This window comes from Somniosus microcephalus, chromosome 4 (genome assembly GCF_052327205.1).
Source record: "Somniosus microcephalus isolate GS21.2 chromosome 4, FLI_Smic_1.0, whole genome shotgun sequence".
Lineage (NCBI taxonomy): Eukaryota > Metazoa > Chordata > Chondrichthyes > Squaliformes > Somniosidae > Somniosus > Somniosus microcephalus.
In genome coordinates this window covers 180946064-181053898 of record NC_140990.1, presented here as the reverse complement: position 1 = coordinate 181053898, position 107835 = coordinate 180946064, and the positions used below count along the sequence as shown (strand labels likewise).

Genomic DNA, 107835 nt, shown 5'->3' with positions numbered 1-107835 from the left:
AGATGCTCCTTAAACGCTACCTCTTTGATCAAGCTTTTGGCCACCGGTCCTAATGACTCCTTCTGTGGCTCTGTGCCAGATGTTGTCTGATAACACTCCTGTGAAGCGTCATAGGACATTTTACCAAATAAAAGGTGCTATATAAATTCAAGTTGTTGTTGTTCTTGTAGGGGTGAATATCAGCAGGTCTTTATTGTAAGGGGTTTTCCTTGAGAGATTTCCCTGAGGTTTCTCTCTCTAGAGGCCTCTCTCTCTTGCACAGTAAAACCTTGAGTGGTTCGACCCACTCGCCCCTTAGATTCTATACTCTGGACTTAGGTGCAGGAACTACAATGTAGAGAAAACTCGTGTAGACCAAGTTTGATGAAACAAAATGAAATTTTATTGCATAAGGAAAAATATCAAATCAAATGCAAGCAGATAAGGGAGTACATGGGAGGGAAAAACACACAAACAAATCATAACGACACAGTACTAACTAAAGCAAATACAGGCACCTTATACTCTACAAAGATCATCATGAAATAAGGAAACACACGGAACATTGAGGGACAACAACTCATGTTAATTGTACCCTTAAATCCACCCCCTTATTAAACCTATCTAGATCTGATTGTGAAGGGCCAGAAACATGCTCACCAATCCCACTAGGAAGTGCAAGGTTTTGAAATTGAGTCTGTGTTTGGTCCTTTCAGGCGTCTCGTCTCCACGTGGATCGTGGAGCCCCTGCGAGCTGCGCCACACCTCTCTCCTGAGGTGGGGGTCGGGGGCGGCTGGACACTGGCGGGCCTGGATGTCGGCGGGGTCGAGGATTGTCGGCTCGACCCTGGTTAGAGGAGCCTTGGGCTGGCTCCCATCACTTCTTCAGTTTCTTTTCTCTTCTCCCAAGCCGGAGTGGCTGGAAGGTTTCTTCGCTTGGGACCTTTATTTTTTTGTCTCTTCTCCCAAGTTGGGTCGATGGCCTCTCGTTCCGGCAACGGCCCGGGGACGGTCGATGATCTCCCAATGTGCTTCCCAGGGGCGGAACGTCGGTTTCGAGACGGCCTTCTCGATGTTGGCTTTCTTCTTCCTCCTGCGAGTGCCTGCTTCTTCTTCTGCTGGTCCGGATTCAAAACTCGACCGCTCTTCAGCTCCGACTGTCTTCAAGCTTGCAACTGTGTTCCAGCTCGACACTGTAACCCCCTCCAACTGTGACTCCAGTTATACCTTTTCTTCAGAGGCTTCACTTCCCGCCCAAAATCAGGTTAGTCTATGTTTTAATTTTGGCGGGCTGGGAGCACAGTGGGGTAGTTATTATATTTTAAAATGTCTTAAACGGCTGGTAAAGGCCCATCTCTAGTCTGGAATTACCTTCATTGTTTTTAATGTCCTGCTGATCTCGTTATCTAGTCCTGGGTGCTGTTCTCATGAATATGAAATTGTCCCCTTTTGTCTGGGTCAACATTTTGATGGCCTCTGTCTCCAGGCCGATCTTGACTAGATCTGCATCTAATCCATATGCATACGTGTGGGTCTGGTTTCGTTCTCTCAGAAACGGCTTCCAGAACTTGCTGTAGGTTGAATCCACAAAGCTGTCTGAGGTTGCGCAGGAACCATTTTAAAGTGTCCCAATAAGCTGGTCACATGGTATGGTGGCCATTTTGTATGCCCCTTTTTCTGGGCTTCTTTTAAAACAGTCTTTAAAATCATGGCCACTTCTGCCATTTGACCCTTATTAATATAAAGTCCAATTTTGCAAATCCTACATTATATGGTGAGGCTAACAGAGTCCCACCCTGTTCTCTGACGCCCATGTATACAGTGTCTCACTACCAATTTTTCTCAGTTCTTTAGATTCTCATTAAAATCCAGTAGTCATAAAAAGGGCTTTCTAAATGTTGAGAGCAATAATTCATATTTTAGAGTTCCAACAACATCCCACTCATTAGGTTCAGTGAAGTTGTTGCCATAGAAACATAGAAAATAGGAGCAGGAGTAGGCCATTTGGCCCCTCGAGCCTGCGCCGCCATTTAATGAGATCATGGCTGATCATCCAAATTCAGTATCCTGTCCCTGCTTTCTCCCCATATCCCTTGATCCCTTTAGTCTTAAGAAATATATCTAACTCCTTCTTGAATATATTTAATGAATTGGCCTCAACTGCCTTTTGTGGTAGAGAATTCCACAAGTTCACCACTCTCTGGGTGAAGAAATTCCTCCTCATCTCTGTCCTAAATGACTTACCCCTTATCTTTAGACTGTGACCCCTGGTTCTGGACTCCCCCGCCATCAGGAACATCCTTCCTGCATCTAGTCTGTCTAGTCCTGTTAGAAATTTATAAGTTTCAATGAGATCCCCTCTCATTCTTCTAAACTCTAGCGAATATAAGCCCAATTGACCCAATCTCTCCTCATACGTCATCCCTGCCATCCCAGATATCAGTCTGGTGAATCTTCGCTGCACTCCCTCCATGGCAAGAACATCCTTCCTCAGATAAGGTGACCAAAACTGCACACAATACTCAAGGTGTGGTCTCACCAAGGCCCTGTACAACTGCAGCAAGACACCCTTGCTCCTGTACTCAAATCCTCTCGCTATGAAGGCTTTTTAACCGCCTGCTGCACCTGCATGCTTACCTTCAGTGACTGGTGCACAAGGACACCCAGGCCTCGTTGCACTTCCCCTTCTCCCAATCTATTGCCATTCAGATAATAATCTGCCTTCCTGCTTTTGCCACCAAAGTGGATAACCTCGCATTTATCCACATTATACTGCATCTGCCATGCATCTGCCCAATCACCCAAACTGTCCAAATCATACTGGGGTTTCTCTGCATCCTCCTCACAGCACACACGCCCACGATGGTTTGGAGTTCAGCCTCAGAGTGTGCGCAGACGCAAGCGTTGTCTGCATACTGTATTTCGATGGGACAACCTTGGATCTAACTTCACCGAAGCGTACAAGAGCATGGGCCTTATATTAAACATCCTTAAGACTAAGGTCCTCTACCAAGCTGCCCCCACCACACAGTACTTCTCCCTGATTATCAAAATCCATGACGAGGCTTTGGACAACGTGGACCACTTTCCATACCTCGGGAGCCTACTGTCAACAAGGGCAGACGTCGATGTCGAAGTCCAACACCACCTTCAGTGTGCCAGTTCAGCCTTCGGTCACCTGAGGAAGAGAGTGTTTGAAGACCAGGACCTCAAATCCAGCACCAAGCTCATGGTCTACAGAGCAGTAGTGATACCCACCCTCCTGTATGCTTCAGAGACATGGACCATGTACAGCTGGCACCTCAAAGCACTGGAGAGCTACCACCAATGCTGCCTGCACAAGATCCTGCAAATCCATTGGCAGGATAGGCGCACCAGCGTCAGTGTTCTCGCTCAGGCCAACATCCTCAGCATCAAAGCTTTGACCATGCTTGATCAGCTTCAACAGACGGGCCACATCGTCCGCATGCCCGATACGAGACTCCCAAAACAAGCGCTCTACTCGGAGCTCCGACACGGCAAGAGAGCCCCAGGTGGGCAGAGGAAATGATTCAAGGACACCCTCAAAGCCTCCTTGAAAAAGTGCAACTTCCCCACTGACACCTGGGAATCCCTGGCCCAGGGCCGCACAAAGTGGAGGAGAAGCATCTGGGAAGGCGCCGAACACCTCGAGTCTCTTCGCTGGGAGCAAGCAGAAGCCAAGCGCAAGCAGTGCAAGGAGCACACGTCAACCCAAGCACCCCACCCACCCCTTCAACTACCGTCTGCCCCACCTGTGACAGAGGCTATAGGTCCCGCATTGGACTCATCAGTCACCTGAGAACTCATGTTTAGTGTGGAAACAAGTCATCCTCGGTTCTGAGGGACTGCCTAAGAAGAAAAGACTCATTAGGTTGCAACCTTCAGTTGATAGTGGATGTGGGTTGCCTTTTAGCTGTGTGCACAAGTTAACAGCATTGGGAGTTAGTTCAAATTGTAACAAAGTAAAGCAAAAAACTTGCATTTATATAGCGCATTTCACAACTTCAGGACATCCCATAACCAATTAAGTACTTTTGAAGTGTAGTCACTGTTGTAATGTAGGAAATGCAGCAGCCAATTTGTGCACAGCAAGGCCGCACAAACAGCAATGTGATAATGACCATATGATACTGATAATGATCTGTTTTAGTGATGTTGATTGAGGGATAAATATTGGCCAGAACACCAGGGAGAACTCCCCTGCATTGCTTTGAATAGTGCCATGGGATTTTTTACCTCCACCTGAGAGGGCAGATGGGGCATCAGTTTAATGTTTCATCTGAAAAACAGCACCTCTGACATGCCCTCACTGGAGTGTCAGCCTCGATTTTGTGCTCGTCTCTGGAGTGAGACTTGAACCCACAACCTTTTGACTCAGAGGCAAGAGTGCTTCCAACTGAGTCACAGCTGACATAATAGTAACCAAGGACCTTAATTGCTGTTGTACAAGACCCAGTAACATTTCTGACTTTTAAATCAAAGACAAAACACCAGTAAAAATGACCGTATGCTTTATTGAACATATATTAATACAGAGCGAGTCATATCTCTTAGAAAAATAGTAACATTCTAGCAAATCTAAATTGTGTTACAAGAGGGCACACCAATACATCAGTGTACAGGAGTGTGTTAATATTAAAGGCCTCATAGAATATGTATTTTTAAAAGAAATAATTACAATTACTTATACAGACTAATTTATAAGCACATTAAACAGTATATTGTGTATATTTTTAATTTTCTTTGAATGCTTTTGTTTATTATTTATAAAAAAAGTATTGGAGATGAGAATAAAAGACTGTTTGATTGGGCAGGGCAGTTGTAGGCAGGAGGCCATGTGAGAAAACCTCCACGAATACATCCAACCAGAGTTGGCAACCCTAAGACTAGCGAAGGTCACAGGTTCGATCTCTGGCCTGGGTTGAGTTAGTTTATCTCACCCAAGGTGGTGCTAGGGACACTACAATTGTCCTTGGGGCCCATAAACTTGGGACAAGGCGGGGGGGATTTAAAAAAAATTCAGTTGCCATTTCCATTCTTAGCCAATGTCCTGCAGGAAATGAGTGTGTGTGGACTAGGGTTGCCAACCCTCCAGGATTGCCCAGGAATCTCCAGGAATGAAAGATTAATCTTCAAGACACTACTGCGAGCAACCCAAGAGAAAAATCATAGGGGCATTAGAAAAAAAAAAATTTTTAAATCGTTGAACACTTGTTTACTATTTATGAAAATACTGGACATGGGGAAAAAAGCTGTTTTGACTGACAGTCGGCTAATAATTTTTAAATATTAATTCATGGAATGTGGGCAAGGCCAGCACTTATTGCCCATCCCTAATTGCCCTTGAGAAGGTGGTGATGAGCCACCTTCTTGACAACTGAATGACTTGCTAGGCCATTTTCAGAGGGCAGTTAAGAGTCAACCACATTTCTGTGGGTCTGGAGTCACTTACAGGCCATACCAGGTAAGGACGGCAGATTTCCGTCCCTAAAGGACATTAGTGAACCAGATGGGTTTTTACGACAATCCAGTAGTTACATGGTCACCAGTACTGATACTAGCTTTTTATTCCAGATTTATTTAATTCACTGAATTTAATTTCCCCAGCTGCCGTGGTGGGCTTATGAACTCATGTCTCCAGATCATTAGTCAGGCCTCTGGATTACTAGCATCTTGATTACTAGTCCAGTAACATAACCACTATGCCACCATTCCCATTAAGCCAATTATGGTGGGAATGAGAGGTGCCACGAGGATGGACATGTTGGGCAACCAATGGCAGGAGTGTGGGAGCAGGGCATTTGGAGGCAGGTATGTGATGACACCTCCAAGAATATGTCCAACCAGAGTTGGGAACCCTAGTGTGGACATCGCTTGCCAATGTTCACTGTCCAGGTTTATATGTGAGGAATGGCTATTGAGATGAGGTATTGGAGAATGGCCAGAGATTTGTGTCCGAGGATGGGACAAGGACATGAAAGATGGGAGAAAATTGAGAATATAACTTAGCAGCAGAGACATTTGGTGATGCGATTTATGCTGTATTGTCACTGCACAGTTTCTTGTTTGTAATCCTGATGGAATCATAAAATCTTACAGCACAGAAGGAGGCCATTCAGCCCACCGTGCCTGTGCTGGCTCTTTATAAGAGCTATCCAATTAGCTCCAATCTCCTGCTCATTCCCCATAGTCCTACAAATTTTTCTTTTTCAAGTATTTATCTAATTCCCTTTTGAAAGTTACTATTGAATCTGCTTCCACCGCCCTTTCAGGCAGAGCATTCCAGATCATCATAATTCGCGGTGTAAAAAAAAAAATCACCTCCTCTCACCTCTGGTTCTTTTGCCAATTACCTTAAATCTGTGTCCTCTGGTTACCAACCCTCCTGCCAGTGGAAACAGTTTCTCCCTATCTACTCCATCAAAACCCTTCATAATTTTGAACACCTCTATTAAATCTCCCCTTAAGCTTCTCTGTGACTACACTTCAAAAGTATTTCATTGACTGGAAAGTGCTTTGGGATGTCCTGAGGTCATGAAAGGCTCTATATAAATGCAAGTCTCTGTTTTATTTTTTTTTATGTCCCATGGTGCTTCGCATGAGCATTATCAGACAAAATCTGAGGTAGAGAGGCGGAGAGGTTTAGGGATGGAATTCCAGAGCTTGGGGCTTAGACAACAGAAGCTATGGCTGCCAATGGTGTGGCAAAGGAAATCCGGGGGCATGCAAGAGGCCAGAGTTGGAGGAACAGAGATCTTGGAGAGTTGTAGGGCTGGAGGAAGTTACAGAGAGAGGGAGGAGCGAGGCCGTGGAGGGATTTGAAAATAAAGATGAGAATTTTTTAATTGAGGCGTTGCCGGACCGGAAGCCAAAGTAGTTCAGTGAGCACAGGGGTGATGAGTGAATGGGACTTGGTGCGAGTTAGGTTATGGACAGCAGAGTTTTGTTTGAGATCAAGTTTATGGGGGTTGCAAGGGGGGAGGCTGGCCGGGAGAGCATTGGAATGGTACTACTTCTGAAAGAGATGCTTCATGTTGGGCAATGCGAGTACCACTGGCAGAAAGGACAGATGTCTGACTGAACTAGAAGTTAGTTCCAATCTAGGAGGTAAAAACTGAAAGGTTAAATGGCCGTATGATACACAGGCAGACTAGAGTTCTCAGTTCAGTCAAGATCTCAGCAAGATCCTCCCAGCAATATTTTCGAGACTGCTTATGAACAGGAAGATTCCAGCCCAAACATAAACTTCATGACCAAAAGACCACCTGTTGTTGTCTGTGTGAACCATGTCATTAAATGTAATGTAGAGAAGCCACTCCATTAGGCCAGATTTTCATCGAAAAGATTGAGTGTATAAAATTGTTTTTAGAATATTTTCTTTATGAAATGATTGGTTTGGGCGTACCCCTTACTGATTGCATAGCCAATGTGTGCTATAAGATTGGACAAACTTGGGGATTGTGATTCCGTGAGTTAGACAGCTGCCCTTTCAGCTGAAAGAGGGCTACTTGAAGCCTCCCAAACGTTGTCCCTGTTTGTACATTGGTGTGGTGATGTTAAAGTTTATGTGCCAATACGGCTATCCTGAGAATCTCAGCAGCAAGTTGCTTGCAATGCATGGACCAGGGAGTGCAGCACAGGCAGTGTTGTCATCCTGCTCACAGCATGAGTCTCTCACAGTTCAAGATTCCCAGCCAAACCATTCAGAAAGGTCATATTGTGCAGGCACTTTGTTCCAAATGACAGAATCGGGTCTTTGGGAGGTGGATATCAGACACACTCTATTCTCCTGACAATTAGACATGCTGATGACTCCATCACATCATCACTGCCATTCAGAGAGCAAACAATTTAAACGTATTGAACAGTAGGTGCGGCAGAATCAGAACCTGCTGCCACCCATATAATACGGCCTTTATTTTTCTTCCAGCTTTCTCCCTGACAGGGATTCCAGGCAGCATTGGGATTTGAAGCTGTGATTGGTGGATTGTACATTGAGTCATCATATAGGCCACTGGCTTTCGCCAGTCACTGTTTTAATCTGGGGTTCAACACAATGGACTATCAGGTAGACCTTTGATTTAAACTTACCAATTCGGGAGTAAGAAAACTTCTACTCCTACACAACATGGGGGGTTCATTACATTTCAAAATCCCCCCAACCACAAAAAAATGTGGAATTCAAAGTAAGAAAGTTTTAAGTTAATATCTATTAAAATTATATTTTTTCCCCATAACCAGGCCGCTTTTACCCATAATCACAGAGCACCTTAATAGCATCAGTTTCTTAAATGTAGACATATCTTATTTAAATATACAGACACTATAACGTGTGCGCACACCTCAGCTTTTATTTGGTGGGATGAGTGAGATCATTGATGGTGTCAGCACTGTATTGCAGAAGTCAAAGTAACGCAGCCTCAGTAATCCTGAACAGGAATCATGCGGATAATTCTAAGATCATACACGCATACCCATAATTAATTTGTACTGTATGTAAGTGGCGTATATAAGAACATAAGAAATGTTCTTTTGTATAGAGGCATCAATTCTGTAAACTAATGAGTACAGCGAGATAAACAGCAGCACCGGCCCAGTGAGGGAGCTATCCATTGACTAGGATGAGTTAACATGTGATTACGACCCCAGGAGCATTCTCTATGAATGACCACAGTGTGTATAAACCAACACAGTAAGATTTCTTTCAGCTTTATTCAAGTTTTAATCCTACAATGTGTAAAGAATATATATTATATAAAATAAATACCTTGCTTTCTCTGATGGATCAGTGAGTAAAAGTACCAATTTCATAGAATGATACAGCACAGAAGGAGGCCATTCTGCCCATCGTACCTGTGCTGGCTCTTTGAAAGAGCTATTCAATTAGTTCCACTCCCCCGCTCTTTCACCAAAGCCCTGCAAATTTTCCCCTTTCGAGCATATATCCAATTCCCGTTTGAAAGTTATCATTGAATCTGCCTCCACCGCCCTTTCAGGCAGTGCATTCCAGATCATAACAACTCGCTGTGTAAAAAAAAATCTCCTCATCTCCCCTCTGCTTCTTTTGCCAATCACCTTAAATCTGTGTCCTCTGCTTACCGACCTTCCTGGCAGTGGAAATAGGTTCTCCCTATTTACTCTATCAAAACCCCTCACATTTTTAAACACCTGTATTAAATTTCCCCTAAACCTTCTCTGCTCTCAAAAGAACAATGTCGTGTATTGAAATTCCAAGAATCTTTAAGATTTCCTTTTCTGTTCTCTAAGAACAACTGAGACTGCAGATTGAGCAGAAAGCACTCTAACTTCTATATGTCACTACCTGCTTTATCTGTGTCTGCTGGTTTACCTGTAACTAGGACATCAGGAACTGTCATATGACAATAAAGTAAAACATTAAGGCCTCAGTCTACATGTAGAATTCCCAGTGGTTTGGTATCCCATATGGTATACCAAAACAATTCCTAATATTCAGAACATCTTTACACAATACAATGCAATGCAAACCCCCGACAGTATAACATTGCAATATACTTCTATATTGATGATTGGTATTTTACGTTTTTCTACATCATCAAAGCTTGTATCTGGCACTCATTGATGTCACTGCACATGAATCCAGCACCCAAGCAATTGAGAAAACTCCACTGTAACAGTGATTATTTTTAAGAAAACAGGCCTGTTTTGTCTGGCTCACAATGCACAATAGTAATTATCATTTAAAATAAAATAGATGGATTGGTGTGCGCTACAACAAACGTAGACAATTTTGAGGTTTGGATATCTTGTGTTATTGCTGTAAGAGCACCTCTTTCTCATCTGTGAATCGTCAGTGAGCGAGACATCAGGCAACAGCAGCCTTACTATAAATTCAAAAAAGACAAAATACTCCTTCTGCAAGGCACGTAAACTGGATTCCTGAATTCTGTTAACATTCCCTTTTGAATCTGTTCAAAAGGGCCTGATACAAACAAAACCTGATGCCCAGGATGAGTTAAAATATCCCAGAAAATGAACCCAAAATACCAACTTTCTGGAATTATACAACATCGATTGCCGAATTAGATACCTACTGTCAGTATGGGGACTGGGAAATCAATTAAACTGTCTCCTTTAACACGGGCCCCACGTTTGATGCCTTATGCCCAATGTTCTGTTGCCTCCTTATTTCCCTTCAGTTCATATAGTCCAAGCTAGAAGTAACATTGAGTGTCTGTATCAGGAGTGAGCCTTTGGCTCAGTGGTACCATTCCAGTCTCTGAGTCAGAAGGTGCAGTGTTCAAACCCTGCTCCAGACAGTCCCAGTGTGCAGAGATCAGAGCTCCAGCTCTGTATTCATGGTTGATATCCAGTGGGATGCTCACGTCCAGTGGGTGAGTGTGGGTGTTTGAGGCACTCTGATGCACCCGCCCCACCATGCGAGTTGTAATAAAGCCCTCCTGCTGTATAGGATTAACCACCCTAACGACTGGTAGAAAGAGTGTTCACGCCATGGCCTATCAGCCTGCATATCCATCCACTAATTTGCATTATTCTCCAAGGGAAGAGCGTGAAGATATGAAAACAACAGTAAATGTATTATCTTACAAATTAAAAGTGAACGCAACTCTGCTGAACAATTCAGAGCGCATTGTTGAAATTTAATTAAAACACTCATCTGAGTGTTCTGAGCCGAGAAGCTCAGTTCGCAGTCACAGCCTGAGGTTGCTTCTCTTTCACCCAGGGCCTTGCAGAAAGAATGAGACTTACTGGGGGAATCGTCCGCTCCCGCTGAGTTGTAAAAAAACCCAGCTCGCAGTCTGACAGAAGGTCGATCTATTTCTTCTGTGAGTCAAAATTCTCTGAAATGTTTCATATCACAAACTGGCTCCAGATTACATTGCAAACATTGGTGTCTCCCAGAGGCAGACAGCTGCACATAATTCTGACTTCAGAACATCATTTCGAACATTTAATATTTTTTTTAAACAGGGTTAAATCCCCTTTAAATAAATAAATCAGAAATGATTTATATTACTTGCAGAAAAAAGGGGCAACACAACAGTGGACAGTGGACTTGCAATGTGGGTGATCATGGGGTTTTTAGACTATTCAGAATATTCCTATTCTATAAAACAGAAACAAGTGGAGGCACAATTAAAATATAAAATAACCATATAAACCATCCTTCATTCAAGACCATTTGATTTTAAAGAGAAACATAATGTTTTCATTGTTCAGATACTAAAGTAGACCTGTTGTCCTTGGGGTCCTCTATGATTCCATCTAATAACACATTTCTAGAAGGTTCCTTGTGTGCTTATGGCTCTGAGCGAATTGGAAACCTGATCGAGGAGCTCCAGCTTAGGTCGTCTTTGAAGTACCAATCCAGCTGCAGTTTGGAGTTCCAGGCCAGGTACATTTTGATACTCTTGCTTTGTGTAGTTTCCTGTTCTATTCCAAGTACAGCTTAGTAATCCAATCAAACTACAGTTTGGTGTTCCGGCCTGGTAGAGTGGATCCAAAAGTATCTTGTACTAAACAGACAGTAAACTTCCCGTTTTCTCTAGTACTGGGCAGCAGTTTCCTCAGTTTCATACAAGTTAAAAACACAAATAGGATGGAAGGACTCCGTAAAAGTCAAAGGCAGCAGGAATATTCCTTGTCACATAGCCCTTCCTTATCACAGTATTTCAACAAGAAGCGACTCCAAAATTGAGGTTCCAACCAGAGAGTATCAAAACAAGGTCTGCCTATGTTCATACGCTCAGGACTTGTTGGATAAGACTATGAGGTACACCTCAGCTCTAAGTGGGGATGAGCTAATTGTTTGGATTTAAGGAGTCCCTATACTTTGTACGCACCCCAGTGGAGAGATGATGTCACTTACTTTAATTATTATTTATTGTTAGCTTCGTAATGTTTCCCTGACAGCTTTATTTCCCCTTGTTCATTCGGTACGAGGTTTTCAATAACTTTCGTACAGCTCAGCTAAGTGACTACATCAAAACGGTTCTGTTCGGTGTAGAGTAACTCAAGCCATAGAGACAAGAAGAAAGCAGTGGCCCTGGGGAGTCCTGCTCCCCAGCTCTGTCCATTAGATTGGAACCAAATCTAACTTGATCAATCCATGCAGCAGTATTGGCACTGGTGGGAGTACCATGTGTGTGTGTTGGGGGTGTGCAATATATAAAATAGATTTATATAAATAAATAAAGGCTGCACGTAGCGCAAATTCCCTGCCCATCCAGGAATGCCACCCATAGTAGTTCTCATCGTCCAAATAGAATCTAGGATTGCAATCAGCCAGTTCCTCTAGTTGCTTATTCACGGTAACACGGGCAATGGGCTGAGTAACAAATTCGTAAAGAACATTATTTTTAAAAAAGCACCAATTACACTTCCTTTTGGTTGCTCACAAAATAGCTTCCTGAACCCAGGCTTCCTCCTGTACTGTGGCCTTCATATTCTCTTCCTTCTCTTGTGATAATTCCTGAGTACAGTCATTTCCTCTTGGGAGTAAGTAAAGCATTCCAACAAAATGAAACTCTTCACTCTAGCCTGGTTCATCAAGGTAAATTACTTCCAATGAGAAAGACCTCTTGAGTGGCTGGCCCTTGAGTCCAGGAGCCTCTACCCTAAATCCAATTCCTTTTCTATGTCCGTAAAGTTTTGACTGAATCGCCTCTCGGTCAATAGGTCTTCAGTTTGAGCACCTTGGAAATGCGTTCCTTCGCACTAGAATAGATGAGGTATGAGCCTTCTGCCGTGTTGAACTGTTCCCAGTCTGTGCAGCCATATGTTGGCAGCTGATGGACTGGGACAAAACTTTCGTAACCCTGCCACCTAAAAGAAAAAAAATCTCTCAGATTATGTCTAATTTTATATTTTATTTAGGAGTGTGTTTAATTTCAGTCTTCAACAACAATTTGTAATTAGATCGCACCTTTAACGTAGTAAAACTTCCCAAGGCGCTGCACAGGAGCGTTAGCAAACAAAATTTCACACCGAGCCACATAAGGAGATATTAGGGCAGATGACCAAAAGCTTGGTCAAAGAGGTAGGTTTTAAGGAGCGGCTTAAAGGAAGAAAGGGAAACAGAGAGGTGGAGAGATTTAGGGAGGGAATTCCAGAGCTTAGGGCCTAGGCAGCTGAAGGCACGGCCACCAATGATGGAGCGATTCAAATCGAGGATGCGCAAGAGGCCAGAATTGGAGCAGTGCAGAGTTCTCAGAGGGTTGTAGGGCTGGAGGAGGTTACAGAGATAGGGAGGGGCGAGTCCATGGAGGGATTTGAAAATAAGTGTGAGACTTTTAAAATCGAGGCGTTGCCGGACTGGGATTCAGTGTAGTTCAGCGAGCACAGGGGTGATGGGTGAATGGGACATGGTGCGAGTTACATTCACACCTGACATTCTCAACTATGTGTGACAGTGCACTCACCTGTATATAACACTGTTTAAAAAAAACTTGGAGCCATCAAAAGAGTTTGCCACAACCAGGAAGCTGTCATCGCCCACAGTGAAGAACTCCCAGTCAACTGCACTGTTACAGAAAAAAGATCGGAGGCAATGAGACTGTAGTACAGTTCTTATTCCCTATTGGCAGTTGTCATATCTCACTCGTTCCTGGTTCTTACAGGATGCTTCACATACAGTCTTGTATTCCCTCGAGTCTAGACGATTAAGGGGCAATCTAATTGAGGTGTTTAAGATGATTAAAGGATTTGATAGGGTAGGGAGAGAGAAACTGTTTCCTCTGGTGGGTGAGTCCAGAACAAGGGGGTATAACCTTAAAATTAGAGCTAGGCCATTCAGGGGTGATGTCAGGAAGCAATTCTTCACACAAAGGGTAGTGGAAATCTGGAACTCTCTCCCCCAAAAAGCTGTTGAGGCTGGGGGTCAATTGAAAATTTCAAAACTGAGATTGATACTGCTCACGATACAGTCTCCTCTACATTGGGGAGACCAAACGCAGATTGAGTTACCACATTGCGGAACACCTCCATTCAGTCTGTAAGCATGACCCCGAGCTCACTGCTGCCTGTCATTTTATTTCTCTGCCCCACTCCCACTCCGATCTCTCTGTCCTCGGCCTCCTACACTGTTCTAATGAAGCTTACTGTAAGCTCGAGGAACAGCACCTCATCTTTTGATTAAGCACTTTACAGCCTTCCGGACTCAACACTGAGTTCAACAATTTCAAACTATAACCACTACCCCACTTTTTCGAACAGCAGCTGTTGGTAATGATTCTGCTATTCCCTCTCGACCCATCTTCTGCTTCTTTACTTGTCCCGTTACCATCTCCTTTCACCTTGCACCATCATCCCTTTTGTCTTTTAATCTCTCCTGCCTTCCACCCTATCACAGACCTTCCCTTTAGTTCTTTCCTCCCCTCCCCCCGTCCCCTGCCTCTGTACTTGCTTAAAACCTATTACATCTCTAACTTTTTCCAGTCTTGATGAAAGGTCATCGACCTGAAACATTAACTCTGTTTCTATCTCCACAGATGCTGCCTGACCTGCTGAGTATTTCCAGCATTTACTGTTTTTATTTCAGATTTCCTGCGTCCGCAGTATTTTGCTTTTGATAGATTTTTGTTGGGTTAGGGTATTAAGGGATATGGAACTAAGGCAAGTAAATGAAGTTGAGATACAGATCAGCCATGATCTAAATGAATGACACAACAGGCTGGAAGGGCTGAATAGCCTCCTCCTGTTCCTATGTTGCTACGCTATGTATTCTGATGAACGTAACATGGAAAAGAACAGAGAAGGCACAGCCACTGGGTGGTGCTGTTGATGGTAAAACTCTAAACCGGTATCCATGTGGGGACAGAGTTCCTGCAGTTTATAGTCTTGCCTGTACCTCTGTCCTTACAGCGATAGTTTACACAGGACATTACAAAAGCTTACATGGGAAATTTATTAGTTACGATCTGGAATGCGCTGCCTGAAAGGGCGGTGGAAGCAGATTCAATAGTAACTTTCAAAAGGGAAGTGGATATATACATGAAAAGGAAAAATTTGCCGGGCTATGGGGAAAGGGCAGGGGACTAATTGGAGAGCTCTTTCAAAGAGCCGACACAGGCAAAATGGCCTCCTTCTGTGCTGTATGATTCTAGGTGTGATGCAGCCTGACATCACGTGTAGGTATTTAGCGATAATGGTACAATATTACCAGTCAGGATTCAGTTTATATAGTCAGTATCAGTTGTATCGTTTGTATCATTTTTTTTCATAATTATTATTAATAACACTTTGGTTGAATACTAATACAAACAGTGTACAAGCTGGAAGCAACTTAGTTGCAAGCAAAGTACTGCAGATGCTGGAAATCTAAAGTAGAAACAGAAACATCTTCGGTACATGGTACGATAGCAAAATACTGCAGATGTTGGAAATCCGAAATAACAACAGAAAATGCTGGAAAAACTCAGCAGGTCAGGCAACATCCGTGGAGAGAAATTTGAGTTGACGTTTCGGGTCGAACCCTTCGTCAACTGTTGTTATTTCGGTACATGGTAGTCTGCAGCCCTGGAGTCTACCTGCCTTCCCACAGGTAAAGTGCGTTGTTACTTTGTCTTAGTCCGTGCGTAAGTCGGGAATCCTTAAAATCCCCTGTAAACACACCAAACCCGGTTTTATTTGACATTTAGTTCCCAATCTCTGCCTGCTTTAGTTGGTTTGAGGGTGTACCTCGGCATTTTGCCCTGCGGGTTGTGTAGACACTGGGAGACAGTAACAGCAGTCAAGTGACACGGTAATTATCCTGACTCGTCAGGCAACTTTTATACATGAGCTACTTGTGTTGTGTTGTGACTAGTCAGCGGGACACATGACATTGCATTTCTGAGAGGCTGGTATCACCTCCGAGTCAGAAGGTTGTGCATTCAAGTCCCACTCCAGAGACTTGAGCACAAAAGCTAGGTTGACACTCCAGTGCAGTACTGAGGGAGTTCTGCACTGTCAGAGGTGCCGTCTTCTGGATGAAATGTTAAACCTAGGACCCATCTACCCTCTCACCATTGAAGGCTGAGGAAATAAAGGATCAGAATAAACAAAGGATGGCTCTATATTAGTGAGAGTTTCACTCACCAATACGGTCACACCAATGATATACCTGTATGTCGGGATGTCCTGAAACTTGACAAACATCTGGGCAGTGATGTTGAGTTCGTAGATGCTGGAGTTGATGTTGAAGGGGTTGACACTGTTCAGTGCCCCTGTCTCGTAGCTCTGGCTGTTTGCAACCGCAAGAAAGACTCTTTCCTGAACACGGAAAACCTCCCAGTCAGTAGCACCATACGTCTGGAGAAGAAAAAAAAAAATTATTTTTCCTCCAATTATAAAAAGATCTTACGACCATGGACAGACAGAAAATAACCGCTGGTCCAGTGAACCTACCCCATATTGTCATGTTTCAAACATCTTAAACATTCACTCCCTCCACCACTGGTGCACTGTGGCTGCAGTGTGTACCATCTACAAGATGCACTGCATCAACTCGCCAAGGCTTCTTTGACAGCAACTCCGAAACCCACGACCTCTTCCACCTAGAAGGACAAGGGCAGCAGGTGCATGGGAACACCATCACCTCCAAGTTCCCCTCCAAGTCACACACCATCCTGACTTGGAAGTATATCAACGTTCCTTCATCGTTGCTGGGTCAAAATACTGGAATTTCCTCCCGAACAGCACTGTGGGAGTACCTTCACCACACGGACTGCAGTGGTACAAAAAGGCGGCTCACCACCACCTTCTCAAGGACAACTAGTGATGGGCAATAAATGCTGGCCTTGCCAGCAACGGTCATATCCTGAGAATGAATTAAGAAGTGATCATTGTTATCCCTAACACTCCCCGCCCACCATCCATGTACATCATGCCAATCGATCTTCTTTTGTAGATGATTTGATGGTACATCACTGCAATTACTATTGATGATGAAGGGGCTGCACCGGAAACATTAACGCGTTCTTTCCCTTTACAGATGCTGACTGACCTGCTGTACGTTTCCAGCATTTTCTACAACCCTCCGAGATCTCTGCGCTCCTCCAATTCTGGCCTCTTGTGCATCCCTGATTTCCTTACTTCCACCATCGGTGGCCATGCCCTCAGCTGCCTAGGCCCTAAGCTCAGGAATGCCCTCCCTAAACCTCTCCGCTTCTCCATCTCTCTTTCTTCCTTTAGGACGTTCCTTAAAACCCATCTCACCTATCCTAATATCTCTTTATGTGGCTCGCTGTCAAATTCTGTCTGATAACGCTCCTGTGAAGCGCCTTGGGATGTTTTACTACGTTAGAGGCGCTATATAAATACAAGATGTTGTTATTTCTGTGGAGTGGAGGGGCTTTCCCTCTCTTTTATTTGCTCAGTATTTATCATTTGCAAGTCAAATATTCCAACGCGCAAACAGGCCAACTGCAGGAGTACAGGAAATGGCAGTAGCCGATGCCATGAATTTCATGGCTAAACTGTGTGAGCTGTGGCTCAGTGGGTCGCACTTTCACCTCGGAGTCAGAAGGTCGTGGGTTCAAGTCCCACTCCAGAGACTTGAGCACAAAATCTAGGTTGACACTCCAGTGCAGTGCTGAGGGGATGCTGCACTGTCGGAGGTGCCGTCTTTCAGGTGAGATGTTAAACTGAGGTCCCGTCTACCCTCTCAGGTGGATATAAAAGATCCCATGGCAGCATTTTGTAGAGGATCAGGGGAGTATTCCCTGGTGTCCTGGCCAACAATTACCCCTCAAGTAACACCTAAAAACAGATTATCTAGTCATTATCACATTGCTCTTTGTGGGAGCTTGCTGTGCGCAAATTGACGGTCACGTTTCTACATTACAAGTGACTACACTTCAAAAGTACCTCATTGGTTGAAAAGCACTTTGGGACGTCCCAAGGTCGTGAAAGGCGCTGTATAAATGCCAGTCTTTCTTTTAACTACATCATAATATACGAGCCTGACAACTTGTGAATCGCACTCCACTGCCATAACCGAGGTTGAGTGTGACTTCTGTCTCTTTCTGTCCGGCATCTCTGTCCCAGTCTGAATATCTGGGGCACTAACATAAAATGATCAGGCATCCAAGCAGGAGTGCTGAAGCTAGACCACCCACTGGATGAGAATGTAAAAGGTATGATCAGTAAGTTCGCAGATGACACGAAAATTGGTGGGGTGGTAAATTGCGAGGAGGAAGGCCTCAGGCTACAGGACGATATAAACGGGTTGGTCAGATGGGCGGAAAAGTGGCAAATGGAATTTAACCCTGAAAAGTGCGAGGTGATGCATTTTGGACGGACAAATAAGGCAAGGGAATACACAATGAGTGGTAGGACCCTAGGAAGTACAGAGGGTCAGAGGGACCTTGGTGTACATGTACATAGATCCCTGAAGGCAGCGGAACAGGTAGATAAGGTGGTTAAAAAGGCATATGGGATACTTGCCTTCATTAGCCGAGGCATAGAATATAAGAGCAGGGAGGTTATGATGGAGCTGTACAAAACGCTGGTAAGGCCACAGCTGGAGTACTGTGTGCAGTTCTGGTCACCTCACTATAGGAAGGATGTGATTGCTTTGGAGAGGGTGCAGAGAAGATTCACCAGGATGTTACCTGGGATGGAGCGCCTCAGCTATGAAGAAAGACTAAACAGGCTGGGGTTGTTTTCCTTGGAGCAAAGAAGGCTGAGGGGGGGACCTGATTGAGGTGTACAAAATGATGAGGGGCATAGATAGGGTAGATAAAGAGGAACTTTTCCCCTTAGTAGGGGGGTCAATAACAAGGGGGCATAGATTCAAGGTAAGGGGCAGGAGGTTTAGAGGGGATTTGAGGAGGAACTTTTTCACCCAGAGGGTGGTTGGAGTCTGGAACTCACTGCCTGAAAGGGTGGTAGAGGCAGGAACCCTCACAACATTCAAGAAGCATTTGGATGAGCACTTGAAATGCCATTGCATACAAGGCTATGGACCAAATGCTGGAAAATGGGATTAGATTGGACAGGGCTTGATGGACGGCGCAGACACGATGGGCCGAAGGGCCTCTTTCTGTGCTGTATAACTCTATGACTCTATGACTATGACTAACCCCAGGCCTGGGGGGTGCAGGGGTTGCAGGAGGGGAAGAACCAAAGACGTTAGTTTTAAAAAAAACTAGCTCTTAGCCAAAAAGGGCAATACCATTGTGCATCAGTCGCACCAGGACTCGGTTCCTGGCAAGTATCTTAAAGGGGTTGGAATTCCAAAGTGAGGAAATGATGCTTTCGTTGTCTTCTTAGGCAGACCCTCGGAACCAAGGATGACTTGCTTCCACATTAAAAATGAGTTCTCAGATGACTGATGAGTCCAATGCAGGACCTACAGTCTCTGTCTCAGGTGGGGCAGATGGTGGTTGAAGGGGCAGGTGGGTGGGTTGCTTGGGTTGACATGTGCTCCTTGCGCTTGGCTTCCGCTTGCTCCTGGCGAAGAGACTCGAGGTGTTCAGTGCCTTCCTGGATGCTTCTCCTCCACTTTGTACGGTCTTGGGCCAGGGATTCCCAGGTGTCGGTGGGGATGTTGCACTTTTTCAAGGAGGCTTTGAGGGTGTCCTTGAAGCATTTCCTCTGCCCACCTGGTGCTCTCTTGCCGTGTCAGAGCTCCAAGTAGAGCGCTTGTTTTGGGAGTCTCGCATCGGGCATGTGGACGATGTGACCCATCCATCGGAGCTGATCGAGCGTGGTCAAAGCTTCGATGCTGGGGATGTTGGCCTGAGCGAGAACACTGACGTTGGTGCGCCTATCCTGCCAATGGATTTGCAGGATTTGCGGAGGTAGCGTTGGTGGTACCCCTCCAGTACTTTGAGGTGCCTGCTGTACATGGTCCATGTCTCTGAGGCATACAGGAGAGCGGGTATTACTACTGCTCTGTAGACCATGAGCTTGGTGCCGGGTTTGAGGTCCTGGTCTTCACTCTCTTCCTCAGGCGACCAAAGGCTGCACTGGCACACTGAAGGCGGTGTTGGACTACGTCATCGACGTCTGCCCTTGTTGACAGTAGGCTCCCGAGGTATGGAAAGTGATCCACATTGTCCAAGGCCTTGTCGTGGATTTTGATAATCGGGGGGCCGTACTGTGTGGTGGGGGCAGGATGGTAGAGGACCTTTGTCTTATGGATGTTTAGTGTAAGGCCCATGCTCTTGTACGCTTTGGTGAAGGTGTTGACAATGGTTTGGAGTTCGACCTCCAAGTGTGCACAGATGCAAGCGTCATCTGCATACTGTAATTCGATGACAGAGGATGGGACGACCTTGGATCTGGACTGGAGGCGACGGAGGTTGAACAGTTTCCCGTTTGTTCTGTAAATTAGCTCCACTCCAGCGGGGAGCTTACTGAGGGTGAGATGGAGCATTGCAGCAAGGAAGATCGAGAAGAGCGTTGGTGCGATGACACAGCCGTGCTTGACCCCGGTCCATACTTGAATTGGGTCTGTGGTAGAACGGTTGGTCAGGATCATGGCTTGCATGTCATCATGCAGCAGGTGGAGGATGATGACAAACTTTTGAGGGCAGCCGAATTTGAGGAGGACACTCCATAATCCCTCAGGGTTGACAGTGTTGAAGGCCTTTGTGAGGTCAAAGAAGGCCATGTACAGCGGTTGGTGCTGTTCCCTGCATTTCTCTTGTAATTGACGCGCGGTGAAGATCGTGTCCATTGTGCCCCTTAGTGGGCGGAATCCGCATTGCAACTCTGGAAGGAGCTCTTCAGCCACTGGGAGAAGGCAATTGAGGAGGATTCTTGCGATGACTTTCCCTGTGGCAGCCAGCAGGGAAACTCCTCTGTAATTTCATTGTAGAGCCTTGGCCAGACCCAATCTAGAGACTGCATTCAGTTTTGGGCACTGCATCTCAGGAAGGATATATTGGCCTCGGCGGGGGTGCAGCGCAGGTTCCCCAGAATGATACCAGGGCTTAAAGAGTTAAATTATAAGGACAGGTTGCATAGACTAGGCTTGCATTCCTTTGAGTTTAGAAGGTTGAGGGGTGATCCAATCAAGGTTTTTAAAATGATTAAGGGATATTTGATAGGATATATAGAGAAAAACTATTTCCTCTGGTTAGGAGTCCAGAGCAAGGCCTAATTTTTAAATTAGAGTTAGGCCATTTAGGAGTGAAATCAGGAAACACTTTTTCACACAATGGGTAGTGGAAATCGGGAACTCGTCTCCCCAAAAGGCTGCTGAGGCTGGGGTCACTTGAAATTTTCAAGACCGAGACCGATAGATTTTTGTTAGGTAATGGTATCAAGGGATATGTAACCAATGTGGGCAGATGGAGTTAAGAGAAGGATCAGTCAAGGTCTAATGGAATGGTGGAGCAGGCCTGAGGGGCTGAATGGCCTCCTCCTGCTTCTATGTTCTTATGAACAGGGAGCGGGACTTTCCAAAGAGAATGGAGAGCGGGACTTTCCAAAGAGAATGGGGAGCGGGACTTTCCAAAGAGAATAGGGAGCGGGATTTTCCAAAGAGAATAGGGAGCGGGACTTTCCAAAGAGAATAGGGAGCGGGGTTTTCCAAAGAGAATGGAGAGCGGGATTTTCCAAAGAGAATGGGGAGGAACATGGAGAAGAGGGAATTGGACAAGTTGGTTCCTGTTCAGTGTCGCAGCAACGTCTCGTCATTTGCTTGTGTCAGTTACTCATATCTCTCAGTCTATCCCTCAGGGAGATTTCTGTACAGTGATTAGAGTTTCTCAGGGAGCTATCTGTACACTGGCTGGTTTCTCTCAGTCTTTCCCTTAGGGAGCTATCCTATACACTGACTGGTGTTTCTCAGGGAGATATCTGTACACTGACTGGTGTTAGGAAGGCAAATGGCATGTTGGCCTTTATTGCTAGAGGGTTGGACTACAAGAGTAAGGAATTTTTGCTACAATTGTACAGGGCCTTGGTGAGACTACACCTGGAGTACTGTGCACAGTTTTGGTCTCCTTATCTAATGAAGGATATACTTGCCATAGAGACGGTGCAACGAAGGTTTGCTAAGTTGATTCCTGGGATAAGAGGGTTGCCCTATGAAGAGAGGTGATCTCATTGAAACATATAAGATTCTGAGGGGGATTGACAGGATAGATACTGAGAGATTGTTTCCCCTGGCAGGAGAGTCTAGAACTAGGGGGCATAGTCTCAGGATAAGGGGTAGGCCATTTAAGACAGAGATGAGGAGGAATTTCTTCACTCAGAGGGTTGTGAATATTTGGAATTCTCTACTCCAAAGGGTAAAGTCGTTGAGTATATTCAAAGCTGAGATAGATTTTTGGACTCTAGGGGAATCAAGGGATATGGAGATCGGGCAGGAAAGTGGAGTTGAGGTCAAAGATCAGCCATGATCTTATTGAATGGCAGAGCAGGTTCGAGGGGCCGTATGGCCTACTCCTGCTCCTAATTCTTATGTTCTTTTGTTTTCAGCCCCCCTCTCCCTCAGGGAGATATCTGTACATTGACTGGTGTTTCTCAGTCCTTCCCTTAGGGAGACATCTGTACACTGACTGGTGTTTCTCAGCCCCCTCTACCCCAGGGAGATATCTGTACACCAACTGGTGTATCTCAGTCTTTCCCTCAGGGAGCTATCACACACTAAAATGGAGGGCCTGACGATCAATATCCCTCCTTAAGACAATCAGGCATTGCGGGACAGATTGGCCAATCATGCTTTATCGAGGATGATATTTCCATTGTTTCCGTGCGCAGAGGGAGGCCTGAATTTTTGGATATATATTAAAAGCGGAGACTACACAAGCCAAATGATGTTGTTCCAGAGAGACGCAGCACTTCAGACTGATGAATCTATGACAGTGTGCACTGCTCTCTGTTACTGTCACATGATTTATACCCCGTACGTCCTTGAAATCGATACAAAGCAGGGCTGCCTTCATACCTCTCCGCACTTAGATTGTGAAAACCAGTTGGCACAGAAGATGAAATTTGATTTGCTTGTAACTAGGTGTAACTAATGGTGGAGGACCTCAGGGTTTGAGTAATGATATAAATATTTTGTACACACAGCACCATCAGGATTGTGCTGAGCTGTCAGTCATTTGTAATCAGTACCTCAAGACAATGCTTACCTAAAGATTAGCCCTGCTTACATTAGGAAATTTACCCATCCTATAGCATTATAAATACACTCAACATCTGCTCCCCAAATCCATCAATAACAACAACTTGTATTTATATAGCACCTTTAACGCAATAAAAGTCCCAAGGTGCTTCACAGGAGCGTTATCAAACAAAATTCGGCACTAAGCCACATAAGGTGATATTAGGACAGGTGACCAAAAGCTTGGTTTTAAAGAGCATCTTAAAGGAGGAGAGAGGCGGAGATGGGGTAGAGAGGCGGAGAGGTTTAGGGAGGATATTCCAGAGCTTAGGGCCTAGACAGCTGAAGGCAAGACCGCCAATTGTGGAGCGATTAAAATTGGGGATGTGCAAAAGACCAGATTTGGAGGAACAAAGAGATCTCAGAGGGTTGTAGGGCTGGAGGAGGTTACAGAGACAGGGAGGGATAAGGCCATGGAGGGATTTGAACACAAGGGTGAGAATGTTAAAATCGCGGTGTTGCCAGACAGGGAGCCAATGTAGGTCAGCGAGCATGGGGGTGATGGGGAACAGGACTTGGTGCGAGTTAGGATACGGGCAGCAGAGTTTTAGATGAGCTCAAGTTTACTGAGGGTGGAAGATGGCCAGGAAAGCATTGGAATAGTCGAGTCTTGAGGTAACGAAGGCATGGATGAGGGTTTCAGCAGCAGATGAGCTGAGGCAAGGGCCTCAGATGCTACAGAGGTGGAAGTAGGTGGTCTTTGTGATGGAGAGGACATGGGGCCGGAAGCTCATCTCAGAGTCAAATATAACCGTCTGGTTCAGCCTCAGACAGTGGCCAGGGAGGGAGATAGAGTTTAAAATTTAAATAAAAACTGCATTTTACACTCGGAGAACTTCCGATCTGGCTAGACACCTTCAGTAACTTGAAGGAATGTCACAGGCAGGCAGGGAAAAGGATGGTGGGGAGGAGTGGATCAAATCCCAGTGCAACTGTGGACTGTGGTGTGACAGACTGAAAGGAGATCTCATAACCCCCCTCCCCACAGTGTGCACTGAAACAGCTGAGCCCCATTAACACCAGCAGCGAAGAGAGAAGAAAAGGAGATAGAGTGAAATGGAAGTGAGCTATGGATGAGAGATAGATGGAGAGAAAAAAGGAGAATTTTAATCCAACTATTTTTGCTGCAGTATTGGCTCAATGTTTACAGAGATACAAAAAGCAGTGACATTCTCATTGCTCACTCGCATTGCTGTGAATTTGGGTAAAGTTGAACTCCACCCAGACTTGATCTTTAGTGAGGGTTAGTCACTGTATCATTGCATGGAATTCACAATGTGAGGTTTCACTGTGTGACTACACAGAGTCCCTGTTAATTCACATGGTCATGGTTAGTCACTGAGTATCTATACAGTGTTCTAGTTTATTCACAGAGTAATGGTTCCTTACTGTGTATCTGTACAGGGAGTGTTGCATTATCAGGGATGCCATGCTCTGTATGAAACATTGGTTCAGGTGAATGTACCCATCTTACTAGTCAGAAAAGAGCAGGTAGTTCTCGCAGTGCCCTCGTCCCTCAACCAACACCGCCGAAAGTAGATTAACTGGTCATTTATCTCAGGGGTGTCTGTGGGATTTTGCTCTGAGTTAAACAGTCGTGTTTGCTAATGTAAGAATGGTGACCCCCATTGCAAAGTATTTCATTTCCTGTGACACTCTTTCAGATGTTCCCAAGTGACAAGGTAGATAGAGTTAAGATACAGATCAGCCCTGATCTAACTGAATGGTGGAACAGTCTCGAGGGGCTGAATGGCCCCCGCCTGTTCCTATGACATGGCAAGGTGCTGTAGAAATGCAAAAGTCTGTCTTTCTTTTCACACTCTAATTAAATGAACAAAGGAACTGGGCACTCACCGGAATTGACTGGAAAAGTCGGAACATTCCACCCAGCTGGATGTAAATCCGGGAGTAGATCCGGGTTGATGTTCCATTGAAGGTGTTTGCTACGACTAAGAAAGAATAGGGTCCGATTGTAAAGAATTCCCAGTCATAGGCTCCCGAGGTGGGAATGGTCTGGTTCCTTTCGAATAGACGTGTGTCTGGGTTCCACTTGTAAATGATGCTGTCAATGTTGTGATTGTCTCCTGAAAGGTCGAAGCAAATGCAGTCAGATTCTAGGACATGGGCCCTGACTCTTATCGAGCAAACTAAGGGGCTCCTGTCTACAAATACTCTCAGCAAAGTTGTAAACAGTGACCAACAAACCCCAGGGAGGTCCGCTGTAGACAAACAATATGTAGCCAGTGAAAAAGAATGAACTTGTATAGCGCCTTTCACGACGTCCCAAAGCACTTTACAGCCAATGAAGTACTTTTGAAGTGCAGTCACTGTTGTAATGTGGGAAATGTGGCAGCCAATATGCACACAGCAAGGTCCCACAAACTGCAATGAGATAAATTACCAGATAATTTGATTTTTTTTTTAGTGACGCTTGTTGAGGGATAAATATTCACAGAATCACAGAAACCCCACAGTGCAGATAGAGGCCATTTCGGCCCATCGAGCCTGCACCGACACATATCCCACCCGATCCCCGTAACCCCTACACCAACACATATCCCACCCTATCCCCGTAACCCCACGTATTTAATCCCCCTAACACTAAGGGTCAATTTATCATAGCCAATCAACCTAACCTGCACATCTTTGGACTGTGGGAGGAAACCGGAGCACCCGGAGTAAACCCACGCAAACACGGGGAGAATGTGCAAACTCCACACAGACAGTCGCCCGAGGCCGGATTCGAACCCGGGTCCCTGGTGCTGTGAGGCAACAGTGCTAACCACTATGCCACCGTGCTGCCAGGAGGAACTCCCCTGCTCGTCTTTGAATAGTGCTATGGGATCTTTTATGCCCACTTGAGAGGGCAGACAGGGGTCTCAGTTGAACGTCTCATCTAAAAGACGGCACTTCCAACATTGCAGCACTCCCTCAGTACTGCACTGGAGTGTCAGCCTAGATTTTCTGGTCAAGTCTCTTGAGTGAGACAATGAACCCACAACCTTCTGATTCAGAGGCGACAGTGCTACCCACTGGGCCACGGCTGATATTGACCAACCAGAGCGGGCGATTCCCGTCTCCAGGCATGTGTGTGTGTACAGTCCCATGTACGTGTACTGCACCGTGTATGTGTGACTGCAGTCTGTGCTTACATGCGTTATCCCATGTGAGAACTGAGATGGAGATGAATGCCTCTTAGAAAAGGCAAATGGACGTAAGGTGCATGGAGATTTCAAGGAAATAAAACAGGAAAATCAGTTGAGAGGGTGAAATTATGCTAACCAAAATATATACAAATTGATTAAAAGATTACCACACAATATGGGATCAGTTGTTAAAAATTAATATTTTATAATGTAATTAATGTCTTAACAAATCGTTGCAATACATTTGTGATCTACCTTTCAATTTTTTTTTAAAAGGTTGAATTTTGTTTGACTTGACTCTTCCCTGGTTTAAACTGGGGTGTGGTGACATTGATTTGATTATTCAACCCCTAATCCCAGGCCTACCATACCCCATCTGAAACATTACGATTTGTGATTTACACTCGTGTTCAACCTTGTATGTATTCTCTGTGCCTCACCTGTCGACACATTCAATTTTTATTTCAATAGAACACGAACGAAGACTGACCTCCCCTCCCCCCCTCCCCCCCACAGACCAGTTCACTGCCTCTCATCAGTCCCAAAAGGAGCAACAACAACAAAAAAATGAAGGTCGACACGAGCAAAGCATTCAAAGACTTTTACAGTTTTTGTTCTGACTTGCTGCTCTGTTTCAATTTGCCTGGAGTGCAATGGAATAAGACTTCTTTCTTGAAATGTTAACATATCTTTTTGAAATTCTGCATCATTGCATCACATCATCCAACCATGGGAATTTATTTGATGACCCCAGGCAGTTCAACGTTTGGAACCCCACCATCTCCAAACTTCTTTCCAAAGTCAAACTGAGCTTTGCCATAACCAGTGCCTGAGAGTTTCAATCAGCTGCCTCAAGAAATAAAGACTAGCATTTATACAGCACCTTTCATGACCTCTGGACATCCCATAGCGCTTTACAACCAATTAAGTCACTGCTGTAATGTAGGGAAAACGCAGCAGCTAATTTGCGCACAGCAAGGTCCCACAAACAGTAATGTGATAATTATCAGATAATCTGGTATAAATATTGGGATTAATATTGGCCAGGCCACCGGGGAGAACTCGAAATAGTGCCGTGGGATCTTCTACGTCCTCCTGAGAGAGCAGACGGGGCCTCGGTTTAGCGCCTCATCTGAAAGACGGCCCCTCAGCACTGCACTGGGAGTGCCAGCCTAGGTTTTGTTCTCAAGTCTCTGGAACTGCTGTTTTTTGTCTTTTGCCACTGTATCAGTGTAATATTCTAGCTTATTAGATAATAAATTGGTAATGTTTATTGAACTTTATTGCTAAAAAGCTCACACTTGTACTCAAGCTGCTGCTGAATCCAATGACATGAGATACAATAATTCTGTATGTACATCTACAAACCATCACTCTCCATTTCAAACCATTCCACGATCATGACTTCCACTATTACATTCATTGTCACAAATTTATTTCATAGCTTCTCTTCTCTATAAAAAGTTATCTTCTATCAATGACAGAAACAGAAAGTACATCCAGGACCCATGATTGAAATATTTTTTAAGCGAGTGTACAATGTTACAATACATATGCAAATTATTATGCTAATAATTAATTAAATCCAATAGTTCTGTTCTATTTATTACAACAACAACTTGCATTAAATATAGCGCCTTTAACATATTAAAACATCCCAAGGCGCTTCTACTGAACAAAATTTGACACTGAGCAACATAAGGAAATATTAGGACAGGTGACCAAAAGCTTGGTCAAAGAGATAAGTTTTAAGGAGTGTCTTAAAGAAGGAGAGAAAAGTAGAGGTTTCGAGAGAGAATTCCAAAACCTATGGCCTAGGCAGCTAAAGGCATGGCTGCCAATGGTGGAGCAATGGAAATCAGGGATACACAAGAGACCAGAATTGGAGGGGCGCAGAGATCTCGGAGGGTTGTAGGGCTGGAGGGGTTGAGAGAGGTGGTGGTGAGGTAGAGCTGGGTGTCATCAGTGTACATGTGGAACCTGACATTATGTTTTCGGATGATGTCGCCGATGGGGCAGCATTCACAAATAGGAGAAGTATTCCAATACATGCCTGATACACCACAAACTTATGTTTTTTTGTCTTATAATACTCCTGTGCAGCGCCTTGGGACATTTTACTATGTTAAAGGCGCTATATAAATATAAGTTGTTGTTGTTGTGGCATTTGCTGCCACTGAGAAAAGATAAGAAATGCCAAATTACCTTTCAACCCTTCTCCACGTGGTCCTGAAGGACTGTGGCCAGGCTGAAGTTATCATCCAACAGGACCCCCAGATCCGATTGTGAATCAACAATTGGGACCGGTGGCCCTTGTACTTTCCAATCAATACCTTCATGATCCCCTTTTGGATAGACATAATACTGTACATCACCGCATCTCACTGTTTAGCGCCTTGGGACATTTTACTACATTAAAGGTGCTACATAAATGCAAGTTGTTGTTGTATACATCATTGTTTAAGATAGTGAGCAGTGGGCCCTAGATTTGTAGGCGAGTCCACCAAGTAAACAATATCATCTGCAAAAAAGGAGCATGACAATTCTTTCAGAAATGCCTGGAATGGACACTCTGAAGCGCTCCCTTACAAACCCTTCCAACACGTCAACAATGAAGATGGTGAACAGGACAGACAATGGCAGACAACCTTGCCTCACTCTTCTTTCAAGAGAATTCAGCCAGTCTCCCATCCACCCTTTTCATAGATCTTGGCGTTGTAGTACTCATGCGGATTAAATTCAAGAATTGGGCATGCACTCCCGCAATCTGCAGCTGCTTCAATGTGGGCACACGAGGGTCTAGGTTGATAGCCGTACAAAAATTGATGAAAGCAACGCAATTGGGTTTCCTCTGAGCTCCACAATGTTGTATAAAGCTGCAATCTGCCTCGCATCAGCTGTGGCTCAGTGGGAAGCACTCTTGCCTCAGAGTTATAAAGTTGTGGGTTCAAGTCCAGAGACTTGAGCACAAAATCCAGGTTGACACTCCAGTGCAGTACTGAGGGAGCGCTGCACTGTCAGAGGTGCCGTCTTTCAGATGAGATGTTAAACTGAGGCCCTGACTACCCTCCCAGGTGGACATAAAAGATCCCATGGCACTATTTTGAAGAGCCTGGTGTCCTGGCCAATATTTATCCCTCAAACAACATCACCAAAACCAGATGATCTGGTTATTGCTGTTTGTGGGAGCTTTGTGTGTGCATATTGGCTCTTGTGTTTCCTATGTTACAACAGTGACTATACTTCATTGGCTGTAAAGCACTTTGGGATGTCCTGAGGTTGTAAAAAGCGCTGTATGAAAAGTCTTTCTTTTTCTTTCTCTTGAGCACACAATCCAGCATGTTCCTTCCTGATTATTCCACAGGTCTCCAAAATATTTTAGAAACATGGCGTGGAAAGAACCAGGTTAAGAGCCTCTATTACAAGACTGGGGCCTGAACCCACAACCTTCTGACCGAGAGGTTAGAGTGCTACCACTAAACCAGGGCTGACACGTAACTATTTTGCTTCATGTTTTCACTGCATCAGATTCAGCTTGATGGAAAACAGAGGTGATTTCTTGAAAGATAATATGGCCAAGAAGAACCCGTACATTCTATCTGACACTTTCAACATACAAAACAAAGCTTGATCTGCAGCCATCAAAGCGACTTGAGTTTGCTTCCCGGCTGCCAGGTAATTTGATCACCAGCCAGCACGGAACAGATGTGACGGCACATGCGTGGAAGGGATCTCTACGACCTCTTGGGGGCTACCTTCAGGGGAGGGGGGAGGCAGCACGCGACGTTCAAAAGCTGACGTTTGGTTTATATGGGTGGTCTTGGTAGGTAAGTTTATCTGCCCCCCAACATATGTGCTCTGATTATTACAAACACATAAGCAAACATTTAATACATCGGTATGTATCCAGTAGGAAAATACTCCAAGGTGTAGTTACAAATTCATTGCTCCTCTTGGTCGTTGGAAGAGAATTTGAACCAGTCACTGGCTTTAGGAACCATTAGCTTGAGTAGTTATGTAAAAGACTTAAGAAAACTCCCTTTCTGCTCAAAGCTACTGCCTGGTCCCTGAGTGCGTGTGTCGTCTGAACAGGCCCTGGCCATCCTGGGCCTGTGCCAGACCTTGCAGGTGTATACCTCATTGCGTCAGTTGCAACAGATTAGTCAGGTTCAACCCTGCTTCCCGCATTGCACAGCCCGAGTTTTTGATTGCAGACAAGGAACCCTTTTTCTTATCGAAGGTGTATACGAAGAGAAGTGACCTCCTACTGACATCAGCCTCTCCCTGTTGACTGGGGAGACAGCTCTTTCTGATATGTTCTGTATTATGTACAGCTAGGCAAAATAGGAACATAGCAACAGGAGTAGGCCATTCAGCCCCTCGAGTCTTTTCTGTCAGTCAACTAGATCATGGCTGATCTCAACTCTATTTACCCGCCTTGGTTCCCTATCCCTTGCCTAACAAAAATCTATCAATCTCAGTTTTGAAGTTTTCAATTCACCCCCTACCTCGACAGCTTTTTGGGGGAGCAAGTTCCAGATTTCCACTAACCTTTGTGTGAAGAAGTGCTTTCTGACATTACCCCTGAACGACCTGGCTCTAATTTTAAGGTCATGCCCCCTTGTTCTGGGCTCCCTCCACCAGAGGAAATAGTTTCTCTCTATCTTTAATCATCTTAAACACCTCAATTAGATCACCCCACAATCTTCTATACCCGAGGGAATACAAGCCTAGTCTAGGCAACCTGCCTCAAAATTTAACCCTTTGAGCCCAAAACTGAACACAGTATTATAAACGGGATGTAATCAGACCTTTATATAACTGTAACATAACTTCCAACCCTTTGAATTCCAGCCCTCTGGAGATAGTCCATCAGGCAAGAGAAAAGGTGGCAACTAACAACATGAGACGGTTAACAGCGTACCTTCACGATGATTGGCTACAGCAAGGAAGGTCTCCCCATTGATGTGGAAGGCCTCCCAATCGCGTGCACTGTGGGTCGCTAATCTCTGGTACAAAACAAACTGCAGCTTCCTCGGGCTCCATTTGTAGATGACTGAATACTCCTGGTTCTGTTCATTCTTTTCAAAGTTGGCCACTGCCAAGAAGACCTGAAAAGGTAGAGTATTAATAGAGTGCAGGGAGGGCCAGCGGCTCTCTGAGATACTGGTAAAGAGGCTGTACGGCCAGTCCTGATTCCCCTTCTCATTCCCATTCCCACAGTCAAAATGTAGAAAATGGGAATCCTGATAAATGCTGCATTAGAAAGTCTCCATAGCAAATGGAGCTCCATCACCTGTACAACATGTAACTACAGTGCAGACTCTTCCACCCCACAGGAGATCACTTCCCCTCCTTTTGTTCCCTGTTCCATACAGAGATGGTGAGGAACAATGTATGCACTCATTTTAACAAAAGTACCTTGATCCAACCCAAGGATTTGACACAGTACAGAATTCATCCAATTCGATTTGAATTTCCAATTTCACCAAGACCTAACTGTATACTGTATGTCACACCTTTCACTGTAATCAGATTAAAATAATGAAAATAACCCAGTTACTGTCCGTGTAAAGACAGTGCACTGAAGGATGTAGCACAAATACATTAAGCATCTGTACGTGAAGTTCGTCAATGAAGTCCAAACCTTTTTCTCCACCCTCCTCACACTGTCTGAAATCCTAAAATTTCTCCTTTTCCCACTGTACCTGAGGGCCGATGGAGAAGTGTTTCCAGGCCTGTGCTTCGTACGTTGTGATGTTCTGATATGGCTCAAATTTCCTGTCCAACCACTTAAAGATCGTCGAACCGGGCCGAGGCTTCTTATTGGCTGTGGCAGCAAAGAGTCCAACATTTGGGATCTCAAAGATCTCAACATCAAGTGTTTCTGAGTTGGTGACCAGATTTTGATAGTCCTCCACATAATCTAGTCTTTCTTTAGCTGGAGAAATTTAAAAAAAACATGGTGAGATGACAGATCTTCAACTGAGCCAATATGGATAGCCTTGTGTCTCTCAGTTAATCCAGGCCCCAAAATAGGGGGGAAATCCTAGAACTATGACTATGGCTAAGATTAGACACTATCTCTGGGGAATTCAAAGAAAGATAGAACGACTTGTATTTATACAGTGCTTTTCACGACCTCTGGACATCCCAAAGCAAATCACAGCCAACTTTTTCAAATGCAGTCACTGTTGTAATGCAGGATATTGCGCACAAACAGCAGCACGCTAATGACCAGATAATCTGTTTTAGGGACGTTAGTTGAGTGATAAGTATTGGCCAGGACACCAGGGAGAACTCCCTGATTGTCTTCAAAATAGTGTAATGGGATATTTTACGTCCACCTGAGAGGTCAGACAGAGCCTCGGTTTAACGTCTCATCCGAAAGGATAGTGCAGCATTCGCTCAGTACTTGCATTGAAGTGTCAGCCTGGATTATGTTCACTGGAGCAAGACTTGAACCTTCTGACTTAAAGGGAGAGAACTTCCACCGAGCCACGGCTGACACCACAGCAGTCACTGTTACAAATGGCCCAGTTTAAAAGGGGCTCTGTCCTCTGTGCAGATATGGTCTAGGTCAGGGTTTCTCAACTGGGGATCTGCGGACCCCTAGAGGCCCTTGAGAAGGTTTCAAGGGGTCCGCCAAATCAGCATCTTTCAAGAATGTAATCTGTTTAAAAATCCAATTATGCGATTAAATTTTCGCTGCGCTATCCCTGGCACGCTCTGGGAGCACATTTCATGAAATTGCACACTCCTAGCATAGGGAGAAGCATAAGATGATGGAGAGAAGTAAAAAAATGATGTGCCACCGCCGCTGATGTTGGAGGAGAGGCGACCCCGCCAAAATCCGTTAGTGCCAGTTGGCAGCGGGTTCTTTTCCCAGCAGGCCACGTTTTCCTGCCCGCCATGTTTAAATTGGGTAAGTGGAGCACTGGGTCGGTGGGGTTTGATGTCTGTTTTTGTGGTGTAATAGGCCGAGAATTAACCAAAGTGTCGGCAAATGTTCGGCTGACTTCACCTTTCGCTCTTTATACGGCTGACGGCTGTTTGTCCATGGCAGCTGAGCACGGCGCGGGCGGCTGCCACCGCCGCCGGGAGCTCGCGGTCCCGGGTCCAAGGCCCAGGGGCATCACTCACGCGAGGTGTGGATGGCCATGAAAGTTGACCTTTTTTTTACATAATACACCGTTTTGCATTGGGAAGTGAGCCTGGAGCTTCGTAAATGGTGATCCATCTGATATTCTGTTGTGGGATCTTGCTGTGCTCAAATTTGCTGCGTTTTTTTTTACCACGTGACAGGAATCACTCAGCACCAGCAACAAGTCAAACAAAAATAGTAATAAATCTATATGCTTAATTCTATAGCTAATTTTTATGAAGAAAAATTACTTGGCGTTGTGTCACAGGAGGTCCGTGGTATTTTTATAACACGGGAGAGGGGCCTCAGAAGCAAAAAGGTTGAATCCCTGGCTGGTACAAGCACCACATAGTTCTCCATGTGGCCCTAAAGACCCAAACAGCTCTGAAGCAGACAGGCACTGTTCCGTCACCAACAGCTCCCCACTTTATCCACAGATTAAAGCTTGTGCTTTTGAACCCAAGGTTCCAAGCCACAGTTAGAATTTGCTGCTGTTTCTGCATGTGTGGTGCAGGCGTAAGATTCCATCTTTATGTTCATTTCGAAGTTAAACCCAATTGTAACATCTTCAACCCCCGGGCTGTATTCTGAAATACCTTTTAACAATCCAAAAAGTAATTATTTCCAGGCTTTGGCAGACGGCCCGATTTGTGTCACACTCTTCACACGTTGTTCGCAATTTGCATTGATAAAGATGGGTAAATAAAGGCAGATCTGCCGTGACATGCTGTTAACCATGCAGTCTGTTTTATAAGCATCTCTGTTGCCTCTTAATAGTGACTGTGGAGAGACGTGCATTGTGGTTCCTGCTGTCTGTATACAGGCCAGGTGTGATTTAGTTTGAGCTGCAATTTGTAGCTGTATTTTTGAAATGATTTGCATGGTGTCTGGTGAATGTGTTGAAGTCTATCCCTTAAATCTTAAACTGTCTTAGATGATTCACCCATCACCCCACTGTGCTCATTGACCTTCATTGGCTCCCGGTCCGGCAACGCCTCAATTTTAAAATTCTCATCCTTGTTTTCAAATCCCGCCATGGCCTCGCCCCTCCCTATCTCTTTAACCTCCTAGATCTGTGCGCTCCTCCAATTCTGGCCTCTTTTACATCCCCACTTCCTTCGCTCAACCATTGGCGGCTGTCCCTTCAGCTGTCTTGGCCCCAAGCTCTGGAATTCCCTCCCTGAACCTCTCCACCTCTCTCTCCTTTTTAAGATGCTCCTTAAAACCTACCTCTTTGGCCAAACTTTTAGTTAACATATAAATGCAAGTTGTTGTTGTTGTTGTTGTTGTCTGTGCTTTTAAAGAAGTGCTGTACTTTATTTAACTTAGATTGTGAGCACAGAACTAGCATCCACAAGTACAACATTTATTGAGCCTCAATCAAGGTTAGAGAAGAAACTATTTTGTCACGGAGTAGTGGTACATGGAAAGGACCTTAGCAAAAACAGTCAATGTGGCATCAATTAGCTCCCTCAAATAGGAACTGGATTAAATATCTGGCCAGGAATGCGACTGAAGATTATGAGTAAATAGAGATAATCAAATAATCCATGGAACACCATGTTTCCTGTCCTGTAGTCAAGGAAAGGTCAAATGTAAAAAGCAACCAGCCAGAGTTGAATAGTGGAGATGTGGAAGAGGTTGAACACTGGAGATTTGAGGATCAGAAGATGGTTCTGTCAATCTCAGGAGATTAGATGGGTAAATTTGAGTTCATGATGCAAGAAGTGAGCTTCATGACTTGAATAGCCTTTTCCTTGTTCCACCATTTTTACCCTCTTATTTACTTTAATTTCAGCTTAATGAAGGCTTTATGAATGAATCATAATAGTGGATTTTTGAAATATTTGAAATATTGTTTAGCAAGATTAAAATTGTAATTTTTAAAATATCAAATGCTATATTAAATGCATGCTGAGGTAACCTAGCTCTTTGGTGGCTTGTTTTTTTTTGTTCGTTCATGGGATATGGGAGTCGCTGGCAAGGCTGACAATTATTGCCCATCCCTAGTTGCCCTTGAGAAGGTGAGCCGCCTTCTTGAACCGCTGCAGTCCATGTGGTGAAGGTACTCCCATAGTGCTGTTAGGGAGGGATTTCCAGGATTTTGACCCAGCGACGAGTCAGGATGGTGTGTGACTTGGAGGGGAACTTAGAGGTGGTGGTGTTCCCATGCGCCTGTTGCCCTTGTCCTTCTCGGTGGAAGAGGTCGCGGGTTTGAGAGGTGCTGCCAAAGAAGCATTGGCGAGTTGCTGCAGTGCATCTTGTAGATGTTACACACTGCAACCACGGTACGCTGGTGGTGGAGGGAGTGAATGTTTAAGGTGGTGGATGGGGTGCCAATCAAGCGGGCTGCTTTGTCCTTGATGGTGTCGAGCTTCTTGAGTGTTGTTGGAGCTGCACTCATCCAGGCAAGTGGAGAGTATTCCATCACACTCCTGACTTGTGCCTTGTAGATGATGGAAAGGCTTTGGGGAGTCAGGAGGTGAGACACTCACCGCAGAATACCCAGCCTCTGACCTGCTCTTGTTGCCACAGTATTTATGGGGCTGGTCTAGTTAAGTTTCTGGTCAATGGTGACCACCAAGATATTGATGGTGGAGGATTTGGCGATGGTAATGCCGTTGAATATCAAGGGGCGGTGGTTAGACACTCACTTGTTGGAGATAGTCATTGCCTGGCACTTGTGTGGCGCGAATGTTACCTGCCACTTATCAGCCCAAGCCTGAATGTCGTCCAGGTCTTGCTGCATGTGGGCATGGACTGCTTCATTATCTGAGGAGTTGCGAATGGCACTCAACACTGTGCAGTCATCAGCAAACATCCCCACTTCTGACCTTATGATGGAGGGAAGGTCATTGATGAAGCAGCTGAAGATGGTTGGGCCGAGGACACTGCCCTGAGGAACTCCTGCAGCGATGTCCTGGGGTTGTGATGATTGACCTCCAACAACCACAACCATCTTCCTTTGTGCTAGGTATTATTCCAACCAGTGGAGAATTTCCCCCCCCGATTCCCATTGACTTCAGTTTTACTAGGGCTCCTTGATGCCACACTCGGTCAAATGCTGCCTTGGTGTCAAGGGCAGTCACTCTCACCTCACCTCTGGAATTCAGCTCTTTTGTCCATGTTTGGACCAAGGCTGTAATGAGGTCTGGAGCTGAATGATCCTGGCGGATCAGTGAGCAGGTTATTGGTGAGTAAGTGCTGCTTGATAGCACTGTCAACGACACCTTCCATCACTTTGCTGATGATTGAGAGTAGACTGATGGGGCGGTAATTGTCCAGATTGGATTTGTCCTGCTTTTTGTGAACAAGACATACCTGGGTAGTTTTCCACATTGTCGGATAGATCCCAGTGTTGTACCTGTACTGGAACCTTGGCTAGAGGCGTGGCTAGTTCTGGAGCACAAGTCTTCAGCACAAGAGCCGGGATGTTGTTGGGGCCCACAGCCTTTGCTGCATCCAGTGCGCTCGCGTGGAGTGAATCGAATTGGCTGAAGATTGGCTTCTGTGGTGGTGGGGACCTCAGGAGGAGGCCGATATGGATCATCCACTCGGCACTTCTGGCTGAAGATGGTTACAAACGCTTCAGCTTTGTCTTTTGCACTCACTGGGCTTTTTGCTGGGCTCCACCATCATTGAGGATGGGGATATTCATGGAGCCTCCTCCTCCCGTTAGTTGTTTAATGGTCCACCACCATTCATGACTGGATGTGGCAGGACTGCAGAGCTTTGATCTGATCCATTGATTGTGGAATCGCTTAGCTCTGTCTCTAGCATGCTGCTTCTGTTTTTTAGCATGCATGTAGTCCTGTGTTGCAGCTTCCCCAGGTTGGCACCTCATTTTTAGGTATGCCTGGTGCTGCTCCTGGCATGCTCTTCTACACTCCTTATTGAACCAGGATTGGTCCCCTGACTTGATAGTAATGGTAGAGTGAGGGATATGCCAGCCCATGAGGTCACAGGCTGTGGTGGATTACAATTCTGCTGCTGCTGATGGTCCAGAGTGCCTCATGGATGCACAGTTTTGAGCTGCTAGATCTGTTCTGAATCTATCCCATTTAGCACAATGGTAGTGCCACACAACACGATGGAGGGTGTCCTCGATGTGAAGACAGGACTTCATCTCCACAATGACTGTGTGGTGGTCACTGCTACCAATGCTGTCATGGACAGATGCATCTGCAACAGGGAGATTGGTGAGGACGAGGTCAAGTAGGTTTTTCCCTCGTGTTGGTTCTCTCACCACCTGTCGCAGGCCCAGACTGGCAGCTATGTCCTTCAAGACTCGGCCAGCTCGGTCAGTAGTGCTGCTACTGAGCCACTCTTGGTGATGGACATTGAAGTCCCCCACCCAGAGTACATTCTGTGCTCTTGCTACTCTGTGCTTCTTCCAAGTGATGTTCAACATGGAGGAGTACTGATTCATCAGCTGAGGGAGGGCAGTGGGTGGTAATCAGCAGGAGGTTTACTTGCCCCATGCTTGACCTGAAGCCATGAGACTTCATAGGGTCCAGAGTCAATGTTGAGGACTCCCAGGGCCACTCCTTCCCTACTGTATACCACTGTGCCGCCACCCCTGGTGGGTCTGTCCTGCCAGGAGGAGTTTGGGACATTGACTGAAAGGTATGATTCTGTGAGTGTGACTGTGTCAGGCTGTTGCTTGACTAGTCTGTGGGACAGCTCTCCCAATTTTGGCACAAGTCCCCAGATGTTGGTGAGGAGGACTTTGCAGGGTTGACTGGGCTGGGTGTGCAGTTGCTGTAGTCGGTGCGGAGGTCGATGCCGGGTGGTCCATCCAGTTTTATTCTTATTGTTTCTCGTAACGGTTCTTTACAACTGAGTGGCTTGCTAGGCCATTTCCAAGGGCAATAAGAGTCAACCACATTGCTGTGGGTCTGGAGTCACATATAGGCCAGATCAGGTAAGGACAGCAGATTTCCTTCCCTAAAGGACATTAGTGAACCAGATGAATTTTCTGGTAGTTTCATGGTCACCATTACTGATACTAGCTTTTTATTCCAGATTTATTTAATTAACTGATTTTAAATTACCCAGCTGCCGTGGTGGGATTCGAACTCACGTCTCCAAATTATTAGTCCAGGTCTCTAGATTACTAATCCAGTAACATAACCACTATGCTACCGTTCTGAAATCAAACTGAGTGAAAGATTCAGCAGAAACTTTGGGGGTGATTTACTGAATACTCAAATGCAGCAGGAATCTCCTCTGCGACCAGTGCATATCGGAAAATTGCTCGTGGGAACTGATGATGCTTTCAACACTAACTCTGCTTGAACTGGTGTCAGTTGGTAACACGCTCGCTTCTGAGTCAGAATAGTGGGGTCAAAGTACCACACCAGAAACATGACAATAAAATCTAGGCTGACACTCCAATGCAATACTGAGGGAATGCTGCACTGTCGGAGGTGCCGTCTTTTGGAAACATCAACCATGGCTCAGTGGGTAGCACTCTCACCTCTGAGTCAGAAGGTTGTGGGTTCAAGACCCACTCCAGAGACTTGAGCGCAAAAGTCTAAGCTGACACTCCAGTGCAGTACTGAGAGAACGCTGCACTGTCGGAGGTGTCATCTTTCGTTAAAGCGAAGCCCCGTCTGCTCTTTCAGGTGGACATAAAAGATCCCATGGCACTATTTTGAAGAAGAGAAGGGGAGTTATCCCCGATGTCAACATCACTAAAACAGATGATCTGGTCATTATCACATTGCTGTTTGTGGGAGCTTGCTGTGTGCAGATTGGCTGCCGCGTTTCCTACATTACAACAGTGACTACATTTCAAAAGTATTTCATTGACTGTAAAGTGCTTTGGGATGTCCTGAGGTTGTGAAAGGAGCTGTATAAATGCAAATCTTTCTTTTCTTTTCATTACATCATTGCTCTTTGTGAGATCTTGCTGTGCATAAATTGGCTACCATGCTTCTTACATTACAGCAATTCAAAAAAGCACTTCATTAGCTGTAATGTGACTTGGGACGTCCTGAAGTTGATATAAATGCATGTTCTTCCTTTCTTTACGCACTCTACTGATTTACTAGCAACCTTACTAAGAGGTAGTAGTACAAAAAATGCATCTGTACCTTAATTATATTTTTGCATTACCTTTTAAGATTGACACCCAATTCTTGCCATCACAGATAAATAGGCCTTTATTGAAGACGTCAAACCAGAGGCGCCCTGCTTCAGTCTCAGTGCAGGGTGGGTGGCTTCCGATCGTCATCTTCACTTCCGCTTCTGAATTCAACACAGAGGAGGTCAGCAACATTCACATCTACTGGAAATAAGTCATGAAAATAGAGTAGAGTGCAATAGGTCCAGGTGCACTTCGCTTTCCATACAAGTCATTAGTCATACATCTCCATCAACAACTTGCATTATTACAGTGGCTTTAACATTGTAAAACATCTCAAGACACTTCATAGGAGCGTTATCAAACAAAATTTGACACCGAGCCACATAAGGAGATACTAGGACAGGTGACTAAAAGCTTGGTCAAAGAGATAGGTTTTAAGGAGTGTCTTAAAGGAGGAGAGAGAGGTGGAGAAGATTTATTTTATTTATTCATTCACGGGACGTGGGCGTTGCTGGTAAGGCCAGCATTTATTGCCCATCCCTAATTGCCCTTGAGAAGGTGGTGGTGAGCTGCCTCCTTGAATCGCTTCAGTCCAGGAGGTGAAGGTACTCCCATAGTGCTGTTAGGGAGGGAATTCCAGGATTTTGACCCAGCGACAATGAAGAAACTGCGATAATTCCTCTAGTGTCTGTCTGTAGTAAGTTACTCTAGTGTCTGTCAGTAGTTCGACCCCTATGTAATATGGTGTCTAGTATCAATCTTATAGTAACACCCTTATATAATAAACAAATGCTACAGTGTCAGTCAAACAACAACGACAACAACTTGCATTTATATAGCACGTAACTTCACAGGAGCATTATCAAACAATATTTGACATCGAGCCACCTAAAGTGATATTAGGACAGGTGACAAAAGTCTACAGTAAACCCTACTGTAAGGGAGTGCCTTGTGGCAGTGTGCCATCGCTATCTGGGTGGAAAGGAACATCCTTTAGGGAGACCTATCACCTGCCTCTGATCTGCACGTTTCCTGACAGATTTGTGGATCAGGATTGACGGAGACCAATGACCTGGGGCAGCCTGGAATATCCTGTTCTCCGGCTGACAAACGAAACATGTGCGGGAGAGGCTGCGAAAGGGAATCAAACAGAATTAAGATTGCATGCGCAAAAATAAAAACTCCCTCGCCCAAATAGTTCTAGTAGCTCCACCCAACATCATCATAATAAGGTTGGTTTCCATAGGAACCCCCAATATAGAGATTTGTCTCTGTGTTTTACAATGGATAGAGAGCCGTATATCTCAGTTTTCTGACGACACTAAGTTAGTCGGCACAGTAAATAGTGTAGGTGGGAGCAGAAAGTTGCAAAGGGACATTGATAGATTAAGTGAGTGAGCAAAACTGGCAGATGGAGTTCCGTGTGGGGAAATGTGAGGTCATCCACTTTGGACCTAAGAAAGATAGATCAGAGTATTTTCTAAATGGCGAGAAGCTCGGAACTGTGGAGGAGCAGAGAGATTTAGGGGTCCATGTACAGAAATCACTAAAAGCTAGTGGACAGGTACAAAAAATAATTAAAATGGTGAATGGAATGTTACTCGTTATCTCAAGAGGGCTGGAACCCAAGGGGAGGAAGTTATGTTGCAGCTGTACAGGGCTCCGGTTAGACCCCATCTGGAGTTCTGCATTTAATTCTGGGCACCGCACATTAAGAAGGATATATAGGCCTTGGGTGGGGTGGGGGGGTGGTACAGCACAGATTCACCAGAATGATACGGGGGCTAAAAGCGTTAAATTCTGAGGATAGGTTGCATAGACTAGGCTTGTATTCCCTCAAGTGTAAAATATTAAAGGGTGATCTAATGAGATGATTAAAATATTTGCTAGGGTAGATAGAAAGAAACTATTTCCTCTGGTGGGAGAGTCCAGAACAAGGGGCATAACCTTAAAATTAGAGCCAAGCCGTTCAGGGGTGATGTCAGGGAGCACTTCTCCACACAAAGAGTAGTGGAAATCTGGAACTCAACCAAAATGCTGTTGAGGCTGGGGGTCAATTGAAAATATCAAAACTGAGATTGATAGATTTTTGTTAGACAAGGGTATTAAGCATTACGGAACCACGGTGGGTAGATGGAGTTAAGATACAGATTAGCCACGATCTAACCGAATGCCGGAACAGGCTCGAGCTGCCTACTCCTTTTGCCACGTTACATAACCAAGTTACATAACAACACGGCAGCCAATCGGCACACAGCATAGTTACACAAACAGATTGTAAAAGTGTTTTAGGGGTGTGTTGAGAATGTGATGTGTTATATAAAGGCAAATTATTTATGTTTGTAATTCTCATGATTCTCATTATTGTGTTTAAATTCCACCATGGCCTTGCCCCTCCCTATATCTGTAACCTCCTCTGTAACCTACTCTGCGCTCCTCCAATTCTGGCCTCTTGCACATCCCCTATTTCTTTCGCTCCACTATTGCCTTCAGCTGCCTAGGCCCTAAATTCTGGAATTCACTCACTAAACCTCTCCCCCTCTCTACCTCTCTTTCCTCCTTTAAGACGCTCCTTAAAACCTAACTCTTTGGCCAAGCGTTTGGTCACATGTCCTAATATCTCCTTATGTGGCTTGCAACATTCTCTTTAAGCTGTGCGGCCACGCAGGGGTCCCAAGCAGTCAGCTTTTAAATAGAAAAACAGCGCATGCCCGGTATTTTGAATGGGCTGTGCAGCCCGTTAAAGGGGCCACGCGGCCCCAAAAAAATTACAGAGAACATTGGTGGCTCGATGTCAAATATTTGTCTAATGCTGCTCCTGTGAAGCACTTTTGGACGTTTTACTATGTTAAAGGCACTATATAAAGGCAAGTTGTTGCTGTTGCTGGGGAGGGAGTCTATTGCTGTTAGACACGTCTGACCAGATCCACAGGGAGTCTACTGTTCCTGAACACTCTCCAGCAATCCCTGCTGGTGTGAGCATGTGTGGACAGAGGGTGTGGACATGGTCGAGCTTGGCCTTGATGCTCGTGCCCATATATTGGCCACTCGAGTGCAATCCTGGAGGGCGCCCAGTGTCCATGGAATTGTACTCCAGTGGGAGTCAGAGTCTTCAGGATAGAAGAGAAAACTGAGAGGAAGAGTTAACAAAATATATATTTTTAATGAAACCATACTTGTCTCATTCCACATACATGAGGAAGCCGAGATTGATCCGCCAACTCTTCCTTACCGTATGGATATTTCACGATGTCGGTCTCCGATGGCTTTAGAGGGAGCTCCGTCAACACCTTCGGGACCGAGAGTGCGGCTAATCTGGGATTGGGATTGGGGCAGATTCTTCGAGTAGCATCAGATCCTGGTAACAGCACCAGCTGTCTCAGTAACCCCTGCAGCACAACAGATGGAGCAGTTTTAGAAGTTTTATTCTTCCCCCACCCCCCATACCCCCTTATTCACCTGCCTGCACACCACCCCTCCCCCCACTGTCCCTGGTGTGCTTTACACCACTGGTCAGGGGCCAGCTACTCCCTTCCTCGCTGACCCCTCCCCCTGCCTTTTACTGAGCAGGTAACTAGGGCAACTTGCCCCACCTGACATCTGCTTGATGCCCCCCCCACCACCAGGAGCATGGAGCAGTGTTAATTAATGTTCGATACTAATCGGACATTACTGAGGAACGAAAGCCTTGGCTGTTTGATCCTATTGGTACATTTTTTTAAATAGCTGGGGTACTTTTCTCTAGAAAAGAGCAGGTTGAGGGGGTGACCGAATAGAGGTCTTTAAAATTATGAAGGGGTTTGATAGGATAGACGTAGAGAAGATATTTACGCTGATCTTTCCAGTTGTGGGGGAGTCCAAAACTAGAGGCCATAAATATACGATAGTCTCCAATAAATCAATAGGGAATTCAGGGGAAACTTCTTTACCCAGAGAGTGGTTAGAATGTGGAACTCACTACCATATGGAGTAGTTGAGGCAAATAGCAAGGGGAATATAGATAAATACTTCAGGGAGAAAGGTATAGAAGGATATGTTGATAGGGTTAGATGAAGTATGATGGGAGGAGGCTCGTGTGGAGCATAAACACCGGCATGGACCAGTTGGGACGAATGGCCTGTTTCTGTGCTTAAATTCTATGTCATTTTCACCTTGATCACATGTGTGGTGATCCGGAAAAGCAGATTGCCTGCCCGTTAATTAAAACCTGCCTGATTCCTATCAAAGCGATGAAAATTGGGCGGGTTCTATAACTGGAGGGCTGCCATATCATCGTCCATGTGATAAAGATGAAAATTTACCATTTTAAGTCTTAAATGTAGTTCCCATGGGTCTGATCTCTCTTCCTGTACAACACTGCATATTTACCATTGCATAGACAGTACATGAACCAGGATTTAATTTAGTATTTAATATTTCCACTTTATCAGCAGCCCATCCACCACCTTAAACATTCACTCCCTCCACCTCCGGCGTACCGTGGCTGCAGTGTGTACCATCTACAAGATGCACTGCAGCAACTCACCAAGGCTTCTGCGTTAGCAACTCCCAAACCTGCGACCTCTGCCACCTAGAAGGACAAGGGCAGCAGGTGCATTGGAACACCACCACCTCCAAGTTCCCCTCCAAGTCACACACCATCCTGACTTGGAAATATATCACCAATCCTTCATGGTCGCTGGATCACATTCCTGGAACTCGCTAACAGCACTAAGAGCACCTTCACCACACGGACTGCAGCAGTTCAAGAAGAAGGCCCACCACTGCCTTCTCAAGGGAAACTAGGAATGAGCAATAAATGCCGGCTTTTCCAGCGATGCCCACATCCTGAGAATGAATAAAAATCTGCTGCCAAACATCAGGCATGGATTGGCACCTGCAAGTCTTGTGTGGTGTTGGCAAGACAGATTATGGGAAATTCTTGAGTGAGCTGACTACATGGAAAGAACAAGCTTGGGCTTTGCTCCTCTCGCACAGAGTGGAACATTGCTAAATATATTCCAAAGATATAACTTTTTAAAATTATTTTTGCATTTCGGAGACTGGGTATCAAAGTGAGCCCACAGGGAGCGTTTGTTTTGAAGATGTATTCGAAATGTAAGGTTACAGGGCACTTTTTGCCTTTAAAGTTGTATCCATTTTCTTCTGGGTTGTGGGTTCAAAGGCAGCCTAGGCTGAGAAGTTTCCTTTAAAACATTGTCCCTGTCTCACCTGTAATGTGTCTGTGTGAGGAGTCTGTTACACTGTCCCTGTCTCTCCAGTGTAATATGTGTCTGTGTGAGGAGTCTGTTACACTGTCCCCGTCTCTCCAGTGTAATATGTGTCTGTGTAAGGAGTCTGTTACACTGTCCCTGTCTCTCCAGTGTAATATGTGTCTGTGTGAGGAGTCTGTTACACTGTCCCTGTCTCTCCAGTGTAATATGTGTCTGTGTGAGGAGTCTGTTACACTGTCCCCGTCTCTCCAGTGTAATATGTGTCTGTGTAAGGAGTCTGTTACACTGTCCCTGTCTCTCCAGTGTAATATGTGTCTGTGTGAGGAGTCTGTTACACTGTCCCCATCTCTCCAGTGTAATATGTGTCTGTGTAAGGAGTCTGTTACACTGTCCCTGTCTCTCCAGTGTAAAATGTGTCTGTGTGAGGAGTCTGTTACACTGTCCCTGTCTCTCCAGTGTAATATGTGTCTGTGTAAGGAGTCTGTTACACTGTCCCTGTCTCTCCTGTAGTATGTGTCTGTGTGAGGAGTCTGTTAAACTGTCCCTGTCTCCCCAGTGTAATATGTGTCTGTGTGAGGAGTCTGTTACACTGTCCCTGTCTCTCCAGTGTAATATGTGTCTGTGTGAGGAGTCTGTTATACTGTCCCTGTCTCTCCAGTGTAATATGTGGCTGTGTGAGGTGTCTGTTACACTGTCCCTGTCTCTCCAGTGTAATATGTGTCTGTGTGAGGAGTCTGTTACACTGTCCCTGTCTCCCCAGTGTAATATGTGTCTGTGTGAGGAGTCTGTTACACTGTCCCTGTCTCTCCAGTGTAATATGTGTCTGTGTGAGGAGTCTGTTACACTGTCCCTGTCTCTCCAGTGTAATATGTGTCTGTGTGAGGAGTCTGTTACACTGTCCCTGTCTCTGCAGTGTAATATGTGTCTGTGTAAGGAGTCTGTTACACTGTCCCTGTCTCTCCTGTAATATGTGTCTGTGTGAGGAGTCTGTTACACTGTCCCTGTCTCTCCTGTAGAAACATAGAAGATAGGAGCAGGAGTAGGCAATTCGGCCCCTCGAGCCTGCTCCGCCATTTAATGAGATCATGGCTGATCATCCAAATTCAGTACCCTGTCCCTGCTTTCTCCCCATATCCCTTGATCCCTTTAGCCTCAAGAAATATATCCAACTTCTTCTTGAATATATTTAATGAATTGGCCTCAACTGCCCTGTGTGGCAGAGAATTCCACAGGTTCACCACTCTCTGGGTGAAGAAATTCATCCTCATCTCAGTCCTAAATGGCTTACCCCTTATCCCTAGAATGTGACCCCTGGTTCTGGACTCCCCCGCCATCGGAACATCCTTCCTGCATCTAGTCTGTCTAGTCATAGAAACATAGAAATATAGAAACATAGAAGATAGGAGCAGGAGTAGGCCATTCGGCCCTTCGAGCCTGCTCCACCATTCAATGAGATCATGGCTGATCATCCAAATTCAGTACCCTGTCCCTGCCTTCTCCCCATATCCCTTGATCCCTTTAGCCTTAAGAAATATATCCAACTCTTTTTTGAATATATTTAATGAACTGGTCTCCACCGCCCTCTGTGGCAGAGAATTCCACAGGTTCACCACTCTCTGGGTGAAGAAATTCCTCCTCATTTCAGTCCTAAATGGCTTACCCCTTATCCTTAGACTATGACACCTGGTTCTGGACTCCCCGGCCATCATAAACATCCTTCCTGCATCTAGTCTGTCCAGGCCTGACAGAATTTTATAAGTTTCGATGAGATCCCCTCTCAATCTTCTAAACTCCAGTGAGTATAAGCCCAATCGACACAATCTCTCCTCATACGTCATTCCTGCCATCCCAGGTATCAGCCTGGTGAATCTTCGCTGCACTCCTTCCATGACAAGAACGTCCTTCCTCAGGTAAGGCGACCAAAACTGCACACAGTACTCAAGGTGCGGTCTCACCAAGGCCCTGTACAACTGTAGCAAGACATCCTTGTTCCTGTACTCGAACCCTCTTGCTACAAAGGCCAACATACCATTTGCCTTCTTAACCGCCTGTTGCACCTGCATGCTTACCTTCAGCGACTGGTGCACAAGAACACCCAGGTCTCTTTGCACTTCCCCTTCTCCCAATCTATTGCCATTCAAATAATAATCTGCCTTCCTGTTTTTGCCACCAAAGTGGATAACCTCACATTTATCCACATTATAGTGCATTTGCCATGTTTCTGCCCAATCACCCAATCTGTCCAAATCGTACTGGAGTTTCACGACATCCTCCTCACAGCTTACCCTCCCACCCAGCTTTGTGTCGTCTGCAAATTTGGAGATATTACATCCAATTCCCTCGTCCAGATCATTAATATATATTGTGAACAGCTGGGGTCCTAGGACCGATCCTTGCGGTACCCCACTAGTCACTACCTGCCACTCGGAAAACGACCCGTTTATTCCAACTCTTTGCTTTCTGTCCGCCAACCAGTTCTCTATCCAAGTCAATACCTTGCCCCCAATCCCATGTGCCTTAATTTTGCACGCTAATCTCTTATGTGGGACCTTATCGAAAGCCTTCTGAAAGTCCAAATACACCACATCCACTGGTTCTCCCTTATCTATTTTACCAGTTACATCCTCAAAAAATTCCAGTAGATTAGTCAAGCATGATTTACCTTTTGTAAATCCATGTTGACTTTGTCTGATCCTGTCACTGCTTACCAAGTGCTCTGCTATTACATCTTTTATAATAGACTAGCTGGAGTGCCCGGCGGTGCCGAGGCTTTTTCGAGGGCATGTTGTTGTTGGAAGAGAGAGAGAGAGCGACTGGGGGGAAGAGAGAGAGCGACTGGGGGGAAGAGAGGGCGGGGAGGGAGAGGGCGGGGAGGGGGAGGGCGGGGGGCGGGGGAGGGGGGCGAGGGAGGGGAGGAGGGGAGGGGGGGAGGGGGGAGTGGAGGGGGGGAGGGGGGGAGGGGGGAGCGAGGGCGGGGAGGGGGGGAGGGGGGAGGGAGGGCGGGGAGGGGGGAGGGCGGGGAAGGGGGGAGGGGGGAGGGGGAGGGAGGGGAGGAGGGCGGGGAGGGGGGGCGGAGGGCGGGGAGGGGAGGGGGGAGAGGAGGGGGGTGAGGAGGGGGGGAGAGAGACAGAGGGAAGGAGAGAGAGAGGGCGAGTGGCCCGCAGCCGCAAATGGAGCCAAGCCCCGAGAACAGGCGTGAGCCGGCTTGAGGCTGAGAGATGGCCACGCCCGGTTGCCGGGGTAACCCTTCCCCCCCTTCCGAGCCCCCGTCCTCCCGAGCACTGGCCGCGTCGCCCCGCACTCCACTCCCGAGAGCCCCGCTCTCCGAGCCCCGCCCGCCCCGCAGTCCCGAGAGCCCCGCTCTCCGAGCCCCACCCCGCCCCGCACTCCCGCGAGCCCTGCCCGCCCCGCCCCGCACTCCCGAGAGCCCCGCTCTCCGAGCCCCGCCCCCCCGGCCGAGCCGGCTTGAAGTCCGCCGATTGCGGCTGTGCGAGACGGCCGGCGGGCCCGGTTGCCGGGGTAACCCTTCCCGCTCACCAAGCCCCGGCCGAGATCCGCACTCCCGAGAGCCCCGCCCCCCCCCGCCCGAGCCGAGCGCGGAACAGAGAGAGACGCCGCGTCTCAGCTGCTCCTGCTGCGCGCGCACCCTGACCCTCGTGGCTGACGCCGTTGCCCCGGGTAACGTGACACGGGGGGGGGGTGCGGTTGAGGAGCTTAGCAGAAGCCGTGGGAGAATTACCTAGGTCGGGCCTGGCTGGGCAAGAAAGCCCCAGGCTTTCAGGCCTAACAAAAACGGGGAAAGGTAGGAAAAAGAATCTTCAGGTTAGAGAAAATATTTACAAATGAATGAAGTTTTTTTTAAAACAATGTAATGAAAGCAATTTTATTTTGCTGGAAATGTATACTTGAAAAGAAAGACGCAGAAAGCAGGAAAAAGAATGGAAGCAAGATGGCGGCTACTCACCTCGGTTCAGAACGATAAGACCTTGAGGTCACTCTGTCGCTAATGAGCGGATAATGAGATGCTAATGAGCGGAATGTTGAAGGTTTTTCGGATACCGCGGGCGCGATTTTTGCCCGGCCGAAACGTAAATACGCTTAAGACCGTTTTGGAAAGGTAAGCTTTCTTTCAACGTAACGCACGCGTAGGTACACTCTATAACTTTCGAGCGCATACCAGACAGACGCACACGTGATGACAGACAGACAGAAGGACAGACAGACAGAAGGACAGACAGACAGAAGGACAGACAGATCGACCAATTTATATATATAGATAGAATCTAGCATTTTCCCCACTACCGATGTCAGGCTTACCGGTCTATAATTCCCCGCTTTTTCTCGACCACCTCTTTTGAATAGTGGGGTAACATTAGCTACCCTCCAATCCATGGGTACTGTTCCAGAGTCTATCGAGTTCTGGAAGATGACCAGCAATGCATCTACTATTTCCAGGGCCACTTCCTTAAGTACCCTGGGATGTAGATTATCAGGCCCTGGGGATTTATCGGCCTTTAGTCCCATCAATTTTCCTAACACCATTTCCCTACAAATGCTGATTTCTTTCAGTTCCACCCTTTCATCAGGCCCTATGTTCCCCGGCATCTCTGGGAGGTTATTTGTGTCCTCCTTTGTGAAGACAGAACCAAAGTATGAATTTAGTTGGTCTGCCATTTCTTTGTTTCCCATTATAAATTCCCCTGATTCTGACTGTAAGGGACCTACGCTTGACTTCACCAATCTTTTTCTCTTCACATATCTATAAAAGCTTTTACAGTCCGTTTTTATGTTCCCTGCTAGCTTACTCTCATATTCTATTTTCCCTTTCTTAATTAATCCCTTTGTCCTCCTTTGTTGAATCCTCATGTTAGAATTTTATAAGTTTCAATGAGATCCCCTCTCATTCTTCTAAACTCTAGCGAATATAAGCCTAATCGACCCAATCTCTCCTCATACGTCATTCCTGCCATCCCAGGTATCAGTCTGGTGAATCTATGCTGCACTCTCTCCATGGCAAGAACATCCTTCCTCAGATAAGGCGACCAAAACTGCACACAATACTCAAGGTGTGGTCTCACCAAGGCCCTGTACAACTGCAGCAAGACATCCTTGCTCCTGTACTCAAATCCTCTTGCTATGAAGGCCAACATACCATTTGCCTTCTTAACCGCCTGCTGCACCTGCATGCTTACCTTCATCGAAGGTGCACAAGGACACCCAGGTCTCGTTGCACTTCCTCTTTTCCCAATCTATTGCCGTTCCGATAATAATCTGCCTTTCTGTTTTTGCCATCGAAGTGGATAACCTCACATTTATCCACATTATACTGCATTTGCCATGCATCTGCCCAATCACCCAACCTGTCCAAATCATACTGGAGTTTCTCTGCATCCTCCTCACAGCACACACGCCCACCCAGCTTTGTGTCATCTGCAAACTTGAAGATATTACATCTAGTTCCCTTGTCTAGATCATTTATATATATTGTGAATAGCTGGGGTCCTAGCACCGATCCCTGGGGTACCCCACTAGTCACTGCCTGCCACTCGGAAAAAGACCCGTTTATTCCAACTCTTTGCTTCCTGTCTGCCAACCAGTTCTCTATCCAAGACAGTACCTTATCCCCAATCCCATGTGCTTTAACTTTACATGCTAATCTCTTATGCAGGATCTTATCGAATGGCTTCTGAAAGTCTAAATACACCACATCCACTCGTTCTCCCTTATCTATTCTACCAGTTACATCCTCAAAAAATTCCAGTAGATTAGTCAAGCATGATTTACCTTTTGTAAATCCATGTTGACTTTGTCTGATCCTGTCACTATTTTCCAAGTGCTCTGCTATTACATCTTTTATAATGGACTCTAGCATTTTCCCCACTACCGATGTCAAGCTTACCGGTCTATAATTCCCCGTTTTTTCTCTACCACCCTTTTTAAATAGTGGGGTTACATTAGCTATCCTCCAATCCATGGGAACTGTTCCAGAGTCTATCGAATTTTGGAAGATGACCAGCAATGCATCTACTATTTCTAGGGCCACTTCCTTAAGTACCCTAGGATGTAGATTATCAGGCCCTGGGGATTTATCGGCCTTCAATCCCGTCAATTTCCCTAACACCATTTCCCTACAAATACTAATTTCATTCAATTCCCCCCTCTCATTAGACCCTATGTTCCCCGACATCTCTGGGAGGTTATTTGTGTCCTCCTTTGTGAAGACAGAACCAAAGTATGTATTTAATTGGTCTGCCATTTCTTTGTTCCCCATTAGAAATTCCCCTGATCTGACTGCAAGGGACCTACGTATGACTTCACCAATCTTTTTCTCTTCACATATCTATAGAAGCTTTTACAGTCAGTTTTTATGTTCCCTGCAAGCTTACTCTCAATCTATTTTCCCCCTCTTAATTAATACCTTTGTCCTCCTTTGCTTAATCCTAAACTGCTCCCAATCCTCAGGTTTGCTGCTTTTTCTGGCCAAATTATATGTCCCCTCCTTGGATCTTATGCTATCCATGATTGTGTCTGTGTGAGGAGTCTGTTACACTGTCCCTGTCTCTCCTGTAATATGTGTCTGTGTGAGGAGTCTGTTACACTGTCCCTGTCTCTCCTGTAATATGTGTCTGTGTGAGGAGTCTGTTACACTGTCCCTGTCTCTCCTGTAATATGTGTCTGTGTGAGGAGTCTGTTACACTGTCCCTGTCTCTCCTGTAATCTCATATCCAGCTTACAGTCAGACAGAGAAACAGAAACGGTTGGAAATACACAACACGTCAGTAAGCATCTAAAAAGAGAAAAGACAATTGATTTTTTTCAGTTGCAGTCCTTTGATGGAAAGTGAAGTCATACACCTGAAACATGAACCTGTCTATTCTCTGTAGAGATGCAGTTTCTGTTTTTATTTCCAATTTCCAATATTTGTCTTGAAATGAATATTTGTATTTCACAGTCAGCAAGGTTTGTGCACTTTGACTTTGAACTGTACACTTCCCCATACACCTACTGAAAACAGTCCCTTCTGTCTCCTCCTGTTCCCGATGTAGAATCGAGATCTCGCTGTGTTTAAATCTTCAGGGAATGGAATGTCCAGAAACCTGTGGAAAGTACAGTTATGTTTTAGACACAGGTAAAACGTAGGAAATTCCTATGGAGAGAGCAGACAGGTAAAACATAACAAAGTCCAACTGAGAGAGAGATCAGACTGGTAAAACGTAGCAGTGTCAGCTGTGGCTCAGTTGGTAGCACTCTCGCCTCTGAGTCAGAAGGTTGTGGCTGCAATTTGGCTGCCGCGTTTCCTACATTACAACAGTGACTACACTTCAAAAAGTACTTCGTTGGCTGTAAAGCGCTTTGGGACGTCCGGTGGTCATGAAAGGTGCTATAGAAATGCAAGTCTTTTCTTTTCAACGTCCCACAGAGAGCAGACAGGTAAAACAAAGCAACATCCCAGCGAGAGGCAATGATCCCACTAATATTTTTGGGTGCGCGGCCCCTTTAATGGGCTGCACGGCCCATTCAAATTTCTGCACATGCAGTTTTTCTATTTAAAAGCTGTTGAGCAGCCTGCACGGGACCTGCAATCCGCTGCGAGAGATCGCTTGCAGTTCGCAGAAACACCTCAATTAGACCACCCCTTAATCTTCTATACTCAAAGGAATACAAGACTAGTCCATGCAACCTGTTTTCCCCGGCTTGTTCCCCATAGTCTTGAAAAATTTTCTCAATTCAAGTAGTTATCTAATTCTCTTTTGAAAGTTATTATTGAATCTGCTTTCACCACCCTTTATGGAAATGCATTCCAGAGCATAACAACTTGCTGCGTAAAAGAAATTCTCCTCATCTCACCTCTGGTTCTTCTGTCAATTATCTTAAATCTGCGTCCTCTGGTTACCGAACTCCCTGCCAGTGGAAACACTTTCTCCTTATTTACTCTATCAAAGCTCTTCATGATTTTGAACACCTCTATTCAATCTCCCCTTCACCTCCTCTGCTCTAAGGAGAACAACCCCAGCTTCTCCAGTCTCTCCATGTAATTTAACCTTTTAAAAAAAAGTTGACCCTGAATCTCCTGCTGCGACTTCGGCAGGATATCGGAGGAACATCCGATTAACCCGCGTGTCGTACCTCTCCGCTACTGCGGAAGTGGGGTGAAGGGAGGAGTTGAGAATTACTTACATGTCTATAGGGGGGCAGCAGTCCATGGTGAGAGACACAAAATTGGCCGATACAGCCAGCACCAAAGTGTGCCAGCACCGATCAGCCAGGTAGATATCTCGGAATGTGACTCGCTTCCTGCGGCTATAGGGGAGGTCACCGTGGGAGAACTCAAAGTGGAGCTTGTCAGACGAGACCCTCAGCCCTAGCAACATGTAGTTCGAGTTCTCCTGGAGCAAAGTGAAGATGTATTCGTTTTTCTGGAAAGCAAATAGAATTAGCTTGATGAGAAGGGAAGATTTCCAACGAGCAGGCTAAGTCCACGATGCCCCTTTTTGATAGATCAACCCCAGCTACTTACTCACCTTCTCTCCATTGTGTCAGCTGTGGCTCAGTGGGTAGCACTCTCGCCTCTGAGTCAGAACGGAGTGGGACTCCAGAGACTTGAGTACAAAATCTAGGTCAATACAACAGCGCAGTACTGAGGGAGTGCTGCACTGTCGGAGGTGCTGTCTTTCAGATGCAACATTAAACCAAGCCCCATCTGCCCTCTCAAGTGCATGTAAAAGATCCCATGGCACTTTTTTCGAAGAAGAGCAGGGAAGTTCTGGTATCCTGGCCAATATTTATCGCTCAACCAACATCACTAAAATTAATTATCTGGTCATTTATCTCATTGCTGTTTGTGGGACCTTGCTGTGCACAAATTGGCTGCTGCACTTCCTACATTACAACAGTGATTGCACTTTAAAAAGTACTTAATTGGTTGTAAAGCACTTTCGGACGTCCTGATGTCGTGAAAGGCGCTATATAAATGCAAGTCCTTCTTTCTTTATCATTCAACCCCAATTCTCTCCAAAAAATGCATCTCATTATCCAGAGAACCCATTCATACTGACGGCTCCAATGGTCTCCATAGCAACTCATTTCAGAATCCTATTACCCTTTGAATATGAAAGTTCCACATGACTTGCCTTCTTACTCTTCGGTCAAGGTCAATTAAATCCTTCCTACGATTAGGATGTCACACAATCCTTGAAGTGTAGTCTTATCAATACAGTGGCAAAAGATTGCACAGATTCAGATTTGTACTCCAGCCCTCTGGAACCCAGTACAGATTTTGCCTCTTTCTTTGATCTAGCCCGAAGTTCATAGGTTGATGCCCCTCCCCCAACCAGCCACCAGTGACCAAACTTACAGTCACAAGATCACTTGGGAATGGGATATATTGGAGGGAGACTCATCACCAGCTCACCAATGAATCTAAAGACCTGCATTTCCCCCTCCCACCCACTGAGCTTGATGGCAGATTCACCGCCAGATATTACATTCTTAAATGATTTTACAAACAGCAGCTCCAGTCACCACTAACCACAATGACAGGTAACCACTGTAAAAGAAAAAAAGAATGAACTTGCATTTATATAGCACCTTGTATGATCTCAAGACGTCCCAAAGCGCTTTACAGCCAATGAAGTACTTCTGAAGTGTAGTCACAGTTGCAATGTAGGAAACGAGACAGCCAATTGTGCACAGCAAGCTCCCACAAACAGCAATGTGATAATGAGCAGATAATCTGTTTTTGTGATGCTGATTAAGGGATAAATATTGGCCAGGGCACTGTGCAGAACTACCCTGCTCTACTTCGAAGAGTGCCATGGGATCTTTTATGTTCACCTGAAAGGGGAGACGAGGCTTTAGTTTAACTTCTCAACCAAAAGATGGCACCTCCGAAAATGCAGCACTCCCTCAGTCCCTGGAATGGGACTTGAACCCACGACCATCTGACTCAGAGGTGTGAATACTACCCACTTAGCCATAAAATGATGAGCTAGAAATTGCGGACGGAGGCGTACCTCCGGAGTAGGCCTCCGACCCGTGAAACAATTACAAAACTACATGCTGGCACCCAGGTTGCGAAAAATTGTGGTCTCAGGCCTCAAGGAGGAGGGCAGCGTAATGGCCCACAGATCCCAGGGACGCAGGTGGTGTGGATGGTTACCTGGGCTCACGTGGGCCCGGTCCTCCAATCATAAAGCAGAATTCCATTTCAATCATTTACGAAGGGAATCCCCTAATGATATGCAATGGAATCTCCAAATCTAGACACGGTGGCATAGTGGTTAGCACTGTTGCCTCACAGCACCAGGGACCCGGGTTCAAATCCGGCCTTGGGCGACTGTCTGTGTGGAGTTTGTACATTCTTCCCGTGTTTGCGTGGGTTTCCTCCGGGTGCTCCGGTTTCCTCCCACAGTCCAAAGATGTGCGGGTTAGGTTGATTGGCTATGATAAAAAATTGACCCTTAGTGTTAGGGGGATTAAATATGTGGGGTTACGGGGATAGGGTGGGATATGTGTTGGTGTAGGGGTTACGGGGATCGGGTGGGATATGTGTCGGTGCAGGCTCGATGGGCCGAAATGGCCTCTATCTGCACTGTGGGGTTTCTGTGAATTATAGAATGTACAGAATTGGAATTTTATTCATAATTACCTTCATTCCACCAACCTCACTAAAAATTTAATTTTTTGATAATTTTATACATCATTAAAAGTAATCTGGGTCAATATTTGCATAAACTAATTTCATACAATGTATATATGTACATAAATTAGTATCTGAAAATGTTTAATTAAAACCTTAGATATCTCCTTACACTGATGCAAACATGCCCTGATCCTGTTTGCATTAAATGTAAGACTTCTGTGCGCAATCGCTGGGCAAATAGCCCAACTCTACACCAGCGATTGCTTTTTTGTGGCCCCCATGGATGGCCTGTCAACACTGATGTAGACAGGCCACAATTTCTGGAAATCCCAAACTCAAAGGGCATTTTAAAGGGAATATGACGGCGAACTCTGAGAGTACACTATCATACATACCACAATTTCAGGGCCGATATTGCACCAAAGTGTGTCCCTGTAATATTATCATTACTGCATCCTTAGACATTACCCGGTACCAGTTCTCTTGGCAATAACACTGGTACACGACTAGGCAAACTATGAAAGTGTTGCACCAGCATAGCTCATTAATATCCCATTGGCTGTGTCCAGTTTTGAAAGTACCTTTGATGTCATGCTGTTCACTTTCAGTGTGATGACAATGGAGAACTCGGCTGGGAAGTAGTTACAGATTTTGAAGATGAGAGAAGCTGAGAAGCTGGCTGCCTTCACATCCTTACTGAGTCGCAGTCCACGGGCTCCGCGTTCCTGGACCATCCTGACTCCATTCATCTCTATCTGAGGAGCTTCAATAACTTCCGACAGGAGATCCAATGGTTGCAAATCTAAAAAGAGGCATTATTGTTAAAGGCAGAAATCAGAGCACATCAACATGAGGACTGTGAATGATTACGCCACTGCAACCTTTTTTAAAATTTGTCTATGGGATATGGGCGTCGCTGGCAAGGCCAGCATTTATTGCCCATCCCTAATTGCCCTTGAGTAGGTGGTGGTGAGCCGCCTTCTTGAACCGCTGCAGTCAATGTGGTGAACGTACTCCCACAGTGCTGTTACGTAGGGAGTTCCAGGATTTTGACCCAGCAACGATGAAGGAATGGCGATATACTTCTAAATAAGGATGATGTGTGACTTGGAGGGGAACTTCGAGGTGGTGGTGTTCCCATACGCATGCTGCCCTTGTCCTTCTAGGTGGAAGAGGTCGCGGGTTTGGGAAGTGCTGCCAAAGAAGCATTGGCGAGTTGCTGCAGTGCATCTTGTAGCTGGTACACACTGCAGCCACGGTGCACCGGTGGTGGAGGGAGTGAATGTTTAAGGTGGTGGATGGGGTGCCAATCAAGTGGACTGCTTTGTCCTTGATGGTGTCGAGCTTCTTCAGTGTTGTTGGAGCTGCACTCATCCAGGCAAGTGGAGAGTATTCCATCACACTCCTTACTTGTGCCTTGTAGATGGTGGAAAGGCTTTGGGGAGTCAGGAAGTGAGACACTCACCGCAGAATACCTGGCCTCTGACCTGCTCTTGTTGCCACAGTATTTATGTGGCTGGTCCAGTTAAGTTTCTGGTCAATGGTGAACCCCCAGGATGTTGATGATGGGGGATTCGGCGATGGTAATACCGTTGAATGTCAAGGGGCGTTGGTTAGACTCTCGCTTGTTGGAGATAGTCATTGCCTGGCACTTCAGTGGCGCGAATATTACCTGCCACTTATCAGCCCAACCTGAACGCGTCCAGGTCTTGTTGCATGCGGGCATGGACTGCTTCATTATCTGAGGAGTTGTGAATGACACTGAACACTGTGCAGTCATCAGCGAACATCCCCATTTCCGACCTTGTGTTGGAGGGAAGGTCATTGATGAAGCAGCTGAAGATGGTTGGGCCCAGGACACTGCCCTGAGGAACTCCTGCAGCGATGTCCTGGGGCTGTGATGATTGACCTTCAACCATCACAATCATCTTCCTTTGTGCTAGGTATGACTACTGCCAGTGGAGAGTTTCCCCCTCGATTCTCATTGACTTCAGTTTTACTAGGGCTCCTTGATGCCATACTCGGGTCAAATGCTGCCCTGATGTCTCTTAAGTATCTCACATCAAACTGTACACCACCCACACACAGCAAACTGTACACCACACACAGAAAACTGTACACGACCACAAAAAGCATCAAAAGTCACGTATCAACTGCAATCAAAACCTTGTTAAATGTTTGAGAAACCCAAAGATGGCAGTTACGATTTGCGATATTTCACTGGATTATATGACAGCCAACAAGCAAGGTTGTTCATTCATTCACCGGGATGCCCAGTATCTCAATGTTTTATCATATGTTCAAGCATGAAATTGAAAGCATGCAAAAGCCACTTTTGGATTCTGTGTTGTATCCTCCAGTTTGCAACAGCTTGAGATAAGTATGTTATTATTGTAGATAAAGAGAGAGAATTCGGTGCCCCTTCTCCACGCTGTATCTCTCAACAAGGAGTGTATCATCATAAGGGGGGAAGAAAATGAAAGAAGACTCTTTGGAAAAGAATAACGAGAAAAATAATAAAACCATCTGCCCCAGGTTTATCTGTTTTAGCGAACTGGTCTTCATCATAGCTCAAAGAAAGGAGGTGTTCGGAGATGCTTGAATCAGTGCTTTGAAGCAGAGAGTAGATTGATTTCTCTTCACCATCAAACAGGGTTCGAAGCATTTCCACACGTCATTTAATCTGTCATCGCATCAAGGAGGCTGTGTGCTTTCTGGTAATACCACTTGACTGGTAGAGTTAATACAGACAATTGGAAGCTTGCTGCAGCATTACTTTCATTACAGAAGATCAGCTCTGTTAGGTTATATTGATGTTGATCCCAGTTACAGCTCCATCACTTCTGATTTTATTCTATACATTAACCATCTGAACACATGGATTAGGCTACTGTCTGTAACAGGTGTCCTTTTTCATATATAAACCAATTCTCTGACTCATCGCTATTTGTGTTGTTAACCAATTTCTCAGTGATGCCTTAGCTATGATTGTTTTCATCCTGTAACAGATATTAATTGCCTACAATAGGCTTGGTCCTTTAAAGGTTTAGTATATGTGGTCATTCTGACTTGAAGTGTATGATGTACATCTATTGAAAGCCTGTAGAAGTGTTTACAGGAAGTTTACAGGATTCCTAATGTGTGAGAAAAAATTCTGAGTTGATCGGGACCTTATCGCTCCCTGGCCACTGTCTGAGGCTGAACCAGACCGTTCGCAACCGTGGTGACCTATTTGACCCTAAGCTGAATTACTGGCCCCATAATCTTTCCATCATCAAGTCCACCTACTTCCACCTCCTAACATCGTCTGTCTCCACACCTGTCTCAGCTCATCTGCTGCTGAGCCCCTCATCCATGCCTTTGTTGCCTCTAGACTCGACCATTCCAATTCTCTCCTGGCCGACCTTCAACCTTGCACCCTCCGTAAACTTGAGCTCATCTAAAACTCTGCTGCCCGTGTCCTAACTCACACCCAAGTCCTGTTCACCCATCGCTCCTGTGCTCGCTGACCTACATTGGCTGCCGGTCCAGCAACGCCTCGATTTTAAAATTCTTATCCTTGTGCTCAAACCCCTCCATCGCCTCGTCTCTCCCTATCTCTGTAACCTCCTCCAGCCCTACAATCCACCAAGATCCCTGCGCTCCTCCAATTCTGGTCTCTTTCGTATCCATGATTTTCATCGCCCCACCATCGGCGGCCATGCCTTCAGTTGCCTAGGCCCTAAGATCTGGAATTCCCTCCCTAAACTTCTCTGATTCTCTCTCTCTCTCTCTCTCTCTATTCCTTTAAGATGCTCCTTAAAACCTACCTCTTTGACCAAGCTTTTGGTCACCTGTCCTAATATCACCTTATGTGGCTCGGTGTCAAATTTTGTTTGATAACACTCCTGTGTAGCTGCATGGGACGTTTTGTCGTGTTAAGATGCTATACAAATGCAAGTTGTTGTTATTTCTGCATTTTTACTTGTCAGCTCTTTTACATACAGTTTTGTAGGAACTAAGACACTTCACCTAGAGGCTGCTATTGGACCAGGCAGCAATCAAACACCTTCAACCAATGACCTGAGCATTTGTTTCTTCCAATTGAAAATAATCACCTGTGCCTTAAGTTAGAACCAGTCGTCTTCAGGTTGAGGATAGTGAAGAAACAAACATTTAGATATAACACTGCCCAAGTATTAATCATTGTTTTGACTCAATACTGCAAGGCTAGATTTTACTTCAGTATTCAATCTTATCCTTTCTTTCTACTTTCTTCATTTCCCGATTGTTACTTTCCTTCCCTATTTTATCATTCTACCTCTAAAATTTATTTCACTTTCAAGCTCTAACACCTGTACAATCTTTCACTTGATTGCTCACTCTTTATTCATTCACTGTGCTATGTGTATAGTCCCCGTCTTACTCATTAATGTGACCTTTATTCACTCGTTCAGTCTCTCCTTTACTTGTATTCTTTCTCCTGAGTCAACATTCATTTTTAAAGCTATCCCTCACCTTTAAATCCAACTTTTGATCTAGCCTGCAAACTATTACTTCATTTTGCCCTGTAATCAGCTCTGCTGCTGGCACAGTTCCCCACTTAACTACATAATCACTTTCTCACATACCAAGGTGATAGTTCCAACAACAACATTACACTTATATAACACCATTAATGTAGAACGAAATCACAAGTTGCCTCAGAGGAGCACTATGTCTGCACTCTGTGATTTCTCCTTCTCACCAGTCACACTGTATGTTGTCTCATTCTCATCTGTCACACTGTAAATTGTCTCATTCTCATCTATCACACTAAATTGTCTCATTCTCATCTGTCACACTAAATTGTCTCATTCTCATCTATCACACTGTATATTGTCTCATTTCACCAGTCACACTGTATATTGTCTCATTCTCATCTATCACACTGTATATTGTCACATTCTCACCTGTCACACTGCATATTGTCTCATTCTCATCTATCACACTGTATTTTGTCTCATTTCACCTGTCACACTAAATTGTCTCATTCTCATCTGTCACACTGTATATTGTCGCATTCTCACCTGTCACACTGTATATTGTCTCATTCACATCTATCACACTGTATATTGTTTCATTTCACCTGTCACAGTGTATATTGTCTCAGTTCATCTATCACACTGTATATTGTCTCATTCTCACCTGTCACACTGTATATTGTATCATTTCACCTGTCACACTGTATATTGTCGCATTCTCACCTGTCACACAGTATATTGTCTCATTCTCATCTGTCTCACTGTATATTGTCTCATTTCACCTGTCACACTGTATATTGTCTCATTCTCATCTGTCACACTGTATATTGTCTCATTTCACCTGTCACACTGTATATTGTCTCATTTCACCTGTCACACAGTATATTGTCTCATTTCACCTGTCACACTGTATATTGTCTCATTTCACCAGTCACACTGTATATTGTACAATCTCAACTGTCACACTGTATATTGTCTCATTTCACCAGTCACACTGTATATTGTACAATTCTCAACTGTCACACTAGATATTGTCTCATTCTCACCTGTCACACTGTATATTGTCTCATTCTCACCTGTCACACTGTATATTGTCTCATTCTCAACTGTCACACTGTATATTGTCCCATTCTCATCTGTCACACTGTATATTGTCCCATTCTCATCTGTCACACTGTATATTGTCTCATTTCACCTGTCACACTGTATATTGTCTCATTTCACCGGTCACACTGTATATTGTCTCATTTCACCTGTCACACTGTATATTGTCTCATTTCACCAGTCACACTGTATATTGTCTCATTTCACCTGTCACACTGTATATTGTCTCATTCTCAACTGTCACACTGTATATTGTCTCATTCTCACCGGTCACACTGTATATTGTCCCATTCTCATCTGTCACACTGTATATTGTCCCATTCTCATCTGTCACACTGTATATTGTCTCATTTCACCTGTCACACTGTATATTGTCTCATTTCACCGGTCATACTGTATATTGTCTCATTCTCACCTGTCACACTGTATATTGTCTCATTTCACCAGTCACACTGTATATTGTCCCATTTCACCTGTCACACTGTATATTGTCTCATTTCACCTGTCACACTGTATGTTGTCTCATTTCACTGTTAATGTATATTGTCGCATTCTCATCTGTCACACTGTATATTGTCTCATTCTCACCTGTCACACTGTATATTGTCTCATTCTCACCTGTCACACTGTATATTGTCTCATTTCACCTGTCACACTGTATATTGTCTCATTTCACCTGTCACACTGTATATTGTCTCATTTCACCTGTTAATGTATATTGTCTCATTCTCACCTGTCACACTGTATATTGTCTCATTTCTCCTGTCACACTGTATATTGTCTCATTCTCACCTGTCACACTGTATATTGTCTCATTTCACCTGTCACACTGTATATTGTCTCATTTCACCAGTCACACTGTATATTGTACAATCTCAACTGTCACACTGTATATTGTCTCATTTCACCAGTCACACTGTATATTGTACAATTCTCAACTGTCACACTAGATATTGTCTCATTCTCACCTGTCACACTGTATATTGTCTCATTCTCACCTGTCACACTGTATATTGTCTCATTCTCAACTGTCACACTGTATATTGTCCCATTCTCATCTGTCACACTGTATATTGTCCCATTCTCATCTGTCACACTGTATATTGTCTCATTTCACCTGTCACACTGTATATTGTCTCATTTCACCGGTCACACTGTATATTGTCTCATTTCACCTGTCACACTGTATATTGTCTCATTTCACCAGTCACACTGTATATTGTCTCATTTCACCTGTCACACTGTATATTGTCTCATTCTCAACTGTCACACTGTATATTGTCTCATTCTCACCGGTCACACTGTATATTGTCCCATTCTCATCTGTCACACTGTATATTGTCCCATTCTCATCTGTCACACTGTATATTGTCTCATTTCACCTGTCACACTGTATATTGTCTCATTTCACCGGTCATACTGTATATTGTCTCATTCTCACCTGTCACACTGTATATTGTCTCATTTCACCAGTCACACTGTATGTTGTCTCATTTCACTGTTAATGTATATTGTCGCATTCTCATCTGTCACACTGTATATTGTCTCATTCTCACCTGTCACACTGTATATTGTCTCATTCTCACCTGTCACACTGTATATTGTCTCATTTCACCTGTCACACTGTATATTGTCTCATTTCACCTGTCACACTGTATATTGTCTCATTTCACCTGTTAATGTATATTGTCTCATTCTCACCTGTCACACTGTATATTGTCTCATTTCTCCTGTCACACTGTATATTGTCTCATTCTCACCTGTCACACTGTATATTGTCTCATTTCACCTGTCACACTGTATATTGACTCATTCTCACCTGTCACGCTGTATATTGTCTCATTTCACCTGTCACACTGCATTTTGTCTCATTCTCATCTGTCACACAGTATATTGTCTCATTTCACCTGTCACACAGTATATTGTCTCATTTCACCTGTCACACTGTATATTGTCTCATTCTCATCTGTCACACTGTATATTGTCTCATTCTCACCTGTCACACAGTATATTGTCTCATTTCACCTGTCACACTGTATATTGTCTCATTCTCACCTATCACACAGTATATTGTCTCATTTCACCTGTCACACAGTATATTGTCTCATTTCACCTATCACACTGTATATTGTCTCATTCTCACCTGTCACACAGTATATTGTCTCATTTCACCTGTCACACTGTATATTGTCTCATTCTCACCTATCACACAGTATATTGTCTCATTTCACCTGTCACACTGTATATTGTCTCATTCTCATCTGTCACACTGTATATTGTCTCATTCTCACCTGTCACACAGTATATTGTCTCATTTCACCTGTCACACTGTATATTGTCTCATTCTCATCTGTCACACTGTATATTGTCTCATTCTCATCTGTCACACTGTATATTGTCTCATTCTCACCTGTCACACAGTATATTCTCTCATTCCACCTGTCACACTGTATATTGTCTCATTCTCATCTGTCACACTGTATATTGTCTCATTCTCACCTGTCACACTGTATATTGTCTCATTCTCACCTGTCACACAGTATATTGTCTCATTTCACCTGTCACACTGTATATTGTCTCATTTCACCTGTTAATGTATATTGTCGCATTCTCATCTATCACACTGTATATTGTCTCATTTCACCTGTTAAAGTATATTGTCGCATTCTCACCTGTCACACTGTATATTGTCTCATTTCACCTGTTAATGTATATTGTCTCATTCTCACCTGTCACACTGTATATTGTCTCATTTCACCTGTCACACTGTATATTGTCTCATTCTCATCTGTCACACTGTATATTGTCTGATTTCACCTGTCACACTGTATATTGTCTCATTCTCATCTGTCACACTGTATATTGTCTCATTTCACCTGTCACACTGTATATTGTCTCATTTCACCTGTCACTGTATATTGTCGCCTTCTCACCTGTCACACTGTATATTGTCTCATTCTCACCTGTCACACTGTATATATTATTATTCTCACTGACATACTGTATATTGTCTCATTGCACCTGTCACACTGTATAATTTCTCATTTCACGTGTCCGTGGTCCTCTACATATTTTTTCTGTCGCCTCTCCAGTCCCTTCTCCTACCTGTGCACGGACTGTATCTTCTGGACAAATTGCTGTCGATTCCCAAGTGCAGGAGTGCACAAACCAGCAGGAAAACAGACATCGGGACTTCTCAGTCACATCCATAAACAGTAACCCTCCTCTCCGATGCCCCAAATCCTCCGATCATCCCCTTCCGAAAGTCCCGAGCCGTTCAGAGAGCTGGCTTTGGTCTCCTTCATTACAGGGCAGGCTGTCGGAGCGAGCCGCCCGCTCTCCGGACCCGTGCTGCGGCTGGGTGTGGTTGGAGCTGCGGTAGTGTTTGGTGGATCTCTTCAACCTGCCCAAAGATCATCTCTGTCCCTCCTCGGTGGCTGTTGCAGGAGCAGGTCAGTTGCAGTGAGGGGAGGAATGCCGCTCCTCTCTGGCCCACCTGATGAAAGTTCCTTGATGATCTGTTTGGAAGTCCCCCAATTCCTAAGACTGAGAGCCCAGTGAGTCCAGGAGCAGGCTTGAGGCTTCTGGTCCGTTTGGTGTCTAGCTCCTTCTCTTTAAGACGGGAGCCCCGAAAGGCGGACTGAGAATCGGGATTGTCTGCCTTTCATTCATGACATCAGTTGTGTGTAATTACCATCCAGTCAAATCAGCTCCTTGCCAGGTCCTTTAAACATTCCGATGACACCTGAGCTCTCACAGCCACTATTGCAGAAATCTCCAGCTTTCATCCATTGCCAACCCTCAGACTAGAAAGGCAGAGGAATTCCCCTCTCGCAGGACAGTGGGACATTGCCTGCCCTTCCACTAGCAATCGAACAAACTCTCCCAGTCTCAGATCAACACACTCATTTCCCACTTTGACAGTATTTCATTCTGGACGGCGTATGGCCTTTGGCAACGAGCGCACTGTCGGAATGTAGATAGGTTTAAAATGTAGCTGCAGTTAAGATTTATGGCGACCGTTTATAAATTGGCAACACTCAAAGCAACAACACAAATTGCTATGTGTTTCGATTAGCTCTGAGTCATCACCGATTTATAGCTCAAGTAAACTTTCAAAGCAAGTTCCCCAATGACCCTTTGCACTGATCACATATTTCAGGGCATCTCTGAGATTGGGGGGGGGGGTCTGGTTCCCAGTAATTCATTAAGGGGGGGATGGTTACCAGTGGGCATACTATGGTTCATTAAGAGGGGGGGCTGGGTGTGGTTACCAGTAGACATACTTTGGTTCATTAAGAGGGGGGCTGGGTGTGGTTACCAGTGGGCATACTATGGTTCATTAAGAGGGGGGCTGGGTGTGGTTACCAGTGGGCATACTATGGTTCATTAAGAGGGGGGCTGGGTGTGGTTACCAGTAGGCATACTATGGTTCATTAAGAGGGGGGGCTGGGTGTGGTTACCAGTGGGCATACTATGGTTCATTAAGAGGGGGGGGGCTGGGTGTGGTTAGCAGTGGGCATACTATGGTTCATTAAGAGGGGGGGCTGGGTGTGGTTAGCAGTGGGCATACTATGGTTCATTAAGAGGGGGGGCTGGGTGTAGTTACCAGTGGGCATACTATGGTTCATTAAGAGGGGGGACTGGGTGTGGTTACCAGTAGGCATACTATGGTTCATTAAGAGGGGAGGCAGGGTGTGGTTACCAGTGGGCATACTATGGTTCATTAAGAGGGGGGGCTGGGTGTGGTTACCAGTGGGCCTACTATGGTTCATTAAGAGGGGGGGCTGGGTGTGGTTACCAGTGGGCATACTATGGTTCATTAAGAGGGGGGCTGGGTGTGGTTACCAGTGGGCATACTATGGTTCATTAAGAGGGGGGGCTGGGTGTGGTTACCAGTGGGCATACTATGGTTCATTAAGAGGGGGGGCCGGGTGTGGTTACCAGTAGGCATACTATGGTTCATTAAGAGGGCGGCTGGGTGTGGTTACCAGTGGGCATACTATGGTTCATTAAGAGGGGAGGCAGGGTGTGGTTACCAGTGGGCATACTATGGTTCATTAAGAGGGGGGGCTGGGTGTGGTTACCAGTGGGCATACTATGGTTTATTAAGAGGGGGGCTGGGTGTGGTTACCAGTGGGCATACTATGGTTCATTAAGAGGGGGGCTGGGTGTGGTTACCAGTGGGCATACTATGGTTTATTAAGAGGGGGGCTGGGTGTGGTTACCAGTGGGCATACTATGGTTTATTAAGAGGGGGGCTGGGTGTGGTTACCAGTGGGCATACTATGGTTCATTAAGAGGGGGGCTGGGTGTGGTTACCAGTGGGCATACTATGGTTCATTAAGAGGGGGGCTGGGTGTGGTTACCAGTGGGCATACTATGGTTCATTAAGAGGGGGGGACTGGGTGTGGTTACCAGTGGGCATACTATGGTTCATTAAGAGGGGGGGCTGGGTGTGGTTACCAGTGGGCATACTATGGTTCATTAAGAGGGGGGGCTGGGCGTGGTTACCAGTGGGCATACTATGGTTCATTAAGAGGGGGGGCTGGGTGTGGTTACCAGTGGGCATACTATGGTTCATTAAGAGGGGGGGCTGGGTGTGGTTACCAGTGGGCATACTATGGTTTATTAAGAGGGGGGCAGGGTGTGGTTACCAGTGGGCATACTATGGTTCATTAAGAGGGGGGGCAGGGTGTGGTTACCAGTAGGCATACTATGGTTCATTAAGAGGGGGGGCTGGGTGTGGTTACCAGTGGGCATACTATGGTTCATTAAGAGGGGGGGCTGGGTGTGGTTACCAGTAGGCATACTATGGTTCATTAAGAGGGGGGCTGGGTGTGGTTACCAGTGGGCATACTATGGTTCATTAAGAGGGGGGGCTGGGTGTGGTTACCAGTGGGCATATTATGGTTCATTAAGAGGGGGGGCTGGGTGTGGTTACCAGTGGGCATATTATGATTCATTAAGAGGGGGGGCTGGGTGTGGTTACCAGTCGGCATACTATGGTTCATTAAGAGGGGGGGCTGGGTGTGGTTGTGATTGCTTTGGAGAGGGTGCAGAGAAGATTCACCAGGATGTTACCTGGGATGGAGCGCCTCAGCTATGAAGAGAGGCTGGACAGGCTGGAGTTGTTTTCCTTGGAGCAGAGAAGGCTGAGGGGGGACCTGATTGAGGTGTACAAAATAATGAGGGGCATAGATAGGGTAGATAAAGAGGAACTTTTCCCCTTAGTGGGGGGGTCAATAACAAGGGGGCATAGATTCAGGGTAAGGGGCAGGAGATTTAGAGGGGATTTGAGGAGGAACATTTTCACCCAGAGGGTGGTTGGAATGTGGAACTCAATGCCTGAAAGGGTGGTGGAGGCAGGAACCCTCACAACATTCAAGAAGCATTTGGATGAGCACTTGAAATGCCATTGCATACAAGGCTATGGACCAAATGCTGGAAAATGGGATTAGACTGGACAGGGATGGATGGGCGGCGCAGACACGATGGGCCGAAGGGCCTCTTTCTGTGCTGTAAAACTCTATGACTCTATGACTCTAAGAGGGGGGCTGGGTGTGGTTACCAGTGGGCATACGATGGTTCATTAAGAGGGGGGGCTGGGTGTGGTTACCAGTGGGCATACTATGGTTCATTAAGAGGGGGGCTGGGTGTGGTTACCAGTGGGCATACTATGGTTCATTAAGAGGGGGGCTGGGTGTGGTTACCAGTAGACATACTATGGTTCATTAAGAGGGGGCGCAGGGTGTGGTTACCAGTGGGCATACTATGGTTCATTAAGAGGGGGGCTGGGTGTGGTTACCAGTGGGCATACTATGGTTCATTAAGAGGGCGGCTGGGTGTGGTTACCAGTGGGCATACTATGGTTCATTAAGAGGGGAGGCAGGGTGTGGTTACCAGTGGGCATACTATGGTTCATTAAGAGGGGGGGCTGGGTGTGGTTACCAGTGGGCATACTATGGTTTATTAAGAGGGGGGTTGGGTGTGGTTACCAGTGGGCATACTATGGTTCATTAAGAGGGGGGCTGGGTGTGGTTACCAGTGGGCATACTATGGTTTATTAAGAGGGGGGCTGGGTGTGGTTACCAGTGGGCATACTATGGTTTATTAAGAGGGGGGCTGGGTGTGGTTACCAGTGGGCATACTATGGTTCATTAAGAGGGGGGCTGGGTGTGGTTACCAGTGGGCATACTATGGTTCATTAAGAGGGGGGGCTGGGTGTGGTTACCAGTGGGCATACTATGGTTCATTAAGAGGGGGGGGCTGGGTGTGGTTACCAGTGGGCATACTATGGTTCATTAAGAGGGGGGGACTGGGTGTGGTTACCAGTGGGCATACCATGGTTCATTAAGAGGGGGGGCTGGGTGTGGTTACCAGTGGGCATACTATGGTTCATTAAGAGGGGGGGCTGGGCGTGGTTACCAGTGGGCATACTATGGTTCATTAAGAGGGGGGGCTGGGTGTGGTTACCAGTGGGCATACTATGGTTCATTAAGAGGGGGGGCTGGGTGTGGTTACCAGTGGGCATACTATGGTTTATTAAGAGGGGGGCAGGGGGTGGTTACCAGTGGGCATACTATGGTTCATTAAGAGGGGGGGCAGGGTGTGGTTACCAGTAGGCATACTATGGTTCATTAAGAGGGGGGGCTGGGTGTGGTTACCAGTGGGCATACTATGGTTCATTAAGAGGGGGGGCTGGGTGTGGTTACCAGTAGGCATACTATGGTTCATTAAGAGGGGGGCTGGGTGTGGTTACCAGTGGGCATACTATGGTTCATTAAGAGGGGGGGCTGGGTGTGGTTACCAGTGGGCATATTATGGTTCATTAAGAGGGGGGGCTGGGTGTGGTTACCAGTGGGCATATTATGGTTCATTAAGAGGGGGGGCTGGGTGTGGTTACCAGTCGGCATACTATGGTTCATTAAGAGGGGGGGCTGGGTGTGGTTACTAGTAGACATACTATGGTTTATTAAGAGGGGGGCAGGGTGTGGTTACCAGTGGGCATACTATGGTTCATTAAGAGGGGAGGCAGGGTGTGGTTACCAGTGGGCATTCTATGGTTCATTAAGAGGGGGGCTGGGTGTGGTTACTAGTAGACATACTATGGTTCATTAAGAGGGGGGCTGGGTGTGGTTACCAGTGGGCATACTATGGTTCATTAAGAGGGGGGCTGGGTGTGGTTACCAGTGGGCATACTATGGTTCATTAAGAGGGGGGCTGGGTGTGGTTTCCAGTAGACATACTATGGTTCATTAAGAGGGGGGCTGGGTGTGGTTACCAGTGGGCATACTATGGTTCATTAAGAGGGCGGCTGGGTGTGGTTACCAGTGGGCATACTATGGTTCATTAAGAGGGGAGGCAGGGTGTGGTTACCAGTGGGCATACTATGGTTCATTAAGAGGGGGGGCTGGGTGTGGTTACCAGTGGGCATACTATGGTTTATTAAGAGGGGGGTTGGGTGTGGTTACCAGTGGGCATACTATGGTTCATTAAGAGGGGGGCTGGGTGTGGTTACCAGTGGGCATACTATGGTTTATTAAGAGGGGGGCTGGGTGTGGTTACCAGTGGGCATACTATGGTTTATTAAGAGGGGGGCTGGGTGTGGTTACCAGTGGGCATACTATGGTTCATTAAGAGGGGGGCTGGGTGTGGTTACCAGTGGGCATACTATGGTTCATTAAGAGGGGGGGCTGGGTGTGGTTACCAGTGGGCATACTATGGTTCATTAAGAGGGGGGGGCTGGGTGTGGTTACCAGTGGGCATACTATGGTTCATTAAGAGGGGGGGACTGGGTGTGGTTACCAGAGGGCATACCATGGTTCATTAAGAGGGGGGGCTGGGTGTGGTTACCAGTGGGCATACTATGGTTCATTAAGAGGGGGGGCTGGGCGTGGTTACCAGTGGGCATACTATGGTTCATTAAGAGGGGGGGCTGGGTGTGGTTACCAGGGGGCATACTATGGTTCATTAAGAGGGGGGGCTGGGTGTGGTTACCAGTGGGCATACTATGGTTTATTAAGAGGGGGGCAGGGGGTGGTTACCAGTGGGCATACTATGGTTCATTAAGAGGGGGGGCAGGGTGTGGTTACCAGTAGGCATACTATGGTTCATTAAGAGGGGGGGCTGGGTGTGGTTACCAGTGGGCATACTATGGTTCATTAAGAGGGGGGGCTGGGTGTGGTTACCAGTAGGCATACTATGGTTCATTAAGAGGGGGGCTGGGTGTGGTTACCAGTGGGCATACTATGGTTCATTAAGAGGGGGGGCTGGGTGTGGTTACCAGTGGGCATATTATGGTTCATTAAGAGGGGGGGCTGGGTGTGGTTACCAGTGGGCATATTATGGTTCATTAAGAGGGGGGGCTGGGTGTGGTTACCAGTCGGCATACTATGGTTCATTAAGAGGGGGGGCTGGGTGTGGTTACTAGTAGACATACTATGGTTTATTAAGAGGGGGGCAGGGTGTGGTTACCAGTGGGCATACTATGGTTCATTAAGAGGGGAGGCAGGGTGTGGTTACCAGTGGGCATTCTATGGTTCATTAAGAGGGGGGCTGGGTGTGGTTACTAGTAGACATACTATGGTTCATTAAGAGGGGGGCTGGGTGTGGTTACCAGTGGGCATACTATGGTTCATTAAGAGGGGGGCTGGGTGTGGTTACCAGTGGGCATACTATGGTTCATTAAGAGGGGGGCTGGGTGTGGTTTCCAGTAGACACACTATGGTTCATTAAGAGGGGGGGGCAGGGTGTGGTTACCAGTGGGCATACTATGGTTCATTAAGAGGGGGGGCTGGGTGTGGTTACCAGTAGGCATACTATGGTTCATTAAGAGGGGGGGCTGGGTGTGGTTGTGATTGCTTTGGAGAGGGTGCAGAGAAGATTCACCAGGATGTTACCTGGGATGGAGCGCCTCAGCTATGAAGAGAGGCTGGACAGGCTGGAGTTGTTTTCCTTGGAGCAGAGAAGGCTGAGGGGGGACCTGATTGAGGTGTACAAAATAATGAGGGGCATAGATAGGGTAGATAAAGACGAACTTTTCCCCTTAGTGGGGGGGTCAATAACAAGGGGGCATAGATTCAGGGTAAGGGGCAGGAGATTTAGAGGGGATTTGAGGAGGAACATTTTCACCCAGAGGGTGGTTGGAATGTGGAACTCAATGCCTGAAAGGGTGGTGGAGGCAGGAACCCTCACAACATTCAAGAAGCATTTGGATGAGCACTTGAAATGCCATTGCATACAAGGCTATGGACCAAATGCTGGAAAATGGGATTAGACTGGACAGGGATGGATGGGCGGCGCAGACACGATGGGCCGAAGGGCCTCTTTCTGTGCTGTAAAACTCTATGACTCTATGACTCTAAGAGGGGGGCTGGGTGTGGTTACCAGTGGGCATACGATGGTTCATTAAGAGGGGGGGCTGGGTGTGGTTACCAGTGGGCATACTATGGTTCATTAAGAGGGGGGATGGGTGTGGTTACCAGTGGGCATACTATGGTTCATTAAGAGGGGGGCTGGGTGTGGTTACCAGTAGACATACTATGGTTCATTAAGAGGGGGCGCAGGGTGTGGTTACCAGTGGGCATACTATGGTTCATTAAGAGGGGGGCTGGGTGTGGTTACCAGTGGGCATACTATGGTTCATTAAGAGGGGGGGCTGGGTGTGGTTACCAGTGGGCATACTATGGTTTATTAAGAGGGGGGGCTGGGTGTGGTTACCAGTGGGCATACTGTGGTTCATTAAGAAGGGGGGCTGGGTGTGGTTACCAGTGGGCATACTATGGTTTATTAAGAGGGGGGCTGGGTGTGGTTACCAGTGGACATACTATGGTTTATTAAGAGGGGGGGCTGGGTGTGGTTACCAGTAGACATACTATGGTTTATTAAGAGGGGGGGCTGGGTCTGGTTACCAGTAGACAGACTATGGTTTATTAAGAGGGGGGGCTGGGTGTGGTTACCAGTGGGCATACTATGGTTCATTAAGAGGGGGGGGCTGGGTGTGGTTACCAGTGGGCAAACTATGGTTCATTAAGAGGGGGGCTGGGTGTGGTTACCAGTAGGCATACTATGGTTCATTAAGAGGGGGGGCTGGGTGTGGATACCAGTGGGCATACTATGGTTCATTAAGAGGGGGGGCTGGGTGTGGTTACCAGTGGGCATACTATGGTTCATTAAGAGGGGGGGCTGGGTGTGGTTACCAGTAGACATACTGTGGTTCATTAAGAGGGGTAGCTGGGTGTGGTTACCAGTAGGCATACTATGGTTCATTAAGAGGGGTAGCTGGGTGTGGTTACCAGTAGACATACTATGGTTCATTAAGAGGGGGGGCTGGGTGTGGTTACCAGTAGACATACTATGGTTCATTAAGAGGGGTAGCTGGGTGTGGTTACCAGTAGGCATACTATGGTTCATTAAGAGGGGGGCTGGGTGTGGTTACCAGTGGGCATACTATGGTTCATTAAGAGGGGGGCATGGGTGTGGTTACCAGTGGGCATACTATGGTTCATTAAGAGGGGGGCTGGGTGTGGTTACCAGTGGGCATTCTATGGTTCATTAAGAGGGGGGGCTGGGTGTGGTTACCAGTGGGCATACTATGGTTCATTAAGAGGGGGGGCTGGGTGTGGTTACCAGTAGACGTACTATGGTTCATTAAGAGGGGGGCTGGGTGTGGTTACCAGTAGGCATACTATGGTTCATTAAGAGGGGGGGCTGGGTGTGGTTACCAGTAGGCATACTATGGTTCATTAAGAGGGGGGCTGGGTGTGGTTAACAGTAGACATACTATGGTTCATTAAGAGGTGGGCTGGGTGTGGTTGCCAGTGGGCATACTATGGTTCATTAAGAGGGGGGCTGGGTGTGGTTACCAGTAGACATACTATGGTTCATTAAGAGGGGGGGCTGGGTGTGGTTACCAGTAGACATACTATGGTTCATTAAGAGGGGTAGCTGGGTGTGGTTACCAGTAGGCATACTATGGTTCATTAAGAGGGGTAGCTGGGTGTGGTTACCAGTAGACATACTATGGTTCATTAAGAGGGGGGGCTGGGTGTGGTTACCAGTAGACATACTATGGTTCATTAAGAGGGGTAGCTGGGTGTGGTTACCAGTAGGCATACTATGGTTCATTAAGAGGGGGGCTGGGTGTGGTTACCAGTGGGCATACTATGGTTCATTAAGAGGGGGATATGGGTATGGTTACCAGTGGGCATACTATGGTTCATTAAGAGGGGGGCTGGGTGTGGTTACCAGTGGGCATTCTATGGTTCATTAAGAGAGGGGGCTGGGTGTGGTTACCAGTGGGCATACTATGGTTCATTAAGAGGGGGGGCTGGGTGTGGTTACCAGTAGACGTACTATGGTTCATTAAGAGGGGGGTATGGGTATGGTTACCAGTGGGCATACTATGGTTCATTAAGAGGGGGGCTGGGTGTGGTTACCAGTGGGCATACTAGGGTTCATTAAGAGGGAGGCTGGGTGTGGTTACCAGTGGGCATACTATGGTTCATTAAGAGGGGGGATGGGTGTGGTTACCAGTGGGCATACTAGGGTTCATTAAGAGGGGGGCTGGGTGTGGTTACCAGTGGGCATACTAGGGTTCATTAAGAGGGGGGCTGGGTGTGGTTACCAGTGGGCATACTATGGTTCATTAAGAGGGGGGCTGGGTGTGGTTACTCGTAGACATACTATGGTTGACTAAGAGGAGGGCAGGGTGTGGTTACCAGTAGGCATACTATGGTTCATTAAGAGGGGGGCTGGGTGTGGTTACCAGTGGGCATGCTATGGTTCATTAAGAGGGGGGCTGGGTGTGGTTACCAGTGGGCATACTAGGGTTAATTAAGAGGGGGGCTGGGTGTGGTTACCAGTGGGCATACTATGGTTCATTAAGAGGGGGGCTGGGTGTGGTTACCAGTGGACATACTATGGTTCATTCAGAGGGGGGGCTGGGTGTGGTTACCAGTGGGCATACTATGGTTCATTAAGAGGGGGGGCTGGGTGTGGTTACCAGTAGGCATACTATGGTTCATTAAGAGGGGGGCTGGGTGTGGTTACCAGTGGGCATACTATGGTTCATTAAGAGGGGGGGCTGGGTGTGGTTACCAGTGGGCATACTATGGTTCATTAAGAGGGGGGCTGGGTGTGGTTACCAGTGGGCATACTATGGTTCATTAAGAGGGGGGCTGGGTGTGGTTACCAGTGGGCATACTATGGTTCATTAAGAGGGGGGCTGGGTGTGGTTACCAGTAGGCATACTATGGTTCATTAAGACGGGGGCTGGGTGTGGATACCAGTGGGCATACTATGGTTCATTAAGAGGGGGGCTGGGTGTGGTTACCAGTGGGCATACTATGGTTCATTAAGAGTGGAGGCTGGGTATGGTTACCAGTGGGCATACTATGGTTCATTAAGAGAGGGGGCTGGGTGTGGTTACCAGTGGGCATACTATGGTTCATTAAGGGGGGGCTGGGTGTGGTTACCAGTGGGCATACTATGGTTCATTAAGAGGGGGGCTGCGTGTGGTTACCAGTGGGCATACTATGGTTCATTAAGAGGGGGGCTGGGTGTGGTTACCTGTGGGCATACTATGGTTCATTAAGAGGGGGGCTGGGTGTGGTTACCAGTGGGCATACTATGGTTCATTAAGACGGGGGCTGGGTGTGGTTACCGGTGGGCATACTATGGTTCATTAAGAGGGGGGCTGGGTGATGTTACCAGTGGGCATACTATGGTTCATTAAGAGGGGGGCTGGGTGTGGTTACCTGTGGGCATACTATGGTTCATTAAGAGGGGGGCTGGGTGTGGTTACCAGTGGGCATACTATGGTTCATTAAGACGGGGGCTGGGTGTGGTTACCAGTAGGCATACTATGGTTCATTCAGACGGGGGCTGGGTGTGGTTACCAGTGGGCATACTATGGTTCATTAAGAGGGGGGCTGGGTGTGGTTACCGTTGGGCATACTATGGTTCATTAAGAGGGGAGGCCGAGTGTGGTTACCAGTGGGCATACTATGTTTCATTAAGAGAGGGGGCTGGGTGTGGTTACCAGTGGGCATACTATGGTTCATTAAGGGGGGGGCTGGGTGTGGTTACCAGTGGGCATACTATGGTTCATTAAGAGGGGGGGCTGGGTGTGGTTACCAGTGGGCATACTATGGTTCATTAAGAGGGGGGCTGGGTGTGGTTACCAGTGGGCATACTATGGTTCATTAAGAGGGGGGCTGGGTGTGGTTACCAGTAGGCATACTATGGTTCATTAAGATGGGGGCTGGGTGTGGTTAACAGTGGGCATACTATGGTTCATTAAGAGGGGGGCTGGGTGTGTTTACCAGTGGGCATACTATGGTTCATTAAGAGGGGGGGCTGGGTGTGGTTACCAGTAGGCATACTATTGTTCATTAAGAGGGGGGCTGGGTGTGGTTACCAGTGGGCATACTATGGTTCATTAAGAGGGGGTGCTGGGTGTGGTTACCAGTGGGCATACTATGGTTCATTAAGAGGGGGGCTGGGTGTGGTTACCAGTGGGCAGACTATGGTTCATTAAGAGGGGGGCAGGGTGTGGTTACCAGTAGGCATACTATCGTTCATTAAGAGGGGGGCTGTGTGTGGTTACCAGTGGGCATACTATTGTTCATTAAGAGGGGGGCTGGGTGTGGTTACCAGTGGGCATACTATGGTTCATTAAGAGGGGGGCAGGGTGTGGTTACCAGTGGGCATACTATGGTTCATTAAGGGGGGGGGCTGGGTGTGGTTACCAGTGGGCATACTATGGTTCATTAAGAGGGGGGCTGGGTGTGGTTACCAGTGGGCATACTATGGTTCATTAAGAGGGGGGCTGGGTGTGGTTACCAGTGGGCATACTATGGTTCATTAAGAGGGGGGGCTGGGTGTGGTTACCAGTAGACATACTATGGTTCATTAAGAGGGGGGCTGGGTGTGGTTACCAGTAGGCATACTATGGTTCATTAAGAGGGGGTGCTGGGTGTGGTTACCAGTGGGCATACTATGGTTCATTAAGAGGGGGGGCTGGGTGTGGTTACCAGTGGGCATACTGTGGTTTATTAAGAGTGGGGGCTGGGTGTGGTTACCAGTAGGCATACTGTGGTTCATTAAGAGGGGGGGCTGGGTGTGGTTACCAGTAGATATACTATGGTTCATTAAGAGGGGGGGCTGGGTGTGGTTACCAGTAGACATACTATGGCTCATTAAGAGGGGGGCTGGGTGTGGTTACCAGTAGACATACTATGGTTTATTAAGAGGGGGGCTGGGTGTGGTTACCAGTGGGCATACTATGGTTCATTAAGAGGGGGGCAGGGTGTGGTTACCAGTGGGCATACTATGGTTCATTAAGGGGGGGGGGGCTGGGTGTGGTTACCAGTGGGCATACTGTGGTTCATTAAGAGGGGGGCTAGGTGTGGTTACCAGTGGGCATACTAGGGTTAATTAAGAGGGGGGCTGGGTGTGGTTACCAGTGGGCATACTATGGTTCATTAAGAGGGAGGCTGGGTGTGGTTACCAGTGGACATACTATGGTTCATAAAGAGGGGGGGCTGGGTGTGGTTACCAGTGGGCATACTATGGTTCATTAAGAGGGGGTGCTGGGTGTGGTTACCAGTAGGCATACTATGGTTCATTAAGAGGGGGGCTGGGTGTGGTTACTCGTAGACATACTATGGTTCACTAAGAGGAGGGCAGGGTGTGGTTACCAGTAGGCATACTATGGTTCATTAAGAGGGGGGCTGGGTGTGGTTACCAGTGGTCATGCTATGGTTCATTAAGAGGGGGGCTGGGTGTGGTTACCAGTGGGCATACTATGGTTCATTAAGAGGGGGGCTGGGTGTGGTTACCAGTGGACATACTATGGTTCATTAAGAGGGGGTGCTGGGTGTGGTTACCAGTGGGCATACTATGGTTCATTAAGAGGGGGGGCTGGGTGTGGTTACCAGTAGGCATACTATGGTTCATTAAGAGGGGGGCTGGGTGTGGTTACCAGTGGGCATACTATGGTTCATTAAGAGGGGGGGCTGGGTGTGGTTACCAGTGGGCATACTATGGTTCATTAAGAGGGGGGCTGGGTGTGGTTACCAGTGGGCATACTATGGTTCATTAAGAGGGGGGCTGGGTGTGGTTACCAGTGGGCATACTATGGTTCATTAAGAGGGGGGCTGGGTGTGGTTACCAGTAGGCATACTATGGTTCATTAAGACGGGGGCTGGGTGTGGATACCAGTGGGCATACTATGGTTCATTAAGAGGGGGGCTGGGTGTGGTTACCAGTGGGCATACTATGGTTCATTAAGAGTGGAGGCTGGGTATGGTTACCAGTGGGCATACTATGGTTCATTAAGAGAGGGGGCTGGGTGTGGTTACCAGTGGGCATACTATGGTTCATTAAGGGGGGGCTGGGTGTGGTTACCAGTGGGCATACTATGGTTCATTAAGAGGGGGGCTGGGTGTGGTTACCAGTGGGCATACTATGGTTCATTAAGAGGGGGGCTGGGTGTGGTTACCTGTGGGCATACTATGGTTCATTAAGAGGGGGGCTGGGTGTGGTTACCAGTGGGCATACTATGGTTCATTAAGACGGGGGCTGGGTGTGGTTACCGGTGGGCATACTATGGTTCATTAAGAGGGGGGCTGGGTGATGTTACCAGTGGGCATACTATGGTTCATTAAGAGGGGGGCTGGGTGTGGTTACCTGTGGGCATACTATGGTTCATTAAGAGGGGGGCTGGGTGTGGTTACCAGTGGGCATACTATGGTTCATTAAGACGGGGGCTGGGTGTGGTTACCAGTAGGCATACTATGGTTCATTCAGACGGGGGCTGGGTGTGGTTACCAGTGGGCATACTATGGTTCATTAAGAGGGGGGCTGGGTGTGGTTACCATTGGGCATACTATGGTTCATTAAGAGGGGAGGCTGGGTGTGGTTACCAGTGGGCATACTATGGTTCATTAAGAGAGGGGGCTGGGTGTGGTTACCAGTGGGCATACTATGGTTCATTAAGGGGGGGGCTGGGTGTGGTTACCAGTGGGCATACTATGGTTCATTAAGAGGGGGGGCTGGGTGTGGTTAGCAGTGGGCATACTATGGTTCATTAAGAGGGGGGGCTGGGTGTGGTTACCAGTAGACATACTATGGTTTATTAAGAGGGGGGCTGGGTGTGGTTACCAGTGGGCATACTATGGTTCATTAAGAGGGGGGCAGGGTGTGGTTACCAGTGGGCATACTATGGTTCATTAAGGGGGGGGGGGCTGGGTGTGGTTACCAGTGGGCATACTGTGGTTCATTAAGAGGGGGGCTAGGTGTGGTTACCAGTGGGCATACTAGGGTTAATTAAGAGGGGGGCTGGGTGTGGTTACCAGTGGGCATACTATGGTTCATTAAGAGGGAGGCTGGGTGTGGTTACCAGTGGACATACTATGGTTCATTAAGAGGGGGGGCTGGGTGTGGTTACCAGTGGGCATACTATGGTTCATTAAGAGGGGGGGCTGGGTGTGGTTACCAGTAGGCATACTATGGTTCATTAAGAGGGGGGCTGGGTGTGGTTACTCGTAGACATACTATGGTTCACTAAGAGGAGGGCAGGGTGTGGTTACCAGTAGGCATACTATGGTTCATTAAGAGGGGGGCTGGGTGTGGTTACCAGTGGGCATGCTATGGTTCATTAAGAGGGGGGCTGGGTGTGGTTACCAGTGGGCATACTATGGTTCATTAAGAGGGGGGCTGGGTGTGGTTACCAGTGGACATACTATGGTTCATTAAGAGGGGGGGCTGGGTGTGGTTACCAGTGGGCATACTATGGTTCATTAAGAGGGGGGGCTGGGTGTGGTTACCAGTGGGCATACTATGGTTCATTAAGAGGGGGGCTGGGTGTGGTTACCAGTGGGCATACTATGGTTCATTAAGAGGGGGGCTGGGTGTGGTTACCAGTGGGCATACTATGGTTCATTAAGAGGGGGGCTGGGTGTGGTTACCAGTAGGCATACTATGGTTCATTAAGACGGGGGCTGGGTGTGGATACCAGTGGGCATACTATGGTTCATTAAGAGGGGGGCTGGGTGTGGTTACCAGTGGGCATACTATGGTTCATTAAGAGTGGAGGCTGGGTATGGTTACCAGTGGGCATACTATGGTTCATTAAGAGAGGGGGCTGGGTGTGGTTACCAGTGGGCATACTATGGCTCATTAAGGGGGGGCTGGGTGTGGTTACCAGTGGGCATACTATGGTTCATTAAGAGGGGGGCTGGGTGTGGTTACCAGTGGGCATACTATGGTTCATTAAGAGGGGGGCTGGGTGTGGTTACCTGTGGGCATACTATGGTTCATTAAGAGGGGGGCTGGGTGTGGTTACCAGTGGGCATACTATGGTTCATTAAGAGGGGGGCTGGGTGTGGTTACCAGTAGGCATACTATGGTTCATTAAGATGGGGGCTGGGTGTGGTTAACAGTGGGCATACTATGGTTCATTAAGAGGGGGGCTGGGTGTGGTTACGAGTGGGCATACTATGGTTCATTAAGAGGGGGGGCTGGGTGTGGTTACCAGTAGGCATACTATTGTTCATTAAGAGGGGGGCTGGGTGTGGTTACCAGTGGGCATACTATGGTTCATTAAGAGGGGGTGCTGGGTGTGGTTACCAGTGGGCATACTATGGTTCATTAAGAGGGGGGCTGGGTGTGGTTACCAGTGGGCATACTATGGTTCATTAAGAGGGGGGCAGGGTTTGGTTACCAGTAGGCATACTATCGTTCATTAAGAGGGGAGCTGTGTGTGGTTACCAGTGGGCATACTATGGTTCATTAAGAGGGGGCTGGGTGTGGTTACCAGTGGGCATACTATGGTTCATTAAGAGGGGGGCAGGGTGTGGTTACCAGTGGGCATACTATGGTTCATTAAGCGGGGGGGGCTGGGTGTGGTTGCCAGTGGGCATACTATGGTTCATTAAGAGGGGGGCTGGGTGTGGTTACCAGTGGGCATACTATGGTTCATTAAGAGGGGGGCTGGGTGTGGTTACCAGTGGGCATACTATGGTTCATTAAGAGGGGGGGCTGGGTGTGGTTACCAGTAGACATACTATGGTTCATTAAGAGGGGGGCTGGGTGTGGTTACCAGTAGGCATACTATGGTTCATTAAGAGGGGGGCTGGGTGTGGTTACCAGTGGGCATACTATGGTTCATTAAGAGGGGGTGCTGGGTGTGGTTACCAGTGGGCATACTATGGTTCATTAAGAGGGGGGGCTGGGTGTGGTTACCAGTGGGCATACTGTGGTTTATTAAGAGTGGGGGCTGGGTGTGGTTACCAGTAGACATACTGTGGTTCATTAAGAGGGGGGGCTGGGTGTGGTTACCAGTAGATATACTATGGTACATTAAGAGGGGGGGCTGGGTGTGGTTACCAGTAGACATACTATGGCTCATTAAGAGGGGGCTGGGTGTGGTTACCAGTAGACATACTATGGTTTATTAAGAGGGGGGCTGGGTGTGGTTACCAGTGGGCATACTATGGTTCATTAAGAGGGGGGCAGGGTGTGGTTACCAGTGGGCATACTATGGTTCATTAAGGGGGGGGGGCTGGGTGTGGTTACCAGTGGGCATACTGTGGTTCATTAAGAGGGGGGCTAGGTGTGGTTACCAGTGGGCATACTAGGGTTAATTAAGAGGGGGGCTGGGTGTGGTTACCAGTGGGCATACTATGGTTCATTAAGAGGGAGGCTGGGTGTGGTTACCAGTGGACATACTATGGTTCATTAAGAGGGGGGGCTGGGTGTGGTTACCAGTGGGCATACTATGGTTCATTAAGAGGGGGGGCTGGGTGTGGTTACCAGTAGGCATACTATGGTTCATTTAAGAGGGGGGCTGGGTGTGGTTACTAGTGGGCATACTATGGTTCATTAAGAGGGGGGGCTGGGTGTGGTTACCAGTGGGCATACTATGGTTCATTAAGAGGGGGGCTGGGTGTGGTTACCAGTAGGCATACTATGGTTCATTAAGACGGGGGCTGGGTGTGGTTACCAGTGGGCATACTATGGTTAATTAAGAGGGGGGCTGGGTGTGGTTACCAGTGGGCATACTATGGTTCATTAAGAGGGGAGGCTGGGTGTGGTTACCAGTGGGCACACTATGGTTCATTAAGAGAGGGGGCTGGGTGTGGTTACCAGTGGGCATACTATGGTTCATTAAGGGGGGGCTGGGTGTGGTTACCAGTGGGCATACTATGGTTCATTAAGAGGGGGGCTGGGTGTGGTTACCAGTGGGCATACTATGGTTCATTAAGAGGGGGGCTGGGTGTGGTTACCTGTGGGCATACTATGGTTCATTAAGAGGGGGGCTGGGTGTGGTTACCAGTGGGCATACTATGGTTCATTAAGACGGGGGCTGGGTGTGGTTACCGGTGGGCATACTATGGTTCATTAAGAGGGGGGCTGGGTGTGGTTACCAGTGGGCATACTATGGTTCATTAAGAGGGGGGCTGGGTGTGGTTACCTGTGGGCATACTATGGTTCATTAAGAGGGGGGCTGGGTGTGGTTACCAGTGGGCATACTATGGTTCATTAAGACGGGGGCTGGGTGTGGTTACCAGTAGGCATACTATGGTTCATTAAGACGGGGGCTGTGTGTGGTTACCAGTGGGCATACTATGGTTCATTAAGAGGGGGGCTGGGTGTGGTTACCAGTGGGCATACTATGGTTCATTAAGAGGGGAGGGTGGGTGTGGTTACCAGTGGGCATACTATGGTTCATTAAGAGAGGGGGCTGGGTGTGGTTACCAGTGGGCATACTATGGTTCATTAAGGGGGGGGCTGGGTGTGGTTACCAGTGGGCATACTATGGTTCATTAAGAGGGGGGGCTGGGTGTGGTTACCAGTGGGCATACTATGGTTCATTAAGAGGGGGGCTGGGTGTGGTTACCAGTGGGCATACTATGGTTCATTAATAGGGTGGCTGGGTGTGGTTACCAGTAGGCATACTATGGTTCATTAAGAGGGGAGCTGGGTGTGGTTACCAATGTGCATACTATGGTTCATTAAGAGGGGGGCTGGGTGTGGTTACCAGTGGGCATACTATGGTTCATTAAGAGGGGGGGCTGGGTGTGGTTACCAGTAGGCATACTATGGTTCATTAAGAGGGGGGCTGGGTGTGGTTACCAGTGGGCATACTATGGTTCATTAAGAGGGGGTGCTGGGTGTGGTTACCAGTGGGCATACTATGGTTCATTAAGAGGGGGGCTGTGTGTGGTTACCAGTGGGCATACTATGGTTCATTAAGAGGGGGGCAGGGTGTGGTTACCAGTGGGCATACTATGGTTCATTAAGAGGGGGGCTGGGTGTGGTTACCAGTGGGCATACTATGGTTCATTAAGAGGGGGGCTGGGTGTGGTTACCAGTGGGCATACTATGGTTCATTAAGAGGGGGGCAGGGTGTGGTTACCAGTGGGCATACTATGGTTCATTAAGGGGGGGGCTGGGTGTGGTTACCAGTGGGCATACTATGGTTCATTAACAGGGGGGGCTGGGTGTGGTTACCAGTGGGCATACTATGGTTCATTAAGAGGGGGGCTGGGTGTGGTTACCAGTGGGCATACTATGGTTCATTGAGAGGGGGGCTGGGTGTGGTTACCAGTGGGCATACTATGGTTCATTAAGAGGGGGGGCTGGGTGTGGTTACCAGTAGACATACTATGGTTCATTAAGAGGGGGGCTGGGTGTGGTTACCAGTAGGCATACTATGGTTCATTAAGAGGGGGGCTGGGTGTGGTTACCAGTGGGCATACTATGGTTCATTAAGAGGGGGTGCTGGGTGTGGTTACCAGTGGGCATACTATGGTTCATTAAGAGGGGGGGCTGGGTGTGGTTACCTGTGGGCATACTATGGTTTATTAAGAGGGGGGGCTGGGTGTGGTTACCAGTAGGCATACTGTGGTTCATTAAGAGGGGGGGCTGTGTGTGGTTACCAGTAGATATACTATGGTTCATTAAGAGGGGGGGCTGGGTGTGGTTACCTGTAGACATACTATGGCTCATTAAGAGGGGGGCTCGGTGGGTTTACCAGTAGACATACTATGGTTTATTAAGAGGGGGGCTGGGTGTGGTTACCAGTGGGCATACTATGGTTTATTAAGAGGGGGGGCTGGGTGTGGTTACCAGTGGGCATACTATGGTTCATTAAGAGGGGGGCTGGGTGTGGTTACCTGTGGGCATACTATGGTTCATTAAGAGGGGGGCTGGGTGTGGTTACCAGTGGGCATACTATGGTTCATTAAGACGTGGGCTGGGTGTGGTTACCAGTGGGCATACTATGGTTCATTAAGAGGGGGGCTGGGTGTGGTTACCAATGGGCATACTATGGTTCATTAAGAGGGGGGCTGGGTGTGGTTACCTGTGGGCATACTATGGTTCATTAAGAGGGGGGCTGGGTGTGGTTACCAGTGGGCATACTATGGTTCATTAACACGGGGGCTGGGTGTGGTTACCAGTGGGTATACTATGGTTCATTAAAAGGGGGGCTGGGTGTGGTTACCAGTCGGCATACTATGATTCATTAAGATGGGGGCTGGGTGCGGTTACCAGTGGGCATACTATGGTTCATTAAGAGGGGTGCTGGGTGTGGTTACCAGTGGGCATACTATGGTTTATTAAGAGGGGGGGCTGGGTGTGGTTACCAGTGGGCATACTATGGTTCATTAAGAGGGGGGCTGGGTCTGGTTACCAGTGGGCATACTGTGGTTCATTAAGAGGGGGGCTGGGTGTGGTTACCAGTAGGGATACTATGGTTCATTAAGAGGGGGGGCTGGGTGTGGTTACCAGTGGGCATACTATGGTTCATTAAGAGGGGGGCTGGGTCTGGTTACCAGTGGGCATACTATGGTTCATTAAGAGTGGGGTGGGTGTGGTTACCAGTAGGGATACTATGGTTCATTAAGAGGGGGGCTGGGTGTGGTTACCAGTGGGCATACTATGGTTCATTAAGATGGGGGGCTGGGTGTGGTTACCCGTAGGCATACTATGGTTCATTAAGAGGTGGGCTGGGTGTGGTTACCAGTGGGCATACTATGGTTCATTAAGAGGGGGTGCTGGGTGTGGTTACCAGTGGGCATACTATGGTTCATTAAGAGGGGGGCTGGGTGTGGTTACCAGTGGGCATACTATGGTTCATTAAGAGGGGGGCAGGGTGTGGTTACCAGTAGGCATACTATGGTTCATTAAGAGGGGGGCTGTGTGTGGTTACCAGTGGGCATACTATGGTTCATTAAGAGGGGGGCTGGGTGTGGTTACCAGTGGGCATACTATGGTTCATTAAGAGGGGGGCAGGGTGTGGTTACCAGTGGGCATACTATGGTTCATTAAGGGGGGGGGCTGGGTATGGTTACCAGTGGGCATACTATGGTTCATTAACAGGGGGGGCTGGGTGTGGTTACCAGTGGGCATACTATGGTTCATTAAGAGGGGGGCTGTGTGTGGTTACCAGTGGGCATACTATGGTTCATTAAGAGGGGGGCTGGGTGTGGTTACCAGAGGGCATACTATGGTTCATTAAGAGGGGGGGCTGGGTGTGGTTACCAGTAGACATACTATGGTTCATTAAGAGGGGGGCTGGGTGTGGTTACCAGTGGGCATACTATGGTTCATTAAGAGGGGAGGCAGGTTGTGGTTACCAGTGGGCATACTATGGTTCATTAAGAGGGGGGCTGGCTGTGGTTACCAGTGGGCATACTATGGTTCATTAAGAGGGGGGGCTGGGTGTGGTTACCAGTGGGCATACTATGGTTCATTAAGAGGGGGGCTGGGTGTGGTTACCAGTGGGCATACTATGGTTTATTAAGAGGGGAGGCAGGGTGTGGTTACCAGTGGGCATACTATGGTTCATTAAGAGGGGGGGCTGGGTGTGGTTACCAGTGGGCATACTATGGTTTATTAAGAGGGGGGGCTGGGTGTGGTTACCAGTAGGCATACTATGGTTCATTAAGAGGGGGGGCTGGGTGTGGTTACCAATAGATATACTATGGTTCATTAAGAGGGGGGGCTGGGTGTGGTTACCAGTGGGCATACTATGGTTCATTAAGAGGGGGGCTGGGTGTGGTTACCAGCAGACATACTATGGTTCATTAAGAGGGGGGGCTGGGTGTGGTTACCAGTAGGCATACTGTGGTTCATTCAGAGGGGGGGCTGGGTGTGGTTACCAGTGGGCATACTATGGTTCATTAAGAGGGGGCGCTGGGTGTGGTTACCAGTAGGCATACTATGGTTCATTAAGAGGGGGGCTGGGTGTGGTTACCAGTGGGCATACTATGGTTCATTAAGAGGGGGGGCTGGGTGTGGTTACCAGTAGGCATACTATGGTTCATTAAGAGGGGGGGGCTGGGTGTGGTTACCAGTGGGCATACTATGGTTCATTAAGAGGGGGGGCTGGGTGTGGTTACCAGTAGGCATAATATGGTTCATTAAGAGGGGGGCTGGGTGTGGTTACCAGTGGGCATACTATGGTTCATTAAGAGTGGGGCTGGGTGTGGTTACCAGTGGGCATACTATGGTTCATTCAGAGGAGGGCAGGGTGTGGTTACCAGTAGGCATACTATGGTTCATTAAGAGCGGGGCTGAGTGTGGTTACCAGTGGGCATGCTATGGTTCATTTAGAGGGGTGCTGGGTGTGGTTACCAGTGGGCATACTATGGTTCATTAAGAGGGGGGGCTGGGTGTGGTTACCAGTAGGCATACTATGGTTCATTAAGAGGGGGACTGGGTGTGGTTACCAGTGGGCATACTATGGTTCATTAAGAGGGGGGCTGGGTGTGGTTACCAGTGGGCATAATTTGGTTCATTAAGAGGGGGGCTGGGTGTGGTTACCAGTAGGCATACTATGGTTCATTAAGAGGGGGGGCTGGGTGTGGTTACCAGTGGGCATACTATGGTTCATTAAGAGGGGGGGCTGGGTGTGGTTACCAGTGGGCATACTATGGTTCATTAAGGGGGGGGCTGGGTGTGGTTACCAGTGGGCATACTATGGTTCATTAACAGTGGGGGCTGGGTGTGGTTACCAGTGGGCATACTATGGTTCATTAAGAGGGGGGGCAGGGTGTGGTTACCAGTGGGCATACTATGGTTCATTAAGAGAGGGGCTGGGTTTGGTTACCAGTAGGCATACTATGGTTCATTAAGAGGGGGGCTGGGTGTGGTTACCAGTAGGCATACTATGGTTCATTAAGAGGGGGGCTGGGTGTGGTTACCAGTGGGCATACTATGGTTCATTAAGAGGGGGTGCTGGGTGTGGTTACCAGTGGGCATACTAGGGTTTATTAAGAGGGGGGGCTGGGTGTGGTTCCCAGTGGGCATTCTATGGTTCATTAAGAGGGGAGGCAGGGTGTGGTTACCAGTGGGCATGCTATGGTTTATTAAGAGGGGGGGCTGGGTGTGGTTACCAGTGGGCATACTATGGTTTATTAAGAGGGGGGGCTGGCTGTGGTTACCAGTGGGCATACTATGGTTCATTAAGAGGGGAGGCAGGGTGTGGTTACCAGTGGGCATACTATGGTTTATTAAGAGGGGGGGCTGGGTGTGGTTACCAGTAGGCATACTATGGTTTATTAAGAGGGGGGGCTGGCTGTGGTTACCAGTGGGCATACTATGGTTCATTAAGAGGGGAGGCAGGGTGTGGTTACCAGTGGGCATACTATGGTTTATTAAGAGGGGGGGCTGGGTGTGGTTACCAGTAGGCATACTATGGTTCATTAAGAGGGGGGGCTGGGTGTGGTTACCAGTGGGCATACTATGGTTCATTAAGAGGGGAGGCAGTGTGTGGTTACCAGTGGGCATACTATGGTTCATTAAGAGGGGGGGCTGGGTTTGGTTAGCAGTGGGCATACTATGGTTTATTAAGTGGTGGGGCTGGGTGTGGTTACCAGTGGGCATACTATGGTTCATTAAGAGGGGGGCTGGGTGTGGTTACCAGTGGGCATACTATGGTTTATTAAGAGGGGGCACTGGGTGTGGTTACCAGTGGGCATACTATGGTTTATTAAGAGGGGGGGCTGGGTGTGGTTACCAGTGTGCATACTATGGTTTATTAAGAGGGGGGGCTGGGTGTGGTTACCAGTGGGCATACTATGGTTCATTAAGAGGGGGGGCTGGGTGTGGTTAGCAGTGGGCATACTATGGTTCATTAAGAGGGGGGCTGGGTGTGGTTACCAGTGGGCATACTATGGTTTATTAAGAGGGGAGGCAGGGTGTGGTTACCAGTGGGCATACTATGGTTCATTAAGAGGGGGTGTGAAGGAATAAGCCATATTCAGAAAAAGACACCATTCTATGAAAGAATTCTGGCCTCATTAAAACATGACAAACTGGGTCTGGAAATCTAGAAACCTAACTATGAAAAAACTGTGATAGCATTCTGGCTAATGAGATAACATAGTGTTGACACTGAATCAATAACCTTATTGAAACAGAAGGTTAAAGGCTCCTGACAGTCTGAACCTTTGGGAAGAAGACAAAGTGTTCTAGGTGTTCTAATTTATACCTTGTAAAGAAGCACATAAAAGTACCAAACATCTGTCTTCATAAAAATGATACCAAGTAAAGCGCACCTGCTGTTACACCATTTTTATGATAAACTTAGAACACCTAGAGGAGAGACATGGTCTGTAGTGCTACCAGCTGAGGTGACTGTAAGAATTGTAGGGGTTAGCAGAAAAATTACTCGAGATAATTAGCTTATATCAGCAGAAAACCTTAAAGGAAATGCCACTGGAAAAGGATATAAATATTGAACTCTCAAATGGGATAGTAGACTCGCTTAAAGGGGCAAAGCGATTCTCGACTTCAGAGCCAGCTCTGTAAGTCTCCAACTCTTTGTACCTCGGGGATCAAAGGTACTGTATTTGATTTTGGTGGATAACCTGAATAAAACTTTAAGAACTGTAAAACTGTAGTGAAGTTAAGATTTGAGAGTAGGTTCTCTGATAATAGAATTGTAAGCTTTCTTTTTTTGGAACTGTTAATGTTGCGATTGACTCACCAACAGTAAATTATATGTCAGTTCTTTAATAAATCTATATATTTTTAGAATTGTCTCACATAATACTTCTGTATCAAACTCACAAACTCAATCTCTATACACTCTTTGGTGAGGAGTTGCAGAATTTTGGGGGAGTTTTCCAGACCCTCATAATATCCGGAATGTTACAGTCTAGCTAAACTTATTAAAAGTGCTATCTGGAGGACAGTAACATTTTCAGGTTGTTCCTTTCCTTTAGGGAGAGATAGTCCAGACCTTTAGACCCAATTAAGCATCTTTAGGACTCGGCTACCTCAAACTTTAGTTGAAAGTGAACGTCTGAGGAATACGCCTGATCCGGGGTAGCCCTAAAGGGGCTAGGACTAGTAATAATCCCTTCGCGGCGGGGGGCGGGTGCTGGCTGTGGTTACCAGTAGGCATACTATGGTTCATTAAGAGGGGGGGCCGGGTGTGGTTACCAGTGGGCATTCTATGGTTCATTAAGAGGGGGGGAGCGGGTGTGGTTACCAGTGGGCATACTATGCTTCATTAAGAGAGGGGGAGCGGGTGTGGTTACCAGTGGGCATACTATGCTTCATTAAGAGGGGGGGAGCGGGTGTGGTTACCAGTGGGCATTCTATGGTTCATTAAGAGGGGGGGGAGCGGGTGTGGTTACCAGTGGGCATACTATGCTTCATTAAGAGAGGGGGAGTGGGTGTGGTTACCAGTGGGCATTCTATGGTTCATTAAGAAGGGGGGGCTAGGTATGGTTACCAGTGGGCATTCTATGCTTCATTAAGAAGGGGGGGCCGGGTGTGGTTACCAGTGGGCATACTATGGTTCATTAAGAGAGGGGGAGCGGGTGTGGTTACCAGTGGGCATACTATGCTTCATTAAGAAGGGGCTTGCAGGATGTTGTGTGGTTTAGGTAAGTTCACCTAGAGAAGCGTCTTGTGCTCCTGAATCTGTTTGATTGCCTCATGGAGCTGGGGAAGGATTTGGCAGAGGATTTTCCTGAAATAGGACATAGTATTTCTTTCACCTCCTCTGCACTAGTGTTCTCCAATAGAAATCACTGACTGCCCACAGGCATGGCCACGGCAACACCATTTTAGCCACATCCACTAATTTTAGGAGAAAATGCCTTACGTACAAACGCAGATAAATGTACTTCATTTGTATATTTACTTAACATCTACCACGATCCAGTACAACATTTTCTCTTTCACCAAATTTTGGACTTCTGGAATGAATTCAGCAGGCACAGCACATTAGTGCAGCTTTCAGGTTTTGGTCCTGCAGTTGCAAGCAGTACGTTGATTTCCTCAGAATGATTGTTGAGAATGTGGATGTTCCAGAACCATTGCTGCTCTCTATTTAGAATGTGGTTGGATGCTGCTTGCCCACTGCCTGTTGGAGCTGCTCGTTATAGGTTGGGTTCACGTTCTTCTGCTGGCCTGGAGCGATTATGCCGATTGGTCGAGCTGACCACAATGACAGCTCCCCTCTCCATACATTGTGGCTGCAGTCCAGCATTTTTACAAGTGCCACACACCATTTTAGCAGATAACCAATAAGCAGTTTCCAAAGAAGTAAAGGACACACAACTATTAAAAATCACTCGTACACTCTGCTTTGCATCTTACCATTTTAAAAAATGCACAAAAGGATAAAGTAAATATGTACACACCATACAAATGAGTATGGCGATTACATGCCAACAACAGTATCTATTACTCATTTTTTATATACTAATCAAAAATGCAATTAGCCACAGCTGGATTCTCAATTAGCCACATGTGGCTAGAAGTACCCATTTTGAAGATGCAGTTCTTAAGGCTGCACTGCCTAGTAGACAGGAAAAGCATGGACAGGGCTCCTGGTCTTTTGTCATCACTCTTTTCGCCGGAACTTTCAACTTCGGTGGGGGTGTAAAACAGGTGATATCGGATAGACCGCCAGTTCTACACCCCGCCCGCATTCCACTTCCCCGGCACGTTCAACCCCCGCGCATTCTAAAACCCCTGCCCGTTCTACACCCATGCCCGTTCTACACCCATGCCCGTTCTACACCCCGCCCACGTTCCACTTCCCCGGCACGTTCAACCCCTGCCCGTTCTAAAACCCCTGCCCGTTCTAAAACCCCTGCCCGTTCTACATCCCCCGGCCATTCTACACCCATGCCCGTTCTACACCACACTCGTTCTACACCCTCCGCCCATTCTACACTACGCTCGTTCTACACCCTCCGCCCGTTCTACACCGTGCCCGCGTTCTACTCCCCCCGCCCATTCTAAACCCCACCCATTCTACACCCCCCACCCGTTCTACACCTCCCGCCCGTTCTACACCCCCCGCCCATTCTACACACCCCGCCCGTTCGACTCCCCCCGCCCGTTCTAGTCCCCCCACCAGTTCGACTCCACCCGCCCGTACGAATCCCTCCGCCTGTTCGACTCCCTCCGCCCGATCGGCTCCCCCCGCCCATTCTACACCCTCCACCTGTTCTACAGCCTCCCGCCCGTTCTACACCCCCGGCCCGTTCTACACCCCCCGCCCGTTCTACACCCCCCGCCCGTTCTACACCCTCCACCTGTTCTACAGCCTCCCGCCCGTTCTACACCCCCGGCCCGTTCTACACCCCCCGCCCGTTCTACACCCCCCGCCCGTTCTACACCCTCCACCTGTTCTACAGCCTCCCGCCCGTTCTACTCCCCCCGCCCGTTCTACACCCCCCGCCCGTTCTACACCCCCCGCCCGTTCCACTGCCCCCGCCCGTTCTACACCCCCCGCCCGTTCTACACCCTCCACCTGTTCTACAGCCTCCCGCCCGTTCCACTGACCCCGCCCGTTCTACACCCCCCGCCCGTTCTACACACCCCCGCCCGATCTACTCCCTCCCGCCCATTCTACACCCCCCGCCCGTTCTATACACCCCCGCCCGTTCTACACCCCCCGCCCGTTCTACACCCCCCGCCCGTTCTACACACCCCCGCCCGTTCTACACCCCCCGCCCGTTCTACAGCCCCCGCCCGTTCTCTTCCCCCCGCCCGTTCTACTCACCCCGCCCGTTCTACAGCCCCCGCCCGTTCTAAAGCCCCACGCCCGTTCTACTGCCCCGCCCGTTCTTCGTACCCCTTCCCGTTCTCGTCCCCCCGCCCGTTCTCGTCCCCCCGCCCGTTCTCGTCCCGCCGCCCGTTCTAGTCCCGCCGCCCGTTCTAGTCTCGCCGCCCGTTCTCGTCCCCCCGCCCGTTCTCGTCCCGCCGCCCGTTCTAGTCCTGCTGCCCGTTCTAGTCTCGCCGCCCGTTCTACACCCCCCGCCCGTTCTACACCCCCCGCCCGTTCTACACCCCCCGCTCGTTCTACACCCCCCGACCGTTCTACTCCCCCCACCCTCTCTACACACCCGCCTGTTCTACACCCCACGCCCGTTCTACACACCCCGCCCTTTCTACCCCCCCCGCCCGTTCTACACCCAGCCCCGTTCTACTCCCCCGCCCGTTCTACAGCCCCTGTCCGCTCTAAAGCCCCCCGCCCGTTCTACAGCCCCCGCCCGTTTTACACCCCCTGCCCGTTCTACATCCCCCGCCCGTTCTACACCCCCCGCCCGTTCTACACCCCCCGCCCGTTCTACAGCCTCCCACCCGTTCTACTCCCACCGCCCGTTCTACTCCCCCCGCCCGTTCTACAGCCCCCGCTCATTCTACTCCCACCGAACGTTCTACTCCCCCCGCCCGTTCTACAGCCTCCCGCCCGTTCTACAGCCCCCGCCTGTTCTACACCTCCCGACCGTTCTACAGCCCCCGCCCGTTCTACACCCACCGCCCGTTCTACTCCCACCGCCGGTTCCACACCCCCCCGCCCGTTCTACACCCCCCCGACCATTCTACAGCCTCCTGCCCGTTCTACTCCCACCGCCCGTTCTACACCCCCCCGCCCGTTCTACACCCCCCCGCCCGTTCTACTCCCCCCTGCCCGTTCTACACCCCCCGCCCGTTCTACACCCCCCGCCCGTTCTACACCCTCTGCCCGTTCTACACCCCCCGCCCGTTCTACACCCTCTGCCCGTTCTACAACCCCCGCCCGTTCTACACCCTCTGCCCGTTCTACACCCCCGCCCGTTCTACACCCTCTGCCCGTTCAACACCCCCCGCCCGTTCTACACCCTCTGCCCGTTCAACACCCCCCGCCCGTTCTACACCCTCTGCCCGTTCTAAACCGCCCGCCCGCTCTACACCCCCTGCCCGTTCTACACCCCCACCCGTTCTACACCCTCTGCCCGTTCTACACCCCCCACCCGTTCTACTCCCCCCGCCGTTCTACTCCCCCCGCCCGTTCTAAACCCTCTGCCCATTCTACACCCTCCGCCCGTTCGACTCCCCCCGCCCGTTCTACACTCCCCGCCCGTTCTACACCCTCTGCCCGTTCTACACCCCCCGCCCGTTCTACTCCCCCCGCCCGTTCTACACCCCCCGCCTGTTCTACACCCTCTGCCCGTTCCATACCCCCCACCCGTTCTACTCCCCCCACCCGTTCTACAGCCCCCGCCCGTTCTAATCCCCCGCCCGTTCTACACCCCCCGCCCGTTCTAATCCCCCGCCCGTTCTAATCCCCCGCCCGTCCTAATCCCCCGCCCGCTCTACACCCCCCGCCAGTTGTACTCCCCCCGCCCGTTCTACTCCCCCCCGCCCATTCTACAGCCCCCGCCCGTTCTACAGCCCCCCGCCCATTCTACTGCCCCCCGCCCGTTCTCGTCCCCCCGCCCGTTCTCGTCCCCCACCCGTTCTACTCCCCCCGCCCGTTCTCGTCCCCCACCCGTTCTACTCCCCCCGCCCGTTCTACAGCCCCCGCCCGTTCTACAGCCCCCGCCCGTTCTACTCCCCCCGCCCGTTCTACATCCCCCGCCCGTTCTACTCCCCTCGCTGGTTCTACACCCCCCGCTCATTCTACTCCCCCCGCCCGTTATACAGCCCCCGCCCGTTCTACTCCCCCCGCTGGTTCTACACCCCCCACCCATTTTACTCCCTCCGCCCGTTCTACAGCACCCACCAGTTCTACACCCCCCGCCCGTTCTACACTCCCCGCCCGTTCTACTACCACCGCCCATGCTACAGCCCCCCGCCCGTGCTACAGCCCACGCCCGTTCTACAGCACCCGCCCTTTCTGCAGCCCCCGCCCGTTGCACCGCCCCCGCCCGTTCTACAGCCCCCCGCCCGTTCTCTTCCCCCGCCCGTACTACAGCCCCCCACCCGTTCTACTGCCCCCACCCGTTCTACAGCCCCCCGCCCGTTCTCGTACCCCCGCCCGTTCTACACCCACCGCCCGTTCAACACCCCCCGCCCGTTCTACACCCCCTGCCCGTTCCATTCCACCCGCCCGTTATACAACCACCCGCCCGCTCTACACCCCCCCGCCCGTTCTACTCCCCCCGCCCGTGCGACAGCCCCCCGCCCATTATACAGCCCATGCCTGTTATACAGCCCCCGCCCGTTCTACTCCCCCTGCGCCCGTTCTACAGCCCCCGCCCATTTTACTCCTCCCCACCCGTGCTACAGCCCCCGCCCGTTCTAATCCCCCCCGCCTGTTCTACACCCCCCGCCCGTTCTACACCCCCGCCCGTTCCACTCCCCCCACCCATTTTTCAGCCCCTGCCCGTTCTAAAGCCCCCCGCCCGTTCTACAGCCCCCCGCCCGTTCTGCTCCCTCCGCCCGTTCTACTCCCTCCGCCCGTTCTAAAGCCCCCCACCCGTTCTACAGCCTCCGCCCGTTCTACTCCCCCCGCCCGTTCTACAGCCCCCGCCCGTTCCACTCCCCCCGCGTTCTACTCCCCCTGCCCGTTCTACCGCCCCCGCCCTTTCTACACCCCACTGCCCGTTCCACTACCCCCCCGCCCGTTCTACACCCCCTGCCCATTCTAATCCCCCATCCGTTCTACACCCCCCGCCCGCTCTACACCCCCCGCCCGTTCTACAGCCCCCACCAGTTCTACAGCCCCCACCAGTTCTACACCCCCCGCCCGTTCTACACTCCCCGCCCGTTATACAGCCCCCGCCCGTGCTACAGCCCCCGCCCGTTCTACAGCACCCGCCCGTTCTACAGCCCCCGCCCGTTGCACTGCCCCCGCCCGTTCTACAGCCCCCCGCCTGTTTTACTCCCTCCGCCCGTTCTACACCCCCCGCCCGTTCTACACCCCCCGCCCGTTCTACAGCCCCCCGCCCGTTCTACTCCCTCCGCCCGTTCTACTCCCTCCGCCCGTTCTACAGCCCTCGCCCGTTCTACACCCCCTGCCCGTTCTACTCCCTCCGCCCGTTCAACAGCCCCCCGCCCGTTCTCGTCCCCCCGCCCGTTCTACAGCCCCCGCCCATTCTACTCTCACTCCAGCCGTTCTACAGACCCCGCCCGTTCTACTAACCCCCCGCCCGTTCTACAGCCCCCGCCCGTTCTACTGCCCCCGCCCGTTCTACAGCCCCCCGCCCGTTCTTGTCCCACCGCCCGTTCTAGTCCCCCAGCCAGTTCTAGTCCCCCAGCCCGTTCTAGTCCCCCAGCCCGTTCTAGTCCCCCAGCCCGTTCTAGTCCCCCCGCCCGTCCTACTCCCCCCGCGCATCCTACACCCCCCGCCCGTTCTACAGCCTGCCCGCCCGTTCAACTGCCCCCGCCCGTTCTACAGCCCCCCGCCCGTTCTCGTCCCCCCGCCCGTTCTACACACCTCGCCCGTTCTACACCCCCCGCCCATTCTACAGCCCCCGCCCGTTCTACAGCCCCCGTCCGTTCTACTGCCCCCGCCTGTTCTACAGACCTCGCCCGTTCTACACCCCCCGCCTGTTCTACAGACCCCGCCCGTTCTACTAACCCCCCGCCCGTTCTACTCACCCCGCCCGTTCTACAGCCCCCCGCCCGTTCTCATTCCCCCGCCCATTCTACTGCCCCCGCCCGTTCTACAGCCTCCCGACCGTTCTTGTCCACCGCCCGTTCTTGTCCCACCGCCCGTTCTACAGCCCCCGCCCGTTCTACATCCCCCGCCCGTTCTATTCCCCCCGCCCGTTCTACAGCCCCCGCCCGTTCTATTCCCCCCGCCCGTTCTACTCCCCCCCCGCCCGTTCTACAACCCCCGCCCGTTCTACTCACCCCCCACCCGTTCTACTGCCCCCGCCCGTTCTACTCACCCCCCGCCCGTTCGACAGCCCCCCGCCCGTTCTACAGCCCCCGCCCGTTCTACTCACCCCCCGCCCATTCTAAAGCCCCGCCCGTTCTACTAACCCCCCGCTCGTTATACAGCCCCCGCCCGTTCTACTCACCCCGCCCGTTCTACAGCCCCAGCCCGTTCTGAAACCCCCCGCCCGTTCTACAGCCCCCCGCCCATTCTACTGCCCCCGCTCGTTCTTGTCCCCCGCCCGTTGTTGTCCCACCGCCCGTTCTAGTCCCCCAGCCCGTTCTAGTCCCCCAGCCCGTTCTAGTCCCCCAGCCCGTTCTAGTCCCCCCGCCCGTCCTACAGCCCCCGCCCATTCTACTCCCCCCCGCCCATTCTACAGCCCCCACCCGTTCTACTCCCCCCACACCCGTTCTACACTCACCGCCCGTTCTACACCCCCCCGCCCGTTCTACTCCCCCCGCCCGTTCTACAGCCCCCGCCCGTTCTACTCCCCCCGCCCGTTCTACACCCCCCCGCCCGTTCTACTCTCCCCCCGCCCGTTCTACTCCCCTCCCCCCGCCCGTTCTACAGCTCCCGCCCGTTCTACAGCTCCCGCCCATTCTACACCCTGTTATATCCGTGTATCTTAATGTTGTGTCCTTCAATAATTAGACAACAAGACTGCAGGGAACGATTCAACAGGTGTTTGCTGAATGAGGGTTACTCTAGAACTAACTGTACAGATCACTACTCAGGGTTTATATACAGGTGTGGTCACTGCTGGTACTACAGTATACAGGAGCTGTAAAAAGTAGTTCTCCCCCTTAAAAGGTACATACATTACAATTCCTCCCCTTTTAGATTAACAGTACCATAACACTCATTTAACAATTAAATATCAAACTAATTACAATTAACACTTTGAACATGCAACATTAGCTGAAAATAGTCTATTTATAAATTCAGTCTTTGGGGAGGCTTCCTGATTCTTTCTGGATAACGCCTTTCCCGAGTGTCTCGCTCTTGGTGCGGAGGCGATTCTAACACCCTGTCGTCAGTTGATTCATCAGCTTCCAATGCTATTGTTTCTGAGGTAGATGCGACCTGTCCGTCGGGTTCCTCACCGGGTATGTATGGCCGAGACATGGGGTTGACTCGTTCCTGTGACTCTAGGATCTGGTCAGCATGGCGTCTCACAATGTTCTCCCCAACATCCACTGTGTACATTAGTGGCCCCTGCCGTGTTCATATCGTTCCTGGTTGCCATTTCTCTGTTCGGTAGTCGCGGGCCAAGACTGGTTGCCCTACATTGAAGCTCCTTGTCGGCTTCTCATTGATGTGCTGGAATTGCTTACTCTCAACATCTCTTCGTACATTTGGTCTGAGCAAATCCAGACGAGATCTCAACCTTCGGTTAAAGAACATCATGGCCGGGGCCTGGTTGGTGACTGCATGTGTCGCATTTCTGTAGACTAACAGGAAATTGTCCACCTTATGCTGCAGTGGAATGTCGTCATCGCACATGGCCTTTACTGCTTTTTTAAAGGTTTGTACGAACCTCTCGGCCAATCCATTTGTGGCTGGATGATACGGGGCGGATGTGTAATGCCTTACCCCATTCCTTTTCATAAATCTTAGAAACTCTTCGGACACAAACTGTGGTCCGTTGTCAGAGCAAATCTGCTCTGGCAAGGCGTTCCTGGCAAAAATGGTCTATAGGACTGCAATAGTTTTCTCCGTGGTGGTGGAGGACATTTTGATCACCTCAGGCCATTTCGAGTGCGCATCCACGGCTATTAAAAACATTGAGTCCATGAATGGACCAGTAAATTCAATATGCACCCGTTGCCATGGAGATGAGGGCCACTCCCACGGGTGGAGAGTGGCATCTGGTGGTGCATTTTGGACCTTCTGCCATCCTGAGCAGCTCTTTGTCAGGTCCTCGATTTGCTGATCGATCCCCGGCCACCACACATAAGCCCTAGCAAGGCTTTTCATTTTCACCCCTCCCAGATGACCTTCGTGAAGCTCATTGAGCACTCTCTCCCTTAACTTGGGTGGAATTACCACTCGGGATCCACACATCAAGGTCCCCTGGCATACTGACAGCTGCTCTCTTCTGGATGAGAATGCTGGCAACAGTGAGTCGCCATGTGCTGGCCATCCCTTCACCGTCAAATCATATACCCGAGACAGTGTCGGGTCATTTCGGGTCTCCTTCTCTATACCAGCGTTAGTTACTGGCAAGCATTCAATTATAGTCGAATGAAATATTTCGACAGGATCCACTGCTGGTTCTTCCTCCGCAGTAGGCAGTGGCAGGCGTGATAGCCCATCAGCGTTTCCATGCTGTTTCGTGCCCTTATACTCGATTTCATATTGGTGCGCCCCTAGAAAAAGTGACCATCTTTGTAGCTATTGCGCAGTCATCACCGGAACGCCCTTCTTTGGATTAAAGATGGAGACAAGTGGTTGGTGGTCAGTCAGCAAGGTGAACTTCTGCCCGTGCAGATAGTGATTGAACTTTTTCACTCCCCATACTAGGCTGAGGGCCTCCCTGTCAATCTGGGTGTAGTTACGCTCGGCTGAGGTTAGTGACTGAGACGCAAAGGCTACTGGCCTCTCCGAGCCGTCCGGGAATTTGTGCGACAGCACCGCTCCAATGCATCACACGCCAACCGAATTGGTAGTGCTGGGTTGAAATGAGCCAACACCTCTTTTGATGTGATCAATGCTTTGCTCTTCTGGAAAGCTCGTTTACATTCGTCACTCCACTTCCGTGGTACCCCCGTTTGCAGTAGGGTGTTCAGTGGGTGTAGTACGGTAGACAAATTTGGCAAGAACTTATGGTAGTAGTTCACCAGCCCGAGGAACGACCTCAGTTGTGACACATTTTCCAGTGCTGGAGCCGTGACTACTGCTTCAATCTTTTCAGGGGACCTATGTAACCCCTCTATATCAATAACGTGGCTGTAGTGTATGTACCTTTAAGAGAGAACTACTTTTACAGCTCCTGTATACTGTAGTACCGGCAGTGACCACACCTGCATATAAGCCTTGAGCAGGCATCTGTACTGTTAGTTTTTAGACTACCCGCATCCAGTAAACACCTGTTGATTGTTGATCTGCAGTCTCCGTCTATTTATTGAAGAACACCATACCTTAAGATTCACGGATTCAACAGTGGCGACGAGGTCAATTCGAATCTACCTGTAACTCTGCATTTCCTCCCAAGGATTCGCTCCGGGAGGACAGTGGAAGAAAGTCGAGGCCAGAAGCACGGGCGTCGACCACGAACAACCGCCCAGTCATCCGGCAGAGAGTGAACATCACAGGGGAGGCTGTTGAGAGCTGGGCTTGGTTCTCCAGCCACGACGATCCAGCAACAGACTGGCAACAGGTACAGCGCAGACCCTTCCCGGACAGCGGCGGCTGGAGCCGACCGACGGCACAGAAAAGGCTGAGCAGCGTCGACGGGGTAAGAGAGAGGGTAAAGCGCACAGGGCGCAGCCGGGGGTTGAAGACCGAGCGGCGTCGACGGAAAACAAAAAAGAGAGAGGATAAAGCACAGCCGGGGTTCAGGACCGAGCGGTGGCAACAAGAGAGGCGCACAGGAGAATGCGCAGAGCGCAGCCAGGGCTCAAGGGCTAAGCAGCGTCTGCGGGGAAAGAAAGGAAGCGCGGGAGACGCCATTTGAGCCGCGGAGAAGAAGGGAGAGCGCGGGAGACGCCATTTTTGAAGCCGCAGCGGAGAAGAAGGGTGAGCGTGGGAAGAAAGTGTAGTGATCAATAGCATGTCATTCTATAGTGGACACTAGGTGGAGCTGTAGAGCTGCATATAGCTGTATGTATAAGACTACACTACCCAGCTATATATTATATTAAGACTACATTACCCATGAGGCTAGGCTACCCACAAGGCAGCAGTCAAGATGGAAGCCTCTACAAGATGCTGCACAAGTCCACATGTGCTCAATAAAAGTGTCTAGCAAAAGCTAGCTGTGTTCATAATAAGAATGTCTAGTTATTAATGAACATAACATGGTACCAGGGTGGTGAAGATCTGCTGAAAATTGTGAAAAGCGACATGGAGAATTTGAAGCCACCAGAGCGTTTGAATCTCACAGAAAAAATCGACTACAACTGGCAGACTTTTAAACAGCAATTCGAACTCTACATTGCAGCCATCGGATTCGGTACGAAGCCAGACGCAAGGAAGATAGCGTTGCTGCTTACGGTTGCAGGCCCACAGGCGATAGAGGTATTTAATACATTTGTATTTAATCCAGCGGAGAACAGAGAAAAATTAGAAGATGTGCTAAAAAAATTTGATGCACATTGCTCTCCCAAAGTGAATGAGACGTATGAAAGATACATCTTCCGTTCTCGGACACAGCAACAAAATGAGACTTTTGATAGCTTTATAACTGATCTGAAACTGAAAGCACAGACATGTAATTTCTCTGAGCTCAAAGCATCCATGATTCGTGACCAGATTGTGTTTGGTATTCATGATAAAAAAGACAGGGAACGTCTGTTGAGAGAAACCGAACTAACATTGGAAAATGCTGTGACAATATGCAAAGCCAGCGAGCTAGCTCAAAAACATGCGAAGACTTTCAGTGAAATCAATAATGATGCGATTGTAGTAAGTGCTGCTGTCGGTGCTGTGTCCTACAAGGGGAACAAACGTGGGCAGAACAGAAATGAAAAGCAATCGGAGGATGAAATTTTTAATTGTAAACGCTATGGTTACAAACACCAGTTAAGACAATGCCCAGCATTTGGAAAAATGTGCACAAAGTGTAATGGAAAGAATCACTTTGCCAAACAGTGCTTTTCAAAAGTACAAACTAAGAAAGGGCAACGAGTTAATGTAATTGAGGACACTGATTTAAGTGAGACATTTTTTGTAGGAATGGTGTCATGTGACAATTTCAAAAAGGATACAGAAAATGTGCAGCCCTCAGAAATGGACAATGCTGAACATAAAGTTAATGCAGTAAAAGAGGACAAATGGATGATCCCACTGCAGGTAAATGGAGCATTAGTTACCTTGAAACTAGACACTGGGGCAAAAGCAAACTTAATCAGTATGAGTGACATCAACAATATGAAAGAAAAGCCCAAAATACAGAAAAAGTCAGTACTACTGAAGGACTATAATGGACAGAAAATAGATAGCTTAGGTGTATGCAGACTTAAAGTGACAGTCAAAGACAAAGTGCATCATCTCATGTTTTCTGTTGTGGCTGAAAGGCTTGATTCACTACTGGGTGACAAAGCTTGTGAGGACTTAGAACTGGTCAAAAGAGTCTACCGTATAAACTGTGCAATAAGCAGACCAGATGACTCGGTGGATTCTGTAGTGAATAATTTCCAGGATGTGTTCAAAGGATTTGGAGTTCTACCATTCACTTACAAGATCCAGCTAAAGCAGGATGCTCAGCCAGTGGTACATGCTCCACAAAAATTTCCAGCACCCCTGCATGACCGGCTCAAGAATGAACTGGACAGAATGACCACACTAGGAATCATCAGGAAAGTCAAAGAGCCAACAGACTGGGTTAACTCCATGGTATGTGTAAAGAAAAAGAACAATGATCTAAGAATATGCATGGATCCAAAGGACTTAAATGCAAACATAAAACGTGAACACTACCAGATTCCCAAGCGAGAAGAAATCACCAGTGAAATGTCAGGTGCCAGATACTTTACAAAGCTCGATGCCTCACAAGGATTTTGGCAACTAAAACTGGATGAAGAGAGCACCAAATACTGTACCTTCAACACACCATTTGGCAGGGATTGTTTCCTCAGAATGCCTTTCGGGATAATATCTGCATCTGAAATCTTTCCGAGAGCGATGGAACACATAATTGAAGGTCTGGAAGGAGTTCGGGTCTATGTTGATGACATCATCATCTGGGGCAATAGCAAAATACTGCAGATGTTGGAAATCCGAAATAACAACAGAAAATGCTGGAAAAACTCAGCAGGTCAGGCAACATCCGTGGAGAGAAATTTGAGTTGACGTTTCGGGTTGGACCCTTCTTCAAAACTGGAAAGAAAAGAAACTAGATCGGAGGCAGGGCTGCGATCGGACAAAAGAATAAAAGAAACAAAAGAAGTAAAAGAGATTAGAAGCTAGACGAGATGGTAATAGGCTGGGATTAGGTGTAAAGTGTACTGGCAGGGCAAAAGATAGCTGCCAGGTGTGAGAGAGAAACAAAAGGAAAGGGGGGGGGGGGAAAAGGAGTGGAACAATTACAAGAGAAAATGAAATGGGGGCCGAGCTTATGATCTGAAATTGTTGAACTCGATATTGAGTCCGGAAGGCTGCAGACTGCCTAATCGGAAGATGAGGTGCTGTTCCTCGAGTTTACGTTGAGCTTCCGTGGAACAATACAAGAGGCCAAGGACGGTGAGGTCCGAGTGGGAATGGAGCAGTGAATTAAAATGACAGGCGACCGGAAGCTCGGGGTCACCCTTACGGACTGAATGGAGGTGTTCCGCAAAGCGGTCACCCAATCTGCGTTTGGTCTCCCCAATGTAGAGGAGACCGCATCGTGAGCAGCGAATACAGTATACTAGATTGCGAGAAGTACAAGTAAATCGCTGTTTCACCTGGAAGGGGTGTTTGGGGCCCTGGACAGTGGGAAGGGGGGAGGTATAGGGGCAGGTGTTACATCTCCTCCGCTTGCACGGGAAGGTGCCAGGCGCAACCTCCAAAGTGATCCCACCACCAAACGTATCTTCCCCTCCCCTCCCCTTTCAGCATTCCGCAGGGACCGCTCCCTCCGAGACACCCTAGTCCACTCCTCTATCACCCCAAACAGCCCTTCCTCTTCGCCTGGCACCTTCCCGTGCAAGCGGAGGAGATGTAACACCTGCCCCTATACCTCCCCCCTTCCCACTGTCCAGGGCCCCAAACACCCCTTCCAGGTGAAACAGCGATTTACTTGTACTTCTCGCAATCTAGTATACTGTATTCGCTGCTCACGATGCGGTCTCCTCTACATTGGGGAGACCAAACGCAGATTGGGTGACCGCTTTGCGGAACACTTCCGTTCAGTCCGTAAGGGTGACCCCGAGCTTCCGGTCGCCTGTCATTTTAATTCACCGCTCCATTCCCACTCGGACCTCACCGTCCTTGGCCTCTTGTATTGTTCCGCGGAAGCTCAACGCAAACTCGAGGAACAGCACCTTATCTTCCGATTCGGCAGTCTGCAGCCTTCCGGACTCAATATCGAGTTCAACAATTTCAGATCATAAGCTCGGCCCCCATTTCATTTTCTCTTGTAATTGTTCCACTCCTTTCCCCCCCCCCCCCCTTTCCTTTTGTTTCTCTCTCACACCTGGCAGCTATCTTTTGCCCTGCCAGTACACTTTACACCTAATCCCAGCCTATTACCATCTCGTCTAGCTTCTAATCTCTTTTACTTCTTTTGTTTCTTTTATTCTTTTGTCCGATCGCAGCCCTGCCTCTGATCTAGTTTCTTTTCTTTCCAGTTTTGAAGAAGGGTCCAACCCGAAACGTCAACTCAAATTTCTCTCCATGGATGTTGCCTGACCTGCTGAGTTTTTCCAGCGTTTTCTGTTGTATTTTCATCATCTGGGGCTCCACACTGAAAGAACATAATGAGAGACTGACTAAAGTGCTACAGAGCATACGCCGGAATGGACTGAAGCTCAACAAAGCCAAATGTCAGTTTGGCATCCAGGAAGTCACTTTCCTAGGAGATAATCTATCTGGTAAAGGAATAGAGCCAGATATGGAAAAAGTAAACGCCATACTCAAAATGCCCCGACCCACTGACAAAAAAGGAGTGCTACGCATCATGGGGATGATAAACTTCATTGGAAAGTTCATTCCTAACTTGTCAGCCAAGACAGCCTGTCTGCGAGACCTGCTACATAAAACAAATGAGTTCGCATGGACAGAAAGACATGAACAAGAGTGGATAAACCTCAAAACAGTGCTGACAACCACACCTGTACTCACCTTCTTTGACCCAACCAAAAGAATCAAAGTGTCAACGGATGCATCAAAAGATGGCCTAGGTGCGGTCTTGCTACAAGCAGAGGGTGAAGATTGGAAGCCTGTTGCCTATGCCTCCAGGTCTATGACTGATACTGAGTGTCGATACGCCCAGATTGAAAAGGAATGTCTAGGCTTGGTAGTTGGACTAGAAAAGTTTCATGGCTACATATATGGACTTCCCACCTTCACAGTTGAGACAGAGCACAGCCCTCTGGTTGCCAGCATTAAAAAAAACCTGAATGAGATGTCTCCAAGGATTCAACGACTCATGATGAAGCTGCAAAGATATGACTTTGAACTGATCTACACACCAGGCAAATACATAGTGTTAGCAGATGCACTATCCCGAGTACCCACAATGAGTCATGGGAGCTCTACTGAAGAAGACGTGGATGTTCATGTGAGTATGGTCACTGCTGCGCTGCCCGTGTCAGACACAAAATCAAAGCAAATAGCAGAAGAAAAAGTAAAAGATACAGTATTACAAACAGTAATAGAGAACATTCATCATGGTTGGCCAAAAGGTTCCTGTCCAAAATATTTTCACATAAGATCAGAATTGAGTGTCGCAAGTGGACTATTACTAAAACAGAACAGAATAGTCATTCCACAGGCTCTACGTGGAATCAAAAGGATTCATGAGGGACACCTCGGAATTGAAAAATGCAAAAGGATAGCAAGAGACACTGTTTATTGGCCTGGCATAAATAAGGACATTGAGAACATGATAGGCAAATGTGAGACATGTCAGAAACACCAAAACAAACAAGCAAAGGAACCAATGATAGTAGCTGACATACCAACAGCAGCATGGCAAAAGGTTGGTATGGACCTTTTTCATTTAAATGGTAAAGACTATCTAATAGTGATTGACTACTATTCTAACTATCCTGAGATGGCGCTGCTCTCAAGCACCACAGCAAGCAGTGTCATAATGCATGTGAAATCCATCTTCGCCAGACATGGAATTCCCAGGATTGCTGTTAGCGACAATGGTCCGTGCTTCAACTGTAAGGAGTGGCAACAGTTTGCAGCACATTATGACTTTCAGCACATCACATCCAGTCCTTTGTATGCTCAGTCAAATGGTAAGGCAGAGAAAGGTGTTCAAGTTCTCAAGCAGCTACTGAAGAAAGCGACAGAAAGCAAGTCTGATCCTTATCTCGCCCTGCTGAGCTACCGAGCCTCACCTTTAGACTGTGGTTCTTCACCTGCTGAACTACTAATGGGTCGCAAGTTGCACACCACGCTACCCTGCTGTGCAAAAGAACAGCAAAGTGAGGAACTGAGACAGAGACTTCAACTGTTAAAGCTGAAACAGAAATCATACTATGGCAAGTCATCCAAAACTCTAAAACCATTGACAAGGGATGATGTTGTCAGGATTGAGGATCCAGATGCATGGAACAGGAAAGCTACAGTTCTTGAGGAAGTAGGACCAAGGTCATACACTGTTAGAACTGAGGAAGGACAGATTCTCAGGAGGAACCGCCGTTCCCTCCTAAAAACACAAGAGACTATTCAAGACCAGATTGATGACAATGCCGCAACTGCATCTTGTCATTCACCGCCAGAACAATCTCATGAAGACACATCAGACTTACCCGTGTTGAGAAGATCCACACGTGAAGTAAAAGAGCCTGATAGACTTAATCTTTGAGTACAATGTAAAGCTTTGAAAATGTGTTGACTGTTTTGAAAGTGTTTATGTTTATAGAGCACTAACAAAAGTGTTACTGATATTATCTTTATTGTTTTCTTGAAAGTTGATTGATATTGATTTTGTTAAACCTCAAAGAAAGGGGGATGTAGTGATCAATAGCATGTCATTCTATAGTGGACACTAGGTGGAGCTAAAGAGCTGTATATAGCTGTATGTATAAGACTGCACTACCCAGCTATATATTATATTAAGACTACATTACCCATGAGGCTAGGCTACCCACAAGGCAGCAGTCAAGATGGAAGCCTCTACAAGATGCTTGACAAGTCCACAGGTGCTCAATAAAAGTGTCTAGCAAAAGCTAGCTGTGTTCATAATAAGAATGTCTAGTTATTGCAGTCTCCGTCGATTTATTGAAGAACACCATACCTTAAGATTCACGGATTCAACAGTGGCGACGAGGTCAATTCGAATCTACCAGCAACTCTGCATTTCCTCCCAAGGATTCGCTCCGGGAGGACAGTGGAAGAAAGTCGAGGCCAGAAGCACGGGCGTCGACCACGAGCAACCGCCCAGTCATCCGGCAGAGAGTGAACATCACAGGGGAGGCTGTTGAGAGCTGGGCTTGGTTCTCCAGCCACGACGATCCAGCAACAGACTGGCAACAGGTACAGCGCAGACCCTTCCTGGACAGCGGCGGCTGGAGCCGACCGACGGCACAGAAAAGGCTGAGCAGCATCGACGGGGTAAGAGAGAGGGTAAAGCGCACAGGGCGCAGCCGGGGTTTGAAGACCGAGCGGCGTCGACGGAAAACAAAAAAGAGAGAGGGGATAAAGCACAGCCGGGGTTCAGGACCGAGCGGTGGCAACGAGAGAGGCGCACAGGAGAACACGCAGAGCGCAGCCAGGGCTCAAGGGCTGAGCAGCGTCCGCGGGGAAAGAAAGGAAGCGCGGGAGACGCCATTTGAGCCGCGGAGAAGAAGGGAGAGCGCGGGAGATGCCATTTTTGAAGCCGCAGCGGAGAAGAAGGGCGAGCGCGGGAAGAAAGGAAAGCGCGGGAGACGCCATTTTGAGCCAGCGGAGAAGAAGGGAGAGCGCGGGAGACACCATTTTAGCCAGTCTAACCACACCCAGGGATGCCAAAGAGTGGCACTGTCACAGCGTTCGACAATGAAGTCGAAGATTGGGCGACATATGTGGAACGCATTGAGGTGTACTGCAAGGCGAATGAAGTGCCAGATGCCAGGAAAGCACTGGTTTTGTTGAATTCCATGGGTGCAAAAACGTATGGCTTACTGCGAAACCTAATAACCCCAGAGAAGCCAGTGGATAAGGATTTCGAAAGCATAGTGGAAATCCTACAGGACCACTTAAACCCCACAGCGCTGCTGATAGCAGAAAGATTTAAGTTCCACAAAAGGAACCAGCATAAAGACGAAAGTAATGCTGAGTATTTAATGGAACTGCGCAAGCTATCGAAACACTGCCAGTTTGGAATGGGACTAGCAGATATGTTAAGGGACAAGTTTGTGTGTGGGCTTCAAAGTGAAGGAACCCAGAAACGGCTTCTATCAGAAAAGGATCTTACGCTGGACAAGGCTTTCAGCATGGCAGTATCACACGAAGCAGCCGCACGGGGCACTGCAGAGATACAACGGAGACCGCAAGAATATGGCACCAATGAAATGTCATATGGAGCAGGGAAGTGTTATCGCTGCGGCAGAACAACACACAACCAGAAGGATTGTTGGTTCAAGGACCAAGTGTGCAGACAGTGTGGAAAAGCAGGACACATTGCAAGAGTCTGCAGGTCAGGGAAGAAAACCAGCAGCAAGAAATCTCCACAGGAGAAGTACAAAAAGGTACATAAGGTGATGGACAGTAGTTCAGACGAACAGAAAAGTGATACAGACTCCGGAAGCAAGGAGCTGGGTTCACAGAAATCACAGAAACCTCACAGTGCAGATAGAGGCCATTTCGGCCCATCGAGCCTGCACCGACACATATCCCACCCGATCCCCATAACCCCTACACCAACACATATCCCAACCTATCCCCGTAAGCCCACGTATTTAATCCCCCTAACACTAAGGGTCAATTTATCATAGCCAATCAACCTAACCCGCACATCTTTGGACCACATAATGTAATCAAAATGGAGGATCACCAGACTATCTGGGTCACGCTCAAGATAGACGGAGTCCAAGTGAAAATGGAATTGGACACAGGATCAGCCTTAACAGTCATAAACCGAAGGGACTACAAGCGGCTATTCTCACATATACCCTTGAAAGCTACAGAGATTGTCTTGAAGACGTACACGGGGCAAAAAGCCTACCCCAAAGGAAAAATACAGGTGAACGTGATATACAACGGCCAGGAAATACCAAAAATGGACCTATATGTATTGCCAGATGGAGGACCACCACTACTAAGACGTGAATGGATCCGGAAGATACAATTAGATTGGCATTCCATACAGGCGCTGAAGGTTGAGGCCAAAAAGGATGACGACGTCACACCTGGACGACTGTCAAAAATGCTAACTGACGCACAAGAAGTGTTCCAGGAGGGACTCGGAACACTACAAGGCATAACAGCGACGATTAAAATAGAGGAAAAGGCAAGCCCAAAGTTTTTTAAGGCCAGACGGGTGCCTTATGCGATCCGCCCAGCCGTCGAAGCAGAGCTGGAAGGTTTGGAATGTTCAGGAGTACTATCCAAAGTGGACTGGAGCGAGTGGGCTACACCCATCGTTCCTGTAATGAAGAGGTCATTGAGTAATACGCCTGGGGAACCAAAGAAGGTTCGCACCTGTGTGGACTTTAAGGTGACAGTGAACCCAGTCCTTCACACGGTACAATATCCGCTTCCGCGGATTGAAGATATTTTCGCCTCGCTATCTGGAGGAAAACGCTTCACTAAGATTGATCTGGCCCAGGCGTACCTGCAAATGGAGGTAGAAGAACCCTCAAAACAGTACCTCACGATCAACACTCATAAAGGTCTCTACCAATAAAACCGGCTGGTGTTCGGGGTAGCATCGGCTCCGGCTATTTGGCAAAGG

General features: G+C 47.9%; 1 protein-coding gene across 1 annotated transcript; it reads right to left on the bottom strand.

Annotated features, from left to right (window-relative positions):
- Window positions 1-4506: 4506 nt before the first annotated feature.
- On the bottom strand, window positions 4507-64675 carry LOC147120044 (thrombospondin-type laminin G domain and EAR repeat-containing protein-like). Its single transcript, XM_085985557.1, has 12 exons — window positions 64055-64675; window positions 55925-56145; window positions 52880-53118; window positions 51708-51798; window positions 42721-42877; window positions 39518-39649; window positions 31962-32194; window positions 31178-31364; window positions 24962-25191; window positions 16103-16290; window positions 13422-13523; window positions 4507-12825 (listed from the first exon to the last, which is right to left on the bottom strand). The coding sequence occupies exons 1-12, from the start codon at window positions 64134-64136 to the stop codon at window positions 12672-12674; spliced, it is 2016 nt and encodes a 671-aa protein (XP_085841683.1). The 5' UTR covers window positions 64137-64675; the 3' UTR covers window positions 4507-12671.
- Between the last annotated feature and the right edge of the window lie 43160 nt (window positions 64676-107835).

Bases quoted from the DNA above. Each gene is read 5' to 3' on its own strand.
- LOC147120044 (XM_085985557.1), bottom strand. From the start codon at position 64,136: ATGTCTGTTTTCCTGCTGGTTTGTGCACTCCTGCACTTGGGAATCGAC. The intron at 53,119-55,924 runs GTACTTTCAAAA...TTTGCTTTCCAG, and splicing joins TGAACAGCATGACATCAAAG to AAAAACGAATACATCTTCAC. The intron at 16,291-24,961 runs GTGAGTGCCCAG...TTTCTTCTCCAG, and splicing joins GACTTTTCCAGTCAATTCCG to ACGTATGGTGCTACTGACTG.